Genomic DNA, 130,057 nt, shown 5'->3' with positions numbered 1-130,057 from the left:
GTATTCGCAGTAAACCCCTTTGTGATGTTTATCTCTCATATTTGTTGACTCTGTTGGAGAGCTTGTGATATTTGGTGCCATACTCTGGTGTCATATTGGATTCTACTATTACATGTTCCTGTTACTTTGTCTACCTTGTATAATGTCTGCTATGTCAATACACTCGGATCAGTTCAACAGCAGCAGTATATTACTCTCTTAATACACGAGGATGCAGTACTAGCACACTCTAATGGTGCAAATCAGAGGATGGTAGAAGTAAGGATGATAGGTAGGTAGGTGGGTAGATAGATAATCTCAAATCAGTCTGATGATTGTGGCTTAATGTTTCTTTCAGAAGATAAAAATAAATGCACACAATAAGGCAATGTGGATATGAACATATTAAATGGAGGCCTTCATTCCTCCTTATTTCAGAAGGTTTATCTGAACGAGCATTTAAGACTCAGAAAAATATTTAAGGTACTACATTGTTCAGTAAAATCCAAATGGCTTAACAAGTTTTTTGCTTTAATCATTATGAAGTAATATACGATTAATCAATATGATGGCTATTCGATGACAACAGTATTAGTGTTTAGCTTGGTTCTCTACAAACTTGACTTTCACAATGCAATTTTGTCTGCCAACGGGCATGAAATCTACCAGGAAAAAGAAGGCTCTTGCAACTTGGCACCAATTTTATCTGCTTTCACGTCTCCTTTAGAGACTAAATGCATGAAAGAGACTTCATGTTTTGTCCTGTGCTGTTGGTAGTTGCCACTCTCAGCAAAAGCGACAGTGGCACCAACAATAATACCATTTAGAATTAATGAATACCATCCAGATTAGGATTTGTCTTGGTTTTATTATTAAGAGAACATCATATTTGGGCAACAGTTGGTATAGGCCTTTTTCACAACAGGAAAAGCACAGCTGTAATCACCAACATCAATAACAAAAAACTACATTTAATTTATATTTTCATACTGGCTCAAGGTCATTCCTTACTGGGACACTTAATGTTATTAGTGACACGTGCTTTTCCTGCTATGAAATGGTTTATTGTTATTTTACGGGGCTGTGATTCTAATGGGATCAATCATTTTCTTCTGCTTCCTCTGTGTATTACGTCTTCAGACGCCCTGGGCTGGCAGGTTAGTGATGAGGACTAACTAGTTTGTGGGGTTTTTGCCACTTTAACTGAACTACCATAGTTATCAAGGTGATACACACCAAGCCATTGTAACGACTATTTAACAGTCAGCTGATGTCGAATTTGATAGGCTTAAGTGCACAAATCCCCCAAAACTAAACAGAAAAAATTCAAGTACTTTACATATAATCATATAAGCGAGTCAATCTTTGTTGTATAAAAATATAAAGTCAAGGTAGCCCAACTTAGTTTACACTGCAAATAGTTTAAACCATATGAAATGAAACCATAGAAATTGTATGCATGTCTTCAAGATGCAAGCTGGAACTTTAATAGAGCTTTAAGTCTCCAGTGACTTTGTCGATCAGATCAGCGGGGCCTGGACCGACACCCAGCACGGTGCGTGATCCGGGTGCGATTTGTGTCCTTCCTGCATCCTGAATCAGGCTAACAGGAAGCCCCACTTCTTTGGCATGACCCAGCAGATCAATCAGGGTGTCCTCATCAGGGGCCTTCACCACCACCTTGGGCTGGCCACAGTACTCCCACTGTTTGAGAAGCTCGGGATTCCGGCGCTGGACCTGTTTGTATGCCGATACAGCAGCATGGGAGCACTGGGCAGCGACCTTCCCTTTGCCCATCTTCAGGTCATTTCTGACCACGAGTATCATCTTGAACTCGCCTCCTTCTCCCATCACGCTTGCTTCCCCGGTGCCGTTCCCCATCGCTGCCATCAGGCTTTTGGACGTTGGGCCGAAGCGGGCCCGAAGGTGCCAACCGAGGAAGAGCCCACAGCCCAGTCCTGCTACTACACCCAAGCCCAGGGGACCATATAGCACATCCATATTGTTAAACCTGTAAGAATGACAAAGTCACAGAATAGGGTAAGTCCATTTCACACATTTACACCTGTAAACTTTAAAGGCAGAAGGTATGAGACAGCAACATCATGTTTTTAAAACTGAAATTAAAAATCAATTCTTGGAAACAGCAGTTGACAAAACAACAAGGTCCAACAAAGATTGAGCTTTCACTTATGTCCAACTTGTCTTCACCAGCTGTTAATGAAATGTAGAAGTTCAAATGTCCATTTGTCTCTGAACTTTTCAGGACCTTTCCTGGTTCTCTGTTAGCAGAACTGACTTCACCATTTATATTCTGCCCACATAAATGTTTAACATTCGCTAAACATCGTAAGACAAATAGCATTACTGTCATTACGCACACATGGTTATTTTAAGTTATTTTTAACGGTGATAAGAAACTCCCTGAGGCTGTATGATATCTTGCTAGCAACTTTCTTTATAAATGGAACTAGCCTAGCTAACATTAGCTTCCTGGCTGGAGGCAAGACCGCTTATTCGGCAGAAACGCCGCGTCGGTACAATATAGATATCACTTTACGAACATATACACTCATGTTCATAAGTTTCATGCCCACATGGTGCCAACACCGTGTAACTGAACTGCTACACAGCAGACTACACTGGTTATGGTTCCTACCTGCCGGTTTGTTCGACGTGCTAGCAGCATGAAGGGAGCTTCATCTACTTTTGTTATGGGCGCTTGTTGATGACGTCACATGATTCGCAAAATAAAAGAGAAAAAAGAAATCTTTTAATCTAAGTTAAAAGGGACACTACGTAGATTTTGAGAAGAAATTCAAACACAGAATTGTAATATTTACAATATTAATGAGGTAATAATACAAACTACTACTTTTTTTCCATTAGCGAATAAACAAACAAGGAAAACAAGGTCCCCAGAACACTGTTTGAAGTTAGAAAGGTGGCAGGGTCCGCCACATATAAACAAAGTAAAACAGTATGAAACTGTTGTCCTTTAAGGTCAGTTTGTTTATTCAGTTTATTCAGTCATGAAAACAAAGAGTTTGTTTATTTTGTCTGTTATGGCATAAAGTCCAGTCAAAGAAGATCTTTCTCTTCTGATTAAAATGTCTTCCCCAAAACTACATAGTGCTCCTTAAAAAAAAAATGCTGTGAGTGAAATGAAATGTAGTCTGTAGTAGTTTTCCAATTTAAAGTCACTGCTACTCCTGCTTCTTCACTGAAAAGATGCCTCAAAATGACTTGATTTGATTCATGAGGATCATATTTGACAGATTATACCTTTAAAGGGCCAATAAAACCAGTGTAACACGAGGGTTCATTGGAGGCGACTGGACTCCTCTTTATTAAAGAGACAACAGGATGGAGACGGATAACTTCTTGAACAGTGTTTATTGTACTCGACAAGCAGCCTCACAACAACAACACTTCCTGTCTCTCTCACACACACACAACACTGAACGAACCAATCAGGAGCTAGCAGGACTTGGACTAGGTAAATGTGAGAGGCACATTCAACACGTTATTGTAACTGCATGTAAATATGCAAATAATAATTGTGTAAATATAAATCTACAAATAGCCAGCTGAGTACACATTGCAAATATATTTTAGCAAATGAACTCAAACCTATGAATTAACTCAACTTCTGAAACACATGGATTAGCTTTACAGTGCTTCTGAACCTTACACCAGTAACATTCAGTTTTCCACTTGCCAAAAAGTGACTGCAGCTCCAAATCAGACTTCAATCATGAGGGTCATATTTGACAGATTAAAGCACACCTAGTTCTTTTTAACTGTTGAAATGTCTTTATATTTGTGGTACAACTGTGTCTGTTTACTGTTTAATAAAAAACATATATATTTTTTTCTAATTTGATACAAAGTATGGCTTATTACATCTTGTTAGTGTATTCTAAAGTGTGACCAATAGTTGGCTAATATGCAGTCCATTAATAAACATAGCACAAAAAGTAAGGAAATTTGTGTTTGGTAGATTATTTCTTTGTTGTAACAATGCGTCTTGGCAATAAATCTTATACCGTATGAAAGCCTGTTTATTTCCCTTTTAAATGGTGCCACATTTGTAAGGAACATGCATTTGTGGGATGAGCAGCAGAGCTGAGTATGTGGGTTGCGCCCATGAAAAATGTGCCAAATCTTCTCTGCCAAACAGCTTATTCTACTATTGACTCTTGTTTGGTGGATTGGATGATTGAAGTCTGAAGAAACAAGACATATTGGCAATTTAACAATTTATTAATTTAACAAACAGGAGCCTCAGTAGCGTGTGGAAGAACCATACACAGCCACAACAGCCTGGCACCTCCTCCTCATGCTGGTCACCAGCCTGGTCACACACAGAGCGGGGTTTCTCAGAGACTACCATCAGAATTTGGGAGTAGAGAGGATGGAATGGCCTGCCAGCAGTCCTGACCTCGACCCCATTGAACACTTGTGGGATCAGCTTGGCCGTGCTGTTTGTGCCAGAATGACCAACACAACCACGTTGGCTGACTTGCGACAAATGCTGGTTGAAGAATGGGATGCCATCCCACAGCAATGTGTGACCAGGCTGGTGACCAGCATGAGGAGGAGGTGCCAGGCTATTGTGGCTGTGTATGGTTCTTCCACACGCTACTGAGGCTCCTGTTTGTTAAATTAATAAATTGTTAAATTGCCAATATGTCTTGTTTCTTCAGACTTCAATCATCCAATCCACCAAATAAGAGTCAATAGTAGAATAAGCTGTTTGGCAGAGAAGATTTGGCACATTTTTCATGGGCGCAACCCACATACTCAGCTCTGCTGCTCATCCCACAAATGCATGTTCCTTACAAATGTGGCACCATTTAAAAGGGAACTAAACAGGCTTTCCAATGGTATGAGATTTATTGCCAAGAAGCATTGTTACAACAAAGAAATAGTCTACCAAACACAAATTTCCTTACTTTTTGTGCTATGTTTATAAACATTGAAAAACTAAGTATGTTCAGCACATATACAGCAAAGGCCATGGTGTTACAATCCCAGAGTTTTAATGACCAAAGCAGAATTGGAGTGGAATTGGCATAATACAGTATGTTTTAGGGTGCACCAGAATATCTAATCGGTGTTGTTTCTCGTTGTTGTTGAGTTGATGTAGTGTTTATTCTGAGACGATGGACTCCCCGGGAATCTCTCTGGTGACTGAGTCTGTCCCAGTCACATTGAGCTTGGGTTTCCATTAGTCATCAAGATCGACCATGCCTTCTCATTGGTTAAATGCAGGCTCATCTTTTTTTAAAGTTTTTAAAAGCGCAGCCGTGATCTCTACCATTTGGACAGGACAGTAAGTAACAATAATAATATAATATTCATGGACTTTTATTTATATAGCACTTTGCGGAATGTCACAAAGTGATTCACAGGAGAGAAAGAAAAACAAAACAAACAGCAGCTAAGGACAACACAAATGAAGACCAGCGGATTAAAATGTCTCATTGCTATATGAAGGCAGCTGGACTTGCTTGAGTTTCGTGGAGATGTTTCACCTCTCATCCAAGAGGCTTCTTAGCTTCTAACTGACTAGTGGGGAGTGACAGGCTTTTAACCATGTGGTGGCGTTAACCCATTCAGAGTTGTTTAGGTCACATGTGAGTTGTTGGAGTCAGCTGGGTCCAGGTGTGAATGGGTCTTAAGCTGTCTGGGGAGGGCTTCTTTCATGCCTCCTTTAAACCATCTGTCTTCTCTGGCCAGGATGTGTACTTTGCAGTCCTCAAAGGAGTGTCCCTTCTCCTTCAGATGTGCGTGGACTGCTAGGTCTGACCTGAGGAGCTGCCTCTCCTGTATTTTGCCATGCGCTTGTGGACTGGTCCTTAGGCTGGACGAGCTTCGGCCTCAGTGTGTCACTGGGTTTGAAGTGCACCCTGTGGGCATGTTTTCAGCCTGATGGTGTAGGGTTCTGATAACCCCCAGCGTGTGCCCCACGGCAAAAGCAGAGCAATGTAGTGTATGCTGCTCTGTCCACAAGGACAGAGGAGAAGGAACAGAAACACAAGAGGGAATCGCTTAAAACCTGTGGCTATCCCAACTAGGCCTTTCTCAAAACGAGGGAAAATGAAGGAAAAGACTGAAAAACAGAATGTCATTCTTTGTGTCGAGGGAGTATCTGAAAACCCAGGAGGATCTTCAACAAACACCACATCCCTGTATACATCAAATATATGTTGAATTTTACATTTACTTGTACTTTTCATACTTACGTAAGTACATTTAATGTCAGATACTTTAAAGAGTTTAGTCAAGAACTATTTGTATGACTTTTGAGTACTCTTAACAACACTGATAATTATTATGTAGTGATGGAAACAACTCATCACTTCTTTATCCAGGTAAATTGAGCTTCAGTATTCTCTTTCTTAGGTGCGCTCTGTTTACTTTCACATGTTGAATCCTGAGGCAGCCGAGTACAAACACAGCATGGTGTACCGGCCACTCAGCATGTCTGCTGGAGACTTGTTCAGACAGGGACATCACCCAGACTGATCCTGCTCATTCAGCACCAACTTTTAGGCCAACACTGCCCTCTACTGACAAAAGCAGGGATCTCCTGATGTGACTAAAACATAAAATACACCTAAAACTACACCTGAGAATAAAGCTGTGTAGAAATCTAAAATGGTGGCTTTTTTTCAGTCTATTTCAAAAGCTGGTAGATGATAGTGGGGGGTTTCAGTCCATACTGTTAACAGAATGGTATCCACTGGTGTACTTGCTGGTAAAAAGGCTGCTCCTCAATATTCTTAAAAACTGTTTTTTTTGGTTTTGTTTAACAAGATCTCTTATAAATGTTAGATAAATAGGCTTAATGTAAGATTTAAACAAATCATATATAGGTCAAGTATCCAAAAGGAAAATAAGTTGTATAATTTGTTCTTTTTACCCCACATTTATCATACAATTCAACAGACAGCAGCAAAAAGTATGTGTAGCTTGCTGGTAAAGGTCAGCTAGCCACTACCTAATATAAAGAGTGACCTGTAACTCAGTGCAGAGAAAAATCTGCACACACGCACTGTATCTGCACCATACAGTATGTCACTGCCAGGGGCTACATGAGCACACGTACTTTTATTGCATGTTATTAATATTAGTGAAATTACATAGTAGTGTGGTGTATTGTGGGGGCCAAATCATATTTTTCCCAGGATGAGGGGTTTGTGTCTCCTCTGTCCCCCCTGGGATTTACACTTATGGTTACAGATGAAACAGTTCTGACATCACATAGCAGTGTCTTTATTTCTCAAATGCAATTAAGTGTGTATTAAGTGTGTCCACCGTCAATGATGCGCAATTAATCAATAAGTTGAATGCATTGTGTGGAGCATGAAGTTGTGTTAATGAGCTGTAAAAAAGAAGCTGAAAATATTTTTGAAGGCAGTATAGTTTTCAATAGTTTCGAATAAGACTTTGGTTTCACCTGCAGACAAAATCTGTGGGATTTTAAAACGTGCACATAGCAGATGCTTTATTTCTACATTACAAACAGCAAAATGCCCTTTTTTCATAAGACATAAGTAGTTTTAGTCATCCCCTGTTTGCAAACAGGAGCAGAGTGAGACCTCTCTACATACATCTTCCTCTTCTTAAGTGTCAGGCAGGTGTAGGCTCCATGTAATTTAGTGCAGTATATATTGTTAAACAAGACATGACACAGATCAACTATCTATCCACTGCCAAGATCCAGCCTATAGATAGCATGCTGTATATGGACTGATACTCTGCTGTGAACTCAGATGACTGCGTGATATCGTTTGCTGAGAAGTTAAAGAGCGGTGAGTTTTTCTTGTCCACATGCAGTCATATGGATGACCCTGGGTTTAGGTCCACCCAGAGACTGACTGGATGGACATGTGAACATTTACCTATATTTTCAGCAAGCCTTTTTAAAGGCTATATATGTAAAATTGATTGACTGTACATTGAGGTTAATTCCTCAGGAATGTGGATGTGTGTTAATTTTGGAACAGTGCTCTTTAACTACCTTTCATACAGTAAAGTAGGCTATAATTACATACTGTTAGTGGGCCAAATGCAAGCTGCTATTGCTCCAGTGACAATAAGCAAAGCGGTATCTTTTTCTGAGATGTTTTGCTCTGCTTTACCCCTTCATTTCTATATATTGTGATGCTTCGCTGCCATGCTGTAGTTCTTGCCTTTAAACTGCAGAGGAGAATTTGTCACTCTTCCTCCTTAGGTGCTTATTACAGTATCCTGCCTCAGTTTCCAGTTTGACAATCACTTTTTTCCTTTAAACCTGAACCTCACTTACGTGAATGAAGTGACTCTTCAGGTCAACACCTAAGAGGAAGAAACTGATCTGACTTAAGCCTTCTGGGTTGCTTCCAAAGGCTGTGCTGGACACGGATATCATCCATGTGATGCACTTAAATGTAGAGTACACACTGGCCTTGTCCCCTTAAAATGTACTTCAAATGCATCTTCCTAATAAGGTCCTCAGAGACAGTAATTTAAAAACTGACTTTTTCTCACCAGAATACTTTTCTCACTCTGATAAACAAGATGGCGCTAAAACTCAAACATGGCGATGCACAGCTGAGGTCTTCTGTTTCTAGTTATGACCTGAAAAATGTGATGTCCTGAGGTGTTTTTTTTTTTTTTTTTCAATTTGGGAATTAGCCGAGCTCTCTTCGCCCAAATGCCATTCATTCACTCTCCGTGTGAAACCTACTGAGGACTGAGAAGTGTTAGAAGTGCGCTCCAGGAAAGTGATCCACTTATTTATAGACCTTTAATTAGACTGGCTCTCTGGAGGTTCCACCGGGCAAATGATGAAATCTCTCCCTCTTTCTGTCTTACTGTGTCTCTGCTCTGTCAGCCAGCTCTCCCCTCCCCCGGCAACTCTGTATCACACTCTATCCCTCACTGGCCCCCTCCATCACCACACCCTGCACTCAAGTTATGATGCAGTTCATGGGTAGCGTACTTTTGCCCTACATTGCTCCACCACAGGTTTTACTTGAGCTCAGAGGTTATTGTGGATTTGTCATCAGCTGAACGGTGAGTTTAACCTTGCTGCATAATGCATTGATATAATACTGCCCTGCTTTGTTTTACGCTTTACACTAAATCAAGTACACTGTGCTTATCTCTGTTTGAAATGTGAAAATTGATTGCAGCTTATCAAATTTCGCTTCCTGAAGTGCATGTGCTCTGTGTTGAGTTTCACATTGTCCCTCGCACAAGAGTTACTCAACAGGTCTGGGTTGTTTTGGTAGAAGTGATTGCACAATCAAGCGTTGGAGCAGTGCTGCGCTACTGTGCAGCAGTGATGTTATGAAACTAGGCAGACTATTGATTGTGAATAATGCATCCACATGTAATTAATGATCAAATGAACTGTTGTTTAAAATAAAGAGCACACTTGTGTACTCGCAGCTGAGATGCATGTTCTGTACAAAGTGACCTGTTTGGCACCAATTTCTATAATAAATGTTGTTAACAGGATATCACACACTGTTGGGCTCTTTTGTTGGACGATGCATTGTTCTCCTCAGTGCAAGAGGAGAAATAATAGGGTGTATTAAATACTACTGTGCATAAAGCAGTACTTCTGTGTGTGTGTTGTGTGTGCTCAAGGTTTAAGGTCTGTGATGAAAAGCTTTTGTTTGTGGTTCCCTGAGAAGGCCAAGAGTAGCTCTCCAAATGCCTGGAAGATTTTTATTTTCCTCTTTGTCACACTTCAGTTGTGCGAATTAGACTGAAAAGTACCGACAACCTTATTTTCAGTGCTTGTGAAATCTGTGTGTTTGTACTTCAAGAAACCATCAACACCTTAACGTGCTGAGCCCACCAAGTGTTTCTTAACCTTTGTTTTTTCAGGAATAATCTGAAGCTACTCGGAAGAAAATCAGAGCACTTCTCACAAACCTCACAATGTATCAATCAGATTCCTGCAGGTCTCGAGAGGCAATGTGGTTTGCAGCGTCTGCAGCCGCACAGCCTAGCCAGTGTGAATGCATGGAAACAGGAGCCAGAGGCCCAGACCTAGGGCACAGGATAGAGGGATTAAGCTCTGAGTGTGTGCGTGTGTGTGAGTGAGACGCTGACAATTCCACCAGATGGTAACCTGCATACCTCCATGTCAGAGTCCCCATCTCACTGTTCACTGACAGATTCCTGAGAGACCTGAGGCTCTGTAGAGAGACACTACTGCTCATAGGCACGTGGATGAACGTGTGTGGATAAATGTAATGAAAAAACAAAGAACCAAACCATGTTGTATGCTCTTTCACCTATTATTTATACATACCACTGTTCCTTCCAATGTGTATGCCTTTTGAACAGAAGGGGAGGTGGACCTTTAAATAAGTGTACACACTTGCATGTGCTCCCAGTGTCAACATTGGTGCTAATTAAAGTACTCATCAGGTCATCCACAGGCCTGATTGGGTTACCAGTAATCTGCAGGATACAGGAACACCCGCTGGTCAGCTGGTGTGTGGGACTGTATACAGACATGCTGGAGTGCGGAGAGTTTGTGGAGTGTTTAGGGGTGCTGTGTGTTGTTGCAAGTGAGTCTGTATTTGTTTTGGGCCTGCTTCAATCTCAGATTTTGGCAAGCAGTGTACAGTGCGGAGTGTGTGATGCTGAGCTAAAGGCCTGTCTCTTCTCTCAGTAGGACTCCTTCCTGGTGAATAAGATGGCAGAGTGCGCAGCTGAAGGTGAACTACCTCAGAGACGTCTTGCTGTCAAGGAGCAGCAAAATGGAGAGGCGACAGGTAAAGCGAAAGACAACTAATATACAGCTGAGTGCTCATAAAGATGTAAAAGTTTTTGTTGTATTTACATGATTTTCATTTAAAAATGTTCATTGGTTATGTGTGTGTACAAGACCTACCTGTGCACCTAGACCCTAAGCCGTCTGTGAATGAGAGGAAACAGAGGGACGTGGATGAGCGTGAAAATCTGGTGCTGTGGAAGAAACCTCTGCTCACACTCTACTACTTCACTCTGGAACTGCTCATCACCCTTAAAGAGTGGATATGGAGGTGAGACCAAGGGTGGGATGCAATTACCTCCCATAACACTGCCCTGTTTCTGTAGAGTTGCACTTGAGGTTTTTCCTCGATTTTCACATTCAAATAAACTTTATTAGCATGAATGTTAGAGTTACATTATTGCCAAAGCTACAGTAAATACCATATTATTGAATGATTACATTTTACACAAGAGAACTAGATGATCACGAGATAACAGGTACATTTTAAACATACACACTGTGACACTAATATTTTGCAGCTAATACTGCACATTGACTTTTCTCCCCACATACATAAGACAGTTTCTGAGGGTCAGGAAAATTGATGAACCCAGGATATTTCTAGCAGTACAATAAGAAGTGAGATTCTGTCTCAGTCTCTTTTTTTTATGACAAAGTGAACACAGACTGGCCTCCCTGGGCAGCCTGTTCGGCCTGTGACGACCTGTTTCTATGAGAGTGGGACTTTTACATTCAAATGAAAGTCTTTTACATTTAAGCCGTTGCAAAGGAGGTCACACATTTTTGATTAAGCCTTTACCCTCCAGATACATCTTTCTGTATTTTGCAGTATACCAAAGCTTTTAAATGTGACGTCTGTGGTGATAGTCCTGCACCTGTAGGAATGTGTTAATCTAAAAATATATTTGAACTGAAAAACGGAGCAACTGTTGTTAAGAAGTAGTAGTGGCCGGTGTAGGATATAACAGCTATGACTGTTGAGGGCGGTGGAGATGAGCGGATGGAAGTGAGCTCATCTCTAGGTGTACGTCATAAGCATGCGTCAAACATGTTTTTGTACGTACGCTGACTGCCACAAGGGGGAGACAAAAGTCCTGCACTGCACCTTTAAAGTATTCAAGCCATAAAAAGATGTCAGAAGGCAAAGATTAAATTCTAACGAATATTATGCTGTGTATTCAGTCCAAAATCCAGTTTGATTGAGACGGCACCACATCAATGCTAATTTTCGTATGTATAATTGATGTGTTGATGGCACTGTAGTGCTAACAGAAGCTGAGCAGTGTTTCTGTGGTGTTAGTTTCATGTATGAAGGTGCTAATGCTGCTTGACACTCTCAGGCTGAAAAGAGAACATTACGGTTGTGAAAAAATAGCCATCATACACTCTCCACACTGTCTCCTCTACCAGACACACGAAAGCAAAAACACACACATATAACCAGACGGGAGGTGACCTTGATTGTCTCAGTGCTATCACCCCAGAAGGCCTTCCCCCCCATAGTTTAGTCTTCAGTCAGAGGCCTAATGGAACCTATAATGCAACACAAAAGAGCCATTACAGGATTTGCTTATCTTTTTCTTCCCCTCATTACTCCTCATCCTTACTGCTGATAGAGCTGACAAGGTCTCTCCACCCCACTGGCTGATGTTACCTCACCCACAGCGCAGCATCAGATCAGACTACGTCAGAGTTTGCTTTGATGGCAAATTCCCCATGCTGCAGGACATGTCTGTTACACACCTAGTAATCTCTGTTGACACTGAGGGCCCAGAAGAAGGTCAGAGTGTACGCGCAGGGAGGCCTTTGTGGTTAAGTATGTGAGGACAACGTGTTTATTTTCTAAACTACAGGAGGATGTGGTGAGCCGCAAGCACCACGAGCAGTGTTCTGACTGAACGGCGCTGCTGTTCACTAACACTAAAAACACATGGTGTGACTACTACAGGGGAGAACATGTCAACACACTGCTTAATCTTAGCCTACGGGCGCTGATAGAATAAAAAATAGATAGAATGTTGATAGAAGTGGTTTGTAATTTATAGCATATGCACAGGGATTCATCAGGGCAACTAACTGTTCAGTGTTGATACTGTGCACTTGCTTTGCTTGATATAGAAACAGGGATGATGGTGGTGAAACAAATGGAGCATGGGGAAAGGGGGTATATATGTGAGAGACTCATTATGATCAGATTACTATAAATTCTGTTTTTAACCCTCATGCAGCTGATTAAAAAAAATCGTTTTACTCAGACCATATTAAGTACAAAAAAATGTTCCATGTTTACTATGAGGCAAAGCCCCCTATAGGACACAAGGGAAATAGCATGTATTTGGCCCATGAGCCAAAATATAGGTAAATTCCCTGATCTAGTGAAAAAAAAAATAGAAAAATTACACAAAAAAACTCATCCAGGACCACAGAATGAAAGCCTGATAACACTGGATGCATGACTTAATGCTATGATGACAGTGGGATGAAAAAAACAGTTGTAATGGGTTTTAATAGTGCAGAATATGCACAACAGTTTTAGACATATTATATCAGCTGAGGTTGAAATTTAAAAGGAAAACAAATAACAAGCACCTTTGCCAAAATCTATGCAATATGCATTAATACAGCCAAAATGGTCCAAAAATTTAAGTAACAAATACATAAAATGTATCAACAGTTGCATGAGGGTTAAAAAACAAACAAAACATATATACAAAATAAGTTTGACACAGGTGGTGCTGCCCTTGAGACACAAAGTATGTAGAGTTGAGACAAGCCTGAGTGAGAAAGCTGAGGACTAGTTTTTCAGCATCTCTGTTAACAGTAAACAGTTTTTGTGGACACAATGCATGTTGCTGGCGTTGTTAGTCCGCATCAGGTTGACCCAAATACTCCTCTCAGGTATTTAGTTCACGTTCTTTGTCTGCTTTCTTATCTCAGGCTTTATAAGGTGTGCAAAGTAAAAGGACTGACCTGCAGCAGCTCACAGGGACAACTGCGTGTCTTCACCGCGGGCATAATGTGCTGCTGGGCGGAGAGGACTCTCCACATCTGCACCTGATTGCGGGGGTGGGGGCGGGGTGCTTCGCGGTTTACTCATTTCATGAAATTTTGTCCATCTTACTTTTGACATGTGCAGTTCAGCCACTCAGCACACCATTAAGTCGGTAAGTTAATGAGAGAGAGAGAAAAACTAAGTCGGCAATTCAGACCGAAGCCTATTAATGCTGTAGCTAATGTTTTCTAAAAGCATTTACCCTCCTTCTCAGGACAGTCTTAGCCAAAATACACTACGGCTAAGGTTAGAATAACGTTGTATAGCCATAATTATCAGTTTCACGATACTAACGTGAGCTGGCTAACTTTAGCTTGCCAAGTAGAAGTCCTTAATAAGGTGAAAATACATTCTTATTAGCAAAATGTAGAGTCTGCAGAAAAATGCCCCCTCATAGTCATAAGCTAACAACCAACACTGGCTAACTAGCTATATAACAAGCTAGCTAGCAACGTTATTTGAATGTTAATGGTATAATGTTACATCAATGGAGTAACATTAACAGTAGTAGTGGTGGTAGCATTAGGCTTAAACAATGCATTGTACATTGTACATTTCTAGCTTTTTTTCTTCTTCCTAATTTGTCAAATAACTAGCAATAGCATTCAAATAAATGTAATGTTAGTGGAGTAAGTAAAGTGTTACACTCTGAAATGTGGACAAGTAGTACCAAGTAGCAGAAAATGTAGATGTTGCATTTGCTACCTCAAAGGTGTAGCTGACATACTCAATTAAGGTCTAATCCCTCATTTAACTCCCAGTTCTCAAGTGTCTTGAGTTAAATGTTACAAGTTTCAGGCAATAATCCTTAACATATCATACATTTGAATCCATTATCCAATATTGGCACATGAAGTGATTTAAATATTCATTTAGTAATCTGCACACATGTTCATACTCCACTCTCAACCATTAGTTATGAAATGTCATCTTTACTTATTTATGTATATGTACACATGACCACCCTACTGTATAAACAGCTATGCTAACATGCACCTTTCGCAGTACACTGTTAAGGTCAGGTTAGCATGTTAAGTACTGTGCCAAAGGGTTACATTTGTTTGCAGTGTATTGCCCACATGGCTATTATCATATTGAGAACATGCAGCTCCTGTTGGTGAAAACTATAATTGCAGTGGCCTGAATAGTTTCCCGCAGACGCCTCTCTTCCCCAAAGTTAAAATGAAAATTACTTCTTTTCTCCACCTAAGAATTGCATCCTTTCCTTTCACTAATACTGCCTTACTCACGCTCCTAATGATTCCTCATCTTTTTTCATCTGCCTCCTCACACCTCGTTCCCCCTACTCACCATCTTTCTCTCCCTGCCTTGAATACCATTAACCTCTGCCTCCTCACACTTGCATTCATCATTTTCCGCCTTCATTCTCTTCTTCTCCTTCACCCAGGCTCTGGCAGCAAAGACAGACTGTATTTGGCCTGCTGATCCTGCTTATCCTCCTCTCCATTGCCTACTGCATTGAAGGAACACACCAGAAGGTGACTGAATACGAAATAGTTTCAATATGGCACATTATAACCATACTTTGGGTACAGCGGAAGTTCAGCACCTGAACGTAGTTCCTCCACCTTGTTAGGCTGACCATGAAGTCATTGAATTATAAGGGAGGGTATAATTCAATCAATTTTTAGAGAGGTAAGATTACATTTTGTAACACCGTAACACAGAAAGTATACATATTTGGGCTGACTATGGCTCGTGGTATTCGTCATAGGGCTGGTGGTTTGATCCCTTCAACCCGTGGACCTCCTGTCCACGGGTTGAAGTGTCCTTCAACATTCGACCAATGGCAACGCTTTCTCCTACTAAGGTTGAAAAGTTGTCTTTACTATTTATTTACATCTCACAAAGTGACATGTGATTACATAGTGCGACTGTCCCACAAACAATTGTTCAACACAATGATTGGGATTCGCAGGAACACAGAGTGCATGTAAGACGATTCTTGCATGAACATCATCTCTAACAAGTGTGTGCTTGTGTGAGAGTGCTGTCATCATGTTGGTTTAATTATTAACTTCCCACAAAGCTCTGTTTTACCTGCTAATCTCTTATGTCCACAGGGCAAACTACTGAAGCTGTGAATGTAAACCACTGCAAGCTATGCTATAGATCTGATGAGAACCCTTCCCCTTTCTTTTTTTCCACTTCTTGTGGTTTTGCTGCCACGAGCTGTGGGTGTTTTGTAACCCACTGCCATAAAACATTTCTTTCAACGTTATACGCAGAGACTCCAGAGTTGTGTAATCAGTTCTCAGTAACTACACGTAACAATCGCCCATGGCTGGCACTGCACTTCCCAGCATCCTGCCAGCAAAGAGAGACGCAGTATATGATGTTTTTGTTTTGTTGGGTTTCCTGGGAAATGGAGTCTTCAGTCAGAGCCCCTCTACCCGTAAGTCCCCTCCCTTCTTCCCGTAATCTACACACTCCATGCTTCCTCCTGAAAACAACCTGCCTTGGCTCGAGGGAGGAGGTGCAACCGGAGTGATAGATGGAGTGATAGTGGTGGATGAACAGGAGGAAGAGGAGCACAGATAGAGATAGAGAGATCTTGGCTTGCCTTACTTTTCTAGTTGTGTAAGAGCTGGCTGCCACCAAAAAGAATAATGGTGCTGTTCTTCTGTCAGTGTGCTGAACACTCCTACCCTACGGCTCTGTCCTCTAAACTCAACAACAACCTCTGTCTCTAAAGGTCTCTCCCCCACTCTCTTCCTCTCCCTCTCTTTCTCTACCACTCACTTGCCCTCTCCCACCCTTTTAAGTGCCCTCTGTTTTGCACACTTTCACTCTCGTACCTTCTCTCACTTCGTCTCTGTCCCTCCCCTCCTCTCTCTATGCCCCTCCACCCCCTTCTTGTTTTCCTCACACTCTGTGCATGTGTCTCTGCCATGTGGTTGACCGTCCCTCTCTCTGGCCTCTGCAGTATGTGCGCTACATGGAGAAGAAGACGCTGTGGTGTGCCTACTGGGTCGGCCTGGGCATCCTGTCCTCAGTAGGTCTTGGCACTGGCCTGCACACCTTCCTCCTTTACCTGGTAAGAAATGTTTTCTGAACTCTCCACAACAGGCTGTCCGCCACTTTCACAGTGCAGTTATTCACTTGCCTGTGCATGTTTGTGACGGAGGTGAAACTAAAGCACAGTGCGTGATGGTGGTACAGTGACGCAGGTCTCAAAAGTCTGTGTTGATGCTGTTTATGGTTTGTTGCTAAGGCTTTAGTAAAGCATTATTAAAAGCTTTTGGAGACTCTGTATGCATTTGCACATGCATATGTGAGTGTGTTAGTATGGGTTTGTGCGCGCATGCATTTCAGAGAGGGGCGGAGATTAATAGGCGCTGTGGTAGCCGCACTGTTTTGACAGGCAGTCCAGGAACAATCGCACTCACTGACCCCTCTGACTGAGTGCACATGAGGATAAAAACACTCCCTCCCCCTCTCCCAGTTCTTTCTCTTTCCTTTCTCCCTGCTCTCCTGCTCCCCACTGTGTCGCTCACTCTCACTTTCTCTTACACTCCCTCCCCTTACTCGTTCTCCTTTTTATGTCTCTCCTCTGCTTATGGTCCCCCCCTTTACTCCCCCCATTCCTTCTACCTTCCTCTTTCTGTCTGTTTTTCACCCAACTCTCTGAGTGTTTTTGCTCTGTTTTCGAGCATGGGGAGGTGTTGGGTCTCTACTGCTGATCAGATCACGTTCCCAAAACATCTGCTTGTCTTCACTGCTCTGAGTCCATCTGTCATCAGGGAGTCCACTGTTGCACTCGTGTGCCCTTGCCCAGTGGAGCTGAACTGGAAACTTTGAAGTGCGTGTCCTCCATTCTGCTGTTTTTAAAAGCCAAACTCTGGCGCTCACAAATGTAATTTGAGAGTTTTTTTTCTAATCTCCCTCAGTGGCCCAGCTCCGTTTTTCAGATGATTTTAAAGGAGGATGTCACCATCTAGTGAGCGTGGCTGCTACTGCAAGTTGTGGTGTCATTGGGTTCATGACAGAACTTGGTGCTCCGTGCTCGAGCTGCTGTCGTGCATTTTTTTATAGAGTTTGACTGATACTGACTTTGGCGATACTGGTGCAGATATTTTTGGATTTAATCTACTGATACATGATGTTTTTGAGTGGACATTCAAAGAAAATGTTTTAAAAATGTTACCTGCATGCCTTTGAATAAAAATGGCACTTTAAGCATTCTGTTTCCCATTTAATACACATGTTGTAGGTTGGACATCCCTCTGAAATTGCATTTACGTTACAAGACAGTGCTGTACATTGAAATATTGTAGGCTTGTACAGACTGACTGACCTGTTAGTGGAACAATTCTCTCAAAAGACATCTAGATTAAATTTTAAAAAAGTCTGTGGTCAGTGAGAATCATTTATTACTTTGAAGACTAATGTCTTTTATTGGCTGGTATATTTAATAAGAGTGTAGCCTAATATTGGCCTGAGTTATTAGTCTAACCATATCTGTTTATATAAGGAACCCTGTCTGATCTAGTATCTGCTCCCTGTCCTCCTCGGTGTTGGCCTAAACCACAAGTAAGAAGCACAAAACTGACCTCAGAGAATTATAATTATACATCTTCTTTTCTGTAGAATTCCTGTTAAAAGGAGCCATGGAGATTCCTCGTTGATTTTTTAGATTTCTGGGTCCTGACAGATATTTCTGACAGTAAAGTTTAAGAGCTGCTGTGGTAAGTGAACAGTGGAGTGTGCCAGCAGACATGTTGTCCTGCTTTGAGAAACTAGGACTGGGTCAGTGATAATAACTGGGTCAGGCAATTTCAGAGCACTTGCTAAGATGTCCCTTCAAACTTACAAGTGCAACACTTGCAGCTTGACCTCTCTGGCACTGTTTTCCTTCCTGTCCACAAGACTTAATAATATGCTAGAAATGAGAACTGAATTGTGCCTGGGTGTTGACCAGCTCTTGACTTTGATTTACACTCATGTCAACATTTGGAAAGAACACCACCACAATCACTCTGCAATTGATATACAAGTGCACCACTCGAGATATTCACCACCTTAGCTAACCTTTAATTGCACAGCCTTTCATCCAGTCTACAACTCGGTGAAAGACTATCAGGCCTTTTCACTTTAGCATGCCAGAGTGTGAAAGAGTAAACCTGTGAGCAGAGCTCTAACAATCAGATGATTAATTAGTTACTTGACAGTTTAAATAATTGGTTTCACTTACCCCAACTAGCTTCCTCCTTCTATGACAGTAACTGACTTCCTTGTGGTTTTGGACTGTTGGTCAGAGAAAACAAGACATTTGGCTCAGTGACACTTTGAAGCACATTTTTCAATATTTTCATAGACCAAACAACTTATCTAGAAAAAAGTAGTTGGGAAGTTGATGAAATTCATTGTTACCTGCAACCAGACTTGACTATTCTGATACCAAAATAATCCTTAGTGGCACTTGCAGCCCTTGATTACATTCTGCAGTTTTGTATATTAAAATCAAATCTACCATGATTATGTGCTGTCATTAAATAGGGAGTAGAGACATTTTTTCAATCAATTCAGTAATTAATAGAAATACATTTAAGCGGTTGTATTTGTAAATGATAACTGAGAGGTAAATTGTCAATAAAGATGTTTGCAACTGACCCAGGTCTTTGATAATAATAGTCACTAGAGGGTGCCAGTGGTCTTAAGATGATGATAAACCAGAAAAATCAGTGCAGACTAATGTTTGTAATACTACATCTGATGATTCATATCATCATATCAGGAAGATCGGAACAGGGCGTGAGTGAGAAAAATTTGGACTTTCGGCTGTTAAATAACCAAACATGACATTTAAGCTGAAAGACTCTACAATAAATCTCATTATTGAAGAGCATAGTGAATCATAAAACTACTAATAAATGTAATTAATAGACTCCAGTTTTTCTGGTAACATTTCAACAGCACTTCTTTGGAGATTCCCACTTTTTTTTAAGATATAGAAATGAATGAATACTAGCTAGTAAGTCTAATAACGATTAAGGTCCTCTGCAGTGCTCTTTTCATATGACATAACATGTGACTCTGTGTTGTCATGTGACTTCTTCTGCTTTCCCAGCTGTCATCATGTGTCTGTCCCTTTTTATGACTTATTTAAAGGACTTAACTCCTTGATTGGAGCAAATTCTCTAATTTCCTCCAGTTAAGTTAAACTACTGCTCACATTTTTATCTGCCAACACAGCATTGACTTCACTGAACGGGGCACTGCTAAAAGGTTTCTGCTTAACCTCTGTGTAACTTATATGACAATATTTTACTGCTAATAGGTTTTGTTAGAAATGAATGACCACACATCACATATTAACAGCACACATCCTTAGTGGTTGGCGGGAAGCAGTAAACATTTATATGAGAGGACTGCAGAGCCACCAGCAGAGGGGGATGCAGAGTCACTAACATGCAAACCATCCCAGTCAATGAAACCAGAGCAGAAGTGGCAGCTCTCCTGTTCCCTGACATGGGCAATTGCTGCCCTGTGTCTCCTTGCTGTGTTTGCATCCCGCTGAGACTGCGGGAGATCATTGTACATGGACAGGACTGGTTATTGGAGAAAGATAAAACCTGGCAACTCAAGCGTAGAAAAGAAAAAAAGCACACTTCTTGGCACACCATCAAGTGTATTTTATCCAGCTGCTCTGAGGGAGGAGGTAGTGGGTGGGTCCTCATAATACAGACCATGAAGACGATAAAATCAAGCAGGAACACTGGAGAGATCTCATTTCGACAGGGGCTGAGGAGACGAGGATCAGTACACACACACGCACATGTACGCACGCAGAAAGTCCTGCACCTGCACATGTATCCGCCATAATGATTGTGAAGATCACAATTATGAGTGCAACTGGCTTTCATCCCCACTTAGGTTTTTAAGTATTTGTTTTCTAGTGACAACTAGTGTCACTGCCCTCCATAAATCCTCTTTTAACTGAGAAGGGGTTAGAGATGAGTGTGACTCTTGAAAGCTTGGGAATGCTGTAAATATTTTAGAAGAGAGCTCATCTGAGTCATCCACCATTAAATTACTTTCAGTAATAGCTGTTGCCATTAAGTCATTATGGGCAGCATGAAAATTGTTGTGCTCAACGTTAAATCAACAGCAACAAAGAATTAAAGTCATTATAATTGAAGCCGCGCACGTTGCTGTTTACATAATAGCAACTAGGGTAGTCTTTTTTTTTTCTCTCTCCCTCTTGGCTTTGAGCTGTTTTATGAGCGAGAGGTGTACATGATGTGTCTTTCTGGGAGCATAAATGTCAGCAACCACTGAGGAAAAAACAACAATCCTATGGCATAACACAAAATCGAACCATGTTTGTAGCGTGTTTATGACTCACGATTTACAGTCCCTTGTCATTCAAAAAAATAAACCAGTGGCTCAACTAAATAAAGGAACATTGTGAATTTTCTATATTCAGTTTTTTTTAGGATTGCTAAATTATAGGTTGCCAAGGAGGTTTGTGTAGAATATACAGATTTTCCCCTGCAAACCCCCTAAAATTAAGTTTTGGCTGTTGGCAATTACCAGGAGCACAGCTTTAATTAGCGCCAGCTATCGCTGTAAGTGCCGAGCAGGTCTGAGAGTGAGGCTTCCACACACTGTCCCTGCACTGTTGTTACTACCACACCCACACACACACTGCTGTACAGGTCCCTAAAGTTCTCCCGCTAAAAAAATGCCGTTATACAGTTAAGTGCAGTTCGCCCACGCGTTCACAGTCTGACAAGAATATGTGGGTGAGGGAAACTCGGTCACAGCATGGCAGGGTATCGGACAAAGGAGTGTGTGTGTGTGTGTGTGTGTGTGTCTGTGTGTGTGTCTGTGTCTGTGTGTTTGTGTACTTGTGTGATGCACTACTCCTTACTCACCTGACCATCGTCTTTTAAGCTGACGAACAAGCAAACAATAGGGCACCTTCACGTTCACAAAGACAGAAACCTGGTTGCTTTGTTTGATTCGTGACTCATACTCCTGCTGGTCTGTATGACCTGGACTAAACTTTCCACCATTCACAAGTGTTTTTTTTTTTCTTTGTTTGTTTTTTTTTTATTTTGATCACTTGACAACACTTGATTAGAGAGTTGTTTCTGAACTAAGAGCTGATAAGGCTCCGGGGCGGCTCTTTAGAAAGAGTTTAATTTAGTCTGATAGGTGCTGGCATACTACATATATAAACATTGCCAAGATATTTCAGAATTTTCTTGACCTCTCTGTGCATGCTCTCTGTGTCAAACATGACTCGACAAAGCATAATTGCTCCTCTGTTCACCAAGGTGAGAATTGATACCTTGCATGCATGTTACCTGGAACATGAGTGACACATCAGGATCAAGTTCAGTAGTTCTTTGAAAAGCTGAAAAGCTACTCTTGACTCACCACTGGCTCGCAGTAATGGATCTCTCGCTTTAACTCCAACACCTCTTAAATTCAATTTGAAGCCATTCATTTTTAACTACATCTAGATAGTATGTCAGAACTTTATCGCTCGGATTTGATCCTCCCACTACTGAACAGGCAGTATTACTTACATACCATAAAGATACGTTAGTTGGGAATTTTACACTGGTAAATCATGCGTTTGCAGCTGCTCATGAGGGCAATGATCTAACTTTGGGTTTAAATATGAAATACCACAAAAGGGTTTTTACTTCCTTTGGCAAAAACAGCACAATTGCCTTTTAAGTAATTCATTTGCTTCCTCATAAGGTTGGAGACATGGATCTGCCCAAGCGTCTTGTGACTTACTCATCTTCACCAAACTCCTTTAGTAATGAATACCAGAGAGATGTGTAAATGGTAGATGTGTGTGTGTGTGTGTGTGTGTGTGTGTGTGGTGTTTCTAATAGCTTCTCAATCTTAACTGTCACACTCCAGCCATCCAAGGCATGCGTCTGTCTGTCTGTGTCTTGGAGACCCCAGGAGTCCTGCTAATACCAAGTACAATAACCATTCGCTCTTAAAGACACACACTCACTCTCTCTCTCTCTCTCTCTCTCTCACACACAAACACACACACATACACACACACACACACACACACACACACACACACACACACACACACACACACACAGCCCACAGGAAACCAATCCTGGGCCAAAGTGGGCTTAGAGTGTAGCCTGCCTGGAATGGCACCAACAACAAGCCAAACCTGACCAGACCAAACCAGAGCGCTGCTGGCAGACTGTAGGTGTTGAAGTTATTTGAAGAAAAGTTTTGTTATGAAATTCTGTTATAAAGTTCACCAAGTGCTTTTCAGTTACCCGTCACACCATCACACATCCTCAAGCGGTTCTGTGAAGCTGTTGCTTCATCAGCCTCCTTTTTATCCTGATGGACTTTTTTCAGGACCAAAAGTTTCCCTGCAGTATTTTTAGTGGCCTAAGTGAAATACACTCAATCATGCTTTGGTGTAATTCATCCAAAACATCATCACACTTTGTTTTAGCTTTTAGTTTGTGCTGTTTCTTTATTTTGATTTTGATAAAGGCTGCAACAAACAGTTATTTCCATTTTTGATTTATCTGAAGTTTATTTTCTCAGTCTATAGAATGGAAAAAAAATCTCCACAAATCACAAAACCCTAAGGTGATATCTTCAAACTGCCTACTTTGTCCAACTAACAATCTAAAACCCAAAGAGTTAAATTAACTATCACATAAGTCAAAGAGAAGCAGCAAATCCTCACAGGTGAAACCACAGAACATCACTGATTAGACTAAATGATTAATTGATTATTAAAATAGTTGCAGTTTAATTTAATTGATCAAATTGTTCAGCTCTGATTGTGATGGTACACAACAAAATTAAACTATATAAATTAAATTAAATAAATAAAGGTTTATAATCTGTTAAAAAGTTAATTATTTTTAATGCAAATATTTAAATGCAATTTCTATACATATTATGAAATCTATTTTTTGTGCACATTTTACATTAATATGTAGCTGTAGATTCAGCATATATCACTGCACGTCCTTGTGGTTTTTGACAAATGAAGTACTGCATAAATAAGATTTTGTTCATTCAGAGCTTTTTTATTTGCCATGTTGGAAATAATATTTTCCTGGCCATGTTAGATTAGATTAGATTAGATTAGATTAGATTTACTTTATTTATCCCACGACAGGGAAATTCACTTGTTACAACAGCTCAAGATGCAACAAGTACAGGAAAAAGAGTCAGACAAAAACGCATGAAGTTAAATAGAAAATAAATAGAAAAAAATAGATATTTACAAAAAACAAAGTGAGTGGAAAGTGATTGTTCAGGATGTGCTTGAGTTACACAGTCTGATGGCTGTGGGGATGAATGAGCTGTGGTAGCGCTCCTTCTTACACAGTGAGTTGGCAGAATAAAAAGAGCTGATGAAACGAAGGAATCATTAAAAAATTTAAATGTGACTCAAATATTAACCTCTACCCAGTAAAGTCATTGTAAAATGAAACAACATATTTATATGTAATTTTACTTTTAGAATCTATACAGTGTGAGGTTATTGAATTTGCAATTGTAAGTCCTGAATTTGCATTAGATATAAAGTCAGTTTCAAACCATTTAAATTGAGATGAATGCTTTGTCTTTAGTCCATCACTCAGTGGGGGGTCAGAGTGACTGTCTGCTAGTTGGGGGGGAAGTTTCTGAACATGAAGTCATATGCTGAAACCACATGGATAAATCACTGAGACCAGCCCCCCAAAAACCTCCAGCATCTCACAGTCTGTCACAGTGTGTTTGTGTGTGTGCTCGCCACCCACTTCTAAACACCCCCTGCCCCTCCTCTCTGTCTCTGCTCCATCACTGGCCTCAGTCCAACGTTCGCTTACCTCCCTCAGAGATCCTGACCAGGGCTTCTTCATAACGAACTAACCTCTAATGTTTGTTCTGCTTTGCCTCCAGCAGTCTCCCACTGTAAGAAGCGGTTAACAGGTTATGCTAGCCGGACCGTGTCTAATGTGCTTAAATGGCCCTTGACAACCACAGCGACCTGTTAATGACTGGACCGTCCTGTGGTCGTGGTCACTGAGAACTGGTCAGTTTATGGTCACCCATTAATGTCTGGTTTGGAGCTTCAGAAGCAACTACATTTGCCACCATAAACTATCAAGAGTAGTCCACACCATGACTGGTGTCTAGGACGATTATGGGTTGCATCTTGTAGTGTCTCATGATTAAAAGCCATACATTAGGGATTGTATATAACTATCCTTTACAATATGCATCTCCTTGATCTGCAGTAATTTAAAGTGTTGCCTTGCACAGAACATTTGAATTTGGAACACAGGCAGCTACAGATTTACAGACAGCTGACATCTGAAATCTGTCATCTGCTGCTGCTTCCTAATGGGAACCTACTAGTTTTTGATACGTGATACAATTCCATCATGAGTGCATTCAATCCACTTCATCTGTCTGTGTGTACAGAGTGAACTAGTAGTTATAATTTAAACATGTAAAAAGCCCCCTTCTTGCACAAGTTGCATTCCAATTCAAGTCCTCATGCCTACACTGATGTGTTATACTATGAGTGTGTGTGTGTGTCTGTGTGTGTGTGTGTGTGTGTGTGTGTGTGTGTGTGTGTGTGTGTGTGTGTGTGTGTGTCTGCTGAGTTAATGCAGAGATCCCTGTCAGTGTGCCACACAAGGTCACAAAAAAGAATGTATTGTATTATATATCAAGTGTTTAACAATTCAAGAATATTCTAACAGAGGTGCTGGATACTGTCAGCCAGAGAAGGTGGTCAACTGTCCGTGTCAGCAGCTCATCTCAGCAGAAGCTATTGGCCAACCAGCTTTCACATCCTCCTTTAGTAGGCACACTGACGCACACTTTGTTCTTGCTGTGGCGCTGAGAGGAAGCTCCTTTCCGTTCATGTGCTTTAGTAACAGCCACGCTCATTGCCAATCCCTGTCACATGTCCAGGATAGAGGTGAAGGAACAGTTTACTACACATCAAAAGTTATGGTTGATGTTGATGTTGTAACAAGGTGGATAAAAAACTGCTTATAGTTGGCTTATAGTTTTCTTGTATACGGACAAAAGTTATGCAGTTATTCAGTGTTACTTACTAAAACACAAAACATGTTGAACGCATTTCCGTCAACATTTGCAAATCCAGTTATTTGAATGTTTTACTGCATTGTCACATTCCTGTTTTTCAGCTCCTTCTACACAGCCTTGTTTGTGCATTGCTACATTTCTTGGCGCATCACCTTACCAACTGTACATCAGATGAATATCGTGAGCAGGAATGTGTATCGCATCTCTTATGTGCTCCTGTGCAAGCATATGTGTCCTCATGCACGAAACTGACAAAAGGGTACCCACTCGAAAATTGCTCCATAGGACTAAATGTGGTGAATCACTCCACAGGGTACCTTTAATTTAAGTCCCATTCAGATGTGATTAGCATTACAGAGGGAAGTAGGGAATAAAGTATTCAATGTGCCCCTCAGTAATTTAACTGATCATTCTAGACAGCATTTTAACCATCAGGAAATTACAGTTTATGATAGATATGGATGTTCCACAGGACCAGCCAAACCAGAATAATATTACCTACCTGTAAATGTTACATTTCCACAGCCCATCTGATGACCTGTTGATCTCATGCTGGCTTTAATTGCTTCCCGTCATTGTATTGGTTCCCAAATAGGTCTGTATTCTGGTGTTAACCTGCTTCTGTCTATCAGATTAGCAAAAACATTTTCTGATCTCCAAATTTCACACTGTGTTGTAAAAGTTAAAGGACAAACAGATCTTGTCATGGAAAAAAACTGAGATCCACTTCAGGGACGTACTCCAGACGGATTTAAATTAAAGTTCAATCAGCGAGTTCACTGAAAAACAGTAGGTAATTGCAGCTGTAATTTATCACAAAAGTGGTGGTGAAAAGTTAACCACATGTGCTTTAATCACTTAAAGTCACTGTCCAGTGCAGGTAATGCCAAAATCACCCAGAATCCCATAGAGAAAGAATTCCAGTCCAGATGGGGCTTCAGATGAAAATTTGACTCAAGTTTAATTTTAGGGACTATTCCTATGTTTTGACTGTGTGCGCTTATTGCTCTATAGTGATAATATATTGTCAACACACATGCAGACTCTGAGCTGTGTGTGTCTCCTCAGAGTGTGTATGGATGTACTCATACCCAAAAGAGGGGATCCCACTCGTTTTGGAGGCCAGGCGTTGGTTTCTGCATGTTGCCACAGGAATGCCAGCAATGTTGCCTCCATTGTGGATCCCATCGGGTCAGAGAGAGCAACTTTGGGCCTCTGTCAGTACTGGTGTGTATTTGAGTGGCTGCAAATATCCCCAACATTTAGCAAATCTCAAAGTAGACACAGTAAGGAGGAGGTGGAATAGTTATTTAAGCATAGACACGTAAACCCCTCACCACTAATTTGTTTATTGTAAACAGTGTATAAAATGGAACAATAGGTTCTCTCAGAGAGAGAAAAAACTGCTTCCTGCAGTGTGTATTTTGTATTTTTCTCCTGATATTAATCATCTATTACGTCTCCCTAGAATATGAAATGTGTGCTTGTGTGCCTGTGTTTTAAGTCAGAAACAAAGGGAAATAGATGGAAGTTACCTGGATGTGGTGGGCTGGGCTGCAGATTAATAGTGAGTCACCTGAACAACAGGAGATGACTGGGCTTTTGTGTAAGGTGAGAAGCAGTGACACAGCATTAGAGCGTGAGGGAGAGCAGGTACTTGGAGTCACGCAACACTTTCTGTTGGCAGCCTGTCTGTGTGTGTTTGGTAAACACACATTACCTGAGAAAGAGTTGGAAGGTGTGAGCAAGAGGTATATAGTCTTTCTTGGCCACAAACACTCTGCCTGTGGAATCTGTCTGTGTGCATGGAGTGTGTTTTTGTGTGTTTGGATGTCAGGGCAGTGAGATCCCACTGGAGAGTCAGTGGGGAGGAAATAAGACTGGGGAGTATCCAGACTGATGCAGTCAATGCTGGGAGTTTCTTGACTTCTCCCTCTGGGTCGATTTTAAGATTTTACCATTTGTCTAATGCTTTTGTAAGAAAACAAGAGTGTAAGTAAGTTCTAGGTGTGTGTTTTTTTAAAGATAATATCATAGTGTCAATAAAATGTTACGATGCCCTATTTCCTAATACTGAGTGTGTAGAAACTGTCATTTAAAGGGAGTGCAAGACATTGCTGTTTCCTGTTGCCTCACACGCCACTGTCCTGCCCTCCCACGTCCCGTCCTGTCCTGCCTTGTCCCATTCAGCTCCGGAAGTTCCAGCCCCACCCCGGGTTTGCCAGATCGTTTTGGCGTTACATTGCGTAATGCCAAACTGCCCCCGTGCGTCACTGGGAGCACCCTTCCTACACACACATACGCATGAGTGTAAACACATGGAATAGACAGAGTACACAGGGCTTGCTTTTCATCGGCCCACTCCATGGACCTGCCTTTATTTGCAGGGATCACACAAGTGTTACTGACTTGTTTGATCATTTCAGATATATCTAGGTCATTGTTCAGTGTGTAACATGTGATCTTACAGAGGAAATGCAAAATTAGATGACCTTTTCATCCTGACTGGATCCTGTTCTGTATGAAACTTAATCAGACATTGTGCTCTCAGATGATATTATCAACCTTATTGTCATGATGTGTCAGTGTAGAATGACCAACAGCCATTTGTACAAATACAGTAGCTTCCTTGTTCCTCTCAGTCAACAAAGTTTGATAACTGAATTCATGCTGTAAGAAGAGCATATCTTTTTTACAGGAACTGTTATACTTTTTGTTCTCTGTTCTGTTCTACAAGCCAGCACTTGATCGATTTTGACCTTTGCTTTGACAAAAATAGGAAATTAAATTACTCTTGAAAACAGGTGTGCTACATGAAATTACCCTTCAAAACAGGTGTGTTAAATGAAATTCAACCATTTATAAATAATTTAAACTACTTTGTGTGGAAGCAATGGAATGTTAAATTGCTCCTCTTTAAAATAATAGAGGTGCAATTAGAGAAAAGACCAATGCTGGTAGCTACTTTATTTCAAAATGCCAGAAGTGTGTTAAAATGGAGATTTCCACTCTTATATGTTCATTTTTGTTGAAATGTGAGTGTTCATGTATGTGTGTGGCCTTAGGAGTTTCTCTACTCAGCAGCATTGTGGATATCGGGATGACTTGTTTTATGGTGTGCCGAGTCAAGAACACAAAGGCGGCATCTCAATAAACTTTGACCACGCACCAGAAGTCCAACCAGCACCTCTCTTCCTTCCTTTGATTCCTTTGTTTTCTCACTGGAAGCCTAATTGACATGAGCAAATAAACAAGAGCCAGAAATGTAAACCAGACCAGGACCTATCAAAGACAGCGGGTCCTTAAGTATGCTAATGTCTCATTCGTACAACAGGAACAGTCAAACATGAATAAATTCTGTCCTGAGAGAGTCCCTGTTTAGAGCCTGCATCTTTTCCTGCTGCTTTTTCTTCTTTATTATTTCTTTCCTGTGGCCACACATATGCAGCATATGGCTACACTCTGTGGTGTGTGTGTGTGTGTGTGTGTGTGTGTGTGTGTGTGTGTGTGTGTGTGTGTCTGTGTGTCTGTGTGTGTCTGTGTGTGTGTGTGTGTGTGTGTGTGTGTGTGTGTGTGTGTGTGTGTTTGAAACCTGGGAAAGGTGACTGGGGAGGTGGTTTCAATACCCCAGCTTTGGTTTCCACCTTAGATTGTTTCCACCCGGGGCCCTCCACCCTTTATCCGTTGAAACTTTGATTCTCTTGTATGTTTTGAAACAGCATTAAGCAGCCTTTTGCACAATGCTTCAGCATCATAGTTGTGTGTTTTTCACCATTTCCTAATGGCCTATTTAACTCATATAGAAAGGAAAACAGAGGGTACTTACACTGATATAGCTTACAGGGAAAAGCAGAGGAAGATTTCCACTGCTGTAGGAACTAGGAGACAGAGCTTATACTGGCCCACATATAACTGTCTTCAGTATTTGACTCACTGCTGTCCCTTTCTCTCTATGCTAATAGTAAAGTGGTCTTCTTCTGACTCAAAACTACTTCCAACAGGTGGACTCAACTCCCACTCTATTTTTCACTCCTCTCTCTTTTTGTCTTTTTCTTCCTCTTTGTCCGCCTTTTTTCTCTGCCTCTCTGTCTTTCTCTCTATATTTCTAAGGGACCACACATAGCATCAGTGACCTTGGCGGCCTATGAATGTGGCTCAGTGGATTTCCCCGAGCCACCCTATCCGGACCAAATAGTCTGTCCCCAGCAGGAAGCCCCAGCACCAGGATCTGATGCTGAGCAGGTGGGCGTGGAGGCTGCGGGGGTGGATGGGTTGGTGGGATCAGCAGCCATCCATGGAAGCATCTCTCTCTGGACTATCATCTCTAAAGTCCGCCTGGAAGCTTGTATGTGGGTGAGTGCCCGTTACACACTGGCTGTGCATACTGTATACAGCTAAAGAACAGGCAATTGCAGGATCTACAAAGAGTTAAGTTTCTACAAACATTTCTCATGGCTCAGTTTTGGTCCCAGTTTGCAGTGACTTTGCACATTTGCCAAAGCTTTGACCAGAGTGTGTGCTTTGAAATATTGTTTGTCAGGTGAAAACCCTCAAATCTTCTAAATGCATGTTTGAATTTATCCAGTGTGTTTTGAAAGTTGTTAATTAAACAAAAGGTGGGCAGGGTGAAGCAATGCATGTCAGGGACTCCAAATTTCGAGAGAAAATCAGACCATGAATTCTTTTGTTAGTTAAAATGCAATACATGCTTTGGCAAGAGAACAATTAAAAAGATGAAAACTTGGTCATTTATGTGTATTCTCCCTTCAACCAACTACAAAGAAGTATATACATCTTTTAGATCTCCACCATTACCTTGTGAACGACCATGTGGTCCCATACCCTAATTTTAGAATCCCTCTAACATGTGGCTATCAGTCACTTACCCATTATTTTCTATGCAGTACTTACACCAGTAAAGGCTCAAGGTTAGAAAAGGTAAAAAATTGCATTCATGCTGTCGGTGCAAATGTCTTCATTGATAACTCATTTGCTTGGAAAACCCCAGCCCCAGTGAATTTCCCCTATGCGTTGTCAGTGGTTTCACACCTCTAACCAGCCTTGTGGCTGACGAGAAAGATGAAATATTTTCAGTCTAAGATCTTAACGGAAATTTTTGTTTACCACTTTATAGTAGAATTAAATATAAATAAAATGCAAAACAAAAAATAGAGTTTCCATTTAAAGGTTGGACTTCGACAAAGAACAGCCTTCTACCTGGGTTTTTAGTTACACTTAGACTGGGCTCTGATGGTTTATCAATGACTCACACATGTCTCATAGTTACCATGAAACCACTGTCAATGGTTTGTGCTTGTGTCACACGCACATGCAGGACACATAAAAACAAGAACAGATATGTGCCACAGAGATATAGACGTCACACTCCTTTATCAACTTCTTTGTAATCACAGTATCTATCATGTCCTCTGCTATTGGCAATTTCCTTTTTTGATTGTGAGAAAGGCAGAACTGCTGAACTTTGAGAAAAGAGAACTTGGTCACCAACACATGATATGAGTTTTAACAATCTTTGTTATCTGTTTCCTTGTTCTGCATAATGTGGAAGAGGCTGAGGTGAGAGTGAGAGAACTTGTTCACTATGGGGAACTTTAAAGAAAAACCAGCAGTCTTTCCAGAATCTGCTTTCTACTGTCATCGACCTTTAGGCTTCCTATAATACATTAACTACATGCACATACACATTTACAAATTCAAATTTGGAAATATGCACATATACAGTACATATACAGATGTAATAAAAGCATTGGAATCAAAGTTTTATTATATTTTCCCAAAATATTATTTCCTTAAGTTGTATAACCCTAACCTCAACCATTTTATTTACATGCTAAATTAAATGTTTAAATAATTATATAGAAGTATTAAGCGCATATCAAAAAATATACTGTAATAAATGATGCTGTGATACTGTGGTCCTCACAATTTACACCTTGTAATCGGTATGTTGTTCTATGCGACACACTCCCATCTTATATTCCGTTTAGCGTGTGTTTTTGTGTGTGTGTGCGCAGGCACACTGATCCTGCATGTAAAAAAGTCTGTATGTTTGATTTATTGGTGCAGCATATTAGTTTTTCTGGTTTAAACTGGAGTCAAATTTTCTCTGAGCCAAACAGCAGCCACGCCAGCAGTATAACCATGCTCAGAGGTGTGATATCGGAGTGTGTGTGTGCCACCCAATCCCCTTGGATTCTCCACCACCCGGTCACCACCACACCCCTGTAACCCCAGCCTGGCATGGCTTCAGCTTAGGCTTGTCAGCTCTACAGTTGGAGACACCTGTTGTGCCCAGGGTTTCAAAGCACCCACGCCAGTGTTCCCCCTCCTGCCAGCCACCCATCATCCGGATACACTGATGAGACATTGCCCTCCCCACAACCACTACCACTACCTCTTCTCCTCCTCTCTCCTTTCTCTTTCCTCCTTTCTTTTTGTCTTTTTTGTTCCCTCTTGAAGCCTCTCTGTCCACTACTGCAGCTCCCTTAAGTGCTCCACTTCAAACACCACCACTGTGCAGGTGGACGTATTTCGCTGCCCCCTTACACAAACACACACACAGGCGCATGCACGCTCACAAACAGAGGCAGGGCTATTGAATGGAGCAGCTGCCAGGGAGATTAGGGCACGTCTCCATTATGAGAGAAAACTGGCAGATTTCATCAAAGACTGCAGTGTTAACAAGAGAACAGGGTGTCCAGATTAAAGATGCAGTCTGCCAGGTTTTGGGATAGCACCGCCTCCTGAGAATGATTGTTTGGGCTTGTTGTCGCTGCCATGGTTGCTAACTACTCACTAATCATCTTCTGGCTCAACTATGCCGCTATATACAACTAATGTGGCTGTAATTAGTTAGTTATGTTGTTCTGTGAGAGAGATTGAAGCTGTGATTTTGTGTGTGTTCCACCTAAAGAACTGAATGTCACTTGGAGAGCTTCATTGTTTCTCAGTGCTGTTGAGCAAAGGATGTCATGGATGTGTTGGGGCTTGAAACCATATGCCATCTGTAATTGTAACTTACACTAACTGTATCCTTCGCATCTTCTCTCATCCCCTTTGCACCCCTACTCTCCCCCTGTGCCTGGAAACATTAAAGTAATGAGCTGTGAGCAACTCCAAAAACACTGAATTTCTTGGCGGCTGTTTTCATTGTGTTAATTAAGTCTGTAGCCCTCACCCCCTCACTCCCCCCATCCGCATGTTTTGGCGGTATGAACTTGGTGAACCGACCAAGTGCTGAGGATTTATATCCCTCAAATCACTTCCGCTTTCTTCCCGTTAAGCCCCCCTCAATCACTCAGGCTCCTGCGCTTTATAGCTACAAGCTCCTTTTGGCTGTTAGATATCGATATCTTGGTTCCTTTAGACCCCCTGGGCTTGTTAGCACTTCTTAAATTTTCCAGAAACACTGCATTCCACATGTCCAAAGTGGATTGGAACATAGCAGTTAGCGGTGCAGTGTGTTGATATGCTGTTTAGAGGTGGCATCTGGTTTTTCACCTTCCCCTGGCCTGTGTTTTATGTATCCATGATCGTTTAATAATCTGTGGGATTTTCGTTCTCGTAAATCCTTTCCGTTTTATTCCCATTAAGGGCTCTGATCGCACAATCCCAGACGTCAAGCGGTGCAAGCTCCTTTGGAAAGTGGATATTGATATTTTTGCTCCATTAACCCCCCAGGAGCCATGTTAACATGCTTGTTATGATAATTAGCATTATATTACGACAAATACAGCATTTTTACAACCAAACTACTCAATGTATAATAAAAAAAATTTGGTTTAAAAAAGTAATAAAATAAGCCACAGCCTCTTAATAAAATTTGATAAACAAATAAACAACCTGCATGTACATAACAACTAACGTCTCTCTTTCTCTTTCTTAAAGCTATGTTTAATTCAGCTTGGGACAGAATCTTGTGTTGCCAAAACAATACACAGAAGAACATCACGTCAGTTCTATAAACATGAACAGCTGAGCAGCAGTAATTAAGAATCTGTGTGTGTGTCTGTTTGTGTGTATGCAGGGTGCAGGTACAGCTATAGGAGAGCTTCCTCCCTACTTCATGGCACGGGCAGCACGACTGTCCGGAGCTGACCCCGACGACGAGGACTACCAGAGGTTTGAGGAGATACTGGACCAGACCCAGTCTGCTCAGGTGACACACTGCCCCCTGCATCTTCTTCACCTACTTCATCACCTCTGTTATATAACTCCCCTTTCTCCTTCTTCCTTCTCTCTCTAACCTCTACAACGCTCATCTTGTTAAATGCACAGTTTGTTACAGTATGCGGCTAGTGTTCTCTCAATTAGACCAACATTGCTACGTGATTTGGGAAGAATGTTCACAGATGAAAAAATGACATTCGCCGACTTTGTTACTCACTCTCTTACCGTTTCCCGGATGAAACGAAATGAAATGAAATGAAATGTACTCTTACCTTTAGTAAAGTTATGTATTTCTCTGGGTTTGAAAATTGTTGGATAGATTTGGGATAATGTAAGTACACAACTCAACAAAATATACAACAAATGTCTAGTAGTAAACATTTAATGCGGAAATCTTACATATCATATCTTTATTTCTCCCTGCTTCACTTTATTCTCACCTCTCTGATTTTTGGCACACTTATTCTTTATCACTCTGTTACACTTGTACCATTTCATTTCTCATTTCTCTGCTTTTGGAATTGCTTTAATTTTACATTTTCTCAATTAACTATAGCAATCTCCCTGAAGTGAAATCTGGTGTGCCAGATTAAAACCACATTATACCCCATGTATTTGTGAGGGGATGTGTGTTGACCACTGACCAAGCCCCACCTCAGTATCTAAACGGTACAACAGGATTCAAGTGCTTTCTCAATGTCATGACTAAGAGAACAGCAATGATACACTCGAGTAAAATGTTCCCGCCATTTCCGGCACTTCATTTTGAAATTCCTTGTAAAAAAATGCTTTCGTATCAAACAGCCCTGCAAATGTTTCAACAATGCCTAACAGCTCATTGTAAATATTTATTTTTCCTCCCTCTTGTGATCATGAATGGAGGAGATGGAATGAGGGGAAACGTGTGGTTTCGTAAAGGCTTTTCATCAGACCTATCTGTCCTGACACAGACTTCATCCTCAGGAATGTTTTTCTCTCTCCAGCAGTGTGGGTCAAACAGTCAGACAGGTCAAGTGCAGTACAACAACTGCAGCCATAAATGGTTTTGAACTTTACAACAGACTCACTTACCCTTGTGTTTGCAAATATACTGTAGCAGACAGACAACAAATAAATCCTGTTTTTTTAATGAGGATATGCCAGATATCGGGGGTAACTGATTGATTCAGAGGAACATTCATTTTTGCTAGCAGTATGTATTTTAGTTTTATGAATGGAATGCATACAGGATTTGTTGTTTAGATGTGAGCTGTTCCGTACTGGCATGTTGTCTTTGATAGTGTAGTAATTCCAAGAGGAACAATGCCTAAAAGTTATATATTAGACCATGTTTGTGTGTGTATCTGAGGGAAAAACCTTTCCTTTTAACAAATCATTTATTCTGATCTGGTCCCATTCAATGAAAAGTCTTTTCCATATTGTTACCGTGTCTCCTTTATGTCTTCATATGCCAAAAATGTCACAAAAATTATTTTTTTTATGGTTCCTTACAATTCTACCATATTCCTTTTTTCTGTAAGCTGTTAAACAGATGTAAACTGTTAATAACCTGAGCTCACTTTGTATATAGATAGATAACATTTTTAGCAGGATTTCACTTGTTTCCATCAGTGTTGTTTTAACTATCACAGATTTCTAGAAGCAAGTTAAACCACTCCATCCGTATGAATACTATTATTTGTTTAAAATATTGAAGCAAGTTGATTTGCTTTGGAGATAATTGAATACAAAAAGAATCATAATTTATTGCCACACTAATTTACTAATGGTCCTTAAACAGGTGTCTGTGAACCGCCATTAAGATCTCTGTTGCGATACACATATATATATATATATGACTCACATGGGTTTTATTACACAAGTCAATACCTATCCAGTCACTTGGTCCGTTCTCTCTCTTCTCTCCCACATCAACCTGTGTAGGAATCCTTGGAGATACATCATTTTAAAGAACATATCATTAATAAATTACTCCATTCATTTCTAGTGGCAGGGAATTCTCATGCAGTACTATTTTGGGATAACCGTGTTCCATATTTTGCCACAGTTAAATTATTGATGTCAAGGCAGATATTTTGTCTTTGGCTGAGTCACAAACGCACACAATTGTTAAGTTCCCCCCAAGTATCACTAGGTTATCCATTCTCATAGAGACATTTGCTGAAACAGCATGTTAAACATCTCTTTACTGTATAAGATTAAAAGAATGTAAATAATATTTCAAAATAAAAGCGTGTCCCTGGAAGCACTGATTTCTCATGAATAAGATGTATATATATGTAATTTGAATTTTAACATTGTTCCTCTGAAGGGAAATATTGCCTTAACCACTGTTTTTCATTATTAGTGTAGTTTAACCGACTCCCAGCACCGACACTGAACTGACACTATGAGATACTAATAATGACATCAGTTCAGGGAAGTCACAAAAAAAATTTGACGAGAAGAGTCCAAGCTGCTGCATAACAAGGGGCAGGGGCACAGCACCTGCTGTAAGGTCCACTATTACTAATGCTGTGGACAGCTGGGTAGGTTGGCACCAACACCAGCCCTGGCGTTCAGACCACATGTGTGCGAGTGAAGCTCTGACATCACATACTGATAAAGTGGCGCTTCCCACCGAAACTGTGAGAAAAGAGCAGAGACTGTGGGAGAGGGAGTCACACGAGCGCCGTGGTAAGGAGCAGATTTTGTCTACAAGATCATCTCAACATTGAAGAGCTCCTGTGTGTCTTTTCCCAAACAAACTAACAGTGTGACGCAGGAGGAGCATCGCCTGTTTGTCTCGCATCCGTACGAGAGGAGATTAGAAGTGACGCTGTGCGCTGCTGCTGTCTCAGTACGCAGCTTTACTCTCGCTCTCTCACTGACATTGTTTCTTTTTCTGTCCCTCGCTTTCTATGCTCTTTTTCTTTCTCACGCACTCTTGTTTGTCTCCCACTGTGCATTACTCTCTCTCTCTCTCTCTCTCTCTCTCCCTCTCTCTCTCTCTCCCCTCTCTGATGATATCTGGCAGTGGGGAGTATGTATGTAATGTGTGCTCATGTGATTGGACAGCATCTGGAGGCAGGTTGCTAGCACCAGCGAGGACCTGCAACATACGGAAACATTTTTTCTCTCGCCAGGGCTTTTACCGTCACTCGGATGTTCTCAGGGTTCCCTCTTTTACTCAAGGAGATCCCGCAACACCTCACCGGTTATCACTTTTCACCCTTTTACTGTTTTTCCACCTTTTAAGGTGTGCACGGAGTTATTAATCTGCTGTGGATTTTTGTCAGATTTTTTTCATTGAAAGCTGACAATCAATAGTTGTAGGCCAAAGTGGAAACAAAGTCCACTGGAATTGGATTGGAGACTTGGTATCGTTGGATCGTTGTGTATTAGACAGGAAGTGGTTAACTTTTGTCCTCAAGGATGTGACACCCCTTCAACTCTACCCCCCCACCCACACACATACGCTCAGACGCTCTCCCACACACGCTCTCCACCCTGTGGCAGCAGAGCTGGATTAAGATGCTGACTTGGTCCCCTTCACTCTAGTCACAGAGGTTTGTAGGTGCCAGCAGTTTGACTTAAACCCAGTGGTATTTCTCCCAGCCTGCACGTGCCAACTTCCTGCCACAAGTGCACGTGATGCACAGCAGTACAGCACTCTGGGTTTTTTTTTTTTTTTTTTTTCATTCATTCAACAGAGCTATTCAAGAATAATGAAGTCATGCCTCTTCTAACGGCTCCAGACGCTGATGTCATGAACATCAGATTTTTTTCCCCTCTTAAATCTTTAGCTCAGTACGAGAGCACTCGTGTGCTGGAGAGGAGACGTCAGTATCGACACAGACTGTCCTGGAGGATCCTGCATGGATCGAGTCCATGATTGCTTGTAACTTGATAATGAAGTTATTTCCTGGTTTGTGTTTTTTTTTCATCCGGCACGGAAGGGGTTAACAGGCTGTGAATTCTTGATTGCCAACTCCCAGGATCGTATCTCCTGTAACTCAAATCAGGGCCATCTGCGCTGGGCGTATGCCTGCCTTCCCCCCTGGCCTACTGCACTCAAAGGCTCTCTGTGCTGTGGTTTGCCCGGCCCCGTCACGTGACTTCTCTGAAAGTGCCCCCTCCCTCCTCCTCCCTCTTTATTTCCAGTAAACTGTTTGAAAGGAGGGGGGTGAGTCAGAGTAAAACCAGCTTCCCTTTAACCACAGCTTGTTAAAGAATTTGTCAACGTGGACTCAGGGGTGCATTTTCTGTGTGTGTGTGTGTGTGTGTGTGTCTGTGTGTCTGTGTGTGTGTGTGTGTGTGTCCAGATAGATTTGAATGCTTAGCTCTTCTCTTTTCTTTTTTCTTGAAAGGGGACTGTAGACTGTGTTGTATTGCGTCAGGAGTCCTTAATCTCTCCACTTCCTGTGCCAGAGAGAGCAGGCGCGGGCTTGTCAGGAGTTAATGAGATGAACTTTAGCCGTCATCGTGTCGGGGGGCTTGCGACCGCTCTGGAGATGTGTGTCTTCTGTGTGAAAGACTTTCATTGAGAAAAAAAAGAAAACACCGAGAGAGGGAGAGAAAAAATGTGCGTGGGTGTTGACTTGTGTATAGGCTATGCATAGATTTTTCCTTGTCTGACACTTTAATTTTCCACATGGAGCGGAGTGCCTTGTTGCTGCCTGCTTTTTGTCTACATTTGAACTTTGTACCCCATCGGCACTACCAAAGACTACTGAAAACAGTGTTTGCTTTGCCAATTTTTTCACAATGAAAAGTCCACTGTTTGTGAGAGAACCCCCTGAGCAACTTTTCTGCAGATCCAAAATAAACAGATATCACATTGAACAACAATGCATTTCAGATGAATAACAGACAGACAAAAAAATAATAATTTGCATAGTTATTTCAAACACCTGACACTTGAAACAGATCCTGTTTGCATTTGCAGTATATCAAGATAAAAACCGGGTTACTGTATCAAGTTCAAAAAACTTCTCGCAGGTTTTTCCTTGTGGATTTTTCTAATAACTGTCATCACCTGGAAACTGTAACTACAGACATTCAAACTGCAATGTTTAATGTAGAGCTCACTCTGCTTCTTCCTTACGCATTTTAATACAAGACATGCTTCTGTACTTATAGATTGAGTCATTTTTTTGCCATGTACATAATAAGATTTTAATCTAACTCAGTGGTTCATCCTGGTGACATAATTCCATTTATTCTTATGAAAAACACCCTTCTATCAATCATGTATTACATTAAATAATCTACAGAATATTAACTTTATTAAATCCAAACAGATGTGACTCTTTATATTACGAGAACAAATCATATACTTCAGTAATGCTTAACTGATGATCATTAACAGTTATTTCATACATTATTTGATTTAGTCATAGTTTAGTCATTCTCAGTGAACCAACCCTGACTAAATAGGGTTAAAAAAAGATAAACGATCAAGTAAGCTAGATTCTAGTTACATAAAACTTTTAAAGATCGATGTATTTGCTCAGAATGGACCTATTCTCAGCTTTTCTATAAGTCAAACTGGTCGTCAGATGCATTCTTATGCATCAAGATCGCATCAAACATTTATATAGTAAAGTTATTATATCAGTTAAGGAATGGAAATTAGCAATAAAATTAGATCACATAATAGTTTATGTAACTGTTTTATATCTGTTGCAAATGTTTGCATCTGATGACCAGTTTGATAAAAAAAAAAAAAAGAAGTAAAGAAGAAGAAGCTGAGAATAGGTCTCTTCTGAGCAAAGACATAGATCTATCAGCGGTTTATGTTAATGGAATCCAGCTAACTTGATCGCATAGCAATTCATGTATGAAGTTACTGCTCCTAAACATTCCTGACATGATTATCTTTTATACCGCTTTTCCACCAAAATTAGCGGGTCTACACGTTCTTTAAATGCAGGTACACCCGCTAAAAATCACCTATTGACCCCATTCCCACTTCCTGCAGGCAAGGTAGCCCGCTGGTAATTTTTATCTGAAGCGTTACATTGTATGTGACTGATGTCAAGTTTCACGTCACGAATGCGCCGGAAACAGTTGTTACAGAAGAAAAAATAACAACACGCCCATTGTGAAAGAAGTGTTGGTGGATAAATTATTTTGAGCGTCACAACCCCCGCTAAATGACTCATAATCATAATTTGAGCCATTCGGTCCAATAACATTTAGAAAGTCTAGAAGAGCTGCACGATGAAATTATTTTATCCCCATTCAGGTTAGCGGATCTCTAAGCCAGGCTAAGCCGGCTCGATTGACGATCCAGGTATTTTCATAACCGGGAAGACAAGCTTTTTTGGCTTCAAAACACTACTGAGCAGCTTTCATAGGAATGAAGGGAGCTCCGCCTCCAACACTGTGTCCAGTAATAAAACGTCCTTGAAGAGGCCGCATCCCAAATTCCTTCCTTATTTATGCGCCATCACCAGATGTTGATGACGCGTCATCACTTCGCGCAGCGGAATTTGGCGTGTTCACCTGGGTATTGCGTTTAGATCAATGCCGAGCTGATAAACACCTGTGTCTAATGCAGAGTCAGTTGACCCTGGTGAAAATGCTGAGTTTACACATTCCCATTGGACACAAAAGCCCGATCTTAGCGGGTTTAAGTGGGATTTTTGACCAGTGGAAAAGGGGTATTACTGTAAACTAAACACAAAAAGTCATAATGACTTGATCATTTGTTAATGGTGAGCAAAAGGAGTTCTTGATACATTCGGCATTTATTAATGCATTAAATCATTACGACTCTTGCATTATTATATGATTTGTATCCTTAATATAAAGTGTTACCAATAACTGTATATCTGCCACCAGGTTAAATTATATTTATATTAAAGTACAGCAGCAAATGCTCATGAAACACACGGTGGGAACATGCTGTCTCCAAAATGTCGTTTCTGAGGTGCATTTATGCACCTCAGAAACGACATTTTGCTTGTTCAAATTAGGACTGGCTAATCTCAGTATCAGATGTATATGGAGGGAACCTACAAACAACAGATGAAATGTGAGTTTTGTTCCCCACAGCGGTCGGCTTCATGTGGGGTGATTGTGTAGACTGCTGAGTAAAGCATCTGTGCCGAGCAGCCAAACCTGGAACCAAAACCTCCATGGTTTTAATGACGCTGCACCCTTGACAAGATCTTACCAAATGTAATTGCTGCTAAGCCCAACCCTGCAGGCCGGCAGTGACGGGGATGGAGGAAGAGGAGGGGGGGCAAGAGGCAGTCCCTGGCAAGCTGCCTGGCAAAGATGGTGATTTTCCATAAGCCGCCAACAACAGAGTCTGGATGTCTGAACCCAAGCCATCCAAGATAGACGCTTCCCCAGTCCAGAAATGCAGAAAAGAGAGAGTCCAAGTACATAGTTCAACTATAGTAAATCACAGTGTCACAAGTTCATACACACACACACACACACACACACACACACACACACCCACACACACACCCCCAAAGACCCTTTGTTCGCACTGCGGTGATATTTTCATGCTCGCTCTCACTGCATGAGCCAAAAGCTAAACTACAATACCTAATGTAAACAAGGCATGTGTCATGATGTCAGAAAATGAATGGGATTCACAGGCCATCACCATGGCAATGATTGGTTCTGCAGGGTTCTGACTGCGCTGCAGCACCGGCAGTTGTCAGGTGTCCCTGGGCCAGACACTGTCCTCAGCGGTTCAGCTGTAAACCAACCATACACATTCCTTCCTTCCCTGTCTCCCACCAGCTGAGCAGCTTACACACACACTCTCCCACGCACATGTGCACACCCACACACATGCTTATGCACACATTGGTACAGGCTAGAATTAAAACGACAGGATAGTCCAAGAAGAAACCTTGATGATTGGACATCAGTGGAGGCAGAAATTCAAACCATGAACCAATCAGATTCTGTGTCCCTTCGCTCCCCCCACCACCGCCTTATTAGGCGACCTCCCATGTCTCTCAAGTTTCCTGTCCGCTTGGTTGCACCCTGCAAAGAATGTCATCAGCACTGTACTGGTTTTGTTGACCATATTAGGTATGATCATGTATTGCCAGCCCCCTCCTGAGCCTCATTTTTTGCAATGTTTAGAAACAGAGGCCTTACTTTTTAGAAGAAAACAATTATTACTTGTATGTTCATATGAAACAAATTCATTATTTTCTTCTGTGCCTTCATCAGTTTATTTGATACAGTTTCAGATGAGAAAAATATGTTTTTTCAGTGGGAAAATCTACTTTGCATGTAGCAAACATTCATTAAGGATATTTAGACTTAAAATGGTTAAACACAGTCCACTAAACACTAACTATTTGAGTATCTCATTCTGAAATGCAATAGATGCATTTTTGAAACAATTTGCCACATGAAAAATATCAGGAAATATTCTGATGTAATAAATGATTTGGTTCAGGAAAAATATGCAATTTTATAAATGACTCAAGATGAATGTTAGCTTTTATACCAGCATAATTATGTGTTCATATCAGCAGTTAATCTGAGTGAGTGTGTATTTTCTTTAAACGGAGGTTGACTCACTTTGAAACAAATCCTTCATATACTTATTATAAAGAACTGTATTTGCAGTTGTTCATGAATTATTTTGAGGTTTTTACACTGATTACTTTTCCGTTCCCAAATATAAAGTGAGTTTGAAGTTAAATCTGAAGAAAGAAAGGGGATGCATTTAATATAACACATCTAAAAAAATTCATATAGCAAGTGCAAACTAAAATAAATCCATTTATAACAGTCACAGACTTAGATTTAAATTAAAGCATTGAAAAGTATTATTTTTGAGCATCCCTGAAGGATAAATTAAGCATACATTTAAGGCTTAATTCTGCAAAATATGTATTTCGATACCAAATAGGCATTGCTTGCCTATAAAGAGTTGTGTAAAACACATGCTTTATCCAATACGACATAAACATAATGTCTTTGATATATTGAGAACCTCACATTTAGAAAAGAGGCAGTATTACTACATTAATTTAACATTAACTTTGTAAAGAAGAATAGTTTTATTGTTTTTGATGATGAAAGCACCACAACTCTAAGATAAGTTTAGTTGAATGTAGAATGTAGCCGTTATGCAGTTTTTTGGCTGTAAAATCCAACACATCAAATTATCAACATATTAAGAATAACAAAATAAATAAATCTTCATCAAATATTTTGGAATGCAGTGTCTTTAGTATATTTTATTCTTGTTTATATTAAGAGTTTTGATTTCCACTCAGAATCAAATAAACAAAACTCAGATTGTATCCATCAGTTTTAATTAAGCAATGGTAAATCTAGCATGGTATGGATGTAGTTATTTTAGAAATTACCTAGATCTTGAATGTGTCATCCAAAAATATATAAGTCCTGTTCCTGGATCTGGGGGTTCCTTTGCATTCCCACTGTGTTCCCAGAACTAGTTTAGGTAAAATCCAAACAGATTAAAGCTCCTATTCCCAGAAAGGTATATTGAGGAAAAATCTGTGTCACTGCTGTGAAAAGAGGCTTTTGTGGAGCTGTCAAGAGGGATAGGGCAAGACTAGCTGAAAAAGTAAGAATTTGTGAGTCACTGGAATGGCCAGAGACTGTTGTCTTGTTCTCACACAATGGTGTTAATAACTAGCACCAGAGGCAAGATAGAGACAAGCTAAAATCAGTTTATCATTCTCCCAGAATCATGAAGAATGTTTTGAGAAGAGTATTGTAATTGCTTTAGAACACGTAGCAGGTGAATCAGTGCTTTTTAGCTTTGAACTTGAAGATATTTGTGATGGCAGGATAGTCATGAATCTAAAGTGATTCTTGCTTTAATTGTGAAACCCATTTTTTTCATTCAAACATTTTAATAAATTAATTTTCCCACTAAGAAGTTGTGTATTATTAGATATGTTCAAACTTTTTTGTGATAAATATACACAAGCAGGCAACTGTTCTTCACCAAGAGTTCCTCATCACTTACACTTTTCACATTTTCTTCGGCAATTGTGGATACATTAGAATTAAAACAGTGCAAATATTTTTAAAAGTACATGCTAAAATATTAGGTTTTAGAGATTTTTAACATTTAAAATAAAGCACCTTAACTAGGGAGAGTTTAGAAGCACAAATGCTAAGAGTGAAAATCACTCTGATCCACAGTCAATTAAAATATATGTATTTTTAAGTTCTAAACAATTTACACTGCTGTGCATCTAATTTCTGATTATATAATTTCTTGGTTTGTAAGTTGATATTTTTCTCAATAATTGATGAAAATGTTTTGTTGAGGGCACATTAACATGAAGGAGGAAAATCAGCTGCAACTGTTGCATCTGCTGCTCTTTGTAGCTATACCACAACAAACAGAAATTGTTAAAACTGGTTATGCACTCATTTTTCGTTTCAGTTGGACACCAGAATGTTTTTAAATATAAAATGGAACAGTTTAATATCAGGTAACAGGCAAAAAATGTATAAAGAAGCTGGAACATTAACATTCAGAGATGATGGAGAAATCCTAAAAGCAACTCTTTGATTATAATATGTTGTCCCAAATTAATATGTAATCTTAAATTCTTCATTTATTTTAACGTAGCATTTGAATGGGTTTAAAAGCATTTGTTAGAAGTCACTTAAAAAAAAAACATTGCAGCTGGCTACACACATTTTTTTCACACACCTCTGTGATATTCCCTCTTCTACATAAATGCTTAGAAAAACACTGACAAAACTCTTTGCTGTAGTTTTCCCTTAATAAAAGCTTTGGTGGCCCAGACAATTATTTAAATCCTAAAAAATGTACTTATCAATCTGAAATTTAACAGACAATAATTAGAAATAATTTATCATGTGAAACATAAATCATTAATAATTGTTTTAAACTTTCTTAATCTGTCAGACATTATCCACTATTTTATAAAAAACTGAATTATATGTATCTAATAGAAGCTCTACAACAGTAATTATAAGAAAAAATTGCAGTTTTTGCAATAGGCTGTTCAGTACAATTCTGTGAAGCATGTTTGAGATGTGTCCTGCGAACAAGGCGATGTCTTGCATTGTATTGTATTCATCTATATACAGTATATACTTAAACAGTATACACTGTGTGATCACCTAAACATCAGCAAGTCTTTGATGACACATTTTTCCCACTTCTGCTCTTTTTCAGGACTTTGCCACCCGAGCAAAAGTGGCAGTGCAGAAACTCATCCAGAGGGTGGGATTCTTTGGGATTTTAGCCTGCGCTTCTGTAAGTCTGATCAAATCTTTAAAATTAAAATATTCTTCACTCCCACTTTAGAGTTTATCAGTTTAATTATTTTTTGTCATCTCTGCATTGATGCTATACAAACATGTAAGCATTATTTTAAGGCAATTGCAGTTCTGAATTGTTGAACATATGAAGAAAAAGTCAATTTTATGGAATGTACATTTGACACGTGTCAGATTATCTCATGGCACTATCAGTGACCTTGTGTAGGTGTACCTGTTGTGTTACATTTGCAGAGGGAAAAAAATACTACATGTATTTTAATAATTGGCTACATTTTTTCACGTGTTTCTCTATATGATTAGTTTCATATTTCTCAAAGTGAATCTATACAATTTCAAGTCTGATCATCTCTATCCTTTTTCCCTTAGATTCCAAATCCCTTGTTTGACCTGGCAGGAATAACATGTGGACATTTTTTGGTCCCCTTCTGGACTTTTTTTGGTGCGACACTCATTGGGAAAGCAGTCATCAAAATGCACATTCAGGTGAGTTGCTGCAGTTTGAAAATGCATATGTATGTCAATAATGCCAAGGCTGATTTTTCTTCCCCAAAAAGTGCTCATGAAGTTTATACTTGTATACAGTAAAGCACACTTTCACAGCTCTGGACATACTCATCTTTTATCTTTTCTTTTCTGCAGAGAAAAAAAGAAAAAAAGGATAGACTATTTAGTCTATTTTCTGCAAAAAAAAAAAATCATATTTGTGCCAAAGTTTAAGTTTTGCTTACATCTCTCATATTGTTTTAGTGTGTTAGTTAATGAGTCACACTAATGCACTGCTTCTCTGTACTGCACTCAGCTGGTAGCAAGGAGGCCATTTTGTGCAGCCAAAGTATGGGGAGTCAACCATTTTGTGATTGCAGCTGCAGCACCCCCAGTGCATTGTACAGTAGACCGGCCAGACTGCAGATTGAAAACTTATAGGAAAATAAAAGATACATCCTAACTTTTGAAGAAGAAAGTACTGTTACGAGACTTGGCATCACAGACGTTTCTTCTAATCCGGGAAAATCCTCAATTTGCGTCCAGGAATTTGCAGTATGTCTGTGGGCTCCACTCTCTGTTTTCTAAGTAAACGTTGGAATTTGCTCATTGTGACACAGAGAGGAAGGGTTAAAAGCAAAGCATTTTTTTCACTCTGCCTCATTCCTTATCATACGCAGAACGCAGCATTGTCCTGTACCAAACTGAGAAAAAAGGCAGGGGGGACCTAGTGAGCACGAGCTAATGCAGATAAACATTGTCTGTGGGAGGTGATGGAGAAAGAGAGAGGGAGAGATGGGGGGGGGGGTGGGAGGGAAGGAGAGGGGGTGGCATGCATGGCAGGCACAATCACACTGACAGTACCAGATTACATCCAGGGGTCCCGGGGGCCCCCACTGACAGGGGTGTGTCCCCGTCTCACGGAAAGAAAGACTTCACCCGGTTCTCCAGCATTTCTGGAGGCCCCAATCTCTCCTGTAGCTGCTTGGTTTAATTTTCCTCAAGCTTTGGGTTTTGCTTCTAATGCAAATGATTCAGTAGTTTCAGAAAACAAGAAGCATTTGAAGAGCAGGTGATGTTGTTCCGTATGGGCCAAGAGGGAACAAAAGGGGATTTTGAGGCTTGTGGGGGTGTGTGTGTGTGTGTGTGTGTGTGTGTGTGTGTGTGTGTGTGTGTGTGTGTGTGTGTGTGTGTGTGTGTGTGTGTGTGTGTGTGTGTGTGTGTGTGTGCGCGCGCGTGCGCTTCAAAGCATGTTTTTGATCTGGGTTTGTACCTGAGCTTCAGGTGTGCTCTCGGCAGTCTCCAAGGAGAGGCTTTTTTTTATTCTGTGCTGTTTCCACCTTTTGTGCTCATTAAGCCTTACATCTGAATGTCCACTGTTGAATGGTTAGTGACGCAGCAGGTCACTTGAGGATGAGGGGTGATGTCATGGAAATACACGTCGGGCCCTTGAGATGGGTGATTTTGCTGAGGACAAAACAGTTGTGAGGTGTGGTAGTGAATGTAGACTTACATGTAGCAAAAGTGAAATGAGAGAATTATTATTGTTCCACCCTCTGACTTTTTTATCAGAATTTCTGCATTGTCAAAGTTGCAAAAACACGACAGTTAAACCCAGATGCTCTCACTTCCACATTACTGTCAGATCATTCAATTCTTCATAATGAATGTTCCTTTTATACCGAGAACTGGTGTAATGCTTCCTTCTTGTGTGTGTGTGACAAACTTGTTATGACTGGGATGTGTGTAGCCCTTATCAGCAGTATCAGTTAACTGAAATCAGCGAGTCAAGACCATGTCATCGTCGGTTTCCGAGCAGACACATTAAAGGCATCTTAGTCAGCTTTCCTTTGTCGGCCATCTTGCTGTCCCTTCCTCTCTTTGTGTGGGATGACAGATCAGGTGTCAGTGACTGTTAAGGAGATGCAGGTGCATAAATTCTCAATTCAAGTGCATTACTCCAAAATGTGTTACTGAAGTTGTAGGTAAAAAGCCATTGGGGGATTTACTCACTGTACCGCCTCATATTTATTTTCTGCGAGGCACAGAAATAGTACAACAAACAAATGACTGTCTTTTTTATTGTGGCAGATTAGTGTCACATATAAGTTGTGTTATTTTTGCGACATGGCCAACTTTATGACTGCAAGTCTTCGGTTAATTTTGTTTGACCTCCACTGAGGTCCTGAAGCTTAACACCCTCACAAAGTTAAAGAAAACCAAATAACAATATATGCATGACCTGGGTGATGTTACATAACATTACAATGAACAATGTCACTAAGCACTGATCAAAGAGCACTGTCACATGAAATTAAAATTGTCATTGGGGCGTCCTGGTGCTGAGTATCTTAGCTGTGATCATGTTAAAATGACCTTCTAAGTGTTGTACTGACGAAGCTGTCACATTTATTTTTGTTCACTTATAGTGTCATTTATCTCACTCGGCATGTTTCCTATAGTTGTAGTTTATGATCTTTGACCACTTTTGGCCTCAGTTAGTTAAGAATTTATTTTTTTTACATTTTCACATTATACAACTAAATATTATGCTAATTGAAGCTACACATTTATATTGAGTGAAATATTCCAATCCAGGATCACATTTTATGGCTCCATCATTACATAAAATGGAAAATTTGAGATGCCTCGTGTATCATTTTATACACTTTTCCCTGTAATTGGGCAGTATATATTTAGTATCGTTGGAAACCTTGGGATCTGGACTAGAATTTAAAATAAGGTTCTGCGGGTTTGAACAATCCTTTTCTGCACAACATGAGTTTGTAATGATGGACCCGCCAAAACGCTCTGTTGGGTTAAGCCTTTCTAATGTCATGTTCAAGGCAACCTAATGTTACTGGGTCAAACCACATTTTTAGTGGTAAAGAACGCATGTTTGTTTATAGGAATACTGTAACCTAACACAACTCAAAGGGCAAGTAAATTAACTTGAAGGTTCTGGTCAGTTATGGGGTGCATGTTCCCGTCCTGCTCTGCAGGCGGACATGGAGCTGATAGGAGCCAGAATGGCTGCCAGTCGCCTCTCTGTCCATTCTGGCCCGGTGACTAAGCAGGAATCAGACAGGACAGGAGCCGGCCTCCAGACCCCCTTTGAAGCAGTGACACATCTCCTTTGATTCCTGTACTCGTCTATCCTTCCGTCCTTTACGCACATACATAGACACACACACTCTTCTGATGACAGCCAGTGTGATATGCTGACCAAGTGTGCTGTATTGGTTGTGTGTCATAGAGCCCAGGCCTTTCATTTCTTGCCCTCCATGACAAAAGCTGCTTTTTGACCAAACCGCCTTAGTGGTGCAGGGATGGGCTCGGGCACAATGGGTAGGGTGTGTGTGTGTGTGTATGTGTGTGTGAGGGGGAGTTAAGGAATTACTGATCAAACTATGATGTGCACACTGCCTTTTTCCTGCACCCTGACAGTGACCTTATGGTTCAGTAACTGACTCGCTCTTTCTGTGTGTTTCTTTGTCATACAGAAACTGTTTGTGATCGTCACCTTCAGCAGGCACATAGTGGAGCAGATGGTCTCCCTCATTGGGTGAGTAAGCCTCAACGGGTGTGTGTGTGTGTGTGTGTGTGAGTACTTGTGTGCGTGTGATGGCTCACCAAAAGTACCCCGTGGGGTGTGTAGCTATCACACATGAAAGAGTTAATGCAGAACTTGACGGTTGAGGGACCTTTTGGGTGGTCATGTGGCATTCAGGTAATTTATGTCCCTTTGTGTGAAGTCTGCCTCCTCCTCTCTGTGACTCTGATGAAGGTCACAGTGTCAGAGGTGGCTTTGAATTAAACATGGTACTTTTGGGAGATGACTTGTTGCTCTATCCTGTTTGAAATGCTTTGTTCAGACCTTGAAACAGAGGTTTTGTCACATTTTGTTCCCCTTTTGGCTCCTCACTCTGCTGTAATAGCCTACACGGTGATTAATGGCTTGGATTTTTCCACTGGATGACTATGGGCATGAACATGTTCTGGCTGCTTCACAGGACAGGATGAACTCCTGTCTATCAGAGAAACCTCCTCTCTGCTTTATCTCTCATGATGCACTTCGTAGCCCTTTTAGCCAATCGGTTGTTACCTACCTGATCTTATAGGGAGCACAAGCCAAGAGATTGTCTTGAGTGTCTAGAGCTGGATCGCCATGATTCGACCTCTTATCTTTTTGATAAAATAAGGCCGTTCAGGTGTCTGATCTCTCAGGCAGGAAGTGATCATGTTTATTAGCCTGGAACATCTTGGAAGGAGAGAAAAGAAATTAGTTCCAGTGAGAGGGTTTTCACAAAGGAAATTTATATGTGTCAGTATTTGTATATGCCCAGCTGGAAACAACATCAGTGTAATGTTTAGTTTACCAGCGGCATTAAGTTATTTTGTAGGATTAAGAGACTGGTTTTATCATGAAGCCATTAGACTAGATTCGGTTTTGAAGACATTAAAACTTTTTAAATAAAAAATACACAACAAAATCACACCTATGCACATGCACAGCCTCTTTGCTTCTTTTTAATAGGGGCTAAATGTAATAGAAGTTGAAAGAGCCTTGGTGCTGATGGGTGCCATGATGGGTGTCCTTGTAGAGATGCCAGGGGCTGCAGCTGGAAACTGCCCTCAACACACCTGCTGGTGGGAGTGCCATTTATTACACACACATACACAGACACACACACACATTCATATACTCATAAACACACACAGACACACACTTGCTGAAACCAGGCGATGAGATTGCATCAGCTTTCCTCCTTGCCATGTTGTCTTTTTGCACATGAGCTTTCTAAAATGAATTATAGAAGACTTTGGTCAGGCACTGCTTTTAAAGAGGCTTTTATTGCTCTTTTCTCTGCATTTGTATTTTTTATTTTTATAGACAATACTTTAATTCTGTTTAAATGCCACAACATAACATTTCTTTCAATGGAGGTGTGATCAATGAAACTTTGATAGTACAAGCTTTACAAGAAATTAAAAAAAGTTGCAAACTTTTTTTTATACTGTGTGTGTGTGTGTGTGTGTGTGTGTGTGTGTGTGTGTGTGTGCGTGCGTGCGGGTGGGTGTGTCGGTGTGTGTGTGTGTAGGCTTGTGAAAGACCTGTCCCCTCTGTCAGTCACTGTTCATTGAGCTGCAGACTCAGAGCGACAGATGATTGGTTATTGACAGGTTTCAGTCTGACTCACGGCCCGCTTCTTCTCTAAAGGAAGTTTCCCTCTTTACAACTCGTCAACCGTCAGCTTCCTTCCTCACTGAGGCCCTTTCCACCTTCACCTCTGATCCTCTGTGCTGCTCTCACTCTCACTCTCAATCACACGTCACCTTATGAATGGGTGACAGCCTTTCAATTTGAAGCCTTCAGGCTGCGACAGACCACAATGTCAGTGTTAACTGTGCAGGTGTTGAAAATGAATTTGCACCTTTAACGCCCGTTTAAATGCAGGCACCTTCTGATGCCCCCACCCACTATGCACATGCACAGTTGCATATGCATGCGCACACACAGAAGATTTTGTGCAGGCACATACACACAAATACAAACACACACACTCAAACGTTTGTCCTCTGTGTGCCCTCTTTCTCAGAAGTTAGTTGCACTAAACGTCGACGTCTTGTTTGTTTTTTATCTCAGCTCAGACACAGGACTTTTCCAAATTTCTTCAGTGTAGCAAAATCAGTAAAACAACAGATTAACCGTTTTCATTTTGAGTTAGATTGAGTGTATGGAAACTATTTTCTGTGAAATTCTTACATCTTGGTGTTGCATGAATACATTCCTAAAGTAAGGATTTTAAGCCATGCCTGCAAAAGATGTGTGATGAGTGTTTTGGAAATTTTCACACCAAAGATTAATTTGTTGTTTGTTGTGTTTGATTTTCCCACGTGAAATGTTATAAACATGTGGAGCCTTTACTGTCTTTTTAAGTTGTGTCTGATTCTATAATAAGACTCACTTTGAAGTAAATGTCTTTGCTTGATGAATAGATAAAGACACAAATTGTGTCTTAATTGTAGAATTTGGATATGTTTGCTCAGTTTGTTTTTGTTGTTGTTGCTCGGCTCTGGATTTGGTCTCTGTGACTGAGGGATAGTATTTGTCTTTGTGGGTGACTGAAGTGACCGTTGGACTTTGGCCATGGTGATTTCATTCTCACATGACATAATACGATACTACACAATTAATTTCCTGCTCTTTGCCTGTCAGGTGAGCTAGTTAGCACACACACAGAGGATGCAGAAGTCAGAGAGTGTAACACCCTACAGAACATGCTGAATATTAAATATATATTTATATATATATGCTGAATAATATATATATACACACACACACAATATATAAATCATCTAAAAATAACTGAAAATGTACAAAACACCAAGTTGTTTTCATTGACGTACTGTTTTCTTATTTTCAGTTAGTAAGTAGTTCTCTTAGTTTTAAGTTATTATCATTATTAATTGAAATGTATAATTATTTTATTTAACTAATTTATCAGCTTCCTTATAAATTATCCTTCCGTGTGTGTGTCTGTGTGTGTGTGTGTATGTGTGTGTGTGTGTGTGTGTGTTTGTGTGGGTGTGTGTGTGTGTGTGTGTGATTAATGCTTTTATAAGTAATATTCCTGTAATCATGACAAATTATTTTTTTTCTTGTTCCGCCAACAGGGAGTGTCCAAATAAAAGTTTCATTAAGAAAATATTGTGTATTGCGACACCGTGGCACATAGTTATGTGGTAATCAGAAATGTGTATCATGTCACAGTCATATAATGTCTTACTCACATAATAGTAAGAATATGACTTTATTTCCAAACTGATGCTTTTTTTAAAAATTAAATATTTCTAAAAGTTTTCACTCAATCAGCAGTTTAAATCAGTTTACTAGTTTTTTCTGAATGACAAACGGAAAACAGTTTGTTACAGAAATTCAGTCTCAAAAGAGAGGTTTGGATCCAAGGCTTAAACGTCATTAGGCTCTAAAACTGTCAACAGCCATTTTCATCACCTCTGTTAACAAAAATGACCAACTCCAGATTTTTTTTTTGTTTTTATTATTAGCTGGAAATAAAATGTAGAGAATATGCAAAGGACCTCTTTTAGAACAAGTTGAACATAAGTGACTTAAAATTTCCATCATACATTTATGACTGTCTGATGTTCCTTTTGAGAGCTAGACCCAAGAAAAAAAAACAGTTTGGTGGAAAAAGAACTTCTGTCCTTTGACAGCTGTTCAATCAAGTGAAGTGTTCTTCCTTTTTCGACTGTTTTTCCAATTACTGTCTGTTTGGGACAAAAAAAAAAAATGGGTGTCCGACATTTCAAACGTGATGTATTACTTCTTCATGTGTTTTGTGGAAACAGATTCTTATACCTCTGGCAGATGGGTTTCACTCTTGTTTTCCTGCCATGCAAAGCATTTAAGGTTAAATCTATAACCTTCTGTCAGCAGGATAATAATAAAGATAGTTCTGCTTTGAAGCCCGTAAGTCACAATAAAACCTTCCTTAGATTCCTTTTGGGCTGATAACAAGATCTGATAACCAGGTCAGATGGAGCTGTGTCTGATCAGACTTGTTAGGTTTCTTATGTCCTGTGACTAATGTACAGATGTCTCCTCTTCAAGACCAGCCGTGCGTGTACAGTCATTGTTTAAGTTGGGAGAAAATTCTGCAAACTCACGCTGAGCTGGGCTTTGATCAAGATCTGAAGCAGTTGTATGTCACAAAGTTTCATGCTGTTATTTATTTAAAATTGTTCATTTTGCAGTTTTTCACCTCTTGTGAACCCTGCACAGGCTTCCCATCTTTTTAACAAGACTTGAGAGTTTGTAGATTTAATTAAAAAATAAAAGAGAACAATTATGAGCCAATCATCTTAACTCTCTGGACCTCTCACTGAACACTTCACACCCTGAGAAAAACCCTAAAAAATATTGGATACTTACTTATGACCAGTGTCCTGTGTTATCCTACAGTATGTGCATTTTATACACTTGAATTTGTAAAATTCAAGTCAATAACCCTAGAAAGACTTCAGAGAACAAAGCAGCCCCTGCTGCTATGCTCCATATAACTTCAGGACAACAGATTCATCTTTTTCTGTGCCCAATCCTCCCTGTCCTCCCCTCTCTTATCTCAGCTGGGGCTTCATCAGCCACTGCGGCTGAGATATACAGCAGGAAAAGCTCCAAATCACCCACTGCATGCAGTAATGGAACAGGGAGCTTTCCTGTGTTTGACATGCTGTCTGGACCCCCAGTCTCCTCGTTTGATCAGTTGTGAGCCGCTAACTCTGATTTGTGACACTTTCTCAGCAGCTTAATGTGGTGATGTATGAAGAGGAAAAATAGAAGTCTTCTCTGATTTTGAGAGCAGCCGTAGTGATGAGGCCTGTTTGGAGGCTTTGGTGCCAAAGTGCTGGTGATTCACCATCTGCAGGAATCTGGTGTGTTTACACTTTGTCAGTGGTGACTGTGATAGGACTGGGTTTAGTTTCTCTAAAGATCTGGGAAGGGACAATAGGTTATGGTGCTAGTTGTGTTTGTGAGAGTTTGAAAAAGACAGAAAGTGAGAAGACAGAAAATGAGACAACAAGAGAGACACCATTGCAGTTTCATCTGCACTGGTTCTTTAAATGACAGTAATCCTGACAGTAATCAGTAATCCATCATTTTGATTGAGTTGGCCACTCTCCGTGTCTTGTATTGAGCTTGACAAATCCTTCAGACTCATGTGTCAAGAGAGGTACTATCATTGTCAGGCTCTTGGGGAGAACGCCATTGAGGTGCAGAGAGGAAGAGTCGAGACCTGAAAAGGTTTTCCAGTAGAAACCGGTGTGCTGGGGCCACGGGGGGAACCCGGCATGTCTCTATAAGAATGCATGCATTTCCATGTGAGTCCATCTCTGAGGCGGGAGTCCATTTCCAGGACAATGGGCCTGCAGATGGCTGTTCCTGCCACACAAGGCCATCGGCATTAGAGTAGCACCACAGGCGGGCAGCCCTGCTCGGAGGGAGGCCGGGGGGAGAGTCACAGGTCAGGGAAGGGCAGCCGGGGGTTGTATGAGCTGCTCACTGGATCCTACTGGAACTTTCCAAATCACAATCAGCTTTTTCATTCTTTTATAATGACTGTAAAGATAGAGGCAACATGTTATACCTTACACATCTAACGTGGAGTAGGCATAAATCAGTTAACAGAGTTGAATTGCTGCTCAGACTTTCTAATTACTCTCTGAATTTACAGTTTGATCTGGTCTCTTTCTGTACTTTGATTTTGTGTGTGTGAGGGGAGTTTCTACTAAAGAGACTAACTTCAGAAGATACCCAGTGGTTTTTCTAAATTAGCCTAAAATAAACTTCTGAAAACATTTTTGCACAGAACGAAGACTGTGGATTTAGTGCCCCATCACTGACTTATAGTGAAAGAGCATTTTGAGCGGGACAGCAAGTAAAACCTGTTTCAAAGTTCATACGGTTCCTGGTTATTATTTTAAGATAGACCTGAAAATTGTGAGCCTATTGTTCTATGTAAATCATTAACTAGGTCCCCATGGGTACTTTAAAACCCTTGAAAGGTAGTAAATTTGAAGGGGAGAAAATCATCACTTTTTTGTCGTCGTTGTTGTTGTTTTTAAAGACATAAATAGACTTGGATCATTAAAAGTGCTTGAATTTTAAGATTCTGTGCAAGAAGAGAAATTGAAATTATTTTGATATTTTTTTCCATTAAACTTTATTTAATAGGCTGTCTGCATGTGTATCTCCCACAGTTGGGCCATTGTTTCAAGTTTTTAAGCTATTCAACTCATTAATATGTTTGTATCACTTAATTTACACAAAATATTTTTTGCTGTGCTGTGTTAGAGAAGGCAAGGTCTGCCATCGCTGTAACACAGCAGCACTGTTTAGAAGTGTTCACACATACAAATTGTTGTCTGTGAGCTTTTGTACAGCCTGGTAGTTGCCATAATAGAAACCCTCAGTGTTAAAACAGATCCGACTCTCAAGCTATGCTGTGCTGAGTCATTTAATTTGAGGGAATTTGGTCTGAAAAGTCCTTGAAAAGTCATTGAATTAGATATTTGAGAAGAAATTGGATCCCTGCATTTTCTTTTTTATGTTCCTATTTCCTGCTAGCCCGGAGGTCACCACACTTTATTCTAACAATCAAGCAACTGAAGGAAAGTTGGGTTACTGGAGAAATGACATTTCTGAGAACCATGCAAATTAACCTTTTCTGGGTTTTCACAGTAGTTCAGTTATTTGTATGCATGTAAAAGTCCCACAGAAACAGGAGAAAAGTCTGCTACTGCATGTTTCCACTGAATTTCACCCATCTTGAGCACACCCCCCTCATTCATATAGAAACTGGGTTTGTGTGGTTTCATACTGAATGTGAGGTTGTCTGGGTTTAAGGTAACTGTAGCGTGGTCTTTTAAGACAGTCACCCATAGCAGGCAGCATTTTTTTTATGTTCTCTATTTCCAGCACATACATCCGTCTGAAGTGCAACAAATTTACGCACAGAATCTCTTGATCAATCTATATCTTTTTGTGTCATAAATATACAGGACAAGTGAACTGTAGTCTGTGCTAAAGGTAAAGTTATTTTACATGTGGTGATGTATTTCACCTTAGCAGACAGAGACTGTTGCCTATCTTTTTGTTGAAGATAGTTAGCTGATGAAAAATCAAACTTGTCTGTATTTCTTTAGCTGTTTACACCTCTGTGACATCACTGATCCTATAAATACCCCTCTTTGAACCATATGAGCAAAGCCTTCCTGTGAACCCAGTCCAGTAAAGAAGAGAGTGTTTTCGATCCTGTTACTCACCAGTTGCTCTGGTCACCTGAGAAGCATCCTGACAAAGATGGCATTGATCAGTCCTCTCCTCCACAGTCTGATGCCTCACTCAGGACGACGGGATCAGAGGCAAACAGGGCAAGACAGTGTGAGCAAGAGATGGAGCGGCAGGTAGCAGCTGACTCTCTTTTTATACAGCGTCGTTAAGTTTAATGTGAGGCCCTGCAGGGCGTCCATTTTCTCATCTCCCCCACTTCCATTCTGATTACCTTGGCCCACAAGCTCTGACAGAAATACAGAGGCAGTAACAGTCAGAAAGGGTTGACTTTGAGCCAGCACAGTCATTTAGAAAAAATATTCAATCGCTCAAGAAAACTTATTGTTCAGATCGTGTACTGTAGGCCTGTGTCTGGGGTTAATAGCACACTGAGGGACTCAGAAGGGGTATGCAAAGATCTGAATGTAATTGTAGCTTTGAAGTGTGTATGTGTCTGACAGACAAAGACACAAAGAGAGGGAGAGGTCAGATGTGTCTTCCAGGTCTGGTGTCATAATATGTGCCTCTCGGGCACAGCGTATGTCCCAGGATTTCCTGCTTTATTCAGCCCTGATTCATTCATTTGGCTCCCCATTCTCACACCCTGTGCCACACTACACATCAAATCATTCCAACATACAGTCAAAGCTATGACATTACTAATGTATTCATTCATCGGGATGGCAGCTGGCTTGTATGTTGTTTTAGGAAACAGTACACTATTGATTCATTTATAGAGCAGCTCATTTAACAGGGGGAACACAGCCTGACCTCGAGCTCTTAATCAGCATCATCCACTGAAGTGTATTGTTTTGTAAATCTCATGAAAATCGTAATGTGTGCTGTAATTTCACCAGTTGTCATGAGTGTGTGTGTCTGTGTCTCTGTTCTGTGAGAGGAGTCATCCCAGACAGACTGTGACTCAGAGGCCAGCCGGGCAGCCGTCCGGACCCCTCTCTCCTTCCCCACCCTGCCTCCACCACACCTCAGTCAAAACAGACATGTTGTCCCCCATCAGCCCAATTCACAACAGCAACAAGTTATGGAGAAGGAGCTGAGATTGTGAGGAGGGTTGCTTGCGATCATTCTTACTGTAAATATGCTCAGTGTCGTCCAGTCCTGGAGAATCCGTGAAAACCAGGCCAACCATAAATCTTAATTATGAGGAGGCTGCATTTTGTTTGTTTCATCCCAGACACATAAATCATTTTCTTATTATTTTATTTTGTCAAACCTCAAAGATTCACCACTGTGAACACAATTTATCACTTTGCAAATCTTAGGATTACACCGCTATGGGATCTTAAATCACATTCACACAATATAAATGTTTTATTGGGAAATAATGTTTTGTTTTTGTTTTTTTGCTAGATTTTCTACTTCTCTTCAGTGTTGTTCCAGCACATGAAGATATATTGTAGCATACAGTCGCACAGACATCAGGAACTTTCCCTTTTCTTCACTTGTTGGCTTTTAACCACAACGTCTACAGCATGTAAACTCAAATGCAAGCCAATATGTACAAGTGATCAGAATGTAAATCAGATAACTATAATCACTTTTGGCAACCTTTTTCTTAGCTTTTTTCATGTAAAAAACTCTGCCACAAAAAGAGATTTAATTGGCCTTGCTGTCTGTCTTTATTGTGCAACAGTCACTTATACAGCAGCAAAGGCAGAACATACAGTTTAGAAGTGGAAGATATACAGCATCCTGTGGCTTTTGACAGGTACATAGTAATGTATGTGGTTGTCTGAGCAGCATGTCACAGTGTATATGAACCACAAAGAACTCCATACAGTCCTACAGTGTGCTGTATGCTAAAAAAAATCTGACACATGCACTTTTGTGCTCACTGGCTACCCTGCTGTGTTGGATTAGCGACATACATCGCGTTTATGGGACAGTCGAGCTTCAAACAGTCTCAAGTTCTCATTTATTCCACGTGCCATTAATTTTCCACCCCGTGACCTCGTTTCTTTGGTGTGTTTCTGCCCTTCACATTTATTTAACATGTCGTAATGTGTTCATTTAACCCCTTGTGTGTGTTTCACTTTTCATGGGTTGTTCTGACTTGCTGCAAGGTTTCCCATTTTTGATTAATAAAGTGTACATTGAAGTAAAAATACAGTAGGCGTGGTTACCCCCGGGTCATTAGGTCTTCCTTTAAAAAGAGGTAAAAGAGGAAACAATGTCACTATACATCCCATACAGTAGCCTCTCCTCCAAGCATGACATGACAGGATGGATAGAGACACTACCCTAAACATCTTCTTCTGTTTCTCCTCCTCCTCCTCCTCTTCTATTTCCAGCCTGCCTGTTGCTGCCGCTCTACAAGTAGCAGTATGACTTGTCTGGATTTGTCTCCATTCACATCTGACTCATTGAACAACCCTTTCTCACCATAAGAAGGGTCCAGGCCTGGTTATCTGGTGACCCAGCAACTCCACACACCTCCACACTCAGACCAACAGGGTCTGTGTGGGCATGCCGACCTGAACCGTGGGGGGGTCGTAGGGGTCGGAGGGCCGTTTTATGTGGCTGTCTGGGAAGTGAGAGGAATAATAGACTGCTATAATTGGTGCCCCCTGATTTCCTGGCAGCGCTGCCGGGTCCCAAGAGGATTGCATGTGTCCGAGCTTGTGTATATGTATGTGTATGTGTGTGTGTGTGTGTGTGTGTGTGTCTGTCGGCTGACACATGGATGGCTGTGGAGCAGGGATGTGATAAACACACTGGGCAAGGGGGATCTCCGTTCAGGAGTGGGCTCCATGCTTTAGTGGTGAAGTCATTGGGAAAGAGCCCCGTTGAACTGGAGGAGGAACAGACACACACACACAGGCAAACACACACACACAGATATTACCTTTCAACATTTGCACGTGAGTCCAAATTTTCCTTACACACTCCTCATATCATAATTCCATTATTTAATTATTCCAGCACTTAATGAAATCAAAATGGAGCAGTAGTAATTTATCAAGCTGATAAAAAGAAATGAGTCAGAGTGTCGGTGTTTTGCACTGAGATGGTGCAGAGGTCCAAGTTTCAGTACCTCAGGTCAGAGTGCCGCCTAACCACAGAGTGCGTGTGCGTCTTGCGGTGTCGGTGCTGTTATGTTAGGTGTGAACTGTGGCCCTGTGGAGCATTGGGTAACACTAGTGATTGCCTAAGCCAGTTGTTGTGATGATGTTGTAACCAGTTGGACCTGGCCAGGGTTTGGCTGTCATGTGAGCCCTTGTTCTCTATCATTCCCCTGCCTCGGAAGTCAGGGCACGTGCATGTAAGTGCGTGCCTGTGTGTGTGATCTTCTGTGTGTGTGTGTGCGTGCCGGAGTGCCATTGGAGGTGGCAGCAGCCTTCAGAAGGGGCAGACAGGTCAAAGGTCTCCTCTGACTCAAGGCCAGTGGAATTTAGTTTTCACCAAACGAACACAGGACGCCTAAACACGCTCCACACTCCGTGCACAGCAGCAGGAAATGATAGTTCATTAAAAAATGAGATGCTGAGATGGCGTTTACAAATTAACCCTTCGCAGCAATAATCAAGCTGCAGGAAGTCGAGCGATGTGGGGTTTTCCCTCCATATCTCCTTCTTTTTCCCAGAGCTTATCTCCACCATATTTCTTTACTGAATATTGATCAAGTTAGCCTCTTTCCTTGGTTTCTTTTCTGACACTGTTTGGTACTGTTTTATTGCAAGTAAAGGTGATATGATGACAGGAGTGGAGGCCAGAATAGCCTTCAGTACAAAAATGCACATTTCCATTTCTCAGGACACCAGATATGTAGCTTTTGTTACCTGATTGTAGTTTGAGTGTTACTTATTTGTAGCAGAGAATGCTGTTTTGTACCTGCAGCCCAGCAAAAAGCATTGTTCACCAAAACATACGTATACTGTATGTGCTAGCATTTCTTTGGTAGAAAAATTGGTGACTCTTCTTAAGAATTATCTGTCTTACACCTTTGTGTAGTGTGAAGGTGTCCTCTCTATAGTTCACAGGTGTTATTTTTTCTATTCTATTCTGGATTCTTTAGAAGACGGAGGTGATGAGTCTTTTTGTGTTGAAGAAGGAGAGCAGGAGAGGTCACAGAACTCACAAAATATCAGCATCTTCAATAACTCCTTACCTTTAATATTTCAAATTATATTGTCTTAATTATTTAAAATAATTAGTTTTTTGTACAAATAAATCAAATATTAATACTTAATTTTCATTAAGTTTGTGTGTGTGTATGTGTGTCTATGTGTGTGTGTGTGTGTGTGGTGATGGCAACTAACCAGTTACAAACACAGAACAGAATCTGTTTAAATACTACACTAAGATTGATTTTGATCCAGAAGTCCACTAACTGGCAGCTCTGTTGATTTTCACTAAACACACGGATGCAAATTGTCAAACAGTTTCTTGTTCGTATGTTTATGTGTCACGGTTGTACCAGATGACCGCACTGAGAATGATTTGGAAAAATGAAAAAAGGTTCAATGACATCGTATGACAGTGGTGCTGCTGTGGTTTCTCTTGTGTCTCTTGCTGTTCATGTCCAGAAATATTGATCAAACTGTGTTGCTCCACTTTAAATTTATTATTGGATTTAGTGGTAATCCCCTTCTCAAAACACACTAATTTTGCAGACTTGAATGGTACAGACTTGCACAAAGGCAGTGTGTATGGATCATAGAGATCAGTTTTCTGTCTGCTTTCTGTTTTATTTGCAGTCATCATATATTCATACAGTTGTATAACTGCATCAACAAAAATCTAAACTCAACTGAGCTCAACTGAGCTCCACTTCACACGACACCTACAGTGTGGTCAGTCATATTAAACATTTTTAACATATTACTGCCTTTAGATCTCTTAGCTACAACTTTGTGTTTTATGTATAATCCCCTTAGCTTCTATTGTCCATTCCATCTGATAAATTAAATACAGACGTGTCCTTGTTGCATCTAATAAATCTCAGAGAGATTTACTTTTCATAATATTTTCATGTTTCCCTTTTTCTTCTGAGTTTATTATTTATGTAGTGACTAAATGTAAATCTTTTGATGGAGCTTCGATCATTTGCACTTTATATATCTAGAAGCCAACATAATAACTATTTGATGTATGACTAAGAAATGAATTATCACACATACTGCTTATGTTTTAGAGTATGTGCAGGTATATAACATACATCTATAGTGTTGATAATTAGCCACAAACGTTTACAGGGAATCATTTTTATAACCCACGTAAATGAAGCATCTTATGCTTTTTGCAGAACTGCTGGAAGTAATTCAATTAACTCGAGAACAACTGTTATAAAGTTTGATAGGATCCACACACATTCAGGCTTCTGTGGTTGTAAAACCACCTACATTTTAAGACTTTTATTATTCTTATTATTATTCTTTTTAACCATCTCATATTTTTTCTCTAAAGAAGAAGAAAGGAAGAGGAGTCACATTTTATAGATCTGTTTGGATTAACCGCCTTGTCTTTTATACTTGGCTATAAATTTGCTATACCCGTTTATATTTTTGAACACTGACACACAAAAAGGAGGATTATAATATGAAATACATAGAAGAATTGCTCTTTTGAACTAATTTAACATTTATTCGTCTGAAAATCCATAGTCAGTTTCTGTCCTTTACTGCCACATTAAACGAGAAAACTTTTTAAGATAAAAACTAAAAATGTATTGTAATTTTAGGCACATTGATGTGACAGCTGTTTCAGCTTATTAAATTAAATCTATGAGCTTTATTTTCGTCATGAATAGTTCTACCAGTCATAGTTTTAATTAAGAAGTAAATTACTAGAACCAACATGCATGTCCTTCTACAGGAATACTTAAGTATTTTTTAACCAGTTGATACTGGCCATAAATTGAGATTTGAACAGTTTTTAACAGAGATGAGCTTTTTGTAGTTAATACAGAAATTTGTCAAGAGCTTTTGGAGTGTAAAAATCTAATTTTAAAAAAACCTCCTGCTTTTGAAAAACGTGCTTTAAAGTTTTCTCTCCAAACTGATTTATTTCCCCGTTTCTCAAGGCCACAGTGTTTCAGAGCCTCACAAAAAAGATACAAGTGAGGAGTTTTCTGTTACTCTTTCTGAAAGCACAGGAATGAACAAAGCAGTTATTGAAGTTTGTTCAGTAGGTGCTGAGTAAATTGTTCAGGCTCAATGTTTGCCAAACTACATCTTATAGCTGTTATAAATTTCAGCTCCTTGTTATTCTCTCCCCTGCCTCGTCCCAACTTAGAAAGAACTATAAATACTCTTTTAAATTTCCAAACTTTTACTGAACATTAAAGTCAACTTTTACAGCAGTTAAAGTACTATATAAACAATACTATTCATCACATATAATGAATGCATGCACAAGTTACACAAATGTCTCATTTAAATCTAGTTACAAGAAGTTAATTTCATCTCAGATTAAGAAAGATAATCCTCTGAACCTTTTTCACAGAAATACAAAGCAGTTCAGCTCAGGTACTCACGGATAAATTATGAACACACTTACAGCAGAAATTGTTAAATCCAACAATTTCACAACCCCTTCAGCAAAAAGTGAAAATATATTCCCAAAAAGCACAAAATCACGAGATTTTTAATTGAAAGAGCAGTAGTCAGTCCTGACTCTGAGGCATTAAAAGTGTGTTTTAGACTGCTAGCTTTGGGCTTCTTTGTTGGTGGATTTGCCCAGGCTCATGACTCAGTATTGCTCATCGTGTAGGAGATGATTCGCCCGCCATTTCTGAAAACTCTTTCTCTCGCTCTTTGTTCTTGCCTGTTTACTTCTATCTGCTGAACTAGTGGATTTTTACTGTGTTTTTCTTGTGCAAACTCATATTCAGCATTTCATCCAGGTTATATAATTTTTAAATTGGTACATTTCTATGTTTGTAGATGTTAGGAATTTGTAAAATGGGGGATGGGAAAAGGAGAGGCTTTGTTTCCCTCCAAAAAAAAAAAAAAAAAAAAAAAATCCCAACTTGATTTTTGATACCATGTCCTAACAATTTTCTATTGTGTAATCTAAAGCGTGATCCATCTGTTAGACTTCCTCTCTGCTTTATGCCCATTCACATGTAAGATATCCATTACCTGGTATAAAGTTAATCATTACTGAAAGGCTTCCTTGTAAACTCAATCATTTAACACAACCTGTTTTTATTCTCACCATAACATAGGTGTGCGTACGTGTAACTCTGTGTGTGTGGAGGTGGGGAGAGACGGAAATGACTTGCCTCCTTCAGAGAAAGTTATCAGCTATAAACTCAACCGTATGTGACATGAGTGCCCACGCAAACCTGCCAGAAAATCTTTGATGTGTCTCCGAGCTTTGACGAGGACTCTACAACGTGAACAAAAGATGTATAAGTGGAACATAAGGAATGTTTTGAAACAATAGTTCAGGGGATGTAATTGACTGTGTAGAGCCACAAAAAAGAATAAGTGAAGGTCTTTAGTATGTATTTGTTTAGTGATTAATCACTAACTCCAGCCTAGGGATGGGCCACTGATTCGCTATTCTAGGGCATTCTCTGCAGCCTCTCGCGTCTTTTTTTTTTCTTCTTTGAGTGTGTGTGTGTGAGAGAGGGAGGGGAGGGGTGGGGGGGTAGTAGTATGCTTGTAAAGGGTTTCCTAATATGGGCCGTCTTACAGGAGTGCCCTCCCCTCTGAAGCCATCCCCCCAGATCTCAGCCAGTGATGACACAGCTCGGGTACGACTCACTTCCTCATTAATTGGCTGAAACCAGTTCTTACAGGAACCGCCTGTGATAAATGTGAGAGTTCTGAGAAGTCATTCATTTCTCCTCGCTGCAGCGGCAGAGGAGGCACTGCAGGGGAGTTGAACGAGTTCACCGATGTGTGTGTGTGAGAGGGAGAGGAAGCCGAGTATGTGTGTGAGAGAGAGAGGAGAGGAGAGGAGAGCAGAGCGGGAGAATGTGAGTGACTACTGCTGCCGCGGCTGCTGTATGAGGACCAGCCAACTTTATTTCCATCTTTTCTTTCTTTTTGTTGATATTTTTTTTTACTGTTTATTTTTGGTTTGTTTGTTTTTGAGCAGCTCTATTTTCTATAGCTGTGGTACAGTCCGTACCTTTTTTTTCTGTGCGCCTGTGTTTGTGTGTGTGTGTTTGTGGGGATGAGCTGCGAAGGGATTGCACTCGTTGCTCTCTCCGTCTTTCTCTCTTCTCGGAGAGAGGAAGCAGGGGAGACCGACACTGTACAGGACATAGGACAGCATGCCTCCCTTTGTTGCTGCCCTTGGGCTGGTGAGTAACAATGATGTGACGTGATTTGTGCCCCCCCCCCCCCCACCCCACCCCACCCCACCCCCCCTACTCTCTCTCCCTTTTTCTCTCTTCTTCCTTCCCTCCCTCTTTCCCTCCCTTCCTCCCTCCTCACCCCCCACCCCCCACCCCACTCTCTCTCTCTCCCTCTCTCCTTGTTGGTTGAGGCAGAGCGGTTCCACTGCTGGGTGCGGCACTGCAGAAGCCCTTCAGGGAGTACTTGGAGGCCCAAAAGGCCAAGCTGCACCATCACACCGGAGAGGGGATCCCAACTGTAAGTACAGGGGCCTCAGCCCCCAGCTCACAGCCTCTATTCATTCACGTGTGCGCGCCAAGAAAAGAATGTGGCCCCCTTACTTTTGCCTCTTTCACTCCTTCTCCCTCCACTTTTTTTGTCCCTTTCTTCTCTTTATCTAAGCCGTCCTTTATAACTCTGACCCATTTTCTCTCCTGAACAAAATTCAGTTTTTCTGTTTTCACCTCTTTACCTGCTTTCAATTAAAATTTTGAATCAGTTTCATATTTTTGAAACCTAATTTAAGGTTTAGAATAGAGATGTTGATGTTGTAGATTTGACTCTAACCTGTAGTGATACAGTAGATTACAGAGGCTTGTTTGGGGCCAGAATGACAGAGTAGTTTAGCACTGCACTGGGCGGGCTGGAGGGGAGGGAGTAGAAAGAGGGGAGGAGGAGAGGGGCCAGTGTGGGGTCTGGCTCCACTCGCTGTATTGAACTGTACTACTGTAGCGCGGGGCGTGCTGACTCATGCTCCATCGTACCAATTGGGAGTGTGTGTGTGAGTGTGGTCACTCCCCTATGTGTCACACACGCACTTGCACTCGGTGCCCCGCCTGAACCCAGCACTGACTGTAGACCGGGGCGGGGGCCCCCCCCTTCGCCAGTGACAATCCATCAAAACCCCCCTGTCTAGAACAAAAAGAGCCAGTTGTAGCTGTAGCCTATTTCTCTTTCAAAGCTTTTTTACCTCATCTCTATCTTTCACTCCCTCCTTTACTCTCTTACTCTAAGTGATTCATTGAAAACGATTTTTCTTTTTTTATGCACTTACTAGGAAGGAGAAGAAAAAAAGGATAGAATGAGTTGCACAAGGACAGATTAAGGCATTTCTAGAACAATGTTCCTTTTTTCTTGTAACTTGAGCCTCCTGCAGTTACAGGAGAGAAGCGAGGCAATTTAACTTGGTGGAGGCAGGCTGCAGGCTGGGGTCAGTGGGGGCGTTAGGAGGGAGGATGGTGGGGGCTGCCGCGTGTTTTATTACCCCTGATCTCTATCTGTCCTGCACATGGAGCTGGATCCCCACCTAGCCTACAGCATCAGGAGCAGAGGGGAGAGCAGGGTGTGGGGTGAAGGGGTGGGTGAGGGGGGTGGCCTTCAGCTTACTGACCGAGCTCCTCTCCTCTCTCTCTCTTTGCTCTCTCTGTGGTTCCTGGCAGGAGGAGAGCTGGCTGTCGTGGCTCTTTGAGAAGGTTGTGGTCATCATGGTATGCTTCTTTGTCTGCTCCATTGTCAACTCCATGGCCCAGAGCTACGCCAAGCGCAAGCAGCAGGAGAAGTACTCGGAGGGCAAGACGGAGTGAAGGCCAGCTTACATCAACTTCCAAAGCTCCCACCATCTCTTTTCCACATTTCTGGCTGATACCCCACCATTATCTGAAGCAAAATATCAGCCTCCATCTGGTTTCTCTCTTGTTATTGTAGCAACATGTTAATGTTGAACTCGGACTTCCATTGACTTGCTTTTGAAGGCTTTGCATTTGGTAGTGATTTCCACGGTTGTTCTGTGTAAGGTAGGTGCTAGCTGGGGTGCGTGTGAGTAAGCTGTTGTTAAGTGTCCATGTTGGTGCTTTTCCTGAGCACGTGAGAAGAAGCTGCTGGCAATAATTCTCCTCAGTGAGGCCTTAAGCTGCACTGTTTGTTCCACTAGAAGAACCTTAAGTTCTCATATGTCCATAGAGTCTCTTGAATTCACTTTATTTGAATAAGCTAAGATTATTACTTTTGATTATTTGGTTTGTGTTCTGTAAAACCAGCGTAATCTCTTCAATAACCCATTTATTTATTATCTATATTTGCTGGTTTATTGATAAGATACATGTATTTATTACTACCGTAGAGTTGTTGTTCAGTATTGGCTTTGGTTAGATAAGACACGTCTGTAAATAATTGTGTCCACCTCAGCGCCATCTCATTTCTACATATTGTAGAAGTCAGTTGTAGTAGAGCTGTTAATGAATGTTTCATGCTGTTCGTGGTGCTTTAGATGACCACTTCTTCTGTGTGTGCAGTAAAGCTCATATTGGTACTTTTGGATGAGAAATGATAAATCGACCATGAATCACCCTGCTGGTCCCTTTGTCTGCCCTTATTGTTCTGCTTCCAGGAAGAGAGCACATGAGTCAGCCCGGGGCTACTTTACCAGATGCAGCCATATATTGAATCAGATCTACGACTGTGTGTGCGCGTGCCTGTGTGTGAGACGGAGAGCTAGACGGAGATAGTAGGTTGCGTGGCTGCCACATTTGTTGCTCTCCCTTTTATCTTTTATGGATTAAAGCAGATTGTGCTCTGCTAATAGACTCGAGGTCTGCCTTAAGTCTTAGTGCAGCAGATAGTAGCTGTTGCCTTTAACTTAGAGACAGTCTATGTCATGGTAAGTCTGTTTCTTTGTCCTTAATTGTCCACGGAGCTTTTTTTTTCATCCTTTTTTTTTTTTTTTACTCCAGACGAGGACAGCAAGCTCGTGTTTGACATCACATAGGCAGCTCCTAAAGCAAATCTCTGCATTTCATATGATCAGGTGTTCATTTTTGGTCTTTTTTCACTCTTCGGATAACGTCAGCTGGCTCTCGATACATGCAGTACCTTCTTTTTTTTCGTAATTGCCAGTGAAATGTGCTATTTTCTTCTCCCTCTCTGTACCGCTGCTGTGCTACGCTGGACTGAGCACAGTGGGCGCTAGAGCAGGCACAAGCAGGAGGGGAGGGAAAAAAAGAACCCTCAAGCGCACAGTGAAAAGCGTCTGTGCCGTTACCTCAGCTGAACCTTCGAATGAACTCGTTGCACTGCCCCAGTCACGGAGCCAGGAGACGAATCACTCGAGTAGATTCAAAACAGAGGGGTACTGTTGAGCGGGCTGAACCCTGCGCTCTGCACCAGCTCTAGTCAGAACATTCACATCTCCTCTTTTCTCCCATCATGGTAAGTCGGATTAGGATTTTTTTTTTTTTTTCTCTTTTTTTTCATTGTTGTCTCTGTACATGCGTACGTCTCAGGCATGTCCGTCACTCTCTCGGCCTGTCAGATAGCTTATCAGACTGGTGTTGGCTGTTAAGATTGCAAGGCGACAACAGTCTGTAGGCTGTCTGACATTTCGGGCTCTCTCATCTGACCAGCATCCTGTTTTGTCCTCTTTGTGTTATTGTCACTGTCTCAGTTAGCATCAGTTCCCATTTAGAGGTGTGTGCTGCGATGTCACTTCTCTTTATCCCAACCACTCGTGAGAACGTCAGAGACATGGGTCTATTGTTTATTTCCTCCACGCTGACGTCTGTGAGGGTTTTTATGTGGTTTTATGTGGGGAACTGTGTTTTCGCATGTTTGCAAATGCAGATGTAGTGATGTCAATAGTGTACTTCTGTATATGTGTATGAGTGCGTGTGTGTGAGTTGGCTCTGTCCTCCTGAATTTCCAGAGAATCCAGACAGTACACACCTTATTGCAACACATCACATTGTGACACCCATTCCTAGGTATGGTACACAGAGTGCTCACCCCTTCCCTTTTACACTTCCCTCTTCTCGTTTACTGAGTACTTTCTTCTGTTGCTCAATACGCTCTTTTTTTGTAGGAGGCTGCATTTTATTGGAACAACTCTCTTGAGGGGGTGTTTTTCTAAGGGCCACAAATTGGTAATTATACAAAGCTGAAAATCATTGCTTGACCAGTGGATGCTTTTGCCGCAAAGCCTCAGTTTTATTTTAGAGTCTTCTTTTTCTTTCTAAAAAAGAGCAAAAGGGTAAAACTTTTTCCTGGTCATAAAAGCAAAATCATTGGATAACACTGGAATGGCTCGCTGGCTTAGAGAGTGTTTTTCTTGGCAGTTTCAGGATGTCCTGTTCCATAAGGGAGCCCCCTTTTGGCATGCCTGTCTGAATGTGTGTGTGCATGTTTGTCTAGAAATTCTGTTTATATTTCTACGTGTAAGTGCCTGTATTACTTGTCTAATACATGTCTGTACCTGGGTTATTTTTAATGTGTACGCACTGTTTTGTTTTCCATCTGCTTTCACTATAAATAAAGTCTGTTGAAAAGAGGATCGGTGTTCTGTTCATTATGTGATAAGTCTTGACCACACTAGCCCGGTGTTGACCCTCAGGCCTCCAAAGAATCTCACATGTCAGCCGAGAAAGAGGGACAAGGAGGATACCGAGTCCATCACAACTCCGATTTCCCCGTCTAATGTTTCACATCCAAACATTTATCACATTACTGATTTGCTCGCACCATCATCTCCATTTCAGATTCCAAGTTAAGCTTTTGCTATGAGTTGTGAATTATAGCTACACTTTGATCCTGTTCCTATACTTAAATCCAACACTCTTAGCATAAAACTGTATTTGTACTTGTAGTAATTAATATTTTGAATGTGAAACATTATTTGATGCGCAAAATTATTCTACAATTTTAATACAAAATGTATGTATGTTATTATAAATATTTACATTTTAATTTTAATTATTTTAATACTTAAATTAATACATGAATCAGATAAATTCATATATCAAACATTATACACTACATACTATTGTTTCTATTGATTTTATGATATGATCACAGATCAGTTCTCTGTGGTGATAAAGTGAAAAAGAGAAAAGGGGAACCTGACATTGGTGCGTGCGAACGCCGTTGATCTCGTGTCCTGAGGTCAGACGTGTGACCTGCACTGAAGGACCCCTGTCGAGAACAGTGCTGTTCCCAGAGCAGCCACACCCTGAGCACCATGAAGATGACTATTTCCACCCACCTCACCCCACCCCACCCTACCCCGGGGCTCTGGGCTCAAAACCCAACATGCAAATCCTGCCTGTCCAAACAGGCAGGGGGACTGACATTCAAATAATGACACTGCTTTTGTCCTTCCTCTCTTTCTCTCTCTGATCTCTCCATATGCTGTACATATACTACAGTTGAATCTGGTGGCGCTGGTCGAGTTTCTGGCACAGTGACCCTCCCACCCCCACACGCACCACCTCCCTCAGTCTGTCTCTCACTCCCCAGTTTTTTCCCCTCCCTGTCAGCAGGCTAACCGCCGAGGGATGCTGAAATATCACTGACTTCATCCGCCACCCACCCACCCACAAGCCCACTCTGCATTTGGTTATCCACTTAGTTCCTTTCACACTCTGTCTCATTAAATTATGCTGACCATGTGGATTTTTTCTTTCCTTTTTTTTTGTTCTAAATCACATTAAGGTCCTTTGTTTTTGTAAGAAGCAGTCAGGGGGTCACATCAGACCACAGTGGAGTGAGCAGGCAGGCCCAATGGTACAGAGAAAGATGCTTACCAAGGGAAAGTTACAATTTATGTGCATGTCACCAAAGATTAGCCACTGTTTTATTTACAGAACCAGTTTTAGAATGAGGGAAGATACAGTATCATACTATGTAGTATCAAGCTGATGTAAGCTTTCATTTTTAGGAGGAATATAATTGAAAACTATTCTCCAAACTCAAAATTACAGAAGCATGTCATTAAAATAGTGAAATACTGAGCATTTGATGTAAACACTATACACATATTTGCATTCGAAATCCACCCTCAAATGTGCTTATTGTTACTTAATTTGCATGATTGAACTTGACTGTGCAGTTCGACAGTGGAAGGCTGTTTTCACTCCACTCATCTCCAATCTGAGTCATGTTTATGAAAACACGAGTATGGACGCAATCACAGGCCAATATTAAACAAGTGTGATGTGGAAACCTAAAACTTGTAGCGCACGTACACCGATTATGTGATTTCCTATGAAGAAAGAGAGGTGTTACATTATGTTCACGATTTAAACCATTTCAAAATTAAAGGCATTTGCACATTCAAAGATTACGGAATTGTCAATGAGAGAGAAGGAGATGTAATCTGAAGGTTTTTTAAATAGCTAATTAAAGTTTTTGTGGTAAAAACATCAGATGCAGACGATTTTTACATTTTGTTACATTTTGTTCTTTTAACATTAGATTTATCCTTATAAATCCCCTTTGCTAGTAGTTGATTACCCTTATGATGGTCTCTTTCTTTTTAATTTACAGGAGTCCTGAAAGGCAAGAAAGTTGTTCTGTTTCAGTTATTTTAACTAAAAATAATGCTGATTATAACGATAGCATTATTCACATAGAACTTCTTGAAACAGACTTGCAAAGTGCTCAACAGTAAAACAATGAAAATGCTAAAATAATCCAATAATCAGAATCTAGAAGTATAACAGAATAAAACAGTAAAATTAAAATAAAACACATTACATGTATAGTGTGACTTTGTGTGTAGATATCTTTAGCTGTCAGACACACATGTCTGCATGTGCACACACACACCATAGCTGTGGTTAGTGCAAAGTCCCAGCTCCTAAGCCTTTGTTTCCTTTATTGTGGCTTTAGCATGCCAAGATCAAACAAGCTTATCAGATTCTTCATAATTCATTCCATGTGAGGGGAGAGATATTATTGGTCTCATTTGAATGAGATCAGTAGGTCGATTTAAGACGATGGTGATGGCTGTCTGACTTATTAACAGGCTCTTGGCCGACTTCTCTTGTTCTATGATTTACAATTATTTAAATACACTCATTCGAACCATTACTAATGATGCACTGTTTCTCAGAGTGAACTTGACACAACAAAACACCTCTCCCTGTGCTGTGCTAAACTAAATTATGTGTGGGTATTTTAACAGAGCATAGTTAGGCAGGAGCATCTGCTGTTCCTGCCCACACAGTGCCAACATGGCAGACAGCCTAATGGCTGATGCCAGGTGGCAATGCGAGGGCACCGTGACGAAACACACATCCGCACTGTGGCTCTTCCGGCCGGCCATGTTCTCAACGAGTTAACAGTCTGATCCAAGTTAGGTTGCGTACTTGTTGTACTTGTACAACAAAAATCAATTTGTAGTGTCTTTGAGCTTCATCCAGTTTTATTTTGTTAGTTTGTGGGGAAGTAGCTCAGTGAGTTAACTCTTTGTCACAAACAGTTTAGGTCTGCGCTCTTTCACAAATACCCTTTATGTTTTCTTACAGAAAATCTTTATGCTGCTACATGTCATAACAAGACAGAGAGGAGGAGGAGCCTTAGACCAGCATAATGGCTCATCATGCTTCTACATTTCTCCTTCCTTTAATGTCCCAGGAGCTTTGCCAAGGAAACTGCGTCATTCAGGTGTGTCATAAATACACAGGGGGATGTGAGTGGCATACAAAGACTAAAAGACACAATACAGCAGCAGCATGCCTGATTAAAATGAGGGTAAAATTGCAGAAATGTATGCAACACTCCAACACACACACAGTCAGAAACAACACACCCCTTTGATGTCAGAAGACGTCACTGAGTCAACCTTTGGAATGCTTAAAATCTGACAGTATGGACTCTCCTCCACAGCACATTTTATCCTCAGGCGCTGAGTGCAGCTTAAGCACAGCTTTACGTGTCAACGCAGGTTTCTGTGTCATGACATGATGCCATCTCAGAAACATTTCCCAGGAATGTCTCACGCTGCCTTCCAAGCATACCAATGCTGGGAATGTGTGGTCTGCCCTTCCCATCAGTAGATGCAAATTAGGCAACACTACAATGAACCGGAAAATCTGCCAATAGATGCATATTTGGTAGGTGTACTGGAAACTCACTGAACAGCTTGATTTATTGAAGGCTGTGGGAAATCCTGATACATACAGTAACTTTCCAGCTTCAGATAAGTAGAATCACAAATGTCCTCCTGCTGGTGGCGCTAGATGAAGTCAGTCTTCCCCTTAGGAGCTTTAAAGTTTGTACATAATTTCAGGACACCAGTGGAGAAAATACTTGACTTGAGGTTGCATCAGACCAATAAACATTTTGTCATCGATCTGATTTTTTTGGCCTTTATGACACACTTTGATTTATATCACTTTCATATCGTTTCATGGACATATTGTGACCTTGCAGCTTCTCCCTCCACCCTCTCCCTGCACAGCCTAGACCTATATCTGACAAGGTTGAGCCATATATCTATTATTATGAATTATTGTACACACAGAACAAACATTTTGTTTGGCTTTACTTTGTAAACTGTTCTTGTTTTATAAATTTGGTTTTGGTTTTTGCAAAAAGCTTAATTTTTCTTTCTCTTGGGGCTTTATGACACTGCTATGACTTGCAGATATATTTTAGGATGCATTTATTGTTGATGTGATTTTTCGGCTACTTTAATAATTATTTTTTATAATATCTCACTGCCCAATGTTATATTGTGTAAAAGAGAACTCATATAAATAAACCGCAAACACTGAGTCATCTGAATTAAAATGGTTTGTGATCTCTGCTATGGTCATTTATATCTAATCTTTCATCAATTTAAACTGTACTTCGTTTGCTTTAGGTGTATTTGAATCCGCTGTGTCAAATCCATGTTAGCATTCTAAAGCATGTTAGCATGTAAAGTTAGCCTACTGGATGAGTTAGATGAGAGGACTGAGTTCAGTATTCTGTTAAAACACATTAACCCTCCTAGTGTGTACAGGTCATAAACCTAACCCTAACCTTAGGAACAAAGCACCTTGGGAATGTAGGACCCTGACAGTGCATATGTAGAACTGCCCAGGATCCTGGGAACATAGTAGTGTTGTCACGATATTGGAATTTCTAACTGTGATTCAATACCTTGAAAAATTTCAATATTTGATACCATGTTCGATACTATGGGGAAAACACTTTAGATTTTTTTGTTAAAAGATAAATATAACAAGGCTTGTGCACTGTGTGTTAAGCATTTAAGGTAATTTATTTCTGACCATAGTCAGAAGAGTGGGAGGGGGTGGGAATGTGGACACTGCAGCGGTGTGTGTGGACTCGCTGTGAGAGGGAAGAGGGAAAGAGAAAGCACAACTAGTATCAGTATCAATGGTGGAAAATTAGTATTAAAACAGTTTCAAATATTCACTATCAATATTCCAATATGTTTGACAACACTAGAACACAGGACCCTTTGTCATGTTCCCATTATGTGCCTTATAAATCTGGGGAACAAAGGTCCCTGTGAACATAGGAATTACCCTGCCTGGCTCTAAAATGCATCCACCAACACCTCTGCAGCTCACTAACACGTCATCTCATTTGTTTATCTGTTATTGGACAGAAATATAAAAAGTTCTGGTATTTCTTGTCGTCCAGGGGGTGAGCACAGAAATATCTTGTAGTCTTGTCACCATGGGGTTACCATGCCAACATTTCATATGTAATGTTTAATGTTTGCATGCTAGTATGCTTATGTTAGCAGGAGACATCATTTTATGGTTGCACACATTCTCTCCCAATACTGACGACTGATCCGAATCCAGTGCTCTTTTCCCAAAGTTTAAAATCTGTACACCTCAGTTTGTGGAACTTGTGATCATTTTTTAAGAACTCTGATGTTCAACAAAATACAGACAGAAACCTATCCAATACACCACACTATCCTCTGTGTCTATATACTGGCATCAAAAACATATGACATTACTATTACAAACTTAAGCTCTCCGCTTTCATGGCATTGCAATCAGAGCTAATTTTAGTCTTGTCCACATACTCTGCATGAGGCCTGTTTACCACATGCAGTGTGGTTGTATGCAGTGTGCCCATCAACGTGCTGCAAACAACCACAAAGAGCAAACAAAACCAGACACATCATGCCAGACTACACAACAAACACACTGTGCTCCCAGCTCATCTGGACTGGCTTTTCTGCTGGGATATTCCACCAAAGTACTTTTACTGCTTTAACAACCTCACCTGAGCCCCCCAAATGCGTTTATATTAAATCTTTGATTGCTGCCAACTGTTGAGCAGCATATCTGATAATCATCTGGACAATCCTCTACATCCATTGCTGTGGTCCACAGAACTGACATCAATTTAGTACCAAAAAGGGCAACTTCATCAAGAGGAGACAGAACTAACAGAATGGTGTTTATATTAGTCCCACACGCTAACAGGATTATTATAAAAATCCTTCTGGAAGTCCTCAATTATCAATTTACCTCATTGCTTAGCTTTATTTCCTAATCCAATCAGTGTCTTGACAGAAATTAAATCTCTTAAAGGAAATTAAACATTTACGTCCGTACTTTTCTTTGTATGTTCCCCCAAATTCTCATTTATACGGAGGACCAGTTCTCCCAAAAGACAAAATGGAAAGAATATTAATGACGATAAAAATAAAAACTACCCTTGGTTAAAGTTTATGTCAAAATGTTGACTTATGGTGAGTAATTTTAATTTGGATCATGAATATTTTTTATCATTCAGGTAAGAAAGTAAATGTTATTGTTTTGGGTTTTTTAAAATCCTTTTTTTTTCTTGCAGAAATGATCATTTGATCAGAAATCACCGCAAAAATTTAAGCATTTATCTTTAAAATCACCTTTCACATAAATGTATTTGATTTGATATCAAAACATATACATTTATATAGTATATAGCTATGCCTATGAGCTTCTCTTGCACAAATTATTCACCTCTCCTGCTTTGAGTACAGCCTTCATGAGGCATTGCGTCATGACATTTCAAACAGTTTATCACTTAATTGTTTGGACACACATCTAAACCAAATTCCAGCACGGCTGACCTGACGTACAGGCCTATATTATGACTGATCCTGTGAGACTAGTGCCACTTTGCATAAAATAAACATAATACGCAGGGATTACTTTTCCAGATGCTGTAGATATTTGGCTTTAAAAACTCACTTACCTCCTTCAGTGTTACACTAAAGTTTGCTGTCACCTTTTCATTGATGTTGCTGTTGGATCTCAGCTGGTATATACGAGTTAATTCTATTTCTTATCTCTTATTATATTGTTTATTTTTTACTTTTTATTATTGTTTAAGTGTGATACTGTCCTTTGGCTGCTGTGACTAAGGAATTTCCCCATTTGCGGGACAAATAAAGGAATTCTGATTCTGATATCTCACTCATCTATTATGACAATGTGTGTCAATTACAGGCTGCTGGACAGTTAAAAGAGAATGCAAGTCATTTTATTTACAGGGCAAGTGAGTATCATAAAGACTTAAAGGCACTCTGCTCTAAAGTAATTGGTATTTTGGTATTTGTTGTGACTATGATATAACACCCCACAAGTCTTTGTCCTGCAGTAAACACCAGGTACATGCATTCAAGGAAAAAGAAAAAAATCCGGTCAAGCTGCTGACAGCTTTCACCCTGCCTTTTAAATTAATGACCTTCCATATTTACAAAGTGGTAACACGAGAGCACGCCTCAGTCAGTTGATATGCAAAGTGATTGTGAATGAACACAATAGCGACCTCAAGTCATCACACAGACCCACAACAGAGCTCTGCGACTTTCTAACAGTGTCTAGTCTGTGCTTTTGTAAACATAAACAAAGCTAAACAAAACAGTGAACACAAACAGAAAACATATTTTGTTACCCAGTGCAGCTGGATTTGATCACCGGGCAATCAAAATAAAACAAACTATCAGATGGAATCGAGGCAGTGCTCACAGTAACGCCGGCCTGCAGGGGGCCCCTACTGAGAGAGAGATTTCCGGCAAACCCCCCACAATAAAAGAAGCTGTGGTAAAGATTGACCTTCTGCCTCTGAGACTTAGGACCCAGTTGGAGCTTCATCTGTAATCATTGTCACTTTTACTTAAATATAGCGTAGATTAAATATGGTTCAACTGTTTGAAGACCCCGTCTCTTTGAGAAAAATCTCATCAATACTTACGTCGTGCTGCAGCTGGGACACCCTGCCGACTGCTCTCACATCAGCTGTACTGAAGGGAAGCAGCGGGAAGGGATTGCTGAAGATTACTTTTATTTAACACACACTTACAAAAGGCTCTCCTGTTCCCTCCATCACTATTATGAGTAACCCTGTCATGTCCTTAGATTCAGACAACAACCACTGTTTGCTGGCCTAAATAGAGGACTGTTTCCCTCACATCACTTTAAAAATCCTACAGTTGACTCGTGAGTATTACTCATGACATGTTGTTTCATTGTTGCGCTGTCACAGCAAGTCATCTACTGTTATTTGATAGAAATGTGTCCCTTATGCACCAAATTAACTTTCAAATTAACAAATTAACCCTCTCCTTTAAAAATGTATTTTGCTTATTGTTACTTTACCTGGATATTTGAAGGATGTAAAGTATGTGCAGTGACACCAGATGGTCGTTTTCACATTGATCTGCTGAAGGGGAGACGCTGCTCACCTTAAAGGTGTTAACATTCAACATCTGAATGTGGCATTCCATCTCCCCACTTCCACTGCAACACCACTGTTTTCAAATCAGCCCCTTCAAATGGCGTCTGCACTAGCGAAAGTTGCTAACACTAGCTAATGCTGCTAATACTAGTTACCAAATGTTTACACTGCTAACACTAGCTAGTGCTAGGGCCCTTACACAGACATTAACACATTTTGGACCCTACAAACATTTTTAAATGATTGATTCACAATCATATTAATGTTTTTAAGGAAAATAGATACCGTTATTCTGCACCTTTCTACAAGCTCTGTAGATGTTTTTTTGTTTTTTTTAATGATTTGTCGACATAAAAATGTTATCAATAAGATATTTAAATCTCAGTCACGGTGGAGCATGATTTTGTGACATCACAAGTTTGGAAATGTGGTCCAATATGCAGTTGAAATATAATAGTTTACTGATTTACTAGTTACTCTGTTGAAAAATGTAATAGATAATAAATATGTAATGTATTTTAATGACTTCATCAAAGTAATTGAACTAATTACATTTGACTACTATTTGATTACTATTCCAACCAACACATCCTCATGAATAAATGACAGAATGGGTCGATTGCCAGCGACTCCGAAGTCAACATGACTTGCAGGCGAACTGGACCTTTGTCATACTGTCACAGTTTGGCTTGGTTTAGCCAACATAACTACTTGGTTAGGTTTAGGAAAACATCGTGGATTTGGTTAAAATAACGACTTATGTAACTTTTGTTATGAACCTACCTACATTACGTACGTAACTTCAGTTACGTACGTAATGTTGGTTCGTCATGTACATAACATAAAGCTTCATAACACTGACTTGTAGCAAAATTGGACGGGCACCTACAAAATATTAGGCTGCGTTACATCTTGAGCATATATAAATATTAATCAAATCAACCAATCAAGGCAATGCAAGCAATGTGCATTGCTCCCAATGTCCAGCCGTATACAGCTAATTGTAAGCCATCCTACACAACGAAAAGATGCAAAGTAATGGATCTGATATTGGCAATAATATTATCTAAACTTTATCTAAGCTTTTTACCGAAAATAATATATTCGTCGTAATCACCAACATTATGATAAGTAACTGTGACAGATTTACAATTACATTTGTTATTTGTAATGTAATTACATGTACATGTAACTAGTTACTCCCCAATCTCCAGAGCACATACACTGACAACAGACTTTCCAATAAAGTAGGGGACATCTTGTGTTCAGCAGTTACACTGTCAGAGAATGTAACTGCTGATGTGCTTACATTTTTTTTTTATAGAAAAACCACATCAGTCACAAATTATAATTCAAAGTATTTTATATGTTTTATATTATACATGTTTTACATGCTCTTTTTAAAATCATGTCTGGAGGTGATCTTCAATAATGTTCACAAAAACACATTTGTATCGTGTTTTTACTAAATGGAAAGAGATACAAATGTTTCTCATATTAAGAAATGCAGTTGGGATTCATTTGAAACGCACTGAGATGAAAATAAACTTTTTTAGAGTTTTTATAGTGCCTCTGAGATTATGGCATTTAAAATGTTTTCAACGTACACTTTCAAGATAGTTGAAAAGTATCTAAATGACCATGCAGCACTTTTTAAAAAACAAAATGTGAACCCCCCGGGTTTCTACACTTAAACAAAAGAGACACGTTCTTTTACTCGATTATCATCCCCTTCACATTGTATTGTGCTCGAAAATTGGCAGGTTATTTCAGATTTTATAAGCAATGAGAAATCACTGCTTACCGTTCACTGTTAATATTTATGTCGAATTTGACCTCCTTTTCTCTCTTCCAAAAATTCTGGCTACAAAGACTCTCACATTAATGTTTTGGCAAATCTCTTGAAGCTGAAAACAAGATCCAACCTGAGTGAAATCAGACCCTAAAGCTAGTCTGTAAGATGCAATTTGACACTTCTCACAAGGGGACAAAAATCAGAATGGAGAGCTTGATCGGGGAGCACGGGGAGCTCCTACACTGCTTTCTCTAAAGATACCTCAAACATCACTACGAAGTGTGGAGACTACTTTCAATATATTGTCAACACAGTGTGGCCATTAAAATATCTTAACGTAAGACAAGTAAGTCTGTTGCAGCTCTGTCGGATCAGTTACATTACCCAGCTTCAGGCACCAACGCTCCTCTGCTGTCTGCTGAGGGTTACCTTAACCTCCTTAAGGACATGCACGTCACACGCTAGTCTGTAATGTGATACTTTTATTATATTGTTCTGTATTGCTGCATTTAATGTATAATGTATAATTACTTTCATTGATTGAAGTACAAATCTGCATTCAGATGAAGTTCTGAATTACTCAGAGTAGAAAGCTGCTTTGACTTTCTAGCAAACGCATCCAATTTGAATGATGTATTGGCATTTTGTCAGGCCCTTGAATTAGACTAAAGTGCTTCAATAAAGTGCAGCTACACAAGCAGATATTAGGATGAATGAAAAATGGCTCTCATACCTGGAAAAGGGATTCCCTTTTTCTTGCTGCCACCTACTGGCGAGAAAAGGGATTGAAGACAGATCTTGTAGGGAAGTACAGGGATATAATCTGATTACGACTGGGTGGAGCGCTCTATAGCCAGACACTTAACCTCTTATAGTACAGAGCCGTCTCAAAGTGGTCTCGTTTACAGCACACATTCTGACTTGTCAGAGTAGGAAAGGCACAGGTGTTACTAATGACATTAACGACAGCTCTGTTGTAATCAAGTGTCCCAGTAAAACATCACAGTGAGCCAACATGCGTGATAGCAAGGCCATGAAACTGAAGCAGGAGGAGAAGCTGGAGTTCAGTCATAATTCATTTTGTTATTATATTTACACTTGTGCTTTTCCTAATGTAACATGTAAAATGGCCAATGTGAAAAAGGCCTATTATGCACCCTGTACGTAGCCTATCTGCTGTATTCAGCTGGTTGACCTCCATCTCAGATCTCTACAGAAACTTGTTGGAGTTGAGCAAATATAAAGAATCCTAGTAAATCTACATTAATATGTCTCATTCCAACAAACACCATATTTACAATAGGCATACTTTGCTGCTGCTGTTGTTCTTGCTTTTGATAGTGTGAGTCAGAAAGAAAGAAAGAAAGAAAGAAAGAAAGAAAGAAAGAAAGAAAGAAAGAAAGAAAGAAAGAAAGAAACTGGCATGTCTCAACTTCAAAATAAAAAAGTTGTTTTTATCCCAGATACAGCAATGCCCATTTTTTCCAGTGTTTTACCTCAAATTGCTGATGCTCTGTGTCAGACATTAGGCAACCAGCTGTGTTTTCATTGATATGACCTTGTTGTCCACAGCTGATCATTGTGTCACCAGATCACAGTTTAGGTCAGCTTTAAAGTTCCTCGTACCAACACTGAACTGGTGAAAAGAAGTTGCTGATACAAATTTAGACCCACCGATCAATTTAATTATTATGAAGGTGCTGATGATTTTCTCAATTAGCCTCTTGGTCTTTGTAAAACGTCAGATAATAGTAAAGCATGCCTTTTCCAAGTGACATTTTCAAATTTGTTTTTTGGTCCCTCACCTGTCCAAAACCCAAATGCATTCAGCTTATCACATAAGTATAAATAAATATTTGAGCTGGAAACACACATTTGTATAAACTGCATTTCCTCTGAATCTATGGTGATTACAATTAGTTTAACTTATAATAATGTGATAATATATTAATAATATTAATATTATTATTATTGAAGTACACATTTTCTGTCTTAATTATTACCTTCTTCCCAATTCTACAGTGCTTTAAACTCATAGGTTATCTCAGATTTTCCTAAATAACAAAACCAAATTAACTGCTTACAATGTCAAACTGCTCTGCATAAGAGAAAAACAAATAATAGGTAGAGATCAAGAATTAAACAACCTTGTTAAATTCAGCCATGTCTCTGTGATGATCTCAGACATTATTGGCTTTATCTACACAAATCAACATTAAGAATGAGAGGAAATGACCTTTTTATTTTCTGGGAACAAAGTTGCAGAGCAAACTGCCGGAGGATGCCAAACGTTTCTCGGGCCCCAAAATAGCACTTGAGACCACCAACCACAGATAATCCCATTTAGGTTATCAGATTATGACTTGGCAGAGTTTGAGTATGACTGTCTGCATTGTGGGTGAAGGAATCCAGAGGAAGAACATGAGACCTCTGGTAACCTTACACATTCTCACATCCTGCTGCCTGGGAATAAAAGTATTAGGACATTAAATTATTTTTCAGGTTTGTTTTCAGAGTTGCCACTAACCACCAGCTGTAAACTACATTAAACTCATCTGGAGATGTAATACTGAAACGAACAGAAAATGCTTTCCCACCATAGTATTAGCTTCTTTTAAGTGAGAGAAAGTCATTATTTTTGGCCAGCTGACCCAATTCTATCGCATGTGAATCATTTTAAATAATAAACTTACCCTTAATTTATTGCTGCAAATGATTTTTTACTAATGTTTTAAGTCTTCAAGCCGAGTAGTGCCGGTGGCCGACACTAGAGGCTTCTTGCCGCTGCTCGCTCCTTGTGTTGTTTTGGTTAGCTGGATGTTAGCCCATGCTTTCTGCTGTAGCCGGCTGTAACGGTGATGGCTCTCCCATAAAGCGGGGGAGCGGGTCTGTGTTTTCTGAGTAGACACCTACTGAAGAGCCGTGGCCATGGCTGCGGTTTTCGACATCGATCTGGATCAACCGGATGAGAATGTCTCTGACGACGAACTTGAGGACGGGGTGAGTTTACGTTAACGTTGAGGCTAATACCGCCGCCGTTAGCCAATTAGCTAGCACTTAGCAGTTACCGTTGAGGCCTGCGTTGCTAGCATCGGGGGCTCGGCATCCATTATCGGACATGTCCTCATCCGCCCCTTTCCCGCGGAATCAGACGCTACCGTATAAAGGGGTCGCTGCATCATACTTGAATAAATTCGCATAGCGTTTTCTTAAATCTAAATGTTTGCCGAGCGCAGTTTCAATTAAACCACAGACACAAGCACACCCGCTGAACGCAAAGTGTTGGCGGCGGTCTGGTTGGTGTTTCCCGGCTTAAACCGACGCGACCCCTTCTCCAGCGCATACTATCATATAACGTAAACCTTTAATCTTGAATGAATAGACAGTGAAGCCACAAACGCCAACATGTCAGCAAATGTGTTGTCTACAAAAAAAATATGCCGGAAAGCCGAAGAGAAACGTAAAATAACTTGTCTCTGTCGGGCGGAAGGAAAGCTTCATGTCCGATAATGGAATTACATTATAAGCGGTCTCTGCATCGGCATTCGTCTGTAGTATGGGTGCATAATACTACGTGACTAGTTACACGAATGCCACACATATTGCTTGAAAACAACTTTGACATTGTTAAAAAGTGTGATGTAAACGAAGTCACAGTAAAGCCGACCCACAACAGGCTGAAATCCTCCCGGTGCTAACGGGACTGTAGCTAAAAGGACCACAGTTTGCTAGCTTTCCCAGCGCTCACCCAACTAACGTGAAGTTAACGTCGTAGTTATCGCTCTATTAGCTACTTATTAAAGCTTTTTATTTGAATAATGTAACCAAGTTAATGTTCAGGATAAAGTGTCCATTCAACCAACGTTAGCTTGGTCTTAAGTTACTTAGCCGGAACGTTACACGTTCCAACAAAACTCATTAATACCTACAGTAAAAACAACGTAACCATAATCACACTGTATCTATAAGCTCAGTTTGGCCGCCACATTCCTCATGCTGACATTTCTGTCCTGTTCCTGCTCTCGCTCTTTTCAGGGCCAGCTCAGTGAATACATGGACCAGTGCAGTGGCTTTGAATTGTGAGTATAAGCAAAACTGTAAATCATGGGGTCCCGAAAGGGGCAACAACAAAGTCACATGCTTTTATTTTGGCTACTGGAAGTTATCACTAAAGAGTTTCAAGGACTTTTAGAGCTTTGATGGCTTTTCTTTGGTACTGTTTGTATTTCATCCAGCTAACCAAATGTAAGCCAGTTTAATCCATTAATAGATAGAGATGGGTTTCAGTGTAGAAGGACAGCTAACATAAGGTGTGTTGGACCGTCACAAGTCTCCAGAAGAGCTTGTCCTGTTGGGATGAAACTACATTTATTATTTGTATCCACTTTTTCCTCATTTTCTCACCCATCCCTTATGTATCCACTAATATCGTCTTGGATAGGAACTCTTGAGGCCAAAATAATCAAATTGGGTGTCAGTGCACTGATGTGGATCTATTTGACGGACCTTCAGCGATGCACACCCATCTGTCTTAGTCAGCTGTTTATTCCCAACAACAAAGCTGCTGCAGCTATGTCTATGTTAAGGCCTCAGCACTGGCATTGATAACACTTCTGTGGGTTATGGAGATTGTTAACACAGTGAGAAGTGAATGTTTTGAATGTGATTTATTTTCTTTATTATCTAATTTTCTTTATTTTTTGTTTTACCAGTAACATGGATGACTGTGAGAAGTTTGAAATTTCAGAGAACAGCGTGAACAAGGGAACAGAGCAGATCAGACCTGAATGCTTTGAGCTGCTCAAAGTTTTGGGAAAAGGTGGCTATGGAAAGGTGAGATTCTCTGTCATGATAATGACAATATAATCCCCACACTTACTGCTTCATTTTCCTTTGTGGGATTTAACTTGACTTGAAATTTGATAATGACGGTTCAAACCATTTATTTAATATGCAGGTCTGGAATTAAAACAATGAACGAACTGCAGCCCACAACTGTGCAGAGCTGTATAGTTAGGTGTTCTCTGTGGGCACTGTATGTGACCCATTCATATCACACAGAGACATTGGACTCACTGTTAATGTAAAGAAAATATTAGAGTTTGGGTCATTGAAATGTCCTGGAAAATTAGTTTTTAAAAGTGTGGGAAATACCAGCTTGTCGTTTGCTGTTTTGGCTTGGGACCTGCCATCACATTTGCAAGTATGTGGGGGATGAGATTGCTATTGTCTTGAAATTCCAACGGGTGGGGACTTTTTGAGCCAAGCAGCTTGAAATTGATTTTCACATGCAAGAAATGTAAGCATTTGTTACTTCTGTTTATCAGTGACCTTTTCAATCCCCAAGTTCAATTATAATGTTTGGGTTTTTTTTGTTTTTTTTTGCTGTGGGAGCAAACTTCTATTGAACCTTACAAATGCAAGATCTGCCGCCCCAGAACCATCTCCTCCTTTACCCACATCAATACAAAACAGAACTGTAATCTCCAACAGTCCCCTGTATCTAACTGTAAAGCCACTGATTTGGGGAAATATCAAATGTGTTGTTTTTATGGTTTTATTTTGGTGTTAACATTGTGTTATTTTGGTATTACTAACCTGTAGAGCTCTGGAAAGTTTCTGACGTAGTCTTTTCTCAGCCTGGCAATAAAAAGAGCACATCACAGATATTTTGGAAACACTTTTCACTTAACAAGCGGATGCATGACTTATTCTTTCTTGAAGTGGTTTTGTGTATGATGACTAAGAAGTCATTTTCTTCATCTTGGGAATTTTTCAGCCTTACAAAGTAATTAAATTTTTAGAAACACATTGTCATTTGTTTTGATACTCTTGTGTAACTAAAGTATATATTTTGGCCATGTTGCTTGGCCTTAAAACTGAGAACAAGTAGTCTGGAATTATGCGGGTATACAGATAATCAAAACATCGACTTTGGCTCCCGCAAAATCAGAGCACTCCCTGGTCGCAATTTAGTCAGAATAACAGAAAGATAATAGTCATTTTTACACAAAAAGACAGTGACGTTCGTTGCTTGGTCAAATGAATACACATTAAGCACAATAGAAGCTTAAAAAATTTATTTCAGTGCTAAAAAATGCTTCTGTGGGGACAAACCCAATCCTTTCTCTAAACATCCCCAGAAGGATGAAGCGTCATTTTTCAAGCCATAGTTGAGGCAAAGAAAAGAAATCTGGTCTACACAGCCAAAGGAATAGTGATGCTAAGATATCTGTAGGTCTTGAAAAGTCTTAAAAGGCATTAAAGGCATCTAACTCAGCGTTAGAAGGTATTTCTGATTTATTTAGACGGATCAGCATTTCTCTTAGGGTAGAGTTTGTGCATGCAGAAGGCTCATATCTTTTTGTTTTAAGAGTTTTACTCAGGCCCATCAGACCCTTAGCAAACACTACTGCTAGCATCATCATGAGCTCATTGACTCATAATTTTAAGCATAAATGAACTTAAAACAAAGAATGATTTTCAATTGGTTAATCCATCCATCCATTTTTTGCTGCTTATCCAGGTCCAGGTCAAATGAATGACATTAATTATATCATCAGGAATGGTATTTGTATACTCCTGGAAAGTACTGGACACATGTGATATAATGTGTAAGGATTCCAGGTTATATTGTCACTGCTGGTTTTCTGTCATGCTTTCTATCATGTCTGACTGTGAATCAGGTATTGCATTCCATGTGGTATTAAAAAGTTCTCCAAAGTCTTAAATATAACTTGGTGACTCCTGCAGAAACCCTGTGTAAATGTTGATGTGTTGTTCCTCATATGACCTGCAGGTCTTTCAAGTTCGGAAGGTATCAGGTGCCACCTCCGGGAAGATATTTGCTATGAAAGTTTTGAAGAAGGTGAGTGAATGTGCCTTTTTTGAGGTTTTGCCTGTAGGTTTTAATTTGAGTTTGGACTGATCCAACCCAATATTGGTGTTGGGAGCTGATACTGACATAATCCACTTATCGGATATCGGACTAATGTCACCAATCCACGTACCGATCCTGATCCTATTGACTGATTGCCAATTTCCCATCACAGTCTTTGAAATTCAGGCAATTTCTTTTTTTCTTCTTTTTTAATAAGAAAAGAGCCAAGTACCTGTATTAGTATTAGTTGATATCAAAATTCAGGTATCCCAACTGTTGTATTGGTCTATCTCTACTTTTAAAACAATTCAGTGAGAATGTACTAATATATATAGAGAGTAACTCAATTTTGCTCCTTCTGTCATTTGATCACACTTTAAAGGTGAGCCGAACTGCCCCCTAGTGTACATGCAGGATCATGTCATGTCAGAGGATTGACGTCTGCGTTATTTAATCCATATGTAAGCAAACACAAGTAACCTACATTTATGGTGAATTAGCACCTTAAATGCTCAGCTGACTCCCAGGCCCAATGCAGCTTAACTGTGTATAGTGTTACACATACAGTATACTGAATGTCACTGTGTGCCTAATCTGGTGACATACTGGTGCATTCAGCCATGAAGTCAGAAGCTGAGGGCAGACCACCCAAAATAATGGCAGCAGGCTTTTTCCCATGAAACCTCAGATTTGTTGCTTCTGTTCAGCTTGGCCTCCTTGCTGCAGCTGACAACAGCCAGCTCATATTCCCCGAAGCTTGAGGTTTTGCCTAATAACTGTGTTTATTGGCTTATTGAGAAGTGACTGTAGCTACCATCCTGGCATCCTAATTCCTGCTCTGCCTCTGCAGCTTTGACACTAGCTAATGGGGTTAAATTTATTGCCTGAATAGTTTCACATATCGACTCTCTGTGCCCCTCTGTTCCTTGGCAGGCCATGATTGTGCGTAACGCAAAGGACACGGCGCACACCAAAGCTGAGAGGAACATTCTGGAGGAGGTGAAGCATCCTTTCATTGTGGACCTCATCTATGCCTTCCAGACAGGTGGAAAGTTGTACCTTATCCTGGAGTATCTGAGCGGTGAGCATAGTGATGCCCAATCACTACATAAAGTACAGTACAAACCCAGCCTCATTTGGCACAACTGCTCTTCATCTATGCACAGTATGGGAGCATGGGGCGGAGGAAATTTGGATGGGTGTTTTTTCTTTCAATAAAGTGACAATGTGGTCCTCCATTTCCTTTTCCTGTAGGTGGGGAGCTGTTTATGCAACTGGAAAGAGAGGGCATCTTCATGGAAGACACAGCATGGTGAGTTCGTTTGTACGTCACTGGTTAGGCCTTAATCATCTGGCCATGGATAACATTACCTTCTAGCTTTCCTCTAACTAATCTACAGTGTTTTTGGTGATCATTTGGAATTTTTCCTCAAGAAATGAATATAAACGTTTCTGGAAACTATTCTGTTTCAGGATGTTATGCTTAAACATGTCAGATCTAAATTTCTTTGAATCTTTTCTTTCCCTCTTCCACTCACACTTCCTATGTTTGTATACATATTTTAAAGGCCACCCCCAGTATTTACAATATTAAACCACTTCCAAATGGGCATCTTAACAAACACCCGGTGTTGCAAGTTGTCTCTTAGAGGTCTTTGTTTTAGGCCTACTTGTGATTTACTTGTGAGTCAGAGATGCCAGACGAAGTCTGAACATTAGTGTGATCTGTTGTCTCTGGCAGACTAATGCTAGCAATTAAACAAATAGTTCAAAAGAGACAGGGAATGTAAATGTGACATTTACATGCTAAACACATCATGAGGACACAGATATTCATGAATGAAAGTAGAGAATTCTCTCACAGGGAATTGAAAATCCGAGGATATGAGTTCTGTAAAAGCAGGTAGATATGTGACGCTGTGTGAGGGTCACTAGGAACAACCACTTGCCGTACCTGCTGTTCTGTTTTATAAACACAGCCTGTAGATGAAAGTGGTGATTATATGAACCGAGCTGCTGAACAAATAAGGGTGTGTAATATTCCCAGAATAACCTTAAATGACATTGAGAGTAACACCTTAACTGCAGCTCACTGAGGATCAGTGCGGTGTGGAGAACATTTCGTTGGTAGAACATTTATAAATGTACCTAATAAGTAATGATGAGGAAATAAAGAGATTCACTTGATGACAATACAATTGTGCTGAATGTGGGACCTGCGCCTTGCTTTGTTTCCTGATGACAGTTTCTACCTGGCTGAGATCTCGATGGCGCTGGGTCACCTGCACCAGAAAGGCATCATCTATAGAGACCTGAAGCCTGAGAACATCATGCTTAACAACAACGGTACAGAACCCTCAAATGGCCCGCACAAAAGGCAGATTAGAAAAACTTGCACATAGATCCATGTGCTCTCCACATATGACCTTCTGTTCCCAGATTGAATTCTTTCTCCGAGTAATGTGATCTGAAATCTATTTTTATTTTTGGAGTGTAGTTTCTCTTATGCTGTTGCTTTGCCTCTGTCTCCTGCCAGGACATGTGAAGCTGACAGACTTTGGTCTATGCAAAGAGTCCATCCATGACGGAACGGTCACCCACACCTTCTGTGGCACTATTGAATACATGTATGTCACTCACATACATCAAACTTCTTCCACATTGTAGTGCATCTGCTGTATCATCTTGCTCACCCCTTCTTCTCCCTCAGGGCTCCAGAGATCCTAATGAGGAGTGGACATAACCGAGCAGTGGACTGGTGGAGTTTGGGAGCTCTCATGTATGATATGCTGACAGGAGCTGTAAGTGCAGTAGTAGTAGTAGTAAAACCATTTACTGCAGGAATCAAAAGTAGGGAGGAATGTAATACTGGTGCATTATTGGTTTATTTTTTCATAAAGGCTTCAAAATTAAATATCTATATCAGCCCAAACGTAGTATTGAGTATCAGCAAAAATACAATATTGTGCATCCATAATAAAAGGACAATTCATGTAGGAAGCAGTTGCTACTATTGCTAACTATTGTTTCTGTCCTACTCCTTTTTCATAGCCTCCGTTCACTGGTGAAAACCGGAAGAAGACAATTGACAAAATCCTGAAATGCAAACTCAGCCTTCCACCTTACCTCACACAAGAAGCCAGGGACCTCCTGAAAAAGGTGAGCTACGAAAGCCTTCCTTCTTCCATCCTCGTGCCTCCCAGGTTGTGACGTCTTTGTTGAAATTTGAAGTGGCAGAGAAAATGAGTCTGCAAACTTTTTCTTTCAGCTGCTGAAACGAAATGCCTCACTGCGACTCGGGGCTGGACCAGGAGATGCAGCTGAGGTCCAGGTAAATACGTCGGTTGAAAGTGGAGTCATAAGTGTGTGTTGATGTATTGGAATATAAAAAAAACCTCTGCTGCTGTCGTTGTATTTCCAAGGCCCACCCATTCTTCCGGCACATAAATTGGGATGACCTCCTCGCTCGCAAAGTAGAACCTCCATTTAAACCCTTCCTGGTGAGTCCGCCTTTTTACCCAGCAACTGTCTCTGTGACTAGTCCTTGCTAGAAATTAACAGACCTGCTTCTTTTGGCAGCAATCGGCTGATGACGCCAGCCAGTTCGACTCCAAATTCACCAGCCAGACTCCAGTGGACAGCCCCGACGACTCCACGCTCAGCGAAAGTGCCAATCAAGTCTTCCTGGTGGGTAATGAGTTCTGTACCTCCCTGCAGACAGTGGAACTCTGTGATTTTCTGTCTCTGTTTCTGGTGCACAGGGTTTCCAAAATTCAAGAAGGAATAATCCATGATAAAACACGCTCACAATTATTTTGCTTACAATGTGGCAACTTTTTTTGGATTTGTGCTCTCTCATTGTTTGTTGGTCATATCTTTGCCAGTCTTGGAGTAAATGTAACAGAAGATGCCACTGCCTAGTAACACATGGATTAGTAATATGTATGTGTATCATGGAGTTGGAAAGGTGATGGGGCAGCAATCTTGAGTTGAGTCTTTTCTTTAAACATATTATAAATGATTTGATAACTCATAATTTGTAAACAGAGTTAGCAGGTACATTAAGACCTCATTTTGAGTAAATTTTATTATTTGATGTAGGCTAAAAGTTCTGGTGCAGCACAGACACATCATGTAAACAAACATACAAACAGGGGAACTCTGGACATCATGTTTTTATTTCCTTCTCAACAAGTAGGTCTTACGAGAATCCGTTAATGCGTCCCATCTGGTTTGGTCCTGTTGGTTTTCCTGGAAGCTTCACTCACTGTTCCACCACATTGCATGATACGGTTTACTCAGCGTTTCATTGCTCATCATCAGCTGTGGGTTGTTTTTGGAAAGATGGTGTTTGAAGAGGTGGACTCAGATCTCTCTCCTATTGTTTTCGTCCCTCCCACCTCCCCCCAGGGTTTCACATATGTAGCCCCATCTGTGCTGGAAAACGTCAAAGAGAAGTTTTCTTTCGAGCATAAGGTTCGCTCACCGCGCAAGTTCCCGGGAAGCCCAAGAACACCTGTGAGGTAAAAGCAAGTTGTTTTTGTCTCTGGTCCCACTGAATTCCATCAGCTATTACTTACTTCCCCTACAGGATAGCTTTCCCACATCAATTACTCATTTGCTGACCTTGTAAATGTAGCCAGCATGACCTTAATAAACCCTTAGAAGAGTAAATACAAGTTCCTCCCCAAAGGCACAAAAAGAAGTCTTCATTATGGGCTTTAACTTTATTTAAAGGAATTTGAGATAACAGGAGAACAATTGCTTGTCAGGCAGATAGATATATCTGGATATCTCCTAACTATTTGAACAATGGTGTCTATTGAAATCAATCCTCCATCAAACAAAACAGCAATCATCCTCTATTCCAAATAAGAGCCGGTGCATCACAGACAGTAGCTCAGAGGAATAATCTTAGTTTCTCATGGTTTCCTCTTCCACAGTCCAATAAAGTTTGTAGGAGGGGACTGCTGGCCCCGGGGACCCACGCTGACCGGCTGCCCATCCCTGTTGGCCCCTGGCAGCTCTGTGGAGCAACCCATGGATGTGTCGACAACAGAGCAAATGGACACGAGCAGCAGCGGTAACTCTGAGGCCTCTGCGCCACTTCCCATCAGGCACCCTTCAGGCGTCAATGCGGCGCCCTACAAAAAGCAGACCTACCCCATGAACTCCAAACGGCCCGAACATCTACGAATGAACTTATGACACTCGGCTCGCCCACAAACATTAGGACTCTTTTAATTCCTCCTCCTCTTCCCCTTTTTTGTTTTTATCAAAAAGACTTGTAGAATTTTTTTTGAAATTGACTGACACTGTCAATGCTGATCACCAGCTCTTCCAGCAGCGCCTTTCCCTTCTCTTTCCCTGCCTGATGCAGCAGTTTAACTACAGTAGATGTGGTCAGTCGGAGGAGTGGTGTGAGAGAGGTGCTCTTCAATGAAATTTGACTTGCTCGTTGGCGGTTGAAATCCAGCTCATGAGTGGGCTGAGGTGGTTTCCTTTTACTCAACTGGCATTATCATATGATTTACTGGTGCTCTTTTATCCTCAAGTCTGTAAAATGTTACTTTTAGTGTTTACGACGAGTTGCCTCCATCAAAGTAAGAGACCTTGGTTACAAGAGGTAGTTTTTTCTCCCTCAATATGCCAGGCTTTTTTTTGCTTTCATCTCGTGAAGAACTTGCAGGTTACACTGTCAGTAGGTAGGATTATTGGTTAACAATTCCACAATGAACACAGTATTCCTTTCATGTCCTAGGAAAACAATCACATTGCCTTTGTCACTGGAGCATGTGGTCTGAAGTAGGTGGAGCTCAACTTACAGAGAAGCAGCTTGAAAAGGATGGAAGTGAAATTTCAGCTGCAAGCATCACTTCCACCACAATCAATACCAAATGCTGGCACTGCTTTACTTCTGACTGGAATGCTTCCTATAGGTCTGTCCAGAAGCACTGTTCAGTTTCTTTGTGTTGAATGTAAACAGACTCTAAATGCCTTTTTGTGTGTCACTTCAGTCTCTAATGACCCCTGCAGCATTACTTCAAACTCCTAACCACCTATTCATGCAGCCCCATTTCCACTGTTGACCCAAAACATGCTCAGCCAAATGTATACCATATCTTCTGTGCTTGGGTGCTTTGTGTATGCTTTATGTACATCCACAGTAACAGGGCTATCAGTGGTAGGGGGCTAAACCCAGACTTTAAATGAATGGACCATCTACTAACTCCTGCTTGTGTGACGTGAAGCTGCTATTTGAGCCTCTGGAGTCAAGCCATTAAAAACTTCTCAAAATCTCAAAAAACAGACCACACGGTAGGATGCAGATTCTTGAAACTGAATGAATGAAAAGTTTGAATGGCTCCCTGATGTTTCTCGTTATCCAAATACTTAGAGTTTAATGAATTGACCAAAAGCACTGTTTCATTGAACCAAATGATTTTTTGCTGATAAACAAACAAACAAACATACCCTGGACAGCCACAGTAGAAGTGTCTGGCTGTCTTTTGTAAAGTTACAAGGTTCAGAGGTCAAACATGTTTTGTTTATATTTGATCATACTTACTTTTTCCACATTGATGCTTTTTTTTTTTGAATGCAGAGGCATTTTAATGTGTTTATTGTGTACCTGTAAGTTACTTTGCAATTCTAACCTAGATGAAGCTAGCTTAGATAAAGGGATGTACGGTATTAATTTATTTCAGCCAATAACAATAATTGATAATTACCTGCTTCTCATGGCTGATATCAATAAAGTGGCTGCAAATTTCACATTTTTGTATTTTAAAAGAAACCTAACCTGTATGCTCATCTAAAACTAAGAAAAGCTAAGGTGTAGTGAGCAAAGATGGATGATTTAATATTCCATAGCTCAATAAGATTTGTTGTGCTAAAACTCGTAGACTTTCTCCCTCCTCTCTGAAACCTTTTGGAACAAACTGCAATCATGTTGTCTTCCTCTGAAACTGGCTCCATTTATCAGCTAGAATTTCACCGACACCGACATCTCAATATCAGGTCCGATATATATCGTGCATCCCTACTAGGATCTTATATGGATCAGTGCTGGGCTGAACTGATTTATTCTTCTTCTACCATTCTGCTAAGTTATTTTTAGGACCAGTCACTCCACTTTTTACTCAACCTTCTTTCCTTTTTAATATTTATTTTAAGTGCCATTGTGTTTCCACAGCATTGTTTACACTATGCAAATGTATTTATTATCTTGTATTGTTTAGATAAGGCAGCAGAATGTGTGATAATTTGCTTTGGAATTCTTGTCAGAGACTTATTTTGTCATAATAATAATCATGTACAGTGTGATTTTATCTCCGCAGAAAATGTCTTACAGCGACCTCAGATGCAGCTTTGTTTTTGATTCCAAACATTGAGGACAGCGACCTAACCTTACAGTATTTATTGTGTGGCATAGTATCATATTCGAGGGGGATTTTCAGAAAACATTTTGATATCTTAGACTTTCCTTGCTGAAAACTTGAACTTCAATTTGTGTTTTTGCAGTGCTTAAAGCAAGGGCAGTCGTGGGGGGGTGTGATGCAAAAACCAATGGGAATGGCATTGTGCCTTTGCTGACAGAGAACAGTATACAGTATGTATGTGCAGGATGCTGTGCACTGTAAATGCGTGTAGAAAAGGCTGGGATTGATCCGTAAGGTTCACTTCCTGTTACAGCTCTCAAGGATGTTTAAATCTTTGCTTCACCAATTCATTGTGATTTGATCCGAGTGGAATGATTCTGTGAGAAGTAATGTATTTAGCTTCTGTTCAGGTATGCTTGAGATGTGTCCTCCACACCGAGATGTTTTAAGAACAACCATCTTATCAAGGAAACACCATCTTTGAGTAGAATGTGTGTTTAAGTTACTGGTGGGCATTGAAGAACTTTATTTCTGTTGCTTTGTCACCTCTAGATCTGCCCTTACAGATGGGGAATGTTAATATGTATCATGTACATAATGAAGTCAAAATAAAAAAATGAATCTTGTTTCTGGGTAATGTTTAACTGTTCAACCAAGTTATCTCTAGTGACAATTTAGGGATTAATCTCTTAAACTAAAACAAGCTCTACTCAACTTATACACCATAGTCTTATTATTCAGACTTCACAATAACTGTCTAATACAGTTTAAGACTTTGTGATTCTCATTTTGCTATATAAAAATAGGTCACAAACATCTTTCAAATGTAGATCTTTATTCAGATCGGATCAGGATCTCAATGGATAAAAACAACACAGTGAAATGATTTTCGTACATAATAAAATAGATGTTTCTCCCAGTCTTTGGTTTTTTACAAAAACATCGAGGCTACATCACCTCTATAGAAAAATAATTTATGTGTAAATCAATCTCACAAGCTCGGTCACATCCTTTTTATCAGCTGTGAAAAAAACTCACCAAAAGCTTAAAGCAAAAGGCAAACTGTTTATCGTCACATGAACTGATTCTATCTATCTTCAGTGCCTGTGTGCAGGCTGGCAAAGGTCTGGTCATTACCGGATCATGTGATGTTACAGTGTACCAGGCTTCCTCAAAGCCTTTACAGTATGCTAGTTGTCAGCCCGCCAATCTCACATTAAATTTAACCCATTCAAGCTCAAAGAGACATCTAAAGCACCCCTGGGCAGAGGTATGCAGCTGCTTCCCTCTACTCATTTATTGTTACAAATCAGAAAAGTTGCTTCCACAAATTTAGAAACACTGGATAAGAAAGGGTTCATGTTTCTTCAAACGTATGATAGAGGAGAAATCTGTTTAAAATACTTTTTTTATACATTTCTTTGATGTTCCCATATTTACACGTAGAGTAAACAGTGGAAGTTTGCTGCCCCGTGAGGAAAGTTTATATTAAGATTAAAGGTGAATGAATGCAACACAAGAGGAAACAACTTAAAATAGAAAAATCAAACACTTGGGGCACATGAAAGAACATAATCAACATTCTGTTTTGTGACAGTCACAAGTAGGGATGAACTGGTTAATAAGCCAGAAACATTCAACCCTACTGTAGGTGCAAGTTGTGTCCTTACTGATGTTTGCCCCCTGGGGTCACAGCCCTTAACTGATTAATGAAACAGTGTGAACAACATTACTCGTCAGTGGGGTTGGAGAGTTGTCCAGAAATCACATATTAAATACAACCCAGATTCTGGGACGCTGTGTAAAATATAAATTAACACAGAATGCAGTCATTTGCAGACCAACTGTGTTTATCAACCTTGGTTTTATGAAGTGTTCCTGAGCCCATTTAGCAATATCTTTAATACAATCATGTATTTCACAAAGTGGTGCACCTCACCTCATCCTTGCTCGACTGAGCCTTTCAAGGGCCCCTTTCAGATCCAATCATGATACTATCATCTGTTACCAATGAACCTGTTAACCTGTGAAATGTTCCAAACAGGTGTTTTTGGAGCACTCCACAACTTTCCCAGTCTTTTGTCTTCCCTGTCCCAACTTGTTTGAAATGTGTTGCTGGCATCCAATTCAGAATAACCATATATTTACAAAAATTAATGAAGTTGATGAAGTGAAACATTAAATAAATTGTCTCTTTACTGTTTTCAATTGAGTATATGTCAAAAAAGTTTAGTAAATTATCACATTTTGTTTTATTCTTGTATTACACAGTGTCCTGACTTTTTTGGAATCAGGGTTGTACAACCTTATACCAATGTCCCACAGACAAAAGCCCCTAAATGCACCTTATCAATCAATAAATCTGGAGGTGTGGAGATGTTGCTCCGTCCCTCCATTTGTAGACCTTCTCTGTGATCACAGTGCGGCAGAGAGGACAGCTCTTCTCCCGGTTGAACCACAGCGCGATGCATTCATCACAGAATATGTGCTGCACAGCAGAAAAACAACAGCATGTCATGTCCTGCTCTCACAATAAATGACTAGACCTACATTACTGATGTTCTTCAGTTCGGGAACCGTACAGGGTCAGGTAAGATGAAAGCATTCAATGTGAGAAAAACATGGATTACTATTGCAGTAGCAAGTGAGAGACAGCAGTACTACTACAACCTACAGATGCCCAAATGGCACAGTAAACGCTAATCAATAGCTAAATTAAAAATACTACTAACCAGAATGACAACAAAACCTGACCAATGGTATGACAGGTCATGCAGTGCATACTTGTGTGGTCTTACCTGACAGAGTAGAGCCCGAGGCTCCCTGTACTCTCCCTGACAGATGGGGCAGACATCTCCAGCCTCGCTGCACTGACTCCTAGTGGCTGCTGAGCCTGTGTGCTGAGAAACAAAAAAAACAAAACACAAAACACCTCAACACAGCTGGTTACCGATTTGACCATTTACTCTTTAACAAAGAAATTGTTTACCACTGACCTCGCCCTTTAGAAATATCCTCACAGTTTTCAGTAAAGATGTCCACTGACTGTACAATCCTAAAAGCTAAAAGAGACAGAAAAAACAAAAAAGTAATTTAAAAAAAACGTCTACTCTGAATTTGTTAACATTTACATAACAAAGATCTACTGCTGTTGGTTTTGACTGATCACACCTTCAGTATGAGGTAGAGCAAAGCCAGCAAGACCCCCAGTGTGAGTCCAGGGGTGCCGTCAGACTCCTGGTACGTGACCAGGTAGCGAAACCACAGTGAAACAGGAGCCATAGCCTGGTGGGCCTGACCCAGCTCTTCAGTTAGCATCAGCCACCGCCCCTGGAGACGTGAACACACAAACTACTGAAACAACACTGCTAAGACAAAGCATTGAAATTATTTTTTTCTTAGCCAACAATGGAAAAAAGAAGTCCACTGCTCACACCTGGGTTCTGTACGTCACCAGTGCAGATGGCAGCAGCAGAATAAGGCACTTAATCCCCATGAAGAGGAACTTTATTACAAAGTTGGTGATGCCGACAGCCCACAGAACCTCCCAGAAACCCAGCGGCTCAATAGTCGGGCTGAGGAAGATGAGGCTGGAAGGAGAGGTTTGACATTCAGGTTAAACTGCACATTCATTTTAGCCTTGTCTGCTGCATTCAAAGTTCAACTGACTACTAGACTGCAATTTAATTAAACAAAAACAATTATTTTCATTATTGATTTATCTGCCAATAACTTTCTTGATTAATTGATTAGTTGTTTGGTCTATAAAATGTCAGAAAATGTTGAAATATGTCCAAAGGTATTCAGCTTATGGTCATAGAGTAGTAAAGAACCCAGAAAATATTCACATCTAAGAAGCTGGAATGAAAGAATTTTGACTTACTTAAACTTGAACTTAATTGGCGATTAACATAATAGTTGACAACTAATCAATTTAGATCTAGTTTGTACCAGTAAAACAGGAGTTGTGATGATTAAGAGAGTTCTGCTGAATAGAAGAGCTGAGGTCATCCAGAGTATAAGAAATTACCTCAGCTTAGTCTGGTTGCTTACTCAGCCCACAGAGACTAACTGAGTTTATACTCCAAGAACAGGTCATTGCTTACTGGAAATAGCCACACAGTCTTGTTTTCATTCACTCTTACCAATAGTAAAGTGTCTCAGTGAGAAAGGTGTAGTAAAGCAGGAGGGTGGAAGAGATCAGGAACAGTAGCAGCCATGCACACTGCAGCTTTGAGTGACGATCCTGGGGATGCACACAGGCAAAAACATGATTTCAAGACCTAAACTAAGCAGCAATGACATACATAAGGAGTCAACAACTGTGTTTTTTTCTGTTCTTGACTTACCTGAAGAAAGACTTGAGTTTGAATACTTTTATTCACATATAGAAAGGTTGTGAAGAGGCCAACCCCAACTGCTAAACCTGGTAAATTAAAAGAAAGAGTATGATATGTTGTTTTTAGCTGACACGTGCAATAAAAGGGTCTGTCTAACCTGTACTCACCAAGAGCATGCTGGATGACCAGTTTAGCACACAGTATAATGAGAAAAGGGAGGCTCTTTTGGAGCCAGCGGAAGAGACAACGAAGCTCGGACAAGGAAGTGCTGGGTTCTCCGGAGTCCAGATCAGAATCTGGTGGGTCGAGGTCAGGCTCTGAATTCGAGTGGTGCTGCGGTCGATTGTGTCCGTGTGACTGAGAATGGGAGTGGCTGTGGGAGTTGACTCTGCACCTTCTGGATGAGGAGGCTCCGCTAGACTCCCCAGTCCCACCGGTCATGGGTACCCGCACTTCATTGCTCTCAGGGTTGGTGGCAGCAGCACCGGGTACTGGTGTCCTGGTGACAAGCTCTGGTTGCAGGGTAAGGGATAAACCATTTCCTGCATGGGCGCCCCGCTCACTTGAATCAGGCTGCATTACAGTAGAAGACTCCCTCAGTTTCAGTGCTTTTCTGGAATCACTCCTGTCACATGAAGGACAACAGCATCAGTCAAAATGTGTCCACTGTCCAGGATCAACTGGCATTACAGCTATATCAACATGTAGTATCATATTTAGTTGACTAATGGGGACTGCACAGAGATAATCTGAGATATATAAGATATAAGACATACGGCTTCCAGCAAACAAACGATGCCATTATTTGAAAGAGTAAGTTCAGGTGTCTGTAATGACAATAAGGTAACCATGTGACCACAGGGAGCTGGTTATTTAGATAACCAGTACATTTAGTAAAGTATTAATTTATAGAATACTTAAACGTTGCCAAGGTGACAAATGAAGACGATAGCATTTTGTGGCACAGTTTCAACTAGGTAACAGATCAATATTAAGTCAGCTTAAGTTTTCTTTGCTAACTTGAACTGGCAGCCAGTATTACAGGTGTTTAACTACTTCGACTCACCCTGAACGTCTCAACCAGGCAATAACTTCCTGTCTTTGAAAGCTAGTTAGCGTTAGCTGAACTGTCCGCCAGGTTCATTCGTTCTTTTTTTGTGCAATAAACCGAAAAGTGTCAGACGCACGACAAGAAGCTGGCGGTGTTGTACACAGCGAACTGGGCTGTCGTTAGCATTAGCTAGCAGCTAACAGATGTTTTCTATCAGGCCAGGCTAGCGATGGTAAAAGCTTCAGCTCACCCGTCATTCTGCACCCGGAGTTTCATTGTAAACGCTTGGTCCCCATCTAATACAATGTCCAGGACGCCAAACTAAACAAAATTAAAATGTAAACCAAAAACAAAACTAAGCGTTTAGGTTTCAGGCTAAGCCATAAGCTGGTCGTTCAGACATCTTGACGTTGTTTACGACAGCAGACGTAACGAACTTCTTCTGTTGGCGTTTTCCGGCGTGTCGAATGTAAAACGCTACAATGCCGCCATCTAGTGGAGCATTTTCAGGTGACACGCAACGTATTACAACAGTTAAGGAAAATAAATACAATTTAAACACAGGCACAACTGAGTTACCATGTGTGATCACTAATATGCAACCTGTTCATCAGGTAAATCTTGCCACAGATGTCTTGACATCTTCTGGTAGTTTGGGATACTGAGTAGTAGGTCTGTCACTGATCCAGAGGATGAGGAATAACATCCTCAATGAGGTGAGCAAGACACTGAGTTCCTACTAGCTCCCAGTTTTATTGGGGTCAACTCCTGCCTACCAGACATAAAAAAACCTTGTCCTTTGGGTACTTGTAACCTGTCTTTCCCTAGAGCCACCTGTACCTCCAGTGGAATTCTCACTGACTTTTATCACAGTCACAAGAAGACAATTTTGCAAAAAGTTTCAGAACTTTAGATTTAAGGTCTTGTTCTTTATCCAAGGTATCAAGATAAAAAAATCACAAAAGGGCAAACTTGCATCTGTGTGTGACATGCTTACACATAAAGTACCTCAACATGGACAAGACTACAGAGCTGATGTGTCAAAATGTGTCACCATTTTGTCATGGTGTGAAAATGGTGCCATGTTTTTTTTTTTTTGCGCTTCCGGGTCACTGCTCGTGCGGGGCAACCGGTTAGCTCGTAGAGTAGTTGATTTGTACGGTTTTGTATATTTTGTGTAATATTCGTGAGTATTTTTAGTTTGTCTGTGGACGTACATGTTGTCTGCCATGCTAGACACCAACCGGCTGGGTAAACGGCGTCTGGCTGCCTTTTTTCCTTTCTTTTAAACTTTCTCATTGCATTTCCCAATTCCCCTCCCCCTCTATTGCATTTTCACATTTGCACATTTGCAGTAACTTGCTCCTACTTCTTCATGCACAACCCAACCTAGTTCAATGCTACTTTGCACCTCATGTTAATACTGTAAATATTTTTTTAGTTTATTTAGTCTATTTTATTCTATCTTTATTTGATTCGTATAAATCTTACTGATTACAAGTACAAGTACTGACTTGTTTTAACATGCTGACTTGTTTTGTGTCTGTGTACTTAACGTGCTGACTTGTTTGTGTCTGTGTACAACTACTCCACGTGCCTTAAATTTGCCCCCGGGGACAAATAAAGTATTTTGAATTGAATTGAACTGAACTGAACTGAACTGATGTTTGGATTGACTGAAAATACACAGAATCCATCAAGCAGATCAGTGGGGTGGACAGAATGAGTGAAGCTGTGAATGACTCTGAGCTGTCTCTTCAGCCTGCCTTGAAGTGTATGACAGGTATGACATTCCTCTTTGAACAGAGCGTTTATGAAGAAAAAAAATGAGAGCATCTCTGTGTTACGGAGCGAATCTATTCATAAGACAACACTGATCATTGAATGAAAATATAATCACTTTGAGTTAGGAGCAAAAACTGCTGTTTGAGCTCTGACAGGAAATCTGTTAAAGATGAAATGTTGCCTTTATTGTTTTCTGAGCCAACAGTGGTGGAGTGAGGCTGTCTGAGGGGCAGGGCTTAAAAAATCTAAAGGTCACCAGCTTCAAGCGGTGGGGTGGCCAGCCCGCATAAAGTTGTGATGCAAACTGTTCCAAACCCTAAGATGTAAACTATATCTACGGCATCTCTCAGGGGACTAGTAACTATTTAACCATTTAGAGGCACAGCATGTAGGGCAGCCTGGTGGGCGCCTTATGTTGTATCTACTGTAGGGGCATTCAAGAGGACACTTTTTACTCAGTGAAGAGAGGGACTTAACACTTTGTACATATAAGCTAAAAGTTTAAGCGTGATTCTTAAGTGCTGACTGCAGTGTTCAAAGATAAGGACTACAGTCATTGTACAGTCTACCTACACTGCCCTTCCTCAACCACTGAGCAGCACACAGCAGGCCTCCAAAGAAGACGTGTCAGGACTACGTTACATCAACCATCACAGTTTCATGCCATCCTTGTCATGATTAAGAGCCTACCATATTTTGTATCTAACATCATATTTGCTTAATATATTGTAACATACAAGAAAAAAGCTTGATGATAAGTTTAATGGTTCATTATTAATTAATTGATGTTATTATAATAACTGATTCAATTTTATGGGAGAGCTAAGATACTTGAGTTATACTTATGTGGGCTGTAGAAATATATGCTTTTTGGGTCATTATACACTGAACAAAAATATAAACGCAACACTTTTGTTTTTGCTCCCATTTTTCATGAGCTGAACTTTTTATTATATATATAACTTTTTTTATATACACAAAAGATCCATTTCTCTCAAATATTGTTCACAAATCTGTCTAAATCTGTGTTAGTGAGCACTTCTCCTTTGCCGAGATAATCCATCCCACCTCACAGGTGCGGCATATCAGGATGCTGATTAGACAGCATGAATATTGCACAGGTGTGCCTTAGGCTGGCCACAATAAAAGGCCACTCTGAAATATGCAGTTTTGCTTTATTGGGGGGGTCTGGGGGGGTCAGAAAACCAGTCAGTATCTGGTGTGACCACCATTTGCCCACCAGAGCTGTTGCCCATGAATTGAATGTTAATTTCTCTACCATAAGCCGTCTCCAAAGGCGTTTCAGACAATTTGGCAGTACATCCAACCGGTCTCACAACCGCAGACCACGTGTAACCACACCAGCCCAGGACCTCCACATCCAGCATGTTCACCTCCAAGATCGTCTGAGACCAGCCACCCGGACAGCTGCTGCAACAATCGGTTTGCATAACCAAAGAATTTCTGCACAAACTGTCAGAAACCGTCTCAGGGAAGCTCATCTGCATGCTCGTCGTCCTCATCGGGGTCTCGACCTGACTGCAGTTCGTCGTCATAACCGACTTGAGTGGGCAAATGCTCACATTCGATGGCGTCTGGCACGTTGGAGAGGTGTTCTCTTCACGTGTGTGGTGTCGTGTGGGTGAGCGGTTTGCTGATGCCAACGTTGTGGATCGAGTGGCCCATGGTGGCGGTGGGGTTATGGTATTGGCAGGCGTATGTTATTTACAACGAACACAGGTGCATTTTATTGATGGCATTGTGAATGCACAGAGATACCGTGACAAGATCCTGAGGCCCATTGTTGTGCCATTCATCCACGACCATCACCTCGTGTTGCAGCATGATAATGCACGGCCCCATGTTGCAAGGATCTGTACACAATTCCTGGAAGCTGAAGACATCCCAGTTCTTGCATGACCAGCATACTCACCGGACATGTCACCCATTGAGCATGTTTGGGATGCTCTGGATCGGCGTATACGACAGCGTGTTCCAGTTCCTGCCAATATGCAAAAACAAAAGTGTTGCATTTATATTTTTGTTCAGTGTAGATAAAAAATATTACCTTAGTTGAAGAAAGTTATATTAACAGTTTTCAGTGATACCTGTGGAGCTCCTACAAAATGTTTGCATGTTCTAATATGACACAGTGTTTCTGTTCTTCTTCAACAGACTAAAATAAATCTAAAAACACCAAAACAGTCAATCAATTGGAGTGCAGGCAGAAAAGTATATAAAAAGAGCATATTTACAGTAATTAAATACTACTACTACTACTACTACTACGTGTATTATATATAATACTTACTGTAAATTTAGCAAATGATTAAAAATCCCACAGCTCAAAGTTATAACAGTAAAATCTTTGAGTTAAAGGAACATCAGAACACACTTAAATCATCATTTGCACAATATTTATTTGATTGAAGATGTCAAACATGGTCAGATTTGTGAATTAACCATGAAGGATGAGAATATTGTTGGATCATGGTGGTTACATGACCAGCACACACAATAAAGCCTTCAAAGCTCAACATTTTAGTGGCAAAGGACAAATACTGTTGAAATCCTAAAACAAGTATTGATTTATATAATTGATATGTAATTTTTCAGGAGTAGTCAGTTGTAGATGAGTGGTGGAGGAAGTAGTCAGATCCTTCATTTATGTACAAATACATAACAAGTTATTACAAGTAAAAGTTCTGCATTCAAAACCTTAATGAAGTTAATGTATAATCAGCTGAAGGTACTTCACGTTTCAAAAGTAAAGCACAGGTTCTGCTGTCAAATGACTTGTGTGTGTGTTTAAAGCCTTAAAACAGTCTTTAAATTCTCAACAACTGACTGACAAACATGAATTTTTTTAAATTTTGCGATTTTTTTATTTGCTTTTATTGCATGCTATTTTTTGTTATGCCGACTTAATGATGGTATTATTTTTGTTGCTGATGGTGTTCCAGTAGGCCTTGCAGACCAGGATCAGGAACAGGTACCCAGCCCAAGCTCTCTAAGAAGACGAGGAACAACTCCCCGTGAACCTTAGAACAACCTTGAAAGGACAGGGGAAGAAACCTCTGGAAAGGCAATTCAAAGAGAGATCCCCTCTCCTCGGATGGCTGGGTGTGTATGCGCATTTGTGCTTGTATATTTGCGCGGACCAGGGTCAGTTTTACACTCAAGAAGTAGTCCTTCATACAGCCTGCTCATGGCTCAGATCTGGCAAACAGGAGTGGACTGTCCAAGTGCCATCATTCCAGGTGGTATGTGGGCTGGATGAACATATATGGTGTAGGCCAGATCTGGGCTGCAACAATTTTGCTATCTGAGTCATGCTGATGTTCTCATTTTTATGCAGCCTGAACGAATTTCACTTTTTTTTAATTCATTGAAGAATTTCTTCTTCACTGAAAGTAGGTTAACCGGAGCACCCGGAGAAATCCCATAGAAGCTCAGGGAAAACCCCAGATAACAAAAATGGAGCGGAAACTTGGGCCAGTTCCAGTTTTTTGACTGTGTTGCTATCTCGGTAGAATGGAGGGAGCTGGGGGTAACAAGATAGTTGCAGGATGACTTGGTTGTGTATGATGTAGGCTGGAAAATTGTCCTCAGGATCTCTTGAATAAACCTTTGAATCTTTTCCACACAGAAGGTTTTTTCGGCTTCTCCTTTTCCTCCGCTGGGATGCGGACCCTCTCTGCCACATCATTCAATCTTGTCTCCTGAGTTTTCTCCTCAACCTCCAGGCGGTGTTGAATGGCATTGAAGGACTGGATGAGATTGGCCCCCTCGTCCTGCCACTCCAGCTGACAACTCTCCAACTCACTCTCTGTCTGGCTGAGTGCAGCCTTCAGTACGTTGCTTTCCTCTTTCATCTGGGACATGCACTTGTCGAGGTCATTCTGGCTTTCTTTTTGCTGCTGAAGAGCCTCCTCAAGCTGCTGTACTTTAGAGAGTGCATCAGCTTCAGTCATCTCCTTCTCTAACAGCTGAAACTCCAGGTCCTTGATGGTGTCCTTCCTCTCCATCTCAACCTCATCATGGACAGCCTTGTTTCTTGTGTTTCCTTTAACACCTGCATCTGAGTTTCTAAAGCCTCATTCTCGCTCTGAAGCTTGGCGATGCACTCTGCATTTCTGTTTGTGAGCTGCTGAAAATCTAACTCAGAGATGCAGAGCATGGTCTGCTCTGTCTTACTGGTCCCAGGCTGCTGAACCTGGAGCCCAGGCACGGGAATTGTGGCCTGCTTGGGTGAAGCCCTGACCCCATTATAGGACTTGATCTTGCCAGCATGGTTTTGTTTTGCATGCTGGGGGTTGTAGGGGCATGGTGCTGTCCGAAGTGTTCTGTTTTGGACTGGGCCCCTTTTAAAATCAGTGTCCTTAACCCCACCTGAATGTATCTCAGGGTTGCAGTATGATGGTGGTTTCCTCTGGACAGGGCCCGGACGCGCTTGCTGCAGTACAGGTATTTTGCTCTTCTGTTGAACATCCTCAGGTTGCCTTTTGAGAATGCGATATTTGGGCACAGTAACAGACTTCTTGGCGCTAAAAGACTGCTGATGTTCGGCAGTCTGTGGAGGTTCCCTCCTTGACATAGCAGCCTCGTGCTGCTTGTAGAGTGCATAAATCCTTAAGCCACCCATCTCTCTGTTCGTTTGTTGCCCTCTCAGTAGTGGAAACTTGACTATTTATGTAGGCTCTGTCGATCTCTCTGTGTCTGTTCACTTGAATAGCCTGACTGAGATTGTGGGAAGTTTATAAGACAAGCTCCTAGGGCTGTACGATTTATCGTTTTCTGATCGAAATTAAGATGTCAGACAACGCGATCATGTGATCGCCAAAACTGCGGTTTTTGCAGTGCTCCTGACTGACCCAGGATCTGTTGTGTCAACTATTTTACACATACATGCCGTCTCCCTACCATCCTGCCAAGCTCACCAATCAGAAGCGGCATGCTACTTGTGGACAGGTCACACTAACCAATCAGTATTAACCTGCTCCTTAACGTGTTCTGAAATGGCTTCAGCTGGACCAGAAGCGGAGTTAGGGGATTTAATCCCCAAGAAAAACAGCACGTCGGTCATTTGGGAGTATTTCGGGTTTGAGGCTGCAGACGTGCACCAGAAACAGGTACTGTGCAAAACCTGTCACGCTAAAGTTGCAACATCCAGCGGAAACACAACCAATTTATACCGGCACTTGAAAAATCACCACAGGCATTTGCATGACAAGTGCATGACGAAAAAGTCTGGTGAAAAGTCCAGTGAAAATGATACTCAGGCCCACTGTAGCAAACAGACTACAATTACAGCATCTTTTGCCAGTGTAACTCCATATATAAATATCTAATACATAATATCCGTTAATAAATACATTTGGAAGCAATTTTTAACTTTAGTTTTCATCCTTGCATTAGAGTAATAGCATTTAATGTTTTAATGTTAGCCTACTGTACATTGTGAATATTGCACTGAAGCTTGATTTGAAGGAAATCGTGAATCAAATCGAAATCGCAATATTTGCCAGAAAAATCGCAATTAGATCTTTTCCTAAAATCGTTCAGCCTACAAGCTCCTATAATGTGTTCTTTGATGGATCAAAGGCAATATTCTAGAATGTGTCTGCATGGAAATAAAAAAAACATTCCATTGTATTTCTGTTAAGTATCCATTCTTATTACCATGGAAACCATGTGGAAACACTCTTGCTTCAAGATGGCCGCTTGAGTGGACATTCATAATAAACCAATTCAGCGTGACGTTGTGGTAACAACAACAGCTACATCCGGATAGAAAACTGGCTGTTGATTTGCATTGTGCAGATATGTGAAATTGGCAAACTTGTTTAATTGTGTTGTCATTTTCAGCCATAATTGTAACATTTAAAGATGTAGGAACACATGTCCATCGCCTCTGCATTACACTGAGGCCCTGTTTTTCTTGTTAACTCTGTTCATCTGGATGAAGGCCCTCCACAGGAAGAAGGCGCCATCTTATCTCCTGGCAGAGAGGACAGTGTTTTTCTTTGTTCATAAATACTTCAGATGAGGACACTCTTAATTAATTTACAACCCAAAGCCTTTGAATGAACTTTCTCTCCCTTCCAAACAGATAAATTCTTCCCACAGGTCAGTCTGAGTGGGCATGAGATTACCCCCTCTGCCTGTTCACCAGGAATGACGAACTAACTGGTCATCAGAAGGTGTCAATACAGAGTCTTTACACGTGTAAATTAAGTAACATGTCTAATGGCTCTCTCCCCCTTTGTCTTTGTCTTTCTTTCTACCTATGTCTCTCTCCTCCTCTCTAACTTCTAATTCACACATTAGAGGGAGAGGACACTGGAAACCTTTTTCCCACTTGTTATTGTGATACTCCCGTCTGTTATTTACGACACATCTGGTCTCACTATCTGTGGGACATTCCACCCAAATGGTCTCTGTGTTCCTCCAGATTTCAGACCATTTCTAATTAACCATTAAGTCAGGATCTCACCCTCTTAATTCCAAAATATTAAGAGTCAGTAAAAGAAGTTCATAAAACTGATCTTTTTCCCGTTTCTCTACGATTAAGATTGACTGAGATCAAGTTTTAATGTTTAATCTGTACTGTGTTCGGTGGAACCACAGCACCTCCTGATGGTGAGTCCTGGTACAGTTGGACAGGGCCGCCCCTGGCCAAATTGGGGCCCTAAGCAGAATTTTATTTTGAGCCCCCCCCCCCCCCATTACAAAATGACTGTATCATGAAAGGCCATTTAGGTTTACAACCTTTATTAGTAGGAACAAATCAAATGAACAGCCTCTTTCAACAATGGAACAAGCCTTTTACAGATGCAGGCTGCTTCAGTAGACATGGTGCTTGATGGCCCTTGTGACGTACTGGGCGCTGGCTCCGTGTCACCCTTAGTAACAAACTTAAGCATTGACCCTGTTATGACAAGAAATCCATCATACAAGCAGATTATTAAGATTTGTTTTGGTCTTAATGGTAAATTACACAATGAAATTAATGTAAACACTAGCCTCACAAAGATTAAAATTAATGCAAATAATAATTATATTCATTATGATTTGATTTTATTATACTATTTTAATCCCACAAGGCAGCGCCCAATGAGCATTGTTAGGGGTCGGTGCCTTGCTCAAGGGTACCTCGGCAATGCCCAGGATGTGAACTAGTATTCTCCATTACTAGTTCATATCATACTTTTTTTTTTTTTTTTGTCCGAGCGGGACTTGAACCGGCCACATCTGAGCCCCCAAGCCAAGTCCCTACGGACTGAGCTATTGCCGCTATTTGATACCTCTATATTTAAATATTTTTATATACTTATTTTTACATTTTGTACTTAGGTTCTATATTCCTATACTGCTGTTTGCTGCTGCAACGCTTTAAATTTCTCCATTGTGGGTCAAATAAAGGATTATCTTAAATTCACCAAGAGATGGCGACATTTTACCTCCATAAAAATAGCCCAAAACTTCTATTGATAGCATAGATTGATAGGCTATAAACCTGAGCCAACATACGACCACCAACTGGTCAATTAACCACTCCTTTTTCAACAGAGGTGAATGTATATGCAGTTAACAAGACATTCAATAAATGATAATCAGGGCCGCTGGAAAATTTAATCTCCAGTCCAGAATTATCCTCTCTTCTGTCTCATGATTAGCAGGCTAGCAGCTGGGGTGTTCCTCCTCTTGTTTTGACTTTGTCTTTCTTTTGCTTTCTCCCGATTCATATTGCCGTTTGGAGGCCATCTCTCCACCTGCATCCAACTGCCTGTCGGCGCATCTGACCGCTGATTGGTCAGATGCTGCGTGCTGTCAATCATTGCGCCAACGTGTGCGGTGTCAGATTACTCTTTTTTTTTTTTTCTCTCCTGCCTCGGGCTGACTTGGTGCTCTACGCGCGCCTCACGGCAGCGATGCGCATCCTTTGCGCATTTGCAGAGAATGTGTCCCCTTGCGCAAAATGGGGCCCCCCATGGATCGTGGGGCCCTACGCACAGCGCGTGTTCTGCGTGTAGGGAGGGGCGGCGCTGCAGTTGGACGAGAAATATTCTGTTTAATATGTTTATGGTTATAACCAGTAAATGTCTCTGATATGTCTTTGTTTAACAAGTATTAAGCTAGAACTAGGAGAAATATGTATAAGTGATTTTAATCACGTCATAATCCTTTTCATGATAGACAAAGTACATCTATTGAGCCATGGTGAGATTCTGTGAGAAGGTGAAGCACGGTTTTGAAACGTTTAAAACTATAAGTTTAGTTTAGTGAGTTTCTGTGAATTTTCACAACTCCACTAAATCTTGGAGACAAAAGCCGGCAAGCCCCGCCCACGACACGCCTGCCATTTGGAGATAATAAGACAGGGAGACATCACGTCTCTCAAGTCAGTTTTTAGTCCAGTTTGAGTTTTTTTAGTTTTCAGTCATTGTTTAGTTTTAAGTTTTCTTTTGTTTTAAGTTTTTCTTTTGTAACTTATTTTTGAAGCTCTTTACTTTACTTTGAAACACGCTCCAAGACAGCGATCTCAGCAGAAGTGCTCACGCGTTGATTTTTCTCACTTTTATATTTCTCGCAGTATTGATTAGCTTCTTTTATTAAGTTTGTACCAGAACGAAGTTCTGTTTTAATTTGTTTTATACAGTTAAGTATCGTAACCTGCTTTTGAAGAAGTGAACTTAATTTAGATTATCTTGCATTAACTAACAACGGAAGATCCGCCTGATCAACGTATCATCCTCAGTTATTTTATTCAAGAAGTTAAATTTAGTTTACAAAGTCAGAGCCTGAGAACCACTCGAAGAAACGAAGAAGAACATCCTTATCACAATCATCATCACGACACTACACCAACTTGCTGTGCCCGAGACCGTGCAAGCGGTTTCCAACGAAAGACAGACTCTTTGACAAGCCCCCAGCGCTCGCTAGCGGTACCATCCCGCTGAGCATTGAGCCAAGATCTGCACCGGATCGGTACGGGACCAGCTGCCCTCTTCCTAAGACAGCGGACCGAGGTGCCCAACCGACTGACACTGGACGAGCTGACCCTCGGCCATTGGACCGGGACTGCCAGCTAGAGCCGCAAATCACGTGAGGAAGTCCGCCGCTGCGGACTCCGCAACTCTGCTAAGAAAGTAGGCTCTCCATCACTCACAACAGCTGGATTCACACATGATACATGAGATGGTGTCTATGGCTCTGATTCTGATGTTTTAGCTTAAGAGAAATTCGGTTAGGGTCTTGTTAGTATTAAAAATTACTCCCGTAATATTTAAATGCTTCAACCTAACTCGTGATCTCACCATCAGCCCATATTCCACTAGTAACCCATTACTTAGTTATTCCATATTTCCTGTTACCTGTTGTTATTCATTTAAATTGCCATTTCATTTATTTAATCTGAATTATTTAGTCAATAAACATATTTAACCGTATGTCGTTGTCTGTGCAGGTTTGTTTTTAATGTGGAGAACCGATGGATATGTGTAGAATTCACTACTTCATTTATGAGATTGAATAGATTGATCTGAAATTGATTAGAATTGATACAAGTTAAACTTGTCCAGTCGAATTTGATTAATTACCTCCGGATTATTCAAATAGACAAAACAACGGAGGTGGTGCCCCATTAACGAGTGTTTTATTAATCGCCAGTGATTAATAAATTACATTTATTATTAGTGTATCTCCTACAAAGATATATAGTAAAACACTTTGGCCCAACCTTTCTAACATTTCGTTGGCTGACCTTTCTGTGCTTATTTAATTAACTTTAGTGACTAGTTATTTTCAGATTATTTTTCATACCATTCTGTGCAGTGAAAACCATCGTATGTCCCGATGTGTTGATTTTGAATGTTTTTATGATAAAATGAAGTATGAAGTGTTCCCTTATGGGCTGAGAAGATTTTTCTCCTTAAGATAATAAACTCTTTATAAAATCCAGCTGGAAACTGCATCGTCAAAAAGATTAAATTAAGCTGTTTGTCTGACACCATGAAAAGTACTTTAAGTACTTTAAGGAGATATGTGGTTCTCACAGGACAGTTGTGCAGCAAACATGATGATGTTATAGATTAACAGTGGGCCTATATAAAGTAGTTGAAATGAGCTCAATCCTAAACATCTACAGCAGTAAAAGGCAACATACACATTAATGAAGAATTAATATGAATTAGTTATAATAGTAAAACACTGGCAGGGACCATGTTACTGCATTATAAGCGCTTTAACTTAAAGTAGGCTCTTTAATTTTGCTGATAATATTTACATGACTCTTACCTGCAGTTGAGTACTTTTACAGTTTGGTATTAATAGGATAATTCTACTTAAGTAAAAAATCTGAATACTTTTTCCACAACTGATAATAAGTTAGGTAAAAATGAAATTAATGGAATGACAGAATAACAGCGATATGATGTTGGTCTGTCTTTTCTCTTTTTTCTGAATTGTTTTTAACTGCAAAACAGTTTATTCCATCGTCACCTTCTACCTCTAAATGGCAGCTTGTGAATCGCTTTAATTGACTAAAATTTCTACATTAACTAAAGTTTCCCATTAATCCACCAAAACAAACTTCCGCCTGATACTGTGAAGCTAAATGGGTCTGTGAGCGTGCCTGTTGTTTGAGTCACGATGTTACGATGGTCAGAGATGAACGTTCTTTCGACGATCATTCATTGTGCCAACCCTAGTATATACTTATTCTAGAGGGCACCTTATCATGTTGTATCTACTGTAGGGGCATTCAAGAGGGCACTTTTTACTCAGTGAAGAGAGGGACTTAATGCTTTGTACATATAAGCTAAAAGTTTAAGTGTGATTCTTAAGTGCTGACTGCAGTGTTGAAAGATAAGGACTACAGTCATGTCTACCCACAGTGCCCTTCCTCAAGCACTGAATCAGCCAATAGCAGGCCTGAAAAGTAGACATGTCAGGGCTGCATTACATCAATCTTCACAGTTTCATACACACCTTGTCAGGATTAAGAGCACCTGCCACTCATTGTGTCTGACATGATCTTTGTTTTCAATTATTGTAACATGCAAGAAAAAATCTTAATGATTAGTTTAATTGTTCATTATTGGTTAATACTACTACTACTACTAATAATAATAATAATAATAATAATAATAATGACAATAACTATTATTATTATTATTATTATTCATATATAATTCATTAATATAAAAGCTAAGGTATTTTACTTATGTGGGCTTTAGAAATATATGCTTTTTGGGTCATTATAGAAAAAAATCTTATATCAGTTGAAGGAAGTTATATTAACAGTTCTCAGTGATACCTGTGGGGCTCCTACAAAATGTTTGTGTGTTCGTATAAGACAGTTAATTTTTTCTATTTTTCTACAACAGAGGACTAAAACCTATTCTCTCATTCAGCCTGAACTGTCCGTTTCTGTCTTCACAGTCTTGACTTCTGATCATCGATGCAAAGATGTGTTGATAACTTCCTGTGTGTAAGTGTGTGAGAAGCGTCCAACACCCAGCAGCACAGAAGAAGAAGCAGATGATAATAACAACGTCCTCTGTGCCGGTCGGGCCAGGACACTCCTCATTGTCTGGACTGGTGGCTGAAGAGGGTGGTGTCGGGGGTTGAAGGGCAGGGGCAGGGGGCTGGTGATGTACTCACTGGGTCTTTACACAGTGCTTTGGTGCCTGGAAGCAAGTAGTGTGCAGAGAGTGGCTCAGTGGTCTGCTGGGTCTTCATGGGAGGATTGGTGAGTTGACGTCCACTCTCAGCTGCTCTAGGAACACCAAACACAGAGTCGTCCTGCCCCGAAACACAAACACAGCTCATGAATCATTTGGACATTTACATTGTTGGTAGCTTAATTGTTTCATTTGTGTAAATATTATAAACAATGGAATAATACTTTCAGTTTATCAACACTATGTCACTGCTGGTACTTAGAGTCTCAGTGAGGGGACTCGTCCTGGTCATCCATCCTTCTTGTGGCGGTACTGGCTGTAAATTCCTTACAGGCCAGCCCAACCTACATAAAAATAAACAAAAACATGTAAAACCAGGGGAATGCCCAATGTTCACTACTAGGACAATAAACCAATAAATAAATGCCTCTTTTGGATATAATGAGCAAAAAAACAAAAACACTGCTACAAGTCCCTCTACACGGTTCCTCCTGCCCAATTTCACCCATAGGTGCGGCAGCACCTGCACAATCGGAATGAACTCCAGCAGGAACTGACAATGAAATGACATTTTTTACTGGGGAAACAAATAATTTGTGTGCTTGAGAGGGGCCTACAACAGGTGCTACAGTTTCTTTCACAACCACCTCCTCTCGCTTTTGTAGGGAATTGATCTGAGAGGTGAGTGCGCACTGTTGACGGACAAGTGATTACAGAGTAGCCTGCACTGAGCCTAACTGCTGTTGCAAGGTGTGTACCTCAGTCACAAGAAGTTGTAACTCCTTGCGTTCGGTGACAACAGAATTTATAGCATCAGCAAAAATGGCTAAATCAGTGTCAGACTGTTCCGGGGTGGAAGAAGCTACAAAACCAGGGATGAAGGCGGGAGTGATAAAAGGGGGTGTGTATCCACAGGATACTGAGGCTCTAGTGGAGCATCCACCCATCCCTCCTCATCATCTTCCTCTTCCTCATTCAGGACATGTACCTCAAGTTCAGTGAGGGAAGGTTTGAATGCTGACAATGTTATGTCAGGGGCTTCCAAAGACATGATGGAGGGATAAAACACTAAAAACACACAAAATACACTCACATATGATTGTTAGACGTATGTCAGAAGATTGGGACACGATACTAAATCTCTTTATAATCAAGATTTATGCTTGTGTGACGGGTCCCTTCGTGGTTGCCATTTATGTGGCGGTACTGGCTGTAAATTCCTTACAGGCCAGCCCAACCTACATAAAAATATACACAAAAAAAAAAACAAACAACAAACACTTTTGGATATAATGAACAAATGCCTCTTTTGGATATAATAAACAATTGCCTCTTCCCGCTATAATAAATAAATGTGTTCCTACAAGCCCCAGGGAAATAAAATGGTAAACTGAAGGTGTAAAGGGGCTTGGGTTTAAAGGGGTTGTCGTCACACCCTGATTGGCTGGGAGGGAAATGCCCCAAGCTGCTTCCACTCCTCAAATCAGTCAGGCTCCACACCTGTGCACAGGTGGTCTGAATCCCCTGCAATCAGTCATGAGGAAAATCAGCCCAAACAAAGAAAAATAGCAAGTCAAACAATTGGACTGCTACATTCTCATCTGGTCTGTCTCCTCTATGTCGTCATGGAACTCCCGGATGTCTCACATCGTCGCATCTTGCAGGCAGGTTGGTGCAGCTTGTAAAATAGAAAAAAGAAAAGTATTATATTAGTATGAATAACAGAATGAGTGACATAAACAATCTTTGAATTACTGGTAATTGAGATTAAGACCTTTTTACTTACCTTTGTCTGGTAGAACTTCTACACCTTCTAAAGAATAATAATACTCAACAGTGTAACAGTTAGATTAACACTCACTGAACTGTGAAAAAAGTCACACTAAAGGTTAAAACACTCATGTTTATTTTCATTATCTGTCACCTTACCTCCGATCTCCACCTTCTAAAGAAAAATACATAACAAAATAACAGAGTAAGATTTACAGGAGAAATCGTCGAGTGAAAGTTTGTTTTCAGCCAATCTGTGTTTTTCCAACAAACCTAATAACATGCAGTGAACTGTCCAGCTTCAAATGAATAAAGTTACACTGATCATAATCAGTAGTGGTCCAGTAGATTTCCAGTAGGTCTCTTTCAAGTGCTTTAGTTCTCCAACAGAGAGTAGTCTTTCACAGTTCACACAAATCATTAATAGGCAACAGAAGATTACGATGTAGGACAGGGAGGATTCGATCTCCAGTTTCTGGCTGAATTCTGTACACGGGTCCATCTCCAGTTCTTTCAACAACACGATGAATCCACTTTTCCAAGTAAGCATGAAGTTTGCCTGGGCCACCCCTTTCTGACAAGCACCCAATCTCCAGGCTGCAGCACAATGCCCTTAACATGCTGGTCGTAGTGTTTCTTCTCCTTAGCTGAGCTTTTCCACTGTTCTCTGAGGCGATTTTGTATGCCTCCTGCATGCAAGAAGCCCATTTCTGTGCATACGCTTGTCTGGACTGCGGCTTTTGTTCAGGTGTCAAGTCAAAAAGCAAATCAACCGTCAAACGTGGTGCTCTTCCATAAAGGAGAAAGAACGGTGAATAGCCTGTGCTCTCCTTCTTGTACTGTTGATCGTGTGGACTATGTGGGGTAGGTGGTCCTTCCATTTAGCCTTTTTCTCCTCTTGAAGAGTTCGCAGCATCTGTAGAAGTGTCCTGTTCAGGCGCTCAATAGGATTCCCCTGCAGGTGATAGGGGGTGGTTCAAGAGTGGGTAATGCCGGACAGCTGGTGGAGTCTCTGGAAAAGGCTGTTCTCGAACTCCCGGCCCTGGTCATAATGTAGTTTTCCAGGTTACCCGAAGCGTGGAATAAAATCTGAAAAGATCTTTTCAGCTGCTGTTCTGCCTGACTTGTTCTTGGTCGCTTATGCTTGTGCAAAGTGAGTAAAGTGATCTACTAGGACTAAAATGTACTGGTAGCCACCTTTACTCTGTTCAAGGTGGAGATAGTCAACAGAGATGAGCTCTAAGGGGGCACTGGTTGTTATCAAGCACATTGGTGCTCGCTCTGGGATACAAGGCTGTTTATGTGTAAGACACTGGCAATGGTGGATTGAATCAATTTCCTGTTGCATAAAAGGAAAATAAAACCTTTCTCTCGCCAAGTGAATGACTTTGTCAGTGCCGACATGCCCCATGCCATCGTGCAGGTGTTTCAGCACAGTCAACTTCAGCTAACTGGGGAGGACCAACTGCTTCCATTGGCCCCTCTGCCTGTACAGTATTCCTTTGTCAAGTATGAGTCTGTTCCATTCATGTATTAGTCTGCGTGTCTCTCATCCCATTTGTCTCTTGTCTTTTTCATTAGGATTCTATCCTCTTTTTTTCAGGTTTATCACCTCACAGATGGAAGTATCTTCTCTTTGAGCAGCTCTAACACTTTCTGGAGTGATAACTGGGATGCCTTCCTGAAATGTTTCATCTACAGCAGGGTGGAGCTGCAATGCAGCCACCCATGGCACATCCCTAGCCCCATTCACACTGCCCTTAGAGTGCGGTGATCCTGCGCCAATTCTCCGCATCCTCCTCTGTGTGAAGGTTTCAGATGCGGCGAGGGGTGAAATTTCGCTTCGGCTCTGATGCGCCTCCGGAGGTAGTATCAGAGGTGCAGCAGAGGCGAACCGGCGTCTGTGTGAATGGATAAGCTGGCGGTGCTGAGCAAGGGCGTGTCAATCTGATGGTGTTCACTGTATGATAACTAAACAGATCCATCACTCATCAAATAAAAGAGAAATGACCCGCAAAGCAACGTTACATGACCAAACAACAGTAATGTAGTAACTGGCAGTGTCTTTAGCAACTTATATGAGGAAAAAAAATACCGCATATACATGGAGAAGTGCCTGCCCTCCTGTCTGTCCTACTGACTCTTCGTCACATTTCCGCCCGAAAAACAGCGTATGTCCCCGGCAAAACACTTTAACTCACCAAGTGTTTGTCTCCTTCACTATTGTGTTGTTGTAGTTACTGTCTTGAAAAAAATCACGACGATGGTCAGCGCTCCCAACTAAGACTTCAGTGAACTTTCCCCAACTTTTCCCCGCGAGTGAGAGAGTCAGACAGCGTCCTCTTTACTGATGGCGATTATGTAATTATGTAATTTAGAGCGAAAAACTTAACTTTGTCTCTTTCCAGGATGTATGATGGGTCAGGATCTCAATCACCACACGTTATAACAGCATCCATATAATTATAAACAGTCAGACACCGGGGGAAACACGTTGAAAAAAAACACACAGACGTCATCATCATCATGACATGTACCGTCACGCCTCTTTTGGATCCGCAGCCCCGGCTTGCTGTATGAATTGACACACTGGTGCGGCTTTACGCTGGAGCTGCTTGGTTCTGTGTGAACAAACAAAGGCGGAGAATTGGCGAACCTCCGCTGCAGAGATAATGCAGAGTCTCTGTGTGAAAAGGGCTACTGTTTCTCATGGCTCTGTCCCCCTGCCGGATGGCAGAGACAACATCTGGGGGCATTGTTTCAGTGTACTCTTTCAGGTGATCATGAAGTTGCATTGGATATCTTGAAAGGGTGTCAGCATCTGTGTTTGACTTGCCTGGCCAATACCTGATGGTGAAAAGTTGGCTAACTCGCCCACCCACCGATGTTCAACTGCATTCAACTTGGTGGTGCTCAAAACGTAAACTAGGGGATTATTATCTATGTATACAGTAAAGGTGGGTGCCTAATAGAGATAATCCCCAAATTTATCACAGATTGCCCACTTTAAAGCATGGAACTCAGCCTGCCAGAATGGAGGTGGTAGTACTTCTCTGCAGGTGAGAGTGTCCTGGAACCAAAAGCAATGACACAGAGCTCGTTTCCCTGTTGTTGATAGAGCACTGCCCCCAGACCTTCATTTGATGCATAAATGTGAAGGACGAAGGGCAAATTAAAGTCTGGGTAAGCCAGGATAGGTGGACTGGTTAGCACATCAACAAGACGTGACACTAGAGCACTGTGTTCTGGTGTCCACTTGACAGGTGCTTTGGATGAAAGCTGGCCACTATTGGAGCCCTTTAGCGTGGTCTTGTTAGGTCTGGATGGGGTAGCTCCTAGGTTAGAGTCACTTGGAATTTCTATGAGCTCAAACAGTGGCCAGGCTAGCCTCGAAAAGTTCTATATGAAGGTCCTAATAATAGCCTAGAAACCCTAAAGGTGCGTTCACACCGGACCTTTTATTTTTGTCGCTGGCGACAAGTTTACATATTAAGTCAATGCAAACGAGCGACTGAGCAATTAATCGCTCAGGCGAAAAATCGCTGGGGCTCCGAGCGACCGAGCGAAAAAATCGCTCAATAGCTCGAGATGAGAAATCCCAAGTCTCTGGCCGTCAGTCACTTGTCGCTCAGCGCTGATTGGCTGCCGTAATCTATGTGTAACTATGACAACTACTGAAACCATGGAAACGTAATACAACTCCACCGGTCCGGAAGAGCAAAGCCGGCTTTACGTTGACTTCTGGATAAAGACTATTTTCTGGATACAGAGACATGACAGTGGACCTGGACAGGCTTATTGTCCTTGTGTCGTCCCACAGAATCCTGTGGGACCACACAATCAATGATTACAAAAAAAAGCACACACAGAAACTTGTGTGGAGGGAGATCAGCGTACAGATGGGGGTTAATGGTAAGTTGTTTTTTTTTAATGTTAGTTAATGTTAGCGCCTGTTAATGTTGAGTAACGTTAGTTAATGATAACGTTAGACATTCAAAAGAAACAAACAATAAGCAAAAATAGTAATTTAAATAAGCAAGTAAGCAAACAAACAATATACACCATTCATACATAAGATATTGTGCAACAATAGCAATCTTAATATTATATAGGCAGCAGCAGCAACCAACGAAGTTGACACTGGTTGGTTGAACACAATGGAAAAGTTTTGTGTTGGGACAGTGGTTGTTTATGGTTTGTTTTTGTATCTGCTGTTTTTTTAATGGACAGACAGATACTGTATATAAATACATGTGTTGCAGTAGTTTCAGAAAAGCACTGTTTGTTTCCCACAGTGTGCCAGAGAGACATGTAGGAAGCACTCCTGCTCCTGACCTGGGTACCTTACCTGCCCCCCTTACCATTTCACAGATGAGGTACATACTTGCTTAATTAGTGTGTGCACAGATGTGTGTACATACATATACTGTGTAGACCGTATATATGGCTGTAGTGTCACAAAAACACTGTGCCCATTTCATACAGCATAATGGAAACAAGTAATCTGTTCTCCGGCTCTTTGTCGCTGGTGCATGGAGAGATGCCACCCCCAACCACGCTTCCATCCTCAAGGTATGTACATGCATAATTTGTGTTTGTGCATAGGTATATGTATGTACGTACTGTATATATATGGCTTCCCATACATGTGTCACAAAAGTACTGTGCTCATTTCAAACAGCATGGCTGACAGTGGGAGCCAGTACTCCAGCTCTCTCGCTTGTGCTTTTTACCCACCTCAGCCCACCCCTCCACCCTCAAGGTATGTGCCTGCATAATTTGTGTGTATATACATGTGTGTTAACATGTTTGTATGTAGCTGAAGTTTTACAAAAGTGCTGTCAATTTCACACAGTGATACCTGTAGCGACGGCAGTGGGCGAAGCACCCCCAGTCCCACAGTGAGACCCCCCACATCCAATCCTCCTGGTGCGTATGTACATGTTTTGTGTGTGTATGTATGTGTAGTATGCAACAAGCACACACACACACACAGATGTTGAATCTTGGAAAGAAGCTTTTACCAGTACATACAGTAGCGATCATGTTCCAGTATTCCTATGATGTTCCAGCAATAGCTATAACGTAGCGATGGCCAAAACATACTGTATGTGTCTAGAGGTGTCAGTTTTCCAAATCCTCAGTTCATTTTGATGTAATCTCTGATATTTGATTTTTATGTACCACATTAAGCACAAATTGTCAAATTCAAATTATTTATTTTTAAGGTAAACAATAGGTAAAACAATAACTTGCTTTACCAGTCCACTGAGGTGCCTGCCATCTAGTGACTGTCTTTGGTAACAGCACGCACACTACTCATGCAATAAAAGAGAAATAACAACACAAAGAAACAAAGCAAAATAAATACACACACACAGCATAGCTTACAAACTTTGGTCTTCTTGTCAACAACGCAAACATTGTCAACCTAACTCACCGGGATTTCAAAATATTCCCACACCAGTGATTTCACAGAACCAGGAGGCGGTTAATTTATTTTTTTATTTTTTTTTATTTTTTTTATTTTAATTTTAAAATCCCTTCTAATCCCACAACGGGGAAATTCTCTTTTTCACTCACATTACACACACATGCACACACACTCACACAGTGTATAGAGGAGATGAGTGAAGAGGCTGCCACATGCACGGCACCCAACGAGCAGTGTTAGGGGTCGGTGCCTTGCTCAAGGGCACCTCGGCAAAGCCCAGGATGTGAACTAGCATTCTCCATTACTAGTCCACATCACACTAAAAAAATAAATTAAAAAAAACAGGGGAGAGCGCGAACGCAGTCCCCCACTACCACAAATTATGCAGTCGAGATTCCCACATTTGGGGAATTCGCAGGGGTCAGCACAACCGGAGTGCAATGGCTGAGCCTCGCCCTGGGTGAACCACCTTCTTGATCATGGTATCTCCCCTGCCAGGTAAGTATAAAGCTTGGATGTTGCATATACGTATGTTCCCAAATCAAATATGGTGTTTACTTTACATACAGGGAGAAAGAGACTGATGAAGTGCAACAACACAGTGGAAGTGGAAAGTACATCAACAGGCAGACCACTCCACCCTCCCGGTATGCACACTGGGCTACAGCAATTTTGTAGAAAACAAATTAATGTGGAACAAACTGGACAACTACAAGATGTTTAAATATTGTTGTAGTTTCACTATCATATGGTGTTTTCAATTCATACAGGTAGGAAGAAGAGAAAGGCCAGTGATGACAATGATGCAATGATTCAGCAGCTACTGCTGGATCTGCTGAAGAGGCAGGCCTCATCTCCACCTCCACAGCCAACGGAGATTCAGATCTTCCTGCAATCCCTCGAACCTCTCCTGCAGAGAGTACCGCCTGAACATATTGAACATTTTAAATTTGAGTTGTACAGCTTTGCCTTTCATAAATTGAACTCTTACCAAAAATTGTAAGAATAGGCGGTACTCTCTGCAGGAGATGATGCAGGGATTGCAGGAAGATTTAGATTTCTGTCAACTATAGTAGTAAAGAATCATCCCTAATGTTCCCTTTGATCTTTGTAAATAGCACTGTTAATTAAATGTTTGTCAAAATAATCTTTATTTACTTGCACAAGTTTCATTTGGCGGTATGGTACTGTTCTGGGACCCCCTGCTCTTCCACGCGCTTGCGTGGAAAGCCTGAGGCAGGAAGAGCACACCTTCCTGCCCTTCATGAGCCGTCATGAATGGCATAAGCAGGGAGCGCAGCAGCAAAGAAAAACCCAGACAGAGCAGAGCAACCAACAAGATACAATGGTAAGGTTCATAACAGATGACGGGAGGAGCTGGGGTGGAGGTGGGTTGCAAAAAAGCCAGCAGAGGAAGCAGCAAGTGAGGTCGGGCTAGAGCAGTTTAAATAGCGCGCTCTGAATGCAATTTCCCAATAGGAAGCGGGCATGGGGAGTCAGCTGAGCCATCAGCTGATCTGCTCAGTGTTGACAGCTACGCTGTTGATGCTGATTTAGAGCTTGACGTCGTGGCCTGCCAGAACTAACGCTACGCTTGATGAGACAAAAAAAAAGAAAAAAGTTAATTAATGTATTGTATTTATTATGTATAGATTTTATTGTGTGTATGTATTGTGTTAATTAATATATTGATTTTGCTGTTGCGTGATAGTATTATTGCTGGAGTTATGCTAAATATAAGGATGGAGTTACTCGTAAAAGAGCCATCTTGGTGTACATTTGCACTGCACACAATATTGTAGGAATTATACTCGTTAGGTTTGTGTGGGTGGCTCTTAAAAGAGCCGTTTAGAGGGTGTGCACATATATGCTACACTGTGTGTTGCCAGGGGACTTTTCCTTCTTCAGAGAAGTAGGCTGTGAAGGCCTCCCTGACCCCGAGGGCATCCATCCCACTGTTGTTGGCACCGACTCTTCTCAGATCTGGCAGGGGGTCCACCTCTCCAAGCATGATGCTCCCAGCCTGGGTTGGGGTTGTGCTCTGGATGTAATTGTGGAGGAGACAGGTAGCCTTCACACAGATGTCAGCAACCTCTGGACGAATCTCAATGACACACCTGTACATTCTCCACTGAGAAGAGAGGATGCCAAATGCGTTCTCCACAACCAGCCGAGCCCGAGACAAACGGTAGTTGAAAATCCGGTGTTCAGCTGTGGTCAGGCTTTCCCTGGAGAATGGCCTCATCAGGTGTCGCTGCAGTGGAAAGGCCTCGTCTGCGATGAACACATGAGGCTGGGGTCCTCGGTGGTCTGCTCCTGGTAGTAGCTGGTCAGCGGGCAGTTGGAGGGTGCCAGTTGAGAGTGCCTGACCAAAAAGAGAGTTGGCCAGAACCCCAGCATCATTGGATCTGCCAAAGCCCCCAACATCAATCACCCTGAAGCGATACCGTGAATCAACAACAGCCAAGAGAACGACTGAAAACGTTCCCCTATAATTGAAAAACTGGGATCCTGTGTTCTCCGGGGCTTTGATGACCACATGTTTGCCATCTATCGCACCACAGCAAAGAGGGACGTTCCACCGCTCCTCAAACTCCTTCGCGATAGTCCTCCACTCCTGTGTGGTAGGCACAGCCATGAACTCTCCTACGAGGCTCTCCCAAATGGCACTGGCAACTTCAGGGACAATCATGGACACCGTGGACACCCCAACACGGAAGCTGCTGGCTATGGTCCTGTAAGAGTCACCAGTGGCTAGATATCTGAAGAAATGGAAAAAAAAATAGAAATGCAAAATGAAGAATTTACAAGTAGCCTACATACCTACAAATAAATAATGACAAACAGATAAAATAGATAGAAATACATACATAAAAAATGTGAAAAATGATGATAATAACTAATAGGGCTTTGGGATTAAACTATTCATCACTGTGGTGGGTACCCCCTTTAACTAGCTCAAGTACCCCTTTTCAATTTGTTATAACAATATAAAAAATAGCAGATCTACACAACACATTGTGTTATAAGCTTGCAGATCTGCAATTCATGGCATACAATTAAGTTCATATGGCTAGGCTATGTAGTTAAATAAAAAACAAAAGTTAAAATATTTCTCCATTTGCAACTCTTTCCCTGTACTGTACATATCTGAGAAACACTGTTTTGCACTTACTGTAAAAACAATGCAGTTTCATCTCAACTGTTATTACCACTGTCTGTTGTGTAGTAACCTTGATGTTAACATGCAGTGCTGAACTCAACTCATCTGGCAGAATTGAGGGAAATGTAGGCTATAGTTTAATGTTTGATTCCTACTAATTAGGCCAGATTAATTCAACTGACACGACTCTATTTAAGAAAATATTTGTATTTGGCCCGTACGGGAAACGTTTCATTGGGCTCATAGTGCTACATAGTTGCATTTGTCCCGTACAGTGATTTTTTCATGGGTAGAGTGCAACATAGTTGCATTGCCATAACACACACACACACACACACACACACACACACACACACAGCCACTCACCAGAGACAAATGGCCAGGCGCTCCTCAGCTGGGATGGAGCTCCTGTAGTTGGTGTCCAACCGGGCAATCCTGCCTCCGATTCTCGCCAACAGCTCGTCAAACTGGGCCGTTGTCAGCCGTGTATACTGTTGAAAACGGTTCGCGTCCAGACGCAGCTCCTGGAATAGCCGGTGGTATTCACCGAGATCAGTGCGCATCTTGAGTATGTTGTGGACCCAAAACCGACGACGCTTGGTTGTACGGCGCTTGTGGGACTTCCACAACAGGTAAACGGCGGCAACAGGTACAATGTCAGCCATGCTGGACCAATACAAACGGGAAGAAATGAGCGCCTCCGAGCGACGTGAAATTCACTGGAATCGCTTGAATGACGTCATCAGAGCGATCTGTTGAATTGTGCCGACGAGCGACTGCAGCTGAGCGACAGAGTGATTTTTTTGGAGCAACACGAGGGACAGCGACAAAAATAAAAGGTCCAGTGTGAATGCACCTTAAAAGAGCTCTGACCTCACCAACATTCTTTTGCTCTCCATCCTTCAGATGGTAAACAGAAATAAAAGCCTTGTGTATCTGCTACGGAAGGGTCCAGACTGCCGGAGCTGCAACGGAGTAGATTCGCAACACAGCGGAGCCAGTGGAAGTACACACATTGACTAGAGTGAAACCTATCAGTTCCACTGCTGTGGTGGATCAGAGACAGACCGAACATATTTCTTATTTAACAGTTGTAAAATGTAAACATCAGCGGCGTGAGCTCCCTCACACGAGGGCTCATTGTCATGGCTACCGCCCCACGCTCATATTACCGCATCAGCCGCTACCCTAACCTAACCTAAACTGCACACACAGTCATTAAGAGTACAGAACGCAAAACGGTGGCACAAAAGTACAGTGTGAACAGTGTCTTAGCCCCAGGGTACAGTGTAACATCACCAGCTTACGTGTAATATACAGAAAAATCACTTTAGGTTCACAATCGCTACACAGCGTTGTCTACTTCCTTCTTGTTCGCAGAGACTCAGTATTTGACATGGTCTGGCGAAGCTTCCCTGTGACACTCTAAATTCACACGTGTAGCAATACTGACACCTACTGTTGACCCACAGGTGCTGCTGACTGACAATAACACTGGCAATGATTAACACTGTACCCCAAAATTCCTGCTTAATCGAACACTTTGTTTCCTATTCATGAATGGCAGCATGTAACCATTTACAGTACATCCAATAACTTTTTATATTAATCTGAACCCGACTTGTTTGCGCCACACACTGTCACTGATACTTAGTTTCTTTGAGTAAAGCAGATATCTCAACCCCATCTCTCAGTTTTTGGTTTATTTTGATTATAGACATTGCTGCCTAAAGAAGGGACAATTAAGACTGTCCTGGCTGGAATTTGTATGGTAATATGTCCATAGTTCTCACTACAGACCTGGAGTTCAACATCTGCCCATCCATCAAAGGGTACATTCCTGTCATTAGCTGCAGAATGGTCCAAGAGCTGGTCAGAAAGGAGGGATTCAAGAGGCTGGATTTGGATGTTGGGAAGTGCTCTATCTTAGGCATGAGGAAACTGCTTTAGCTCATCAACAGTTAAGTCAGCACTGATTGTACCAGGTTTTATGATCTTTATCACACTGCGAATTACCTCTGACTCAGTAAACCCTTCCTGTAAACTATTGTCTATTTGTTTACAAAGGCTACTGTATGACATATCAGAACCAACATCAGAGATTTGGCCACCATTTAACTTAAACTCTAGAGTAGAGCTGCAACATCATTAAATCTTTAAAACCTCAGTACCTGATCTCCTGTACTGGAAATAAGACTCACCCTACCAGGAGGAGCACCACCAAAACTGGCTTGGCTGATGCTGAAGTGGAAAGGTTCCTGGCTGGCATAACATCATCTCTTCCTGCAGGTGATTGAAGTGTGGGAAGATCTCTGTTCTCTGTAGATGGGTTAACACATGCACCTCTGTTCAATGGCAAGGGTAGCAGTGAATGAATGTCTCTGTCCATGTCCAATGGATGTGCGGAATTGTCTGTGGTGGGTGTAGTGGAATATCTGTCTGGACGGCTGAGTTCAGGATCAGGTGGAGTGGAGCACACTTCTGAACTGGTTGGTCCATGTTTTGAGTGATAGAGTTGTTCACAGGTTTTAGTAAGGCAACAGGCTTACAAGACTCTTGTTTCTTACTCAAGACAGGGCAATCAGCAATAAAGTGACCACTGTTCTTGCAATAGAAGCAAGTCTTTTCTAAGGGAGTACTCGCAATAGCCGACCTTTTATTAAAAGCTGTAGAGACACTGGGAAGAGGCTTTGAAAACCGAGATCTATTAAACACAGCCCTTCCTTTTTGCTCACCTTGGTCACTATCAAAATTTACCTTGTGTGTCAACACAAACTCATCTGCTAAAACAGCAGCTTTATCAAGAGTAGTCACTTTTTGCTCATTGGGATAAATACACACGGCCTTAGGGAGACAATTTTTAAAACTCCTCAAGCAGAACTAATTGTTTAAGATCTTCCTTAGTTTCTGCTTTCTGCGACTTGCACCAACTATTAAAACTGGTCTCCTTTTCTTTCGCAAAGTCAACATAAGTTTGTTCATCCAGCTTACTGAGGCTTCTCAAGCGCTGGCAGTACGCCTCAGGAACGAGCTAATAGGTTCTTAATATGGCACCTTTAACCTTTTCATAGTCCTTGCTATCCTCAATGCTTAAAGCAGAGTAAGCTTCCTGTGCTTTCCCCACCAAAACGCTTTGCAAAAGCAATGTCCAGGCATGTGTTGGCCACTTTGAAACGATAGCCACACGTTCAAAATGAGGGAAATACTTTTCAACATTTTTCTCAGCAAATGGAGGTACTAATCTCATGTTTCTCACTACATCAAACTGAGATGACGCAGCACTAGATGAGCTCAGAGCAGCATGTTTAAGTTCAAGTTCTTTAAGGAAACACTCATGTTCTAAATGCATTTGCTTTTCTTTGAGGAGACGCTCTTTTTGGTTATCTTCTAGTTGCAATTCTTGAAAAGCCAATTCTTTTAACCTCAACTCAATTTCAGCCTCTGATATTTGAAGAGGTACAAGTTGTTGATATGCTGGTGAAGACGATGGCTTAAGGACTTTTTTTTCTGTTAGAATAGTCTTAAGTGCATCTCTTATACTATCTTTAGGCGCTTATCACTACTGGTAATCTCAATGTCATAATGACTAGCAAGACTAAGAAGCTGTTCTTTAGTAAGCTGGCAAAGCAACTCCTCTGATGGTGCACTAATAAAGTCATTGAGTGCCGCCATACTAGATAACTTTCCTAAATCAAAAAGTGAGAGAAAAAAACAAACAAACAAAACAATCAAAACTATAGACCAATTGCCTTTACACAAGGTTTCAAATTAAACCAGTATGCACAGTGCACACGACACAAAGTGTCCAATACCACAAGCAGCTAGCCACAAATGGTCTCTACTAAATGGTTCTAGAAACCATGATCACAGAAATAGGCCTAGAAACCCCTCATCAAGCTACTAAGGTAGCACAAAATATTACCCATACAAAAACCATTACCAAAATGGAACCTGCTGGTAATCAAGAACTAAGGCAAAACAAACTCAGGGAGAACTAGCCTTTAAAAGGCAAGTTACACACTTGTCTCTCACACTTGTCTCCACCCAGGATTGCCTCGAAAATAAAAAAGGCAAAATAACAAATAGTACACAGATGGAAGGACAGATTGCTCTGCCCAGCTGGCACACTCCCTAAAGGTGCGTTCACACCGGACTTTTTATTTTTGTCGCTGTCGCTCATGTCGCTCCAAAAAAATCGCTCTGTCGCTCAGCTGCAGTCGCTCGTCGGCACAATTCAACAGATCGCTCTGATGACGTCATTCAAGCGATTCCAGTGAATTTCACGTCGCTCGGAGTCGCTCATTTCTTTTTTCCGTTTTGTATTTGTCTAGCATGGCTGACATTGTACCTGTTGCTACCGTTTACCTGTTGTAGAAGTCCCACAAGCGCCGTACAACCAAGCGTCGTCAGTTTTGGGTCCACAACATACTGAAGATGCGCACTGATCTCGGTGAATACCACCGGCTATTCCAGGAGCTGCGTCTGGACGCCAACCGTTTTCAACGGTATACGCGGCTGACAACGGCCCAGTTTGACGACCTGCTGGCGAGAATCGGAGGCAGGATTGCCCGGTTGGACACCAACTACAGGCGCTCCATCCCAGCTGAGGAGCTGGGATGGAGCGCTGTTAGTTAATGTTAGTTAACGTTTTTAACGTTAACGTTTTTAACGTTAACTAACGTTAAAAAAAAAAAAACTTACCATTAACCCCCATCTGTCCGCTGATCTCCCTCCACACAAGTTCCTGTGTGTGCGTTTTTTTGTAGTCATTGATTGTGTGGTCCCACAGGATTTTGTGGGACGACACAAGGACAATAAGCCTGTCCACTTCCACTGTCATGTCTCCAGAAAATCGTCTTTATCCAAAAGGCAGAGCGATTGAGCGCTTTTTCGCTCCGTCGCTCTGTCGCTGTCGCTCGGAGCCCCAGCGATATTTCGCCTGAGCGATTAATCGCTCAGTCGCTCGTTTGCATTGACTTAATATGTAAACTTGTCGCCAGCGACAAAAATAAAAGGTCCGGTGTGAACGCATCTTAACTAACCAGGGAGAGCACTCACAACCTGAAATCAGAAACACTCGGATACTATACTCACCATACTCACCATGAGAAGACCACAGCTGCTCACAGCCACACTGCCAAACAACACCAAAACTACAGGGTAACACAGTCTAGGGGAGAAAGGGAAAAACATTTTTTTGATCCCGGATAAGCCCCAATATGTTATGACCCCAGCTCGAGGGAAACAACATGTATTACTCAAACAAAGGTTAGATGTAAGAAAACTAAGTTTATTGTAACCAAAAATAACAAAGGGAAAACAAAATGGTGTCTGGAGACAATGCTGCTGGTCCTGGCTGCAGGGAGAGAGTGTGGGTGGAGCCACACAGGGCTTTTAAGCCCAGCAGCAGGTCCCAGGTAACGAGGAAAGGAGGAGGAGAGGAGAAACTCCAGGTACACTGTAAAACATGGCACAACAGGTCTTGGACATAACAATGCCCCTACAGTAGATAAAACGTGATAAGGTGCCCTCTAGGCTGCCCTACATGCTGTGCCTCTAAATGGTTAAATAGTTACTAGTCCCCTGTCCCATTACACATATCTTAATAACTGTAAATTCAGTTTAGAAGCTCATCTCATATATCCATTTCAATAAACCGGCTTACAGGTAACATAACCATCACACAGAAGGACAGAAAATACAGAAACATGGATTGTTTATGTCCGTAGCTCAGTTTACCAACCATTAGCATTTTTTTCTCTAAATGCACAGTATTTAACAAATTCAATGAAACTTAAACATTTACCATTGATAGTTCTATTGGGTTGTTAGCAAATCTGAACTGATTTTTAACATATAACAAGTAACAATTCCAAAAGTTAGCAACAACCAGAGTGATAATTAGTTGTTTAGCTAACAGCTAACTCACCGGGATATTCAAAACACACGCCGTTAAGACGAGGTCAGCTCTGTGACTGTTGAGTAACTTCTCTCTAAGTTTCCAAGAATCTCTCCTTGTTTATAGTTGTTAGTTTTCTACTCTTATCATACTGCTTTTCCAAATCCAACTTAAGGCCAATTTAGGGTTGCGCGGCATATCGTCGCCTTCGCGTCGCAGAGAGTCGCCGTCGCCTTGAACCCCCTTCGCCGAACATCTGCGTCACTTGACGCGCACCTCCCAAAAATCCTAACTACGCGTCGAAACGGCGCAGACAGCAGGGACATGCGACGCGGACCTCGAGGGCTGTGATTGGTCCGCGTTACATCATTTCCGGGTCGCAGCTTTTCCGGTCTGGTCCTTGACTCGTTCAAAGGACTTACAGACCACCTCCTCACACGTCTTCTCCTTCGTTTGGTATTTAACATTTGCACTAGAAGCATTTGTTCTTCAATATCGATCAGCTCCAGCTCCAAAAGTATCCTCTCTCGCTCAGTCGCCATTGTTCAATGTACTGTTTACCAGAGACCAGGCGTGTTCACTCTCTGGCGTAACCGGAAAGTAAACACTCCAGGTACGAATTCATGCGGTTTCGTTACTCAGCGCCCCCTAGCGTTGTGGCGGTGAATTACCACGCGATGCATAGACACCGCCGCACTACTATAAATGAAAAATCACGGCGATCATGTTCGCCGACGCCTAGGCGCACAATCGCCGCGCAAGCATAATCCCCGCTTTACTGCACACAGTTTACTGCTGGCACTTCTAATCTGCTGGTGTCTGTCTCAAGAAGAAAAAAACTTGTAGAGTGCAATCTTACTCCCCTCTCTCCTATGCCACTAGGGGGTATTAACAGACCATAGCAACTGAGAGGAGTAGCTGTTGCAAATTAGTCTTGCCTGTCTGATGACTTTTTGACTGTCATCAGGTGACTTTTCATAATAACTGACCTGAACTACCCAGGATACACAGAGCTATCCACTCCTAAGCAGACTTTAAAAGTTTCTCCTGAGTTTATTGAATGAGGGAAGGACAACTTATTACGTGACAAGTAAACAAAAACAAACAAAGTACTGCGGAGCGAAGCACCGAGGAAGCCGTCCGTGGCACCATCTTGGATCTGACAATAATGCAGTAACATGGTCCCTGCCAGTGTTTTACTATTATATCTAATTAATATTAATGCTTCATTAATGTATATGTTGCCTTTTACTGCTGTAGATGGTTAAGGTTGAGCTCATTTCAACTACTTTATATTGGCCTACTTGTTATGCTGGTAACCTACTAAGAACAATAATACACGGATACGTTGAGGGAATCGCCATCTTTACTCATCG

At 41.0% G+C, this 130,057-nt stretch overlaps 4 protein-coding genes and 1 non-coding gene across 8 annotated transcripts; 2 read left to right on the top strand and 3 right to left on the bottom strand.

Annotated features, from left to right (window-relative positions):
* Window positions 1-827: 827 nt before the first annotated feature.
* ptrh2 (peptidyl-tRNA hydrolase 2) lies at window positions 828-2,692 on the bottom strand. Its single transcript, XM_073479433.1, has 2 exons — window positions 2,639-2,692; window positions 828-1,990 (listed from the first exon to the last, which is right to left on the bottom strand). The coding sequence occupies exon 2, from the start codon at window positions 1,978-1,980 to the stop codon at window positions 1,465-1,467; it is 516 nt and encodes a 171-aa protein (XP_073335534.1). The 5' UTR covers window positions 1,981-1,990; window positions 2,639-2,692; the 3' UTR covers window positions 828-1,464.
* Window positions 2,693-10,675: 7,983 nt separating this feature from the next.
* Window positions 10,676-67,369, top strand: LOC141007015 (vacuole membrane protein 1-like). Of its 3 annotated transcripts, XM_073479335.1 has the most exons (11): window positions 10,676-10,769; window positions 10,901-11,039; window positions 15,232-15,322; window positions 16,771-16,881; window positions 30,027-30,269; window positions 33,964-34,095; window positions 45,268-45,348; window positions 45,741-45,857; window positions 49,361-49,422; window positions 65,180-65,282; window positions 66,464-67,369. In XM_073479335.1, exons 1-11 carry the CDS (start codon window positions 10,691-10,693, stop codon window positions 66,605-66,607), a joined length of 1,302 nt encoding a protein of 433 aa, XP_073335436.1. In that variant the 5' UTR covers window positions 10,676-10,690; the 3' UTR covers window positions 66,608-67,369. The 3 variants fall into 3 exon arrangements, with proteins under 3 accessions (XP_073335436.1, XP_073335438.1, XP_073335437.1); XM_073479337.1 differs by lacking the exons at window positions 10,676-10,769; window positions 15,232-15,322 and having other exon boundaries at window positions 10,948-11,039; XM_073479336.1 differs by lacking the exons at window positions 10,676-10,769; window positions 10,901-11,039; window positions 15,232-15,322 and adding an exon at window positions 13,846-13,935.
* Window positions 67,370-82,112: 14,743 nt separating this feature from the next.
* On the top strand, window positions 82,113-94,178 carry rps6kb1a (ribosomal protein S6 kinase b, polypeptide 1a). 2 transcript variants are annotated; one of them, XM_073479887.1, is made up of 15 exons: window positions 82,113-82,290; window positions 83,326-83,369; window positions 84,003-84,123; window positions 86,090-86,158; window positions 87,104-87,251; window positions 87,425-87,482; window positions 88,416-88,516; window positions 88,707-88,797; window positions 88,881-88,971; window positions 89,222-89,329; window positions 89,439-89,501; window positions 89,593-89,670; window positions 89,750-89,857; window positions 90,581-90,693; window positions 91,114-94,178. In XM_073479887.1, exons 1-15 carry the CDS (start codon window positions 82,219-82,221, stop codon window positions 91,376-91,378), a joined length of 1,530 nt encoding a protein of 509 aa, XP_073335988.1. In that variant the 5' UTR covers window positions 82,113-82,218; the 3' UTR covers window positions 91,379-94,178. The 2 variants fall into 2 exon arrangements, with proteins under 2 accessions (XP_073335988.1, XP_073335989.1); XM_073479888.1 differs by lacking the exons at window positions 82,113-82,290; window positions 83,326-83,369; window positions 84,003-84,123; window positions 86,090-86,158 and adding an exon at window positions 86,565-86,631.
* Window positions 94,179-94,370: 192 nt separating this feature from the next.
* Window positions 94,371-99,361, bottom strand: rnft1 (ring finger protein, transmembrane 1). The gene is made up of 9 exons (XM_073479990.1): window positions 99,194-99,361; window positions 98,060-98,517; window positions 97,902-97,978; window positions 97,698-97,798; window positions 96,989-97,142; window positions 96,724-96,882; window positions 96,549-96,614; window positions 96,351-96,452; window positions 94,371-96,040 (listed from the first exon to the last, which is right to left on the bottom strand). The coding sequence occupies exons 1-9, from the start codon at window positions 99,217-99,219 to the stop codon at window positions 95,906-95,908; spliced, it is 1,278 nt and encodes a 425-aa protein (XP_073336091.1). The 5' UTR covers window positions 99,220-99,361; the 3' UTR covers window positions 94,371-95,905.
* Window positions 99,362-119,961: 20,600 nt separating this feature from the next.
* LOC141007783 (U1 spliceosomal RNA) lies at window positions 119,962-120,125 on the bottom strand. The gene has a single exon (XR_012180042.1). It is a non-coding gene; the product is annotated as a U1 spliceosomal RNA (small nuclear RNA).
* Window positions 120,126-130,057: the final 9,932 nt, after the last annotated feature.

This window comes from Pagrus major, chromosome 13 (assembly GCF_040436345.1).
Source record: "Pagrus major chromosome 13, Pma_NU_1.0".
In the NCBI taxonomy this organism is placed as follows: domain Eukaryota; kingdom Metazoa; phylum Chordata; class Actinopteri; order Spariformes; family Sparidae; genus Pagrus; species Pagrus major.
Note: the sequence above shows the minus strand (reverse complement) of the source record. Positions and strands in the feature narration are given on the sequence as shown.

Excerpts from the sequence above, each read along its gene's own strand:
- ptrh2 (XM_073479433.1), bottom strand. The coding sequence starts at position 1,980 with ATGGATGTGCTATATGGTCCCCTGGGCTTGGGTGTAGTAGCAGGACTG.
- LOC141007015 (XM_073479335.1), top strand. The coding sequence starts at position 10,691 with ATGGCAGAGTGCGCAGCTGAAGGTGAACTACCTCAGAGACGTCTTGCT. Across the intron at positions 16,882-30,026 it reads ACACCTTCCTCCTTTACCTG|GGACCACACATAGCATCAGT; the intron begins GTAAGAAATGTT and ends TATATTTCTAAG. Across the intron at positions 49,423-65,179 it reads CAGATGGTCTCCCTCATTGG|AGCGGTTCCACTGCTGGGTG; the intron begins GTGAGTAAGCCT and ends TGGTTGAGGCAG.
- rps6kb1a (XM_073479887.1), top strand. The coding sequence starts at position 82,219 with ATGGCTGCGGTTTTCGACATCGATCTGGATCAACCGGATGAGAATGTC. Across the intron at positions 87,252-87,424 it reads TATCCTGGAGTATCTGAGCG|GTGGGGAGCTGTTTATGCAA; the intron begins GTGAGCATAGTG and ends CTTTTCCTGTAG. Across the intron at positions 89,330-89,438 it reads CCAGGGACCTCCTGAAAAAG|CTGCTGAAACGAAATGCCTC; the intron begins GTGAGCTACGAA and ends TTTTTCTTTCAG.
- rnft1 (XM_073479990.1), bottom strand. The coding sequence starts at position 99,219 with ATGAAACTCCGGGTGCAGAATGACGG. Across the intron at positions 97,799-97,901 it reads AAACTCAAGTCTTTCTTCAG|GATCGTCACTCAAAGCTGCA; the intron begins GTAAGTCAAGAA and ends GTGCATCCCCAG. Across the intron at positions 96,041-96,350 it reads CTCGGGCTCTACTCTGTCAG|CACATATTCTGTGATGAATG; the intron begins GTAAGACCACAC and ends TCTGCTGTGCAG.